Source organism: Salmo trutta, chromosome 4 (assembly GCF_901001165.1).
Source record: "Salmo trutta chromosome 4, fSalTru1.1, whole genome shotgun sequence".
Lineage (NCBI taxonomy): Eukaryota > Metazoa > Chordata > Actinopteri > Salmoniformes > Salmonidae > Salmo > Salmo trutta.
In genome coordinates, this window is record NC_042960.1 from 18,566,971 (window position 1) to 18,710,567 (window position 143,597).

The 143,597-nt window shown below is 40.2% G+C and overlaps 3 protein-coding genes and 5 long non-coding RNA genes across 26 annotated transcripts; 7 read left to right on the top strand and 1 right to left on the bottom strand.

The window, feature by feature from the left end:
- Window positions 1–4,444: 4,444 nt before the first annotated feature.
- Window positions 4,445–38,466, top strand: LOC115191995 (uncharacterized). Of its 5 annotated transcripts, none has more exons than XR_003877839.1 (10): window positions 4,447–4,662; window positions 6,413–6,488; window positions 8,079–8,173; window positions 8,360–8,467; window positions 8,556–8,660; window positions 8,796–8,977; window positions 9,084–9,187; window positions 37,343–37,521; window positions 37,767–37,820; window positions 37,995–38,466. It is a non-coding gene; the product is annotated as an uncharacterized LOC115191995 (long non-coding RNA). The 5 variants fall into 5 exon arrangements; XR_003877841.1 differs by having other exon boundaries at window positions 8,360–8,438; XR_003877842.1 differs by lacking the exons at window positions 37,343–37,521; window positions 37,767–37,820; window positions 37,995–38,466 and adding exons at window positions 9,300–9,478; window positions 9,724–9,777; window positions 9,952–10,423 and having other exon boundaries at window positions 4,445–4,662; window positions 8,360–8,660.
- On the top strand, window positions 21,048–28,630 carry LOC115191986 (leucine-rich repeats and immunoglobulin-like domains protein 1). 3 transcript variants are annotated; one of them, XR_003877821.1, is made up of 5 exons: window positions 21,048–21,488; window positions 25,519–25,836; window positions 26,251–26,529; window positions 26,652–26,788; window positions 28,388–28,630. XR_003877821.1 is itself a non-coding variant. In XM_029750082.1 (5 exons), the coding sequence occupies exons 1-5, from the start codon at window positions 21,437–21,439 to the stop codon at window positions 28,414–28,416; spliced, it is 795 nt and encodes a 264-aa protein (XP_029605942.1). In that variant the 5' UTR covers window positions 21,048–21,436; the 3' UTR covers window positions 28,417–28,630. The 3 variants fall into 3 exon arrangements, 1 of the variants encoding a protein (XP_029605942.1); XR_003877820.1 differs by having other exon boundaries at window positions 26,672–27,256; XM_029750082.1 differs by having other exon boundaries at window positions 26,672–26,788.
- A 16,045-nt stretch (window positions 38,467–54,511) lies between the features above and the next one.
- On the top strand, window positions 54,512–56,635 carry LOC115191998 (uncharacterized). 2 transcript variants are annotated; one of them, XR_003877849.1, is made up of 3 exons: window positions 54,512–54,534; window positions 54,678–54,794; window positions 56,393–56,635. It is a non-coding gene; the product is annotated as an uncharacterized LOC115191998 (long non-coding RNA). The 2 variants fall into 2 exon arrangements; XR_003877848.1 differs by lacking the exon at window positions 54,512–54,534 and having other exon boundaries at window positions 54,560–54,794.
- A 3,533-nt stretch (window positions 56,636–60,168) lies between these two features.
- LOC115191994 (uncharacterized) lies at window positions 60,169–66,469 on the top strand. 4 transcript variants are annotated; one of them, XR_003877835.1, is made up of 10 exons: window positions 60,169–60,583; window positions 62,020–62,536; window positions 64,124–64,218; window positions 64,405–64,512; window positions 64,601–64,705; window positions 64,842–65,023; window positions 65,130–65,233; window positions 65,346–65,524; window positions 65,770–65,823; window positions 65,998–66,469. It is a non-coding gene; the product is annotated as an uncharacterized LOC115191994 (long non-coding RNA). The 4 variants fall into 4 exon arrangements; XR_003877836.1 differs by having other exon boundaries at window positions 64,405–64,483; XR_003877833.1 differs by having other exon boundaries at window positions 64,405–64,705.
- A 10,623-nt stretch (window positions 66,470–77,092) lies between these two features.
- On the top strand, window positions 77,093–84,650 carry LOC115191987 (leucine-rich repeats and immunoglobulin-like domains protein 1). 3 transcript variants are annotated; one of them, XR_003877824.1, is made up of 5 exons: window positions 77,093–77,533; window positions 81,539–81,856; window positions 82,271–82,549; window positions 82,672–82,808; window positions 84,408–84,650. XR_003877824.1 is itself a non-coding variant. In XM_029750083.1 (5 exons), the coding sequence occupies exons 1-5, from the start codon at window positions 77,482–77,484 to the stop codon at window positions 84,434–84,436; spliced, it is 795 nt and encodes a 264-aa protein (XP_029605943.1). In that variant the 5' UTR covers window positions 77,093–77,481; the 3' UTR covers window positions 84,437–84,650. The 3 variants fall into 3 exon arrangements, 1 of the variants encoding a protein (XP_029605943.1); XR_003877822.1 differs by having other exon boundaries at window positions 82,692–83,276; XM_029750083.1 differs by having other exon boundaries at window positions 82,692–82,808.
- A 12,788-nt stretch (window positions 84,651–97,438) lies between these two features.
- LOC115191997 (uncharacterized) lies at window positions 97,439–102,283 on the bottom strand. The gene is made up of 4 exons (XR_003877847.1): window positions 102,200–102,283; window positions 98,052–98,632; window positions 97,829–97,966; window positions 97,439–97,576 (listed from the first exon to the last, which is right to left on the bottom strand). It is a non-coding gene; the product is annotated as an uncharacterized LOC115191997 (long non-coding RNA).
- Window positions 102,284–102,696: 413 nt separating this feature from the next.
- Window positions 102,697–112,173, top strand: LOC115191988 (leucine-rich repeats and immunoglobulin-like domains protein 1). Of its 3 annotated transcripts, none has more exons than XR_003877826.1 (5): window positions 102,697–102,853; window positions 108,872–109,186; window positions 109,385–109,663; window positions 109,786–109,922; window positions 111,522–112,173. XR_003877826.1 is itself a non-coding variant. In XM_029750084.1 (5 exons), exons 1-5 carry the CDS (start codon window positions 102,802–102,804, stop codon window positions 111,548–111,550), a joined length of 792 nt encoding a protein of 263 aa, XP_029605944.1. In that variant the 5' UTR covers window positions 102,697–102,801; the 3' UTR covers window positions 111,551–112,173. The 3 variants fall into 3 exon arrangements, 1 of the variants encoding a protein (XP_029605944.1); XR_003877825.1 differs by having other exon boundaries at window positions 109,806–110,390; XM_029750084.1 differs by having other exon boundaries at window positions 109,806–109,922.
- Window positions 112,174–115,295: 3,122 nt separating this feature from the next.
- Window positions 115,296–122,524, top strand: LOC115191993 (uncharacterized). 5 transcript variants are annotated; one of them, XR_003877832.1, is made up of 10 exons: window positions 115,296–115,710; window positions 117,169–117,379; window positions 117,609–117,685; window positions 120,158–120,252; window positions 120,439–120,739; window positions 120,876–121,057; window positions 121,170–121,262; window positions 121,375–121,558; window positions 121,804–121,857; window positions 122,032–122,524. It is a non-coding gene; the product is annotated as an uncharacterized LOC115191993 (long non-coding RNA). The 5 variants fall into 5 exon arrangements; XR_003877830.1 differs by lacking the exon at window positions 117,169–117,379 and having other exon boundaries at window positions 115,306–115,710; window positions 120,439–120,546; window positions 120,635–120,739; XR_003877831.1 differs by lacking the exon at window positions 117,169–117,379 and having other exon boundaries at window positions 115,307–115,710; window positions 120,439–120,517; window positions 120,635–120,739.
- The last annotated feature ends 21,073 nt before the right edge of the window (window positions 122,525–143,597 follow it).

The following is a 143,597-nucleotide window of genomic DNA, read 5'->3' on the forward strand; positions in this document are numbered from 1 at the left end:
GTCCACTTAGTGTATGTAAACCTCTGACCCACTGGAATTTTGATACGATGAATTAAAAGTGAAATAATCTGTCTGTCAACAATTGTTGGAAAAATTACTTGTGTCATGCACAAAGTAGATTTGCCAAAACTATAATTTGTTAACAAGAAATTTGCGGAGGGGTTTAAAAACAAGTTTTAATGACTCCAACCTAAGTGTATGTAAACTTCCGACTTCAACTGTATATAAAACCAACACTCACCATAGACAGTTACCGTAATTTCCGGACTATTAAGCGCACCTGAATATAAGCCACTGAATTTTAAAAAATATATTATTTTGAACATAAATAAGCCACACATGTCTATAAGCCGCAGGTGCCTACCGGTACATTGAAACAAATGAACTTTACACAGGCTTTAACGAAACACGGCTTGTAACAAAAATAAATAGGCTTTAACGAAACACGGCTTGTAACAAAAATAAATAGGCTTTAACGAAACACGGCTTGTAACAAAAATAAATAGGCTTTAACGAAGCACGGCTTGTAACAAAAATAAATAGGCTTTAACGAAACACGGCTTGTAACAAAAATAAATAGGCTTTAACGAAACACGGCTTGTAACAAAAATAAATAGGCTTTATCGAAACACGGCTTGTAACAAAAAACAAAAAATTAGCAGTAAACAGTAGCCTACCAAGAAAGTCATTGGTCACTATCTTCCTCCTCCTGTGCACTGAAACCACTGAACCACTGAAACCACTCGGAGTTGAATAGCCTCAGAATTGCTTCATCCGATATTGGATCGTTTTCATTGTCGCTCTCGTCACTTTCATCCGGAGGCAAATCCCCCGCTGAGCCCTCTTCAACACGCAGCAGTCCAGCCTTTCGAAACCTGTTGATGATAGTGGATTTTTTGACAATGCTCCACGCTGTCAGGACCCACTGGCAGACTTGACCATAAGTTGGTCTTCGCATACGGCCCGTTTTAGTGAAGGATTTCTCCCCACTTGTCATCCAAGCCTCCCACTGAACACGGAGCGCCACCTTAAATGCATGATTTACACTGATGGCGAGTGGCTGCAAATACTTTGTTGTGCCCCCAGGAATCAGGGTGACAAAATGACTACCGTAATCAGAATGATGGGAAGTTTGAGCTCACTCGATTTAATCTAAACAGTAAACAAAAAAGTTGTTTGACCTTAACCCGTTCGGCAATTTCATTGGTCTAATGAAAGCTTCATGCCGCCAAAAAACTGAGCACGTCACAGAATGTGTTTTTTTTTTTTTTTTTTTTAAATGTGAAAGCGGGAAAAATCCATATATTAGCCGCGTCATTGTTTAAGCCGCGAGGTTCAAAGCCTGGGAAAAAGTTACGGCTTATAGTCTGGAAATTACGGTAGATAGAATCTCTGAGGTGTTTTGTGTGTAGTGAAAATGTTTAGCTGATAAACTCCAGAGTTGTTGAGGGTGAGATTTCTGATGGTGAGAGATCCAGTTTCTCTGTCCAGCTGTAGTCTGTCTGGGAATCTTCCTTTGAATTCTGTGATGTTCTCTCCTCTGATGACCTGACTCTCAACTATTGAGGTGTTTCGAATGACTGGACCAAAGAACCAAAATATCTTATCAGCCTGTAGTCCAGTTAGTCCAGTGTGTAGAGTGACAGACTGCCTCTCTGTCTTTGTCAATGTATTCACTTCAGCATTCACAGCTCCCGACAGCTCCCGAAAATAATCTTTGCTCAGTAGCAATGACAAATGGCACAAATCATACTGTGTGTTTAGTGTTTTTATATTAGGTTTTTATTAGCATTTGTTTTTAAGATTTTTACTTGAAATTCAGTTTACTTTCAGTTAGTTTTCAGATCCACTTGACTAGTTTTTATTTAGTTTAAGATTTATAGAAACACTTCTTTGTTTGTATATTATTTAATTTTAGTGTTAGGGACAGAAAGACGTGCATTTATGTGTTGTATAGTTTTTGGGGATGTCACTTCTTGTCTTTGTGGGGCAGTAACGCATGAGGTGATGGGTCAGGTCATAGGTTAGGTTAAGTTTAAAGGTAGACTCAGCCAGATGAAGTACGCGCACAAAGTAAACTGTAGTAGTGGGTCAATTTCCACAGCAACCAGGGTCCGGTTTCTCAAAGGCATCTTAAGTTCTTTGTTGGAACCTTAGTAGGAGCGTCGTTAAACATGGTGCGCCTCGCTACACCTAGGTCTCAGGGGAGAACTGCAAGCCCGCTGGAGCGAAACATACAGCCTCGTGATCTTGCGGTGTAGGCACGGTCTACGAAACCGAAAGCAAGTCACAAGGACAACAAATCCTCAGCACCGCAATACTGGTAGCACCCAGGTTGGTACACTGTCAGAAGTAATAAAAACAAGGGCACAACCCAAATGACGGCACAAGCGACACCGAGCGGGGGGACAGCAGAGCACCCTGATGGAGGCTAGCTTGCTTGCTGCTCCAAGCTATTGAATAGATTCTGGTAGCCTATACTTCTGCGCTTATACACTCTAACATTGAGCTCTTTGCAAGTGAGCCCTTCCTGGAATGTGCAGAGAAAAGGAAGAAGTGGAAGTAGTGCAGCGGCTGCTATTTAAAACTTCTTCGGGATCGTTGTCCCTTCCACGGGACATTGTTATTTATTAGGCTATATCCGACCACATAAAACAAATTATTGAAAAAAAAAAAACATATATATATAGATCTATATCTATCTATCTATCTATCTATCTATCTATCTATCTATATATATATATATATATATATATATATATATATATATATATGTATGTGTGTGTGTGTATATGTATATATATATATATATATATATATATATATATATGTGTGTGTGTGTTTTCATAATCATAGTGACCATAAAACCCCCAATAAGTATAATCGTTTTACAAGTTGTTTCGGCCTACGCGGGGAACACTTTTGTCCTTCGACTTTCTTTTGTAGGCCTATTTTTTTCCAAATAGCATCGCCTATTTATTTATTCATGAAATTAAAGTAATTCATTACAAACTTTTTTTTGTAATGGGTTTTCAAGCTTCTGAATCTGGCGGGTCACGTTGAGATTAACTTTACAAGACTCAGGGAGATGACATTCCCACAAGCAGCACTGCATACTGTATGTTGGGTGTGTTTGGTAAGGCTAAATAAACCGATTGTAGATGATAGCTGGGTTGTGAACACACCCCCCCACCCGGGCACAGTCAATGGGAGGCGGCACAGGTCATTTTCATAGGTTTTTTAAAAATCCTTTAAAAAAACGAGAGTCCAACTTCTCTCTCATTGCACGATGTTCAACCATGCACCTGGTGGTTGAACGGGTTACCAGGTTCACATTTTTAAATAGGTTTTTAATGCCTTTAGGGGGTTGTGAAGGAGTGAGGTAGGGGGAGGTGCATCTGCAACGGCCGAAAGTCGGACACTAATGTAGTTTTCCAACCACAAACCTCAACTCAACGCGGCAGGTTGCAATTGTTTATAAATACCTTTTTTTTGTGGGGGGGATGACTGGTGCCGCGGTCTAAGGCGTCACTACAGACCTGGGTTCGATCCCAACCGACTGATCGGTTGTCCCTTAAGGCGGCGTACAATTGTCCCAGTGTTATCCGTTTAGGGTAGGGTTTGGCTGGAGTAGGCCGTCATTGTAAATAAGAATTTGTTCTTAACTGACTTGCCTAGTTAAATAAAGGTTAAATAATAAAATAAACGGTTTTCTTTAAAATCTAACCCCCATATCACACACCCACAAGCTAAAAGCATAATATAATATGTGTGTTCATTGCTAAAATGAAAAAAATGTTTTAAAAAAACTTATTGAGAGAGAGCCTCAAATATCACATTGATGTGTATATATCCACTGTACACATAAATTGGCAATTGGTTCCTGTTTCAGTCATGTCTTTGGCCACATTCACATGGGTGAAATACAGTGCAAATAAAGTATTCAGACCCATTTACTTTTTCCAAATTTTGTTACGTTACAGCCTTATTTTAAAATAGATTAAATCGTTTTTCCCCTCATCAATCTACACACACACCCCATAATGACAAAGCAAAAACAGGTTCAGAAATTTTTGCAAGTGTATTAAAAATAAAAGTAAATATCACATGTACATAAGTATTCAGACCCTTTTCTCAGTACTTTGTTGAAGCACCTTTGGCAGCGATTACAGCCTTGAGTCTTCCTGGGTATGATGCTACAAGCTTGGCACACCTGTACTTAGAGAGTTTCTCCCATTCTTCTCTGCAGATTATCTCAAATTCTGTCAGGTTTGATTGGGAGCAACACTGCACAGCTATTTTAAGATCTCCTCAGAGATGTTAAATCAGGTTCAAGTCCGGCTCTGGCTGGGCCACTCAAGGACACTTTGTTGGAACCTTAGTAGGAGCGTCGTTAAACATAGTGCGCCTCGCCTTATACACTCTAACATTGAGCTCTTACCAAGCGAGCCCTTCCTGGAACGCGCCGAGAAAAGGAAGTGGAAGTAGTGCAGCAGCTGCTATTTAAACGGATCATCCACAGCACAACAGTACATAACTCAGCCCGCCTAAAAGGTTATTGGAAATATAGCGGCTGTGAAGAGACCTCTAAAGTCCCAGCAATAGAGAACTAGAAAACGACAACGCTTCAATATTTGGGAATATCAGTACGTTTCATCATCGGTAAGTAGGCTATTCCTGTAGAAGTTGTACTTTGTGTTGGTTACTGTTGTAATATATAGGCATGTATTCTCATAATGTATAGGCTAGCCTATTAGACCTACTGTTATTCATTTATACATTTAATTCGTTGTCTATCTATTGTTTAGCCTATTGTCCTTGTCCTTTTTAAACGCCATTCCCCACGAATAAAGTCGCACAAAAAGTATACAGCTCTGGTATCAAAACCTGCCATTTCCCGGGAAGAGGTTGTGGGTGAGAACAGTGCTGTTAGTCTGGTTCAGTCTCTCCTCTCTACCGTACCACGACAGAGTCACATCTCTCCCAATGTCCACACAACACACCACTGAACAGCTCTCACTGCCAGGAGGAAATTGCCAGTTATGATACCAGATGACACGGAGTGGAATGTAATACCTGAACAAGCTAACCAAACATGGGTTATCAGCAAATTGTAAAAAGCATTCCAAAAATAATTGGTGTGTCAAATTTGAATGTAGACTAAATTATTCATATAGCCTATGACTTATCACCAGATAAGATCAAAATGTGTATATTTGTATTATGCCTTATGGACTTTTTTTAAATGTAGAAGCAACCGCGTCACATGGAGATGCGACATTTAGAGTATCTTGTGCTGACTGACTACCTCAAATTATAATAATTTAACAGAGAGCGCTTTTGCCCCATGTAGTCTATAGCCATCTCTTTTCCTTCGTTTTGTATGCACTATTTAGCCTACTATCTTAGGACCAAGGTAAAAACAGTTTCAGGTTGGATGTTCGCCAGATATTCGGGCTTTCAAACCTCAATAGCTTTCAAACCACTTAGGCCACAGACTCCAAATAAGTGTCATGATGTTGGACAAATTGTGCACAACATTGCACAGGTCTTATTTTCACGATTTTGACATTAATTCGCTTTCCAAAGCTAATAAACATGTGGAAATGTGAGCAGCATTCAGTATTCTGAGTTGAACTAGTTCGGGAGCGTAAACAAAGTTCAAACTTTTTTTATATTCTAATTTCAATAGCTCCTTGGTCATGTGACCTACTGACCTCAAATACAGTTCAGAATGTACATTCAGTGGGCCTACACATTGCACACCCTTTAGTTTGTCCATTTTCATCTCACACGTTGTTACATGAATTTTGTACATTTTCTAATTTCAATACCTCCTTGGTCATGTGACCAACTGGACTCAACCAAGGTTCGGAATGTCCATTGACTATCCTATATTGCACACCCTTTAGTTTGTACATTTTCATCTCACACGATTTTACATTAATTTGCCTGCTCTGCCCCGCTGAAAGACAGTGTCACTGACACACCTATTCACTTGGGCCTTCTCCCTGGAGCCTTCCTGACCTCCAGGCAGGCCCCCATTGACCTGGTGACCTCTGACTCCAGGCCTCTAGGCCTACACTCCATGCCCACCTCACTGAAAAGGACATACTGTACATACCCCTGTGCCCACCTCAGTGCAACATGATCCATCCAGGGCCTCAGCTGGATGCCTGAAATGTGAGAAATGTAAACAAGATGCTACAGTAGTGTGTGTCTGTGTGTGTATGGATGGAGTTCCAAGAAAATGCATGTGTGATGTGCCCCTCTGTGTCAATGCTGAAATGCCATAAATAGATGGCAAATGAGATAGTGATGAGAGTGAGAGCATACAGTATGAAAATAAAGACCCCTTGGGATCTAAAATGAGTGTGGGGTGCCCTCTTGTCTCCTTTTTGTCCATTTGTAGACGCTGCAGTCCCCCTGGTGGAGGTTCTTGGAACTGCTATTTAAGTCTGAGCAAAGGATGAGGAAAACCTTCGAAGGTGATGCGTGTTATCTTGAATACCAGGCAGATGTTTGAGTACGGAATTAAATGGTGTAAACTGAACAGGTTGAACTTGTTGAGTACACTCTTCGAAAAAGGGGTTCCAACAAGGTTATTTGGCTGTGGCCGAAAGAGAATGCTTTTTGGTTCCAGTAAGAACACTTTTGGGATCCATGTAGAACACTCTGTGGAATGGAACAAAAATAAATTCTACCTAGGCACAGAAGGGATTCTACTGTACCTGGAACAAAAAATAATATCATATTGGGACAGTGGAATAATCCTTTTAGGTTCTAGATAGCATATTTTTCTCAGAGTGTAGGCCTATATTGCAGTGGTGGATCTGTGGTTTTCTGTAAAAAAAAAAAAAAATGTTAATTGGTGGTGGTGAGTTAAGATAATCAGAAATACCATGAAACATCCCCACTTTTAGCACACATTTGCAGTCAGGCAAAGTAACCTTCCATGTGTGCTGAGGCATGTGTGGATCACTCAACATTGACAGGAGCAACAAATTATTACATGCTCGCATGCAAACAAAATACATTTACAAAACAATGAAGAAATTGACAAAAGTCGTAAATGTTATGAAATAAAACAAAACTTGTTGATCAAGTGTAGCAGTTTTAATTGCATTACCAGAAGTTACCGTGAATCAACATTGTAGATTATGAAAAATGAACTGTTAACATTCGCTGGTGGCGATTTAATGGGGAATTGATCAACATTAACAAACAAGTGTATCCAAAATAATTCACACAATGACACAATAAATGTGCATGACTTGTCGGGAGACAGAAACATGCCTTTAGTGGGTCTTTGCCACACAAAAACACAGACAGATTATAATCTAATCAACTATATTTAAATGATGGAGTGCACCCATGTGTCACTCCCTCTGAACTATCCACAGTTTCCCTGTATCAATAAATCCATAGCTCTTTATGAACTTGAACAATTTAATTCACACAGTAACATTCATTTAGTTGATTCATCTGTCTTCAAACATCTCCTGGCGTCAGTGACACCAGGACTTCCATGGGAACGCCAGCCAGTCGCGAGTATAACACCTTCTCTCATCCTTCCACTACAGTTGTCATTTATGGAAAAACAAATGAAAAATCAGAAAAGGGTCTGTCATACCAAAAAGTGTTTTCCTCAAGGAGATTTTATTTCATCTTTCCAACCAGGTGAAGTACTATGAAGGCACCAGTGATCTCGACAAGAGGCGCAAAATTCGTACGGGGCAGAAATTAAATATTCGGGTTAAGCAGTTAACTTCAATTACATAACTGGAAGGATTTAGCTATGAACAATCATTTTTCAAAAATAATTTTCCATCTAGGTAGTCGGTCATCTACAAGTTGCTACAGTAGCTATTAAATTTAGTTATATGTCTGTCATTTTGAGGAAGAAAGTGAGAAAGAAAGGATGAAAGTAAGTGAGGGAAAGAGAGAAGTGGGCAGAGAGTGAAAGACAACCTTTTTTTTTATCAATCTCATTCTATTATATCTGAAATTATTATGATTTCAATGAATGTCATATCAGAGAGAATACAATGTTTCAATTTGTCACCTTGTGCTTAAAGGTCAGTACCTGTCTAGCTTGACAGAAGTTTGAGAGGGTGAAGACTGTGGCGCAGGAGTTGAAGCCCATCAGTTGTTTCACCATGGCACATGATCGGTAAGTGTCAAAATTCTAATTTTGACCTGATAAGCTGTTTTGTAATGGTTGCTTTATTTGACCACAGCAGAGTTACAATATTATACAATGTGTGTCATTATCCATACAAATTTTAAAATCTGCATACTGAATGACACAGATACGGATAAGAATGACGTAATCTTCTCTCTAACACTTTAAATGTAGGGGTGGACCTCATCGGACCCTTCACGAAATCCAGGAATGGCAACAGCTGGTGTTTGACGGCGACCAATTTCTTGACCAAGTGGGTATAGGCAATACCGTTGTATTAAGGTCAGTAAAGGAAGAGAATGTGCTTAAATATAAATTCCCTTCTGTAACCTATTAAAAAGGGTTTTCCTTTTGTATGATACCCATCAAGGACAAGACTGGCGAGGCCACCTCCAAGGTGTTGATGGACATCTTCAACACCCATGTTTCTCCTGAGGTCATCTTGAGTGACCAAGGTTGTGAACTTCGGAACAAGGTACAGGTTATATTCTGTCACCATTGGTTTGTTTTAGTTTTTTTACAATTCGTTTTTGATTTTCCATGGTATATAATCAGACATTTCAATATCTTCCATTGTCAATAGCTTTCCCTTTCCTACCCCCTCCTCCAGGATTGGATGAATGGACCAACCAGACCCTCAAGACTGCCATGGGCAAGTCCCTTGACGGGTTCCTGGAATGGTGGGAGGACATCCTGAAGGTCATTCTCTTTGCACACAACAGAAGCATCCAGCCTCCGGAGTACTCACCCTATCGCCTGCAGTACAGACCGGAGCCGCAGCTATTTACTGAGGTAAACAATGCAATTGTATATACGATTATGTCATATACTGTAGTATTTAAAATTTGTGATTGACTTAGTGTTGTTGTTTGTCTATTGCTATTTTTGTACTTTTCAGATCACTGAAACTCCACCTAATGGTGGAAGTTGTCAAGCCAGATCAGAACGCCTTCGAGGACTACCTTGACATGGGCTGAGAAGGATGTGGAGGTTTTTGACCAGGTAAAAATGATTGTCCGCTGGTAATTTATTTTCTGGGCCTCCAGGAGATATGTAAGAGATGTATTTGTAATAATATGAAATGTAATTTCATTTATTTCTATTCTCAATCAAGGTGAGACTGAACATGGGCAAGGAACATGAGAAACAGAAGGGGAGCTACCGGAGGAGAATCAAGAAGGGGACCAAGTGCCTGGACATCCGGGCAAATAACTTGGAAGAAGGACGAAAGGAAGGCGAGACCGGGAAACCTTGCTGCTCATTCGCTCCTAGCTGGGGTCAACATCCGTTAAGGTGAATATAAAAATCTCTGTTGATAACTACTGGCATTTGCCTAATCGTGGTGGGCGGCATGACCATGCTGTCAGCAGTACCAACACTGGCCCAGCGGTTTCTCCAGATAGTAAATCTCAAGGCTAACCACTGGGTCACGTTAAGTAACCGCCTCTACCAGGTAGGTACTGTTAAGGTGTGTGACTCCAGTGGTCATGACACCATCCTGGAGTTTCTCTCAGAACTCATCTCTCTATCTTTTCCAGGGACCATCCCTTACCTCCCTCATCAACCCCACTGACACAAAACATTACAGACAGGTATCCTTTATTTTCTGTCTGCCATTAACATTATTGCATGTCTAATCAAACAATTAAATTCAATAATTCAATAACTGTATTTTTGCACACCTGATCAACCTGTAACCTGTGTGTTTTCTTGTTTCCGTCTTTGGCTCCTACCCTGTTCTCTTTACTCTGCTTCCTGTTCTCTAGGACCTAGCGGTTCTGCCTAACACCCAGACATTGATCCACCTGATGTCCTCCATTACCAACCACCCTCCAACTTTTAATTACATCATCTACAGCAACTGTTATTGTGATGTTGTTATTATTTGCTAAGAAGGTTTTCTTGTTCTATCGTACTGGGCACATAATGTGAGATACACAGGTGTACTAAAAACACTAGCACTGCAAAAAAAGAGCAGCAGTGCACGGGCTTTGCAGTCTACCTTTTCGAGGACCCCTTCTGAGACGGGCTGACTGTTTAGAACAAGTGACAGGCAGAACATCCCACGCACACAGAACCCACCTCCTCTCTATTCCACACACCATAATCCATTTTTTTCAGTCTATGATTGCCATGTGAGTGAACAAAACATCTGTGAAAGTAAATTCACCTACCTGTAGCAAAAAAAACATCAATGTTTTTCTATTAAAATCTTAAATATTGCCAGGTTGGTTTTCACAGCTGTTTCACAAAGTGTTCATTATTGTTCATTAACTAATCCCTTGATGGCATTTGTTGGTTCAACATTATTCATTGTTGTTTGTATCCCAGGACATACAATAGATACATATATAGTCTACCACACGGTTGCACTATTGAGCTATGATCATAGTAGAGGACTACTGAAATAACATTATTTCAATGTAGATAAGGGAAGGCCAGTTTAAATGAAAACATGCCAGACAGACAAGCCAGTGTATGAATCAAACGTATTTGCATATGAATGGAGTGGAAATTAGCTGACTTTGGGGGGCTACAAGCTTGACACAAGCTACAATCTTGGCACACTGTATTTGGGGACTTTCTCCCATTCTTCTCTGCAGATCCTCTCAAGCTCTGTCAGATTGGATGGGGAGCATCCCTTCACAGATATTTTCAGGTCTCTCCAGAGATGTTCAAACGGGTTCAAGTCCGGGATCTGGCTGGGCCATTTGTCACGAACCGGCTTGAAGCCTGTAACAAAAAGGGAAACAACGTGGAGATAAAGAATAACAAAATATATTTATTAAATAAAGTAAAATAAATACAATTAACAATGGTGTGTGTAGCCAGTAATCAGTAGTGTAAGTGAGTGTTTTGCATGCATACATGTGATAATGCGGGGTGTTGAAAGGTGCCATTGCAAACAAACCAAATAGCCACAAAAATGCCACAACCAAAATCTGTCTGTGTCTGCATGGAGAGAGTCTCCTCCATGAATGGGGAAGTGGTCTATTTATCCTGGGACACCGGGTCCAGGTATTTCCCATGTCGCTGACGACCCTCCCGGCTCCGCCCACCGGCATCCTAATAAGAAAACAAGAGCAAAGAGAGAGAATACGGCAGACAGAGTGGGAGGGTCGTCACACACTCAAGGACATTCAGAGACCGAAGCCACTCCTGCATTGTGTTGGCTGTGTGCTTAGTGTCGTTGTCCTGTTGAAGGTGAACCTTCATCCCAGTCTGAGGTCCTGAGCGCTCTGCAGCAGTTTTCATCAAGGACCTCTCTGTTCTTTAATCTGCTCATCTTTCCCTCGATCCTGACTAGTCTCCAAGTCCCTGCTGCTGAATACATCCCCTCAGCATGATGCTGCCACCACCATGCTTCACCGTAGGGATGGTGCCAGGTTTCCTCCAGACGTGACGCTTGGAATTCAAGCTAAAGAGTTCAATCTTAGTTTCATCAGACCAGATAATCTTGTTTCTCATGGTCTGAGTGTCCTTTAGTTACCTTTTGGCAAAGTCAAAGCGGGCTGTCATCTGCCTTTTACTGAGGAGTGGTTCCCTCTGAACAGTCTACCATAAAGACCTGATTGGTGGAGTGCTGCAGAGATGGTTGTCCTTCTGGAAGGTTCTCGCATCTCCACAGAGGAACTCTGGAGCTCTGTCAGTGACCATCGGGTTCTTGGTCACCTCCCTAACCAAGACCCTTCTCCCCCGATTGCTCAGTTTGGCCAGCTGTACAGTTCTAGGAAGAGTCTTGGTGGTTCCAAACTTCTTCCATTTAAGAATGATGGAGGCCATTGTGTTCCTGGGGACCTTCAGTGCTGCGGAAATGTTTTGATACCCTTCGCCAGATCTGTGCTTTGACACAATCCTGTCTCAGAGCTCTACGGACAAATCCTTTGACCTCACGGTTTGTTTTTTTGGTTTGGTTTTTGCTCTGACATGCATTGTCAACAGTGGGACCTTATGTACACAGGTGTGCCTTTCCAAATTATGTCCAATCAATTGAATTTACCACAGGTGTACCCAATCAAGTTGTAGAAACATCTCAATGATGATCAATGGAGACAGGATGCACCTGAGCTCAATTTCGAGTCTTACAGCAAAGGGGCTGAATACTTATGTAAATGTAATATTTATATATTTTTTTACATTTATACATTTCCTAACATTTCTTAAAACCAGTTTTTGCTTTGTGATTATTTGAGTATTTTGTCTAGATTGATGAGGGGAAAAAATTATGTCATCCGTTTTAGAATAAGGCTGTAATGTAACAAAATTTGGAAAAAGTCAACACTTTTTTGGTTACTAAATGATTCCATATGTGTTATTTCATAGTTTTGATGTCTTCACTATTATTCTACAACATAGAAAATAGTAAAAATAAAGAAAAACCTTTGAATGAGTAGGTGCTCAAAAACTTTTGACCGGTAGTGTACAGTGAAATGCTTACTTATAAGCCCTTAACCAACAATGCAGTTTTAAGAAAAATACGTGTTAGGTAAAAAATAGTTAAGTAAAAAATTATAAATAAAAGTAACAAATAAGAGCAGCAGTAAAATAACAATAGCTAGGCTATATACAGGGTGTACCGGTACAGAATCAATGTGCAGGAGAACCGTTTAGTCGGGGTAATTGAGGTAATATGTACATGTAGGTAGAGTTAAAGTGACTATGCATAGTTAATAAACAGAGAATAGCAGCTGCGTAAAAGGGGGTGGGGGGGGGGGCAATACAAATAGTCTGGGTAGCCATTTGATTAGCTGTTCAGGAGTCTTATGGCTTGGGGGTAGAAGCTATTGAGAAGGCTCTTGGAGCTAGACTTGGCACTCCGGTACTGTAGCAGAGAAAAATGTCTATGAATAGCCTAATTTAATGTTATTCTCCTGAATAAAAAAGTGTTTATCTGTTAAACCTCTACAGGATTGGTGTCCCAACCTCGGGACGGTTGAGCTAACGTAGGCTAATGTGATTAGCATGAGGTTGTAAGATACAAAAACAAATCCCAGGACATAGACCTAACTGATATGGGCAGAAAGCTTAAATTCTTTTTAATCTAACTGCACTGTCCAATTTACAGTAGCTATTACAGTGAAATAATACCATGCTATTGTTTGAGGAGAGTGCACAATTATGAACTTGAAAATGCATGAATAAACCGTTAGACACATTTGGGCAGTCTTAATACAACATTTTGAATAGATATGTAATAGTTCATTGGAACGTTCTAAAACTTTCCACAAGAGTGCTGCCATCTAGTGGCCGAAATCTAAATTCTGCCTGGGCTAGAATAATTCATTATGGCCTTTGTCTTGCATTTCAATGATGATGGTACAATAATTTTTTTAAACGCATGTTTTTTTTCTTTGTATTATCTTTAACCAGATCTAATGTGTTATATTCTCCTACATTAATTTCACATTTCCACAAACTTCAAAGTGTTTCCTTTCAAATGGTATCAAGAATATGTATATCCTTGCTTCGGGTCCTGAGCTACAGGCAGTTAGATTTGCGTATATCATTTTAGGCGAAAATGTATAAAACGGGGCGGATCCTATGAGGCTAATTGTTGGGTCTGTGGATAGACCCATACCGCTTCTATACGGATTCTATCTTTTTGGTATTTTGCTGTAAGCAAACCACTAATTTCCTAAATTGCAGAGCTTTTAATAAAACAACCATATTTTCCTGTGGTAGTGACACTTGCTTTTCATTTAAAAGTGAATGTTTTCATTGGCCTATAGGCCTACCAAGAACTAATGTTGAGGCTGAGCAAGACCTTCAAAAGGCTAGTAGACTATGCCTAGATCGCTATAACAATGATTAAATGTGCCACTAGAGTCTTAGGCTACCTCTTATTTCTCAACAAGGCTACCACCAACAAAGAAGCCCCTGTGTCCATATTGATTTCAGAAAAAGGGATATCTACACAGTAATGGGGGCTGGCTGCAAATCAACTAGCCTAATAATTTTTTTATTTAGGTGATATGTGTATTTTAGCTAAATTGACAAATGAAATTGATTAGATTACTCTGGCAATGAAAATATGTTTTACAAAATCGTGTATATGTAGACGTCATGTAGACATTTGGAAAGCGTTTATGGTGAGATCTTTAATAATAAACTAAACAGACACTTAAACTAAAACGTGATGCGTAAGTGTCCCTTGTACACGACGTGAAAGCATGATGTACAGGTAGATGTCATGTCGGCGTTTTTAAGGTAATTCATGGTGAGATCTTTCATAATAAACGTAGATGCAAACTGACACGTGATGTGTCAGTGCCACGTCACACGATGTGAACACTACGTCTACATGACATGAACGTGACGTGAACGCGTCGGCAGATTGACAAAAAAACGTATCTCCATTGACAGTACATGTTAACTCATGGCGGTATCTTATGGCTCTAGGAAGACGTTGGGTGACTTGGTGAGAGCTATCAGCAGCTTCACTAGGCTGAATTCTGACATGAATCAAATAAAATAAAAATCTAATCAAATTTTTTGGGTCACACACACGTGATTAGCAGATGTTACTGCGGGTGTAGCGAAATGCTTGTGCTTCTAGCTCCGACAGTGCAGTAATATCTAACAAGTAATATCTAACAAATTACACAACATATACCCAATACACACAAATCTAAGTAGGAATGAATTAAGACTATATACATATTGACAAGTGATGTCAGAGCGGAACGGACTAGTGTAGAAAAACAGTGTATACATATGAGATGAATAATGCAAGATATGTAAGCATTATTAAGTGAATGAGATACCGTAGAATGGTATAGAAAACAGTATATTCACATGAGATGAGTAACGCAAGATATGTAAACATTAAGTGACTAAGATAACGTACAAAAGTATAGAATACAGTATATACATCAACACAGCAAAAAAAGAAACGTCCTCTCACTGTCAACTGCGTTTATTTTCAGCAAACTTAACATGTGTAAATATTTGTATGAACAACAAGATTCAACAACTAAGACATAAACAGAACAAGTTCCACAGAGATGTGACTAACAGAAATGGAATAATGTGTCCCTGGACAAAGGGTGGCATTCAAAATCAAAAGTACAGTCAGTATCTGGTGTGGCCACCAGCTGCATTCAGCACTACAGTGCATCTCCTCCTCATGGACGGTACCAGATTTACCAGTTATTGCTGTGAGATGTTACCCCACTCTTCCACCAAGGCACCTGCAAGTTCCCAGACATTTCTGGAGGGAATGGCCCAAGCCAATAACCTCTGATCCAACAGGTCCCAGACGTGCTCAATGGGATCGAGATCCGGGCTCTTCGCTGGCATGGTAGAAAACTGACATTCCTGTTTTGCAGGAAATCACAGACAAAATGAGCGGTATGGCTGGTGGCACTGTCATGCTGGAGGGTCATGTCAGGATGAGCCTGCAGGAAGGGTACCACATGAGGGAGGAGGATGTCTTCCCTGTAACTCACTGCGTTGAGATTGCCTGCAATGACAACAAGCTCTGTCCGATGATGCTGTGACACACCGCCCCAGACCATGACGGACCCTCCACCTCCAAATCGATCCCGCTCCAGAGTACAGGCCTCGGTGTAACGCTCATTCCTTCGAAGATAAACACAAAACCGACCAATCTTGGCCAGATGTGATACTGCCTGGATTCAAACCAGGTACTATAGTGACACCTCTGGCACTGAGATGCTGTGCCTTAGACTGCTGCACCACTTGGGAGCCAAATTTTCCCTCTGTTTTGAATATTGGCCAACTGACAACTCGCATTTCCTCTTGAAATGTTTCTGACACTGTAACAGGAACATTGAGCAGGGAAACGCCCCCAATATGTATCATTGGAGGATAATTATTATTATGTTTTATTTAACCTTTGTTGATCCAGGTTAGTCTCATTGAGATTAAATACATTTTTCAAGAGAGACCTGGTCCAACCAAGACAGAAACAGGGGGGAGCAATGTTTGATACAAATACCAGACATACTGTAACAACTTACAGACATAGACACACCATAAAAAAAATGTAATTTACAGAGACAGACATACATTTCAATTACAGAAACATACAGTCTGTCACATCCTGACCAGCAGAGGAAGTAATTGTATTAGTTTTGGTCAGGGCGTGGCAGAGGGTTTGTGTTGTGTATGCATTTCTATGTTCTGTCTAGTTTAGTTTTCTATGTTTAGGATTGGGTGTTGGACTCTCAATTGGAGGCAGGTATTTCTAGTTGCCTCTGATTGAGAGTCCTATATAGAGGTGTGTGTTTGGTTTGGTTAGGTTGTGGGTAGTTGTATTTCGCACTGCTAGTATTCATTTAGCCTGTGAAACTGTCCTTTGTCGTTCTTGTTGTTTTCTTGTTTTTTTTGTGTATGCGTTATCCTAATTAATTAAAAGATGAGCATCCACCTTCCGCCTGCGTATTGGTCCTCCCCTCAGCACGATGGCTGTATTTGTGACACAATCGTCTTAGATAAAAAATTATATCATATGTACCACAGCATCAACTCCGAATGACAATCACATTCCTTAGTAACATGTGAGTCAACCAAACATTCAAACTCCTCCAAGGAAACAAGATCCTGGAGATTCATGCTGGTCTGAACAGAATTACAAAACCATGGGAATTAGTTGCTAAAATACATTTTGCCATGATACGTTCTGATTTTAGTAACTGTTAAAAGTAAGTAGTGAGACCGTAACTGGTATTTATTTCCTGACCTTATCAAAGAAAAACAGTGATAAAGTCGCAGTTTTCCCAAAATGCCCTTCTAAATCATAGTATAACAATGTGTAAGCCTAAGTAGAGTCAACGACGAACAGCCAACAGCACTATAGAGATCACAGTGATGTGTCAGATGCTTTTGGTTGCTAATAAACCTAAGAGCTGCATGATACACGAAATCAATTGCCTTCAGGGTAGTGGTTGAGGTCTGTATATAAATTACATGACTATAGTCCAAGACAGACAGGAATATACTCCGTACCAACTATTTTCTGGCCTCCAAAGAAAAACAACCCTTATGCCGGTAATAAAAACCTATTCTCAACTTGATCTTCTTTACCAGGTTCTCAACATGATTAGGGAAACTCAGCTTCACTTGCTCTATGGAATTTCCTTCCAAGGTAGTAATGACATGGTTTTCAGAGTGTTTAGTATTGGAAAATACTATGTATTTTGTTTTAGAGGAATTCAGAAGAAGCTTCAAATCAAACTGATTGTGTTGACGGATGTTAAAAGCTGTTTGAGCTTTTTCAAAAGCCAAAGTCAAACTGCTGCCACTTGAATAGAGAACAGTGTCATCCACATAAAAATGTACTGTACATCAAATCAAATGTATTGGACACATACACATATTTAGCAGATGTTATTGCAGGTGTAGCAAAATGCTTGTGTTCCTAGCTCCAACAGTGCACTAGTATCTAACAATTCAGAAAAATACACACAAATCTAAAAGTAAAAGAATGGAATTAAGAAATATATAAATATTGTGAGAAGCAATGCCTTAGTGGCATTGACAAAAAAATACAGTAAAATACAGTATATACATATGAAATGAGTAAAACAGTATGTAAACATTATTAAAGTGAATAGTGTTCCATTTAAAGTGACCATCAGCTATATCAAGTCTTCCAATGTTGTTGGGTCCACCAACAAAATGAAGAACCCTAGTATGGATCAAATTCAAAGAATGGCAAGTATTTAAGATGCATTCAATGGTATCAGACTGTTGTTCTTTAAAAGGAAATGTCTGTCACATAGAGAAGAGCGATAGCAGAATGATAGACAACTGGTTGAGGAAACAGGCAGTGGGCTTCACGTAAAACGTCAATGTGGTCAGAGCAGTAAATGAGATGGGGAAGATTGTTGAGAATGCTGTGAATGTCTCAATAATGATACTGTTATAGCGTGAGAAGAAAAAACCTGTGGGTTATGAGGGTGTCGCAGTTATCATAGTGTCAAAGTTGAGTGTCTGAACGTGGTGAACTGTTCTTGTTCTGGTTAAAAACACTCCCGTAGAACAAGAAAAGAGACTTCTTTAGTGCCATTAGTACATCTGAATTAACTGACAACTGCTAAATGGTTTAACTAGCTAACATAAACGTCTCACAATAGGTTTCTAACCTCAAGGGTCTGTTTAAAGGAGAAATAAATACAATATTTTTCTCTAATTTGTAATATTTTTTTCATAAATGTGTTTTTCTAGAGATGTTGTAATGTGTCAATATAAAAACTGTTTACTGGCAACATATCCATGTTCCATTCAATGTAGCCTAGTATGTACCAACTATCCTGTATGTGAATGACTGCCTTGGATGTCAAAATGATGGTGGTATTAATTTCAAGATTCAAGATTTTAAAGGTTCAAGATTTACAAAATTTCTTAGCGTTAAAAGTTATACTTACTTACTCAGTCCTCTTATTTCCTTCTGGGACATTAAGCCGCTGTCACGGCTGTTCAAATGATCGGACCAAAGCGCAGCGTGTTCATAGTTCCACATCTTTATTAACCGTGAAACTAAATGCAATACACCAAAAACTTGAAATACCAAAACAACAAACCATGACGCAGAGAGGAAAACACAGTACTCAAAAATTAACAACCCACAAAACCAAAAGGGAAAAAAAACCTACATAAATATGATCTCCAATTAGAGACAACGAGATCCGGCTGCCTTTAATTGGAGATCGTCCCAATAACCCCAACATAGAAATAGAAATCTAGAAAACCCACATAGAAACAGAAAACAATAAAACCACCCAAAACACCCACTGTCACGCCCTGACCACTCTACTATAGAAAATGACCTCTTACAAGGGTCAGGACGTGACAGCCGCAACAATTGTCTCCCACTGGAGTATGTCTTTGACCACAGCTTGTGCCATCTGTCCCATAACCTATAAAGACCCAGCTCAGCAGCCACTACTGTCCGTCGCCATGTCGTTTTTGGCCGGTGTATCTTGTAAAAGTTATAGTTCACTCTATTACAGAAATGTGTCCATTGTTGTCTTACCTCGGTCTTGTCCTGATTCCACTGCATCTACTCCACAATCCCTCATAAATCACAAACTACAGGCTCTTCTCCAAAATGAATACGGGGAAAATATACTATACAATATCCCTATACTAACGTCACAAAAGTTGAGAAAACCAATCAGAATGCAGGTGAAACATCTCTGTCCAGCTAACCTTCACAAATGTGTCAGTTCATGTGTCATAAGAATGTGTTCTCTTCTGAGAACTCTTTCTAGCGAGAAGAATAGCTAAATAACCACTTTATGAAATGACCAAGCACTCTTTCCCAACTGGTGTGGAGGACCTGAGCCCTAGGACCATGCCTCGGGACTACCTGGCATGATGACTCCTTGCTGTCCCCAGTCCACCTGGCTATGCTGCTGCTCCAGTTTCAACTGTTCTGCCTGCGGCTACGGAACCCTGACCTGTTCACCGGACGTGCTTGTTGCACCCTCGACAACTACAATGATTATTATTATTTGACCATGCTGGTCATTTATGAACATTTTAACATCTTGATCATGTTCTGTTATAATATCCACCCGGCACAGCCAGAAGAGGACTGGCCACCCCTCATAGCCTGGTTCCTCTCTAGGTTTCTTCCTAGGTTTTTGGCCTTTCTAGGGAGTTTTTCCTAGGGAGTTTTTCCTAGCCACCGTGCCTCTTTCACATGCATTGCTTGCTGTTTGGGGTTTTAGGCTGGGTTTCTGTACAGCACTTTGAGATTTCAGCTGATATACGAAGGGCTATATAAATACATTTGATTTGATTTGATTTTAACAAGCTGTGAGGAACTGAAGAATAAATGAACATGTCTGTGACAAAGCTTATCTAGGTAGACATATTTGCTTGACATGCATATTATTTAAGAGTAACAGTAATCAATAATAATACATTTAGTTTCTTAACCTGCTTTCAGTTAAAAACAATCTCAAAGTGCTAAAGAGTAAGTATATTGTTACTATTGAGTGTACAGTAACTGATTTTAATTTGCTATTATTAACTTTAGGTGTTGGGTTAAGTAGTTTTAGTTTTTACAGGCTCTGATTCAGACGGAGATAAATTGACAAATAATTCACTTAAGTACATTTTGGGGGGGCATAAGTCCATGTTAAATCAACTTATCTCAAGTCTGAATAGGGTCCCCATTGCCTTGTTCAGGGGCAGAACAACAGATTTTTACCTTGTCAGCTCGGGGATTCGATCTAGCAACCTTCTGATCTAGCAACCCAACATACCCTTGCGCACTTTTCACGTTTTGCCGCCTTAAATTAAAATATTAAAACGGATTCAATTGGGATTTTTTTTCATTGATATACACAACCTACAACACATTTTCAAACTAAAAGAACAATTGTAGAAATGTGACAATACTTTTGGTCCCCTAAATTGGGGGAACTATGTACAAGAAGTGCTGTAATTCCTAAACGGTTCACCCAATGTTGATCAAAATAGACAGTTGACTGTCTGCACACAAAGACACTAAACACATTACGCCCTGTTCAAATCGATCATTATTGTGTCACCTGGTCAAATTGTTCACAAAACAAAACATACAATATCCTTTAAATAAATGCACGTCGCTACACCCGCAATAATATCTGCTAAATATGTGCATGTGACCAATAAAATGTCATTTTATTTGATGTAAAAAAATATATAATAATAATGTTTCATCAAGAATGATTAGCGAGTGTCCCTGGCTGTTTTCTCTCTCTCCCCCCTCTCTCGCTCTCCCACCTCTCTCGCTCCCCCCTCTCTCGCCCCCCCTCTCTCTCTCCCTCCCCCCCCTCGCTCTCCCCCCTCTCTCGCTCTCTCTCTCTGCCTCGAAATGGAATGCTCATCCACCACCACTCAACATTCAAAAATTATCTGGAGAAGAAAGAAGGCACACAGGATAAGTTCATCTATAACAGTCTTTTGAGAGAGAAATGAACAGGTGTTACCTTTGATGCGGTTTCATCATATTGAAAAACACTGCAAAGATTCCTGGGTACACCACCAAGGCTGCCGCTCAGATAACAGGATAATATCTCCCTCCATGCCCCTCCTCTTTTTTGTGTTGTGTGTGAAAAGCAAATACAGCTGTAGATGGAGTTGTAGTTGTTACAAACTCCACCCACCCGGGTCCCTGGGACAGCTTAAATAACAAACTCAATGTCTGGGCGCTCTTGTCGAGTATCTCAGACTATGTTATTTGTAGATGATTGTGTGGAACCAGTTGGGTGATTGTATGGACTGTAGGCTACAATGCTGTTTTCTCAAAGAAAAAAAATGAAGGTGACGCTACTGTATCTCTTCGGTATGTGCCCCTTGATTATTGTGACTTTGGTTGTAGAGACTTGACAGCTGTCGTTAAACTCATTTGTGACACCTTTAGACATTTTTCCATGTGATACAGAAACCTCATATATATATATATATATGAGGTATTCAACTATATAAACAATTGAAAATCATGTCGCTGCCTTTAGCCAGTACAAAATATATTTCGGCCAGTTCTGAAGCTGTATGTTGGTGTAACACGTCATGCATGCGAAGATCTTTTGTCCTCTTTTGTCCTGGTCAATTTTGACTAAGATTAATGTGTTTCTCTATTTTGTAGAGAAACGCATGTTATAATGCGTGAACACGTATTTTTGTGATTTTGTTGATTATTAAACATAGTCCTGTAGCCTAACATAACAGTCTGAGGTGTTTTTCCGACACTCGTAAAATTGTGGCAGCTCGATGAAATAGTTTTTTTTTTTACAAAATAAGTTTTGTTTTAACACTTTATTAAACAGTGTATTTAGCTATAGTCTCATCTTTGTTTTTGTTATGTCAGTGTTTGCTTATCCTGAATGAGTATGACAACAAATAGACAAATAAACACAGAGCACCACGTCAATGTAGACATTTAGGGTTGGTTTCCCGGACACATATTAAGAATTAACATTGTCATTGAAAGTATTTTTAGTCAAGAACCAGTTTGACGAAATTGTTGAATCTCTAATCAACTGTCAGTTTAGATCTTTGCTTGCTACGAAATATAATCTTAATGTTCATCAGTCAGGCTTCTGACCAAGACATAGCACCATCTCGGCAGCATCACTGGATTTATATTAAGCAGTACTTGAGTAAAAGTAAATATACCTTAATAGAAAATGACTCTAGTAAAAGTGAAAGTCATCCAGTAAAATACTACTTGAGTAAATGTCTAAAAGTATTTCGTTTGAAATATACGTATCAAAAGTAAAAGTATAAATATTTTCAAATTTCTTAAATTAATCAAACCAGACAGCATAATTTTCTTGTTTGTTTTAATTTATGGATAGCCAGGGGCACGCTCCAACACTCAGACATCATTTACAAATGAAACATGTGTTCTGTGAGTCATCAGATCAGAGGCAGTAGGGATGACCAGGGTTGTTCTCTTGGTAAGTGTGAAAATGTTGTCATTGTCCTGTCCTGCTAAGCTTTCAAAATGTAAAGAGTACTTTTGGGTGTCAGGGAAAATGTATGGGGTAAAAAGTGTGTATATATATATATATATATATATATTTTTTTTTATTTTTTTTTTTATTTTTTTTCTTTAGGAATGTAGTGAAGTAAAAGTTGTCAAAAATGTAAATTATCAAGTAAAGTACAGATACCCAAACAAATTACTTAAGTAGTACTTTCAAGTATTTTATTAAGTGGTCAATTGTTTGGATCAGTGTTAATATTGTCAATACAAATAGTGACTAAAATATTTCCAAACACCTATTTTTCAGTGGCAATTAACTGCCTAAATAGACCAAGAACAAACTATAGGCTAAAATATTTTTCATTTCAGTTTACTAAAACGAGACTTCACTAAATTATCTCTGCTACTAAAATATGAGTACTAAATGGACTGGACAATAGTTTTTGGATAGATTGAGAGTTTTTACGTGTCTGCGCAGGGGCAGTTCAGTTCAGCAGAAGGAAAGACGCGCCGAAGCCTAATGTTGTACATCAGCTGGTGAGCTGCAGGTGAGCAAGCTATGAATCTGGGCAGAAAGGCAGACAGACTCTACTTTGATTATCTGCTACACATCGCGCAGGTGACTCGTGCTGTTGACTCTCTCTTTGCCTGGTTATGAAACACAAGGTGCTTTACGAAATTAAAAACAATAGCAGCATTGATTTAAATAGTGATGCAACAGTCGAGCTATGTTTTTCTCTTCCTTGTGTATAGCAGTAGGTTGCTTGTGTATAGCAGTAGGAGTTTCTAGTCTTGCTCATTCGTCTCACTTTCCCAACTGCATTTCATAGCCAGGTACGGTGGAGCCAAGTCTCACTCTTTTCCTGAGAGAAAACGTCTTGGTCCTAGCTCTTACTGTTCAAAAGATATGACCCATATTACCGGCGCTACGTTTTGGTGGACCCCATTTTCATTTTTAAATTACAGACATAAGAGTACCAGACCCGATCACAGGGATGGATAACTCTTGAGGTCCCGTGGATCACTATGGAATTAAGTAAATCTGCATTCAGTTTTTTTTGCGCCCCATGTATGGAATGATCTGCAGCGCTCTGCACCATGATGCTCTGGTGGCTCTAGGGCAGTTCAGGTCGTACATTTTGTATAATTTGTGCACATGCAGGACTCTCTTGAAAAATAGGTTTTAGTCTCAATGTGATTTCACTGTCAAAATAAAGGTACAAAAAAGAAGGTAATAAAGGATTGTATTTATTTTTTTTACAATGATGGCATTTCAGTTTTTGTGCCATTAACAGCAGAAGGAAGAGTTTGCTATCTAGAACCTAAAAGGGTTCTTCAGCTGTCCCCATAGGAGAACCCTTTGAAGAACCGTTTTTGGTTTCAGGTAGAACCCTTTTGGGTTCCATGTAGAACCCTTACCCCACAGGAGGCTCTACATCCAGGGTGGGCAAACCTTTTGGCTCGAGGGCCACATCGGGATTTTGAAATTCAACGAAGGGCCACATTTTGGGGGGACCAATTCTTTGTTAAAATCAATTTGCGGGGGCCTCTCGAGTGGCGCAGCGGTTTAAAGGCACTACATCGCATTGCTTGAGGCATCACAACAGACCCGGGGTCGATCCCAGACTGTGTCACAGCTGGCCGTGACTGGGAGACCCATGAGGCGGCACACAATTGGCCCAGCATCGTCCGTGTTTCTTTTGACACATTGCTGCGGCTGGCTTCCGGGTTAAGCGGGCATTGGTACAAGAAGCAGTGCGGCTTGGCTGGGTCATGTTTTGGAGGACGCACGGCTGTCGACCTCCACCTCTCCCAAGTCTGTATGGGAGTTGCAGCGATGGGACAAGACTATAACTACCAATTGGATACCAAAAAATTGGGGAGAATAAAGGTGTATGTCTCGCTGGCCAGATTGAAGTGCCCGGCGGGCCGTACTTTGCCCCCCCCACTTACTCTACATGGAACCCAAAAGGGTTCGACCTAGAACCAAAAAGGGTTTTACCTAGAATCAAAAATAGTTATGCTATGGGGACAGCTGAAGAACCCGTTTGGAACAGTTTCTCTAAGAGTGTGTACAAACAAATTCGTAGAGCTACCAGTCCTGTAATTTCTTTCCTAACTGTCACCATCACATCAGGCCTTTACAGTTTTTCTCGATTGCTAAGACACTTTCAATTAAACATCATAACCGGCACATCATAACCTAATGAGCACAACAGTATTCTTTTTTGCAAAACTGTAAGTCATTTCTCATTGTTTTCACAGAAAATGCTAAGCAATTTGTTTTGCAAAACAGTAAAGACAACTCTCTACAAAAGAAGCAAAATTCAGTTGATTATATCATGTCAAACTAAATTAAAACATTTGATCACAGCTGGTATAAATGATTCCAATGATTGTGAACTACTTCTGCACATGTGTAAAACTTCTTTGCACAATTGTTCAATCAGCAATCAATCAATCTATAATTATAGTATCAACAGATGACCTAGAAATATAAGAGGTTTTACCATGTTATGGGTATATTGATAGTTGTAGTCAGTATTTATTGGGCCGTTGTGTAACGATTTATTGAAATAACTTATAATAAAATAACTTATAATGAAATAACTTTTCATTAGATAAGAAGTTGTATGTTTTGATGGATGTAGTTGATTTTGTGTCATGTATTTAAGTCTTAATGCATTTTGCAAATGGAATGTGTCATTTTGGCCAACTTGTTTCAGTTTGGGGCTGATTGTTAATTGTTTAGAAAAAGTTAATTCTGTGTGGACACTTTTTCTCAAGCAATCAAGGAAAATTCATTTGCAACATTGCTATATTAGAGAAGAACTATGGTATTTAAGTCAATGCGTTGATATTGAGTCTCTCTTTCTCTCCACAGTACTCTGCTCAGCCCAGCATTCAGCCCAACCTGAGACTTGGCAGGTGAAAGGAATCGCGGGAAAGTCTCTCTCTTTTCCAGAAAGGGTGTTGAAGTCTGGCAATTTACTTTATGGAGACCTTGGCAAAGTTGCACATGTGTATCCTGGTAAACAAAGTAATACCAACCTTGTGAAGAGATTTAAAAACCGCCTTCACTGGAACAATGTTACTGGATTCTTCACTTTGTCAGACCTACAAATAGACGATTCTGGGATTTACACTGTGGCGAATGCAGATGAAGAGAAGATGACACATGCATTTCAGCTGACTGTGTACTGTAAGTGTGTGTGTGTGTGCTGTAAATTACAAAATCATTAAAATAGTCGCTTTATTGGTTCGGTAAAAAGCTGAGCGATGGGGCTGGAGAAATGTAACCACTCTCAAATTCATAGACAGAGCTATGGATAGAAGGACTGATCAACCATTATATAACAATTATAGTTGTAACCATGTTTTTAGACTATATATAGTGTTTGCTTACAATTTCTTTGTTTACAAACACTGGAGTAAAACAAGCTGATGGGTTCTCTGATGGGGACTAAGCTCATGAAGCATTTATAAGTTATATTCTTCAAAATGTGTCCAAATCATGAATGTATAAGTCCAAAAATGTATGTAGCATCTGCTCTTTGCCAATTTAAAGATAAGTACCATTTCACCAATTCCCATTTATTCATTATTTGTCTTCCAGATGTTCTGTCCAAACCTCAGGTGACGGTCCATGATAACATCTCCTGTACAGTGGTGTGTTCTGTGGAGAACGGGAGAGAGGTGACCCTGTCCTGGTACAGAGGAGAGGAGAGACTCAACCAGACCAGCAGCCCTGACCTCAATATCACCCTCTCTCTACCTCTCAAGGTGGATGAACAGAACAGAGAGTCTTACAGATGTGAGGCTGCCAACCCAGTCAGCAAGGGGACAGGTGTTGTTCCACATTCCTGTATAGAGAGTGATCCCTCCAAGGTGACAGGTAAAAAAAAACATGTACAGTAGCAATGTTACATTGCAGTATCCAGACAATACCAACTTCTATATGAAACAGTAAGTATGGTAGAGCTCATTTTATGAAACACTGTTTTAATTAAAATATAGTTTCTCTCTTTTTACTTCAGATGGTGATGAGAGGACTCCAGGTTCTCTTCTTATTGCTGTAATCTGTGTTCTGGTTGCTTCAGGACTTGTTGGACTTGCAATATGTCTTAAGAAGAGAAACAGACACTCACATGCAGGTATTCATCTTTTAGCAGGGAGATGTTATTCCGTGAAAACATGTTGTGCAGAACCTTTTTTAATGATCATTGATGGTTTTTTGGGAAAACGTAGGACATGTTTGCCTGAACAACAGCTACAGGTCAAATAAATATAAATCTTCCACACTTCCTCAGCTATCTCAGACCACTTCTCTAAATGTTGATAAAGCAGAAGTCACACACACACAAGCATGCTCGGACAATAATTACGTTATGGGTTCTCTGACGCCAAAAAGACTGCTAGTACAGACACCGGTATCCATAGTAACATGAGTTCTTAGTGTTGACAGAACCTGTCTTGCGGATGAGCATTTGTGCATATCTGTCAGTTACTCCCACCCACACTGTATATTTCATTTCCATTATTTGCCTTTATAGATTCACCCGAAAGAAAGCAAGATGACATTCTGTATGCAGAGAACTCACATTAAACCAGCAGATAACCAGGTTACTTACTAATAATGCTACAGCCTGATAAACATAGGAGATGTAATACAGCAGCTTTAGCAGCCCTGATGGCTACAACTGTTGACTTTAGCTCTGTGCCAGTGGGTTAATGTGGTCTTGAGTTGCACAGACCACCTGAGTTTGATACCCGGCCTGATGTCATTGCATCCAGTTTTGTCCATGTGATATGGTTGGGTTGCACAATGAGAAGCCACACAGCTCATTTTGTTCATACACTGAACAAAAATATAAATGCAACATGTAAAATGTTCCCATGTTTCATTAGCTGAATTAATATATCCCCAAAAGATTGCATACGCACATGAAGCTTATTTTAATGAAATTCTGTGCACAAATTTGAGTGTATCCCTGTTAGTGAGCTTTTCTCCTTTGCCAAGATAATCCATCCACCTGACAGGTGTGGCATATCAAGAAGCTGATTAAACAGCATGATAATTACACAGGTGCACCTTTTGCTGGGGATAAATGGTCACTCTAAAATGTGCAGTTTTGTCACACAACACAATGCCACAGATGTCTCAAGTTTTTAGGGAGATTGCAATTGGCATGCTGAGGAGTATTTCTGTCTCTAATAAAGCCCTTTTGTGGGGAAAAACTCATTATGATTATCTGGGCCTGGTTCCCGCGTGGGTGGGCCTTTGACCTCCCAGTCCCACCCATTGCTGCACCCCTGCACAGTCATGTGAAATCCATAGATTAGGGCCTAATGAATGAATTTCAATTGACTGATTTCCTTATATGAACTGTAACTCAGTAAAATCCTTGAAATTGTTGCATTTTATACTTTTGTTCAGTATAGTAATGCCTTTGATCTTCCTGTGTCTTTAACAGTATTTGCCAAGTCTATGGACTCTTAAACTTGGCTTCATGGTTCCTCCCACTAGATTTAAGAATGGTTCTAGATGTGTTGACTGTTGAGTTACCTAGTCCAGAACCATGAGAATAGATAAGAGAGCATCAGACTTGTCTTCCTCTGGTACAAAGTATCTGATAACGAAACATGATCCTTTTTCTTTTTTGCTACACCTTTTCTCATCCCCCGCTCTCTGCCCCTCTTTCCTTGTTCCTCTCAATCCTTCCCTCCCTACCTCTTTCCCTCTCCCTGTCTAGGAGGAGCGAAGAGGTATACCAGAACTTGATCCGCTTAGAGACAACCCTGAGCTGACATCAGTTTATTATACACTCCAGTTACATTGCATCACTGCCAGCGAGGATGTTAACACTGCATGAAGGAGAGCGAAAACAGGAAGTTACTGAGAGGGTTACATGATCATTCACATCCAAGAGAAGGCATTACATCCTAAAGAGGACGTTAAGACAAAATTATAGTAAAGATGAATCTAGAAAACTTAATGGAGGCACAGTTGTTACTGGAGAAAATTCCCATTTAACTATTGCATTGTTGTTATTTCAGACTTCCTGTGTTGGTCATTCTTTTGTTGAATTAGGGCCTTGGTGAGATTCACTGATATAGACAAATTCAATAACTATGCCTAGAGTTTTTAGTGGGTGATCTCTCTTTTTTTATTTATTTTTGTACCTTTTTTTAAACCAGGTAGGCCAGTTGAGAACAAGTTCTCATTTACAACTGCTATCTGGCCAAGATAAAGCAAAGCAGTGTGACAAAAACAGAGTTACACATAAACAAACGTACAGTCAACAACGAAAAAGAACAGAAAAATTGAAAAATTGATGTTGTGTGTGCAAATGTAGAAGAGTTGGGAGGTAGGCAATAAATAGGCCCTAGAGGCGCAAATAATTACAATTTAGCATTAATACTGGAGTGCTAGATGTGCAGATGTGCAAGTACTGGGCTGCAAGAGGGTAAGTAATAATATGTGGATGAGGTAGTCGAGTGTGCTATTTACAGATTGGCTGTGTACAGGTACAGTGATCATTATTAAGCTGCTCTGGCAGCTGATGCTTATAGAGAGGGAGATATAAGACTCCAGCTTCAGAGATTTTTGCAATTCGTTCTAGTCATTGGCAGCAGAGAACTGGAAGGAAAGGCGGCACAGTGGAGATAAGCCTAGGCATTGAGTGACGATTTATAGGTTAAAACAAATGGAACCTATCTTAATACAATTCACTAGTGTGTTTGCTATGCTACTGCTGGGCCAAAGCTTATTTTCAGTACTGTCTGTTTTGTTTAAATGTAGGTGCCTCCCCTGTATCTTTTTATAGCTGGTCATTGTTTAGCTTGCCAGTGGATAGCAGCTATGTACATAAAAAGCAGATATTTGGTTAGGTATAGCCACCTACTCCTTATAAGCAATGGCTGTTAGGCTACATTGGAAACAAAGTCCACAAGCACATTTTTCCTTTCACCATGTAGATTCTATTGAAACATTTCTGAGGGGTATATTTTGATTTGCCTTTTGACTCAGACAAGTATCTTTGGTGACATTTTACTCTTATTGCTTTTGGCAAAATGCAGACACGATTAAGTGTAGTTCAGATCTTGCTTTGACAACTGTGTTCATGCAGTTTGAATGTACAAAATGAACAGTTTATTATGATGGACCATTTATTGCTTGTCCTTTTCTAGCTACACAGTATGTAGGTCATCATATCTTAAGAATACAACCACTCCCTCCTGCACGCTCCTACATTAGCCCACATACAGTGTATAACTCTGAAAAAATATCTTCCAGTCTTTGCACTGGAAGATATTTCATTTTTATACTAATCAAGTAGAAAGGGAAGAGGTATAATGGACGCTGTTGTCTCTTTCGGATGACAAGTCACCTGGTACAGATAATCTTGATGCCAAATTTCTTAGTTACAGCTAACCAAATATCTTCTGAAATCTCTCATTTTTTTTTACAAGTGCTTGATATATGGGGTGTTCCCAGAAGTCCGGAAAGAGTCAAAGGTTATTCCACTACCTAAGGATAAAAAAATCTGCATTCACTAGTCCTGATAGTCTTCCAATAAGCTTGCTGCCTGTGTTATGAAAATTATTGGAAAAAATTGTTTCTGTACAAATCAAGGATTATTTCTCATGTAATGGTCTGATAGCATGCATACAGCATGCATACAAAGAAGGGCATTCTACAAGTACAGCTTCGAACAAATGACAGATGATTGGTTAAAGAGTATGGATGACAGGAAGTTAGTTGGTGTAGTGTTGCTAGATTTCAGTGCTGATTTTGATGTAATTGATCATGAACTGTTACTAGGTAAACTCAAATGTTATGGTTTTAAGTCTGCATCTCTATCCTGGATGGAAAGCTAATTATCCAGGAGAAGGCAAAACGTGTTATTTAATGGTAGCTTTTCAAACAGTAATGATATACATTGTGGTGTTCCTCAAGGAAGTTGCCTTGGCCCACTTCTCTACTCTCTTTACTAATGATTTACCTTCAGTAATGAACAAAGCAAGAGTGGTCATGTATGCTGATGACTCTACAGTGTATAGCGCAGCATCAGAATGTTATGAGCTAACAGATGTACTGAGAAGTGAACTAAGAATGGTGTCTGAGTGGGTTGATATGAACAAATTGGTGTTGAACATTTCTAAAATGAAATGTATTGTATTTGGTTCAAGATATATGCATGCTGATGAAACCCAATTTAATTTGTTGATGAATAGAACGCATGTAGAGCAAGTAAAAAAAAAAAAAAACTATGCAGCTTTATCATGGTCAGAACACATAGATAATACTGTTACTAAGATGTGTAAGGGAATTGTTGTTACAAGAAAATGTTCACATTTAACACACTGAATCTGGTGATTGAATACCTGGTCTTATCACACTTAGAGTACTGTCCAGTTATATGGTCATCTGCAGCAAGAAATATATAAAAAAAAGATTCAAATCGCTCAAAACAGGGCTGCCAGATTAGCTCTTCATTGGTCTGTCTGTATGAATATTATCCAAATGCATCAGAATCTTTCATGGCTTCACATTGAAAACAAATTACTATCCAGTCTTCTGATTTTCTTTAGGAATGTTATATTTTTAAAAAACTATATTTTTCAGGCCAGTTAGTACATGCTAGCAACGCGCATAACCACAAAACCAGACAGGCAAATTCAGGGCAGCTAAGACAACCCAAGCCAAGGACAAATTGCCTTAAATCTACTTTTTTATATAAAGCCATAGGTGAATGGAACTCTTTACCAACTCATATTTCTCAGGCAAAAGTAAATCCACCTTCAATAAAAAAAAATGTTGATCATCTAATGCGATAGATCATATGACTGGACAGCAAATGGAAAGCATCAAGTACAATTGTGCCAGTGTTATCCGTTTAGGGGAGGGTTTGGGTGGAGTAGGCCGTCATTGTAAATAAGAATTTGTTCTTAACTGACTTGCCTAGTTAAATAAAGGTTAAATAATAAAATAAACGTTTTTCTTTAAAATCTAACCCCCATATCACACACCCACAAGCTAAAAGCATAATATAATGTGTGTTCATTAATAAAATGACAAAAAAAATAAAAAACTTATTGGGAGAGAGCCTCAAATATCACATTTATGTGTATATATCCACTGTACACATACATTGGCAATTGGTTCCTGTTTCAGTCATGTCTTTGGCCACATTCACATGGGTGAAATACAGTGCAAATAAAGTTTTCAGACCCATTTACTTTTTCCACATTTTGTTACGTTACAGCCTTATTTTAAAATGGATTAAATCGTTTTTCCCCTCATCAATCTACACACACACCCCATAATGACAAAGCAAAAACAGGTTCAGAAATTTTTGCAAGTGTATTAAAAATAAAAGTAAATATCACATGTACATAAGTATTCAGACCCTTTTCTCAGTACTTTGTTGAAGCACCTTTGGCAGCGATTACAGCCTTGAGTCTTCCTGGGTATGATGCTACAAGCTTGGCACACCTGTATTTAGAGAGTTTCTCCCATTTTTCTCTGCAGATTATCTCAAATTCTGTCAGGTTTGATTGGGAGCAACACTGCACAGCTATTTTAAGATCTCCTCAGAGATGTTAAATCAGGTTCAAGTCCGGCTCTGGCTGGGCCACTCAAGGACACTTTGTTGGAACCTTAGTAGGAGTGTCGTTAAACATAGTGCGCCTCGCCTTATACACTCTAACATTGAGCTCTTACCAAGCGAGCCCTTCCTAGAACGCGCCGAGAAAAGGAAGTGGAAGTAGTGCAGCAGCTGCTATTTAAACGGATCATCCACAGCACAACAGTACATAACTCTGCCCGCCTAAAAGATTATTGGAAATATAGCGGCTGTGAAGAGACCTCTAAAGTCCCAGCAATAGAGAACTAGAAAACGTCAACGCTTCAATATTTGGGAATATCAGTACGTTTCATCATCGGTAAGTAGGCTATTCCTGTAGAAGTTGTACTTTGTGTTGGTTACTGTTGTAATATATAGGCATGTATTCTCATAATGTATAGGCTAGCCTGTTAGACCTACTGTTATTCATCTATACATTTAATTCGTTGTCTATCTATTGTTTAGCCTATTGTCCTTGTCCTTTTTAAACGCCATTCCCCACGAATAAAGTCGCACAAAAAGTATACAGCTCTGGTATAAAAGAGGTTGTGGGTGAGAACAGTGCTGTTAGTCTGGTTCAGTCTCTCATCTCTACCGTACCACAACAGAGTCACATCTCTCCCGTTGTCCACACAACACACCACTGAACAGCTCTCACTGCCAGGAGGAAATTGCCAGTTATGATACCAGATGACACGGAGTGGAATGTAATACCTGAACAAGCTAACCAAACATGGGCTATCAGCAAATTGTAAAAAGCATTCCAAAAATAATTGGTGTGTCAAATTTGAATGTAGACTAAATTATTCATATAGCCTATGCCTATGACTTATCACCAGATAAGATCAAAATGTGTATATTTGTATTATGCCTTATGGACTTTTTTTTAAAATAGAAGCAACCGCGTCACATGGAGATGCGACATTTAGAGTATCTTGTGCTGACTGACTACCTCAAATTATAATAATTTAACAGAGAGCGCTTTTGCCCCATGTAGTCTATAGCCATCTCTTTTCCTTCGTTTTGTATGCACTATTTAGCCTACTAACTTAGGACCAAGGTAAAAACAGTTTCAGGTTGGATGTTCGCCAGATATTCGGGCTTTCAAACCTCAATAGCTTTCAAACCTCTTAGGCCACAGACTCCAAATAAGTGTCATGATGTTGGACAAATTGTGCACAACACTGCACAGGTCTTATTTTCACGATTTTGACATGAATTCGCTTTCCAAAGCTAATAAACGTGTGGAAATGTGAGCAGCATTCAGTATTCTGAGTTGAATTAGTTCGGGAGCGTAAACAAAGTTCAAACTTTTTTTATATTCTAATTTCAATAGCTCCTTGGTCATGTGACCTACTGACCTCAAATACAGTTCAGAATGTACATTCAGTGGGCCTACACATTGCACACCCTTTAGTTTGTCCATTTTCATCTCATACGTTGTTACATGAATTTTGTACATTTTCTCATTGCAATACCTCCTTGGTCATGTGACCAACTGGACTCAACCAAGGTTCGGAATGTCCATTGACTATCCTATATTGCACACCCTTTAGTTTGTCCATTTTCATCTCACACGTTGTTACATGAATTTTGTACATTTTCTCATTTCAATACCTCCTTGGTCATGTGACCAACTGGACTCAACCAAGGTTCGGAATGTCCATTGACTATCCTATATTGCACACCCTTTAGTTTGTACATTTTCATCTCACACGATTTTACATTAATTTGCCTGCTCTGCCCCGCTGAAAGACAGTGTCACTGACACACCTATTCACTTGGGCCTTCTCCCTGGAGCCTTCCTGACCTCCAGGCAGGCCCCCATTGACCTGGTGACCTCTGACTCCAGGCCTCTAGGCCTACACTCCATGCCCACCTCACTGAAAATGACATACTGTACATACCCCTGTGCCCACCTCAGTGCAACATGATCCATCCAGGGCCTCAGCTGGATGCCTGAAATGTGAGAAATGTAAACAAGATGCTACAGTAGTGTGTGTCTGTGTGTGTATGGATGGAGTTCCAAGAAAATGCATGTGTGATGTGCCCCTCTGTGTCAATGCTGAAATGCCATAAATGGATGGCAAATGAGATAGTGATGAGAGTGAGAGCATACAGTATGAAAATAAAGACGCCTTGGGATCTAAAATGAGTGTGGGGTGCCCTCTTGTCTCCTTTTTGTCCATTTGTAGACGCTGCAGTCCCCCCTGGTGGAGGTTCTTGGAACTGCTATGTAAGTCTGAGCAAAGGATGAGGAAAACCTTCGAAGGTGATGCGTGTTGTCTTGAATACCAGGCAGATGTTTGAGTACGGAATTAAATGGTGTAAACTGAACAGGTTGAACTTGTTGAGTACACTCTTCGAAAAAGGGGTTCCAACAAGGTTATTTGGCTGTGGCCGAAAGAGAATGCTTTTTGGTTCCAGTAAGAACACTTTTGGGATCCATGTAGAACACTCTGTGGAATGGAACAAAAAAAAATTCTACCTAGGCACAGAAGGGATTCTATTGTACCTGGAACAAAAAATAATATCATATTGGGACAGTGGAATAATCCTTTTAGGTTCTAGATAGCATATTTTTCTCAGAGTGTAGGCCTATATTGCAGTGGTGGATCTGTGGTTTTCTGTAAAAAAAAAAAAAATGTTAATTGGTGGTGGTGAGTTAAGATAATCAGAAATACCATGAAACATCCCCACTTTTAGCACACATTTGCAGTCAGGCAAAGTAACCTTCCATGTGTGCTGAGGCATGTGTGATCACTCAACATTGACAGGAGCAACAAAATATTACATGCTCGCATGCAAAGAAAATACATTTACAAAACAATGAAGAAATTGACAAAAGTCGTAAATGTTATGAAATAAAACAAAACTTGTTGATCAAGTGTAGCAGTTTTAATTGCATTACCAGAAGTTACCGTGAATCAACATTGTAGATTATGAAAAATGAACTGTTAACATTCGCTGGTGGCGATTTAATGGGGAATTGATCAACATTAACAAACAAGTGTATCCAAAATAATTCACACAATGACACAATAAATGCGCATGACTTGTCGGGAGACAGAAACATGCCTTTAGTGGGTCTTTGCCACACAAAAACACAGACAGATTATAATCTAATCAACTATATTTAAATGATGGAGTGCACCCATGTGTCACTCCCTCTGAACTATCCACAGTTTCCCTGTATCAATAAATCCATAGCTCTTTATGAACTTGAACAATTTAATTCACACAGTAACATTCATTTAGTTGATTCATCTGTCTTCAAACATCTCCTGGCGTCAGTGACACCAGGACTTCCATGGGAACGCCAGCCAGTCGCGAGTATAACACCTTCTCTCATCCTTCCACTACAGTTGTCATTTATGGAAAAACAAATGAAAAATCAGAAAAGGGTCTGTCATACCAAAAAGTGTTTTCCTCAAGGAGATTTTATTTCATCTTTCCAACCAGGTGAAGTACTATGAAGGCACCAGTGATCTCGACAAGAGGCGCAAAATTCGTACGGGGCAGAAATTAAATATTCGGGTTAAGCAGTTAACTTCAATTACATAACTGGAAGGATTTAGCTATGAACAATCATTTTTCAAAAATAATTTTCCATCTAGGTAGTCGGTCATCTACAAGTTGCTACAGTAGCTATTAAATTTAGTTATATGTCTGTCATTTTGAGGAAGAAAGTGAGAAAGAAAGGATGAAAGTAAGTGAGGGAAAGAGAGAAGTGGGCAGAGAGTGAAAGACAACCTTTTTTTTATCAATCTCATTCTATTATATCTGAAATTATTATGATTTCAATGAATGTCATATCAGAGAGAATACAATGTTTCAATTTGTCACCTTGTGCTTAAAGGTCAGTACCTGTCTAGCTTGACAGAAGTTTGAGAGGGTGAAGACTGTGGCGCAGGAGTTGAAGCCCATCAGTTGTTTCACCATGGCACATGATCGGTAAGTGTCAAAATTCTAATTTTGACCTGATAAGCTGTTTTGTAATGGTTGCTTTATTTGACCACAGCAGAGTTACAATATTATACAATGTGTGTCATTATCCATACAAATTTTAAAATCTGCATACTGAATGACACAGATACGGATAAGAATGACGTAATCTTCTCTCTAACACTTTAAATGTAGGGGTGGACCTCATCGGACCCTTCACGAAATCCAGGAATGGCAACAGCTGGTGTTTGACGGCGACCAATTTCTTGACCAAGTGGGTATAGGCAATACCGTTGTATTAAGGTCAGTAAAGGAAGAGAATGTGCTTAAATATAAATTCCCTTCTGTAACCTATTAAAAAGGGTTTTCCTTTTGTATGATACCCATCAAGGACAAGACTGGCGAGGCCACCTCCAAGGTGTTGATGGACATCTTCAACACCCATGTTTCTCCTGAGGTCATCTTGAGTGACCAAGGTTGTGAACTTCGGAACAAGGTACAGGTTATATTCTGTCACCATTGGTTTGTTTTAGTTTTTTTACAATTCGTTTTTGATTTTCCATGGTATATAATCAGACATTTCAATATCTTCCATTGTCAATAGCTTTCCCTTTCCTACCCCCTCCTCCAGGATTGGATGAATGGACCAACCAGACCCTCAAGACTGCCATGGGCAAGTCCCTTGACGGGTTCCTGGAATGGTGGGAGGACATCCTGAAGGTCATTCTCTTTGCACACAACAGAAGCATCCAGCCTCCGGAGTACTCACCCTATCGCCTGCAGTACAGACCGGAGCCGCAGCTATTTACTGAGGTAAACAATGCAATTGTATATACGATTATGTCATATACTGTAGTATTTAAAATTTGTGATTGACTTAGTGTTGTTGTTTGTCTATTGCTATTTTTGTACTTTTCAGATCACTGAAACTCCACCTAAAGGTGGAAGTTGTCAAGCCAGATCAGAACGCCTTCGAGGACTACCTTGACATGGGCTGAGAAGGATGTGGAGGTTTTGACCAGGTAAAAATGATTGTCCGCTGGTAATTTATTTTCTGGGCCTCCAGGAGATATGTAAGAGATGTATTTGTAATAATATGAAATGTAATTTCATTTATTTCTATTCTCAATCAAGGTGAGACTGAACATGGACAAGGCACATGAGAAACAGAAGGGGAGCTACCGGAGGAGAATCAAGAAGGGGACCAAGTGCTTCGACATCCGGGCAAATAACTTGGAAGAAGGACGAAAGGAAGGCGAGACCGGGAAACCTTGCTGCTCATTCGCTCCTAGCTGGGGTCAACATCCGTTAAGGTGAATATAAAAATCTCTGTTGATAACTACTGGCATTTGCCTAATCGCGGTGGGCGGCATGACCATGCTGTCAGCAGTACCAACACTGGCCCAGGTGTTTCTCCAGATAGTAAATCTCAAGGCTAACCACTGGGTCACGTTAAGTAACCTCCGCTGCCAGGAAGGTACTGTTAAGGTGTGTGACTCCAGTGGTCATGACACCATCCTGGAGTTTCTCTCAGAACTCATCTCTCTATCTTTTCCAGGGACCATCCCTTACCTCCCTCATCAACCCCACTGACACAAAACATTACAGACAGGTATCCTTTATTTTCTGTCTGCCATTAACATTATTGCATGTCTAATCAAACAATTAAATTCAATAATTCAATAACTGTATTTTTGCACACCTGATCAACCTGTAACCTGTGTGTTTTCTTGTTTCCGTCTTTGGCTCCTACCCTGTTCTCTTTACTCTGCTTCCTGTTCTCCAGGACCTAGCGGTTCTGCCTAACACCCAGACATGGATCCACCTGATGTCCTCCATTACCAACCACCCTCCAACTTTTAATTACATCATCTACAGCAACTGTTATTGTGATGTTGTTATTATTTGCTAAGAAGGTTTTCTTGTTCTATCGTACTGGGCACATAATGTGAGATACACAGGTGTACTAAAAACACTAGCACTGCAAAAAAAGAGCAGCAGTGCACGGGCTTTGCAGTCTACCTTTTCGAGGACCCCTTCTGAGACGGGCTGACTGTTTAGAACAAGTGACAGGCAGAACCTCCCACGCACACAGAACCCACCTCCTCTCTATTCCACACACCATAATCCATTTTTTTCAGTCTATGATTGCCATGTGAGTGAACAAAACATCTGTGAAAGTAAATTCACCTACCTGTAGCAAAAAAAACATCAATGTTTTTCTATTAAAATCTTAAATATTGCCAGGTTGGTTTTCACAGCTGTTTCACAAGGTGTTCATTATTGTTCATTAACTAATCCCTTGATGGCATTTGTTGGTTCAACATTATTCATTGTTGTTTGTATCCCAGGACATACAATAGATACATATATAGTCTACCACACGGTTGCACTATTGAGCTATGATCATAGTAGAGGACTACTGAAATAACATTATTTCAATGTAGATAAGGGAAGGCCAGTTTAAATGAAAACATGCCAGACAGACAAGCCAGTGTATGAATCAAACGTATTTGCATATGAATGGAGTGGAAATTAGCTGACTTTGGGGGGCTACAAGCTTGACACAAGCTACAATCTTGGCACACTGTATTTGGGGACTTTCTCCCATTCTTCTCTGCAGATCCTCTCAAGCTCTGTCAGATTGGATGGGGAGCATCCCTTCACAGATATTTTCAGGTCTCTCCAGAGATGTTCAAACGGGTTCAAGTCCGGGATCTGGCTGGGCCATTTGTCACGAACCGGCTTGAAGCCTGTAACAAAAAGGGAAACAACGTGGAGATAAAGAATAACAAAATATATTTATTAAATAAAGTAAAATAAATACAATTAACAATGGTGTGTGTAGCCAGTAATCAGTAGTGTAAGTGAGTGTTTTGCATGCATACATGTGATAATGCGGGGTGTTGAAAGGTGCCATTGCAAACAAACCAAATAGCCACAAAAATGCCACAACCAAAATCTGTCTGTGTCTGCATGGAGAGAGTCTCCTCCATGAATGGGGAAGTGGTCTATTTATCCTGGGACACCGGGTCCAGGTATTTCCCATGTCGCTGACGACCCTCCCGGCTCCGCCCACCGGCATCCTAATAAGAAAACAAGAGCAAAGAGAGAGAATACGGCAGACAGAGTGGGAGGGTCGTCACACACTCAAGGACATTCAGAGACCGAAGCCACTCCTGCATTGTGTTGGCTGTGTGCTTAGTGTCGTTGTCCTGTTGAAGGTGAACCTTCATCCCAGTCTGAGGTCCTGAGCGCTCTGCAGCAGTTTTCATCAAGGACCTCTCTGTTCTTTAATCTGCTCATCTTTCCCTCGATCCTGACTAGTCTCCAAGTCCCTGCTGCTGAATACATCCCCTCAGCATGATGCTGCCACCACCATGCTTCACCGTAGGGATGGTGCCAGGTTTCCTCCAGACGTGACGCTTGGAATTCAAGCTAAAGAGTTCAATCTTAGTTTCATCAGACCAGATAATCTTGTTTCTCATGGTCTGAGTGTCCTTTAGTTACCTTTTGGCAAAGTCAAAGCGGGCTGTCATCTGCCTTTTACTGAGGAGTGGTTCCCTCTGAACAGTCTACCATAAAGACCTGATTGGTGGAGTGCTGCAGAGATGGTTGTCCTTCTGGAAGGTTCTCGCATCTCCACAGAGGAACTCTGGAGCTCTGTCAGTGACCATCGGGTTCTTGGTCACCTCCCTAACCAAGACCCTTCTCCCCCGATTGCTCAGTTTGGCCAGCTGTACAGTTCTAGGAAGAGTCTTGGTGGTTCCAAACTTCTTCCATTTAAGAATGATGGAGGCCATTGTGTTCCTGGGGACCTTCAGTGCTGCGGAAATGTTTTGATACCCTTCGCCAGATCTGTGCTTTGACACAATCCTGTCTCAGAGCTCTACGGACAAATCCTTTGACCTCACGGTTTGTTTTTTTGGTTTGGTTTTTGCTCTGACATGCATTGTCAACAGTGGGACCTTATGTACACAGGTGTGCCTTTCCAAATTATGTCCAATCAATTGAATTTACCACAGGTGTACCCAATCAAGTTGTAGAAACATCTCAATGATGATCAATGGAGACAGGATGCACCTGAGCTCAATTTCGAGTCTTACAGCAAAGGGGCTGAATACTTATGTAAATGTAATATTTATATATTTTTTTACATTTATACATTTCCTAACATTTCTTAAAACCAGTTTTTGCTTTGTGATTATTTGAGTATTTTGTCTAGATTGATGAGGGGAAAAAATTATGTCATCCGTTTTAGAATAAGGCTGTAATGTAACAAAATTTGGAAAAAGTCAACACTTTTTTGGTTACTAAATGATTCCATATGTGTTATTTCATAGTTTTGATGTCTTCACTATTATTCTACAACATAGAAAATAGTAAAAATAAAGAAAAACCTTTGAATGAGTAGGTGCTCAAAAACTTTTGACCGGTAGTGTACAGTGAAATGCTTACTTATAAGCCCTTAACCAACAATGCAGTTTTAAGAAAAATACGTGTTAGGTAAAAAATAGTTAAGTAAAAAATTATAAATAAAGTAACAAATAAGAGCAGCAGTAAAATAACAATAGCTAGGCTATATACAGGGTGTACCGGTACAGAATCAATGTGCAGGAGAACCGTTTAGTCGGGGTAATTGAGGTAATATGTACATGTAGGTAGAGTTAAAGTGACTATGCATAGTTAATAAACAGAGAATAGCAGCTGCGTAAAAGGGGGTGGGGGGGGGGCAATACAAATAGTCTGGGTAGCCATTTGATTAGCTGTTCAGGAGTCTTATGGCTTGGGGGTAGAAGCTATTGAGAAGGCTCTTGGAGCTAGACTTGGCACTCCGGTACTGTAGCAGAGAAAAATGTCTATGAATAGCCTAATTTAATGTTATTCTCCTGAATAAAAAAGTGTTTATCTGTTAAACCTCTACAGGATTGGTGTCCCAACCTCGGGACGGTTGAGCTAACGTAGGCTAATGTGATTAGCATGAGGTTGTAAGATACAAAAACAAATCCCAGGACATAGACCTAACTGATATGGGCAGAAAGCTTAAATTCTTTTTAATCTAACTGCACTGTCCAATTTACAGTAGCTATTACAGTGAAATAATACCATGCTATTGTTTGAGGAGAGTGCACAATTATGAACTTGAAAATGCATGAATAAACCGTTAGACACATTTGGGCAGTCTTAATACAACATTTTGAATAGATATGTAATAGTTCATTGGAACGTTCTAAAACTTTCCACAAGAGTGCTGCCATCTAGTGGCCGAAATCTAAATTCTGCCTGGGCTAGAATAATTCATTATGGCCTTTGTCTTGCATTTCAATGATGATGGTACAATAATTTTTTTAAACGCATGTTTTTTTTCTTTGTATTATCTTTAACCAGATCTAATGTGTTATATTCTCCTACATTAATTTCACATTTCCACAAACTTCAAAGTGTTTCCTTTCAAATGGTATCAAGAATATGTATATCCTTGCTTCGGGTCCTGAGCTACAGGCAGTTAGATTTGCGTATATCATTTTAGGCGAAAATGTATAAAACGGGGCGGATCCTATGAGGCTAATTGTTGGGTCTGTGGATAGACCCATACCGCTTCTATACGGATTCTATCTTTTTGGTATTTTGCTGTAAGCAAACCACTAATTTCCTAAATTGCAGAGCTTTTAATAAAACAACCATATTTTCCTGTGATAGTGACACTTGCTTTTCATTTAAAATTGAATGTTTTCATTGGCCTATAGGCCTACCAAGAACTAATGTTGAGGCTGAGCAAGACCTTCAAAAGGCTAGTAGACTATGCCTAGATCGCTATAACAATGATTAAATGTGCCACTAGAGTCTTAGGCTACCTCTTATTTCTCAACAAGGCTACCACCAACAAAGAAGCCCCTGTGTCCATATTGATTTCAGAAAAAGGGATATCTACACAGTAATGGGGGCTGGCTGCAAATCAACTAGCCTAATAATTTTTTTATTTAGGTGATATGTGTATTTTAGCTAAATTGACAAATGAAATTGATTAGATTACTCTGGCAATGAAAATATGTTTTACAAAATCGTGTATATGTAGACGTCATGTAGACATTTGGAAAGCGTTTATGGTGAGATCTTTAATAATAAACTAAACAGACACTTAAACTAAAACGTGATGCGTAAGTGTCCCTTGTACACGACGTGAAAGCATGATGTACAGGTAGATGTCATGTCGGCGTTTTTAAGGTAATTCATGGTGAGATCTTTCATAATAAACGTACATGCAAACTGGCATGTGATGTGTCCGTGCCACGTTACACGATGTGAACACTACGTCTACATGACATGAACGTGACGTGAACGCGTCGGCAGATTGACAAAAAAACGTATCTCCATTGACAGTACATGTTAACTCATGGCGGTATCTTATGGCTCTAGGAAGACGTTGGGTGACTTGGTGAGAGCTATCAGCAGCTTCACTAGGCTGAATTCTGACATGAATCAAATAAAATAAAAATCTAATCAAATTTTTTGGGTCACACACACGTGATTAGCAGATGTTACTGCGGGTGTAGCGAAATGCTTGTGCTTCTAGCTCCGACAGTGCAGTAATATCTAACAAGTAATATCTAACAAATTACACAACATATACCCAATACACCAAATCTAAGTAGGAATGAATTAAGACTATATACATATTGACAAGTGATGTCAGAGCGGAACGGACTAGTGTAGAAAAAACAGTGTATACATATGAGATGAATAATGCAAGATATGTAAGCATTATTAAGTGAATGAGATACCGTAGAATGGTATAGAAAACAGTATATCACATGAGATGAGTAACGCAAGATATGTAAACATTAAGTGACTAGATAACGTACAAAGTATAGAATACAGTATATACATCAACACAGCAAAAAAAGAAACGTCCTCTCACTGTCAACTGCGTTTATTTCAGCAAACTTAACATGTGTAAATATTTGTATGAACAACAAGATTCAACAACTAAGACATAAACAGAACAAGTTCCACAGAGATGTGACTAACAGAAATGGAATAATGTGTCCCTGGACAAAGGGTGGCATTCAAAATCAAAAGTACAGTCAGTATCTGGTGTGGCCACCAGCTGCATTCAGCACTACAGTGCATCTCCTCCTCATGGACGGTACCAGATTTACCAGTTATTGCTGTGAGATGTTACCCCACTCTTCCACCAAGGCACCTGCAAGTTCCCAGACATTTCTGGAGGGAATGGCCCAAGCCAATAACCTCTGATCCAACAGGTCCCAGACGTGCTCAATGGGATCGAGATCCGGGCTCTTCGCTGGCATGGTAGAAAACTGACATTCCTGTTTTGGCAGGAAATCACAGACAAAATGAGCGGTATGGCTGGTGGCACTGTCATGCTGGAGGGTCATGTCAGGATGAGCCTGCAGGAAGGGTACCACATGAGGGAGGAGGATGTCTTCCTGTAACTCACTGCGTTGAGATTGCCTGCAATGACAACAAGCTCTGTCCGATGATGCTGTGACACACCGCCCCAGACCATGACGGACCTCCACCTCCAAATCGATCCCGCTCCAGAGTACAGGCCTCGGTGTAACGCTCATTCCTTCGAAGATAAACACAAAACCGACCAATCTTGGCCAGATGTGATACTGCCTGGATTCAAACCAGGTACTATAGTGACACCTCTGGCACTGAGATGCTGTGCCTTAGACTGCTGCACCACTTGGGAGCCAAATTTTCCCTCTGTTTTGAATATTGGCCAACTGACAACTCGCATTTCCTCTTGAAATGTTTCTGACACTGTAACAGGAACATTGAGCAGGGAAACGCCCCCAATATGTATCATTGGAGGATAATTATTATTATGTTTTATTTAACCTTTGTTGATCCAGGTTAGTCTCATTGAGATTAAATACATTTTTCAAGAGAGACCTGGTCCAACCAAGACAGAAACAGGGGGGAGCAATGTTTGATACAAATACCAGACATACTGTAACAACTTACAGACATAGACACACCATAAAAAAAATGTAATTTACAGAGACAGACATACATTTCAATTACAGAAACATACAGTCTGTCACATCCTGACCAGCAGAGGAAGTAATTGTATTAGTTTTGGTCAGGGCGTGGCGAGGGTTTGTGTTGTGTATGCATTTCTATGTTCGTTAGTTTAGTTTTCTATGTTAGGATTGGGTGTTGGACTCTCAATTGGAGGCAGGTATTTCTAGTTGCCTCTGATTGAGAGTCCTATATAGAGGTGTGTGTTTGGTTTGGTTAGGTTGTGGGTAGTTGTATTTCGCACTGCTAGTATTCATTTAGCCTGTGAAACTGTCCTTTGTCGTTTGTTGTTTTCTTGTTTTTTTTTGGTATGCGTTATCCTAATTAATTAAAAGATGAGCATCCACCTTCCGCCTGCGTATGGTCCTCCCTCAGCACGATGGCTGTATTTGTGACACAATCGTCTTAGATAAAAAATTATATCATATGTACCACAGCATCAACTCCGAATGACAATCACATTCCTTAGTAACATGTGAGTCAACCAAACATTCAAATTCCTCCAAGGAAACAAGATCCTGGAGGATTCATGCTGGTCTGAACAGAATTACAAAACCATGGGAATTAGTTGCTAAATACATTTTGCCATGATACGTTCTTATTTTAGTACCTGTTAAAAGTAAGTAGTGAGACCGTAACTGTATTTATTTCCTGACCTTATCAAAGAAAAACAGTGATAAAGTCGCAGTTTTCCCAAAATGCCTTCTAAATCATAGTATAACAATGTGTAAGCCTAAGTAGAGTCAACGACGAACAGCCAACAGCACTATAGAGATCACAGTGATGTGTCAGATGCTTTTGGTTGCTAATAAACCTAAGAGCTGCATGATACACGAAATCAATTGCCTTCAGGGTAGTGGTTGAGGTCTGTATATAAATTACATGACTATAGTCCAAGACAGACAGGAATATACTCCGTACCAGCTATTTTCTGGCCTCCAAAGAAAAACAACCCTTATGCCGGTAATAAAAACCTATTCTCAACTTGATCTTCTTTACCAGGTTCTCAACATGATTAGGGAGACTCAGCTTCACTTGCTCTATGGAATTTCCTTCCAAGGTAGTAATGACATGGTTTCAGAGTGTGTAGTATTGGAAAATACTATGTATTTTGTTTTTAGAGGAATTCAGAAGAAGCTTCAAATCAAACTGATGTGTTGACGGATGTTAAAAGCTGTTTGAGCTTTTTCAAAAGCCAAAGTCAAACTGCTGCCACTTGAATAGAGAACAGTTGTCATCCACATAAAAATGTACTGTACATCAAATCAAATGTATTGGGACACATACACATATTTAGCAGATGTTATTGCAGGTGTAGCAAAATGCTTGTGTTCCTAGCTCCAACAGTGCACTAGTATCTAACAAATTCAGAAAAATACACACAATCTAAAAGTAAAAGAATGGATTAAGAAATATATAAATATTGTGAGAAACAATGCCTTAGTGGCATTGACAAAAAAATACAGTAAAATACAGTATATACATATGAAATGAGTAAAACAGTATGTAAACATTATTAAAGTGAATAGTGTTCCATTTAAAGTGACCATCAGCTATATCAGTCTTCCAATGTTGTTGGGTCGCACCAACAAATGAAGAACCCTAGTATGGATCAATTCAAAGAATGGCAAGTATTTAAGATGCATTCAATGGTATCAGACTGTTGTTCTTTAAAAGGAAATGTCTGTCACATAGAGAAGAGCGATAGCAGAATGATAGACAACTGGTTGAGGAAACAGGCAGTGGGCTTCACGTAAAACGTCAATGTGGTCAGAGCAGTAAATGAGATGGGGAAGATTGTTGAGAATGCTGTGAATGTCTCAATAATGATACTGTTTATAGCGTGAGAAGAAAAACCTGTGGGTTATGAGGGTGTCGCAGTTATCATAGTGTCAAAGTTGAGTGTACTGAACGTGGTGAAACTGTTCTTGTTCTGGTTAAAAACACTCCCGTAGAACAAGAAAAGAGACTTCTTTAGTGCCATTAGTACATCTGAATTAACTGACACTGCTAAATGGTTTAACTAGCTAACATAAACGTCTCACAATAGGTTTCTAACCTCAAAGGGTCTGTTTAAAGGAGAAATAAATACAATATTTTTCTCTAATTTGTAATATTTTTTTCATAAATGTGTTTTCTTTCTAGAGATGTTGTAATGTTGTCAATATAAAAACGTTTACTGGCAACATATCCATGTTCCATCAATGTAGCCTAGTATGTACAACTATCCTGTATGTGAATGACTGCCTTGGATGTCAAAATGATGGTGGTATTAATTTCAAGATTCAAGATTTTAAAGTTCAAGATTACAAAATTTCTTAGCGTTAAAAGTTATACTTACTTACTCAGTCCTCTTATTTCCTTCTGGGACATTAAGCCGCTGTCACGGCTGTTCAAATGATCGGGACCAACGGCAGCGTGTTCATAGTTCACAATCTGTATTAACCGTGAAACTAAATGCAATACACCAAACACTTGAAATACCAAAACAACAAACCATGACGCAGAGAGGAAAACACAGTACTCAAAATTAACAACCCACAAAACCAAAAGGGAAAAAAAACCTACATAAATATGATCTCCAATTAGAGACAACGAGATCCGGCTGCCTTACATTGGAGATTCGTCCCAATAACCCCAACATAGAAATAGAATCTAGAAAAACCCAATAGAACAGAAAACAATAAAACCACCCAAAACACCACTGTCACGCCCTGACCACTCTACCTAAGAAAATGACCTCTTACAAGGGTCAGGACGTGACAGCCGCAACAATTGTCTCCCACTGGGTCTGTCTTTGACCACAGCTTGTGCCATCTGTCCCATAACCTATAAAGACCAGCTCAGCAGCCACTACTGTCCGTCGCCATGTCGTTGTTGGCCGGTGTATCTTGTAAATAGTTATAGTTCACTCTATTACAGAAATGTGTCCATTGTTGTCTTACCTCGGGCTTGTCCGATTCCACTGCATCTACTCCACAATCCCTCATAAATCACAAACTACAGGCCTCTTCTCCAAAATGAATACGGGGAAAATATACTATACAATATCCCTATACTAACGTCACAAAAGTTGAGAAAAACAATCAGAATGCAGGTGAAACATGTCTGTCCAGCTAACCTTCACAAATGTGTCAGTTTCATGTGTCATAAGGAATGTGTTCTCTTCTGAGAACATCTTTCTAGGCGAGAAGAATAGCGAAATAACCACTTTATGAAATGACAAGCACTCTTTCCCAACTGGTGTGGAGGACCTGAGCCCTAGGACCATGCCTCGGGACTACCTGGCATGATGACTCCTGCTGTCCCCAGTCCACCGGCTATTGCTGCTGCTCATTTCAACTGTTCTGCCTGCGGCTACGGAACCTGACCTGTTCACGGCGTGCTTGTTGCACACCCTCGACAACTACATGATTATTATTATTTGACCATGCTGCGTCATTTATGAACATTTTAACATCTTGATCCTGTTCTGTATAATATCCACCCGGCACAGCCAGAAGAGGACTGGCCACCCCCTCATAGCCTGGTTCCCTCTCTAGGTTTCTTCCTAGGTTTTTGGCCTTTCTAGGGAGTTTTTCCTAGGGAGTTTTTCCTAGCCACCGTGCCTCTTTCACATGCATTGCTTGCTGTTTGGGGTTTTAGGCTGGGTTTCTGTACAGCACTTTGAGATTTCAGCTGATATACGAAGGGCTATATAAATACATTTGATTTGATTTGATTTTAACAAGCTGTGAGGAACTGAAGAATAAATGAACATGTCTGTGACAAAGCTTATCTAGGTAGACATATTTGCTTGACATGCATATTATTTAAGAGTAACAGTAATCAATAATAATACATTAGTTTCTTAACCTGCTTTCAGTTAAAAACAATCTCAAAGTGCTAAAGAGTAAGTATATTGTTACTATTGAGTGTACAGTAACTGATTTTAATTTGCTATTATTAACTTTAGGTGTTGGGTTAAGTAGTTTTAGTTTTTACAGGCCTCTGATTCAGACGGAGATAAATTGACAAATAATTCACTTAAGTACATTTTGGGGGGGCATAAGTCCATGTTAAATCAACTTATCTCAAGTCTGAATAGGGTCCCCATTGCCTTGTTCAGGGGCAGAACAACAGATTTTACCTTGTCAGCTCGGGGATTCGATCTAGCAACCTTCTGATCTAGCAACCCAACATACCCTTGCGCACTTTTCACGTTTTTGCCGCCTTAAATTAAAATATTAAAAACGGATTCAATTGGGATTTTTTTCATTGATATACACAACTACAACACATTTTCAAACTAAAAGAACAATTGTAGAAATGTGACAAATACTTTTGGTCCCCTAAATTGGGGGAACTATGTACAAGAAGTGCTGTAATTCCTAAACGGTTCACCCAATGTTGATCAAAATAGACAGTTGACTGTCTGCACACAAAGACACTAAACCACATTACGCCCTGTTCAAATCGATCATTATTGTGTCACCTGGTCAAATTGTTCACAAAACAAAACATACAATATCCTTTAAATAATGCACGTCGCTACACCCGCAATAATATCTGCTAAATATGTGCATGTGACCAATAAAATGTCATTTTATTTGATGTAAAAAAAATATAATAATAATGTTTCATCAAGAATGATTAGCGAGTGTCCCTGGCTGTTTTCTCTCTCTCCCCCCTCTCTCGCTCTCCCACCTCTCTCGCTCCCCCCCTCTCTCGCCCCCCCTCTCTCTCTCCCTCCCCCCCCCCCTCGCTCTCCCCCCTCTCTCGCTCTCTCTCTCTGCCTCGAAATGGAATGCTCATCCACCACCACTCAACATTCAAAAATTATCTGGAGAAGAAAGAAGGCACACAGGATAAGTTCATCTATAACAGTCTTTTGAGAGAGAGAAATGAACAGGTGTTACCTTTGATGCGGTTTCATCATATTGAAAAACACTGCAAAGATTCCTGGGTACACCACCAAGGCTGCCGCTCAGATAACAGGATAATATCTCCCTCCATGCCCCTCCTCTTTTTTGTGTTGTGTGTGAAAAGCAAATACAGCTGTAGATGGAGTTGTAGTTGTTACAAACTCCACCCACCCGGGTCCCTGGGACAGCTTAAATAACAAACTCAATGTCTGGGCGCTCTTGTCGAGTATCTCAGACTATGTTATTTGTAGTGATTGTGTGGAACCAGTTGGGTGATTGTATGGACTGTAGGCTACAATGCTGTTTTCTCAAAGAAAAAAAATGAAGGTGACGCTACTGTATCTCTTCGGTATGTGCCCCTTGATTATTGTGACTTTGGTTGTAGAGACTTGACAGCTGTCGTTAAACTCATTTGTGACACCTTTAGACATTTTTCCATGTGATACAGAAACCCATATATATATATATATATGAGGTATTCAACTATATAAACAATTGAAAATCATGTCGCTGCCTTTAGCCAGTACAAAATATATTTCGGCCAGTCTGAGCTGTATGTGGTGTAACACGTCATGCATGCGAGATCTTTGTCCTCTTTGTCCTGGTCAATTTTGACTAAGATTAATGTGTTTCTTCTCTATTTTTGTAGAGAAACGCATGTATCATGCGTGAACACGTATTTTTGTGATTTTGTTGATTATTAAACATAGTCCTGTAGCCCTAACATAACAGTCTGAGGTGTTTTTCCGACACTCGTAAAATTGTGGCAGCTCGAGAAATAGTTTTTTTTTTTTACAAAATAAGTTTTGTTTTAACACTTTATTAAACCGTGTATTTAGCTATAGTCTCATCTTTGGTTTTGTTATGTCATGTGTTTGCTTATCCTGAATGAGGTATGACAACAAATAGACAAATAAACACAGAGCACCACGTCATGTAGACATTTAGGGTTGGTTTCCCGGACACATATTAAGAATTAACATTGTCATTGAAAGTATTTTTAGTCAAGAACCAGTTTGACGAAATGTTGAATCTCTAATCAACTGTCAGTTTAGATCTTTGCTTGCTACGAAATATAATCTTAATGTGTCATCAGTCAGGCTTCTGACCAAGACATAGCACCATCTCGGCAGCATCACTGGATTTATATTAAGCAGTACTTGAGTAAAAGTAAATATACCTTAATAGAAAATGACTCTAGTAAAAGTGAAAGTCATCCAGTAAAATACTACTTGAGTAAATGTCTAAAAGTATTTCGTTTGAAATATACGTATCAAAGTAAAAGTATAAATATTTTCAAATTTCTTAAATTAATCAAACCAGACAGCATAATTTTCTTGTTTGTTTTATTTACGGATAGCAGGGGCACGCTCCAACACTCAGACATCATTTACAAATGAAACCTGTGTTCTGTGAGTCATCAGATCAAGGCAGTAGGGATGACCAGGGTTGTTCTCTTGGTAAGTGTGAAAATGTTGTCATTGTCCTGTCCTGCTAAGCTTTCAAAATGTAAAGAGTACTTTTGGGTGTCAGGGAAAATGTATGGGTAAAAAGTGTGTATTATATATATATATATATATATTTTTATTTTTTTTTTTTTTTTTTCTTTAGGGATGTAGTGAAGTACAAGTTGTCAAAAATGTAAATTATCAAGTAAAGTACAGATACCCAAACAAATTCTTAAGTAGTACTTTCAAGTATTTTATTAAGTGGTCAATTGTTGGATCAGTGTTAATATTGTCAATACAAATAGTGACTAAAATATTTCCAAACACCTATTTTTCAGTGGCAATTAACTGCCTAAATAGACCAAGAACCAACTATAGGCTAAAATATTTTTCATTTCAGTTACTAAAACGAGACTTCACTAAATTATCTCTGCTACTAAATATGAGTACTAAATGGACTGGACAATAGTTTTTGGATAGATTGAGAGTTTTTACGTGTCTGCGCAGGGGCAGTTCAGTTCAGCAGAAGGAAAGACGCGCCGAAGCCTAATGTTGTACATCAGCTGGTGAGCTGCAGGTGAGCAAGCTATGAATCTGGGCAGCAAAGGCAGACAGACTCTACTTTGATTATCTGCTACACATCGCGCAGGTGACTCGTCGTGCTGTTGACTCTCTCTTTGCCTGGTTATGAAACACAGGTGCTTTACGAAATTAAAAACAATAGCAGCAATTGATTTACATAGTGTGCAACAGTCGAGCTATGTTTTTCTCTTCCTGTGTATAGCAGTAGGTTTGCTTGTGTATAGCAGTAGGAGTTTCTAGTCTTGCTCATTCGTCTCACTTTCCCCAACTGCATTTCATAGCCAGGTACGGTGGAGCCAAGTCTCACTCTTTTCCTGAAGAAAACGTCTTGGTCCTAGCTCTTACTGTTCAAAAGATATGACCCATATTACCGGCGCTACGTTTTGGTGGACCCCATTTTCATTTTAAATTACAGACATAAGAGTACCAGACCCGATCACAGGGATGGATAACTCTTGAGGTCCCGTGGATCACTATGGAATTAAGTAAAGTCTGCATTCAGTTTTTTTTTTTTTTGCGCCCCATGTATGGAATGATCTGCAGCGCTCTGCACCATGATGCTCTGGTGGCTCTAGGGCAGTTCAGGTCGTACATTTTGTATAATTTGTGCACATGCAGGACTCTCTTGAAAATAGGTTTAGTCTCAATGTGATTTCACTGTCAAAATAAAGGTACAAAAAAGAAGGTAAGAAGGAGTGTATTTATTTTTTTACAATGATGGCATTTCAGTTTTTGTGCCATTACCAGCAGAAGGAAGAGTTGCTATCTAGAACCTAAAAGGGTTCTTCAGCTGTCCCCATAGAGAACCCTTTGAAGAACCGTTTTGGTTTCAGGTAGAACCCTTTTGGGTTCCATGTAGAACCCTTACCCCACAGGAGGCTCTACATCCAGGGTGGGCAAACCTTTTGGCTCGAGGGCCACGATCGGGATTTTGAAATTCAACGAAGGGCCACATTTGGGGGGACCAATTCTTTGTTAAAATCAATTTGCGGGGGCCTCTCGAGTGGCGGAGCGTTTAAAGGCACTACATCGCATTGCTTGAGGCCATCACAACAGACCCGGGGTCGATCCCAGACTGTGTCACAGCTGGCCGTGACTGGGAGACCCATGAGGCGGCACACAATTGGCCAGCATCGTCCGTGGTTTCTTTGACACATTGCTGCGGCTGGCTTCCGGGTTAAGCGGCATTGGTACAAGAAGCAGTGCGGCTTGGCTGGGTCATGTTTTGGAGGACGCACGGCTGTCCGACCTCCACCTCTCCCAAGTCTGTATGGGAGTTTGCAGCGATGGGACAAGACTATAACTACCAATTGGATACCAAAAAAATTGGGGAGGAATAAAGGTGTATGTCTCGCTGGCCAGATTGAAGTGCCCGGCGGGCCGTACTTTGCCCCCCCCACTTACTCTACATGGAACCACAAAAGGGTTCGACCTAGAACCAAAAAGGGTTTTACCTAGAATCAAAAATAGTTATGCTATGGGGGACAGCTGAAGAACCGTTTGGAACAGTTTCTTCTAAGAGTGTGTACAAACAAATTCGTAGAGCTACCAGTCCTGTAATTTCTTTCCTAACTGTCACCATCACATCAGGCCTTTACAGTTTTCCTCGATTGCTAAGACACTTTCAATTAAACATCATAACCGGCACATCATAACCTAATGAGCACAACAGTATTCTTTTTTGCAAACTGTAAGATCCATTTCTCATTGTTTTCACAGAAAATGCTAGCAATTTGTTTTGCAAAACAGTAAAGACAACTCTCTACAAAAGAAGCAAAATTCAGTTGATTATATCATGTCAAACTAAATTAAAACATTTGATCACAGCTGGTATAAATGATTCCAATGATTGTGAACTACTTCTGCACATGTGTAAAACTTCTTTGCACAATTGTTCAATCAGCAATCAATCATCCTATAATTATAGTATCAACAGATGACCTAGAAATATAAGAGGTTTTACCATGTTATGGTATATTGATAGTTGTAGTCAGTATTTATTGGGCCGTTGTGTAACGATTTATTGAAATAACTTATAATAAAGATAACTTATAATGAAATAACTTTTCATTAGATAAGAAGTTGTATGTTTTGATGGATGTAGTTGATTTGTGTCATGTATTTAAGTCTTAATGCATTTGCAAATGGAATGTGTCATTTTGGCCAACTTGTTTCAGTTTGGGGCTGATTGTTAATTGTTTAGAAAAAGTTAATTCTGTGTGGACACTTTTTCTCAAGCAATCAGGAAAATTCATTTGCAACATTGCTATATTAGAGAAGAACTATGGTATTTAAGTCAATGCGTTGATATTGAGTCTCTCTTTCTCTCCACAGTACTCTGCTCAGCCCAGCATTCAGCCCAACCTGAGACTTGGCAGGTGAAAGGAATCGCGGGAAAGTCTCTCTCTTTTCCAGAAAGGGTGTTGAAGTCTGGCAATTTACTTTATGGAGACCTTGGCAAAGTTGCACATGTGTATCCTGGTAAACAAAGTAATACCAACCTTGTGAAGAGATTTAAAAAACCGCCTTCACTGGAACAATGTTACTGGATTCTTCACTTTGTCAGACCTACAATAGACGATTCTGGGATTTACACTGTGGCGAATGCAGATGAAGAGAAGATGACACATGCATTTCAGCTGACTGTGTACTGTAAGTGTGTGTGTGTGTGCTGTAAATTACAAAATCATTAAAATAGTCGCTTTATTGGTTCGGTAAAAAGCTGAGCGATGGGGCTGGAGAAATGTACCACTCTCAAATTCATAGACAGAGCGATGGATAGAAGGACTGATCAACCATTATATAACAATTATAGTTGTAACCTGTTTTAGACTATATATAGTGTTTGCTTACAATTTCTTTGTTTACAAACACTGGAGTAAAACAAGCTGATGGGTTCTCTGATGGGGACTAAGCTCATGAAGCATTTATAAGTTATATTCTTCAAAATGTGTCCAAATCATGAATGTATAAGTCCAAAAATGTATGTAGCATCTGCTCTTTGCCAATTTAAAGATAAGTACCATTTCACCAATTCCCATTTATTCATTATTTGTCTTCCAGATGTTCTGTCCAAACCTCAGGTGACGGTCCATGATAACATCTCCTGTACAGTGGTGTGTTCTGTGGAGAACGGGAGAGAGGTGACCCTGTCCTGGTACAGAGGAGAGGAGAGACTCAACCAGACCAGCAGCCCTGACCTCAATATCACCCTCTCTCTACCTCTCAAGGTGGATGAACAGAACAGAGAGTCTTACAGATGTGAGGCTGCCAACCCAGTCAGCAAGGGGACCGGTGTTGTTCCACATTCCTGTATAGAGTGATCCCTCCAAGGTGACAGGTAAAAAAACAACATGTACAGTAGCAATGTTACATTGCAGTATCCAGACAATACCAACTTCTATATGAAACAGTAAGTATGGTAGAGCTCATTTTATGAAACACTGTTTTAATTAAAATATAGTTTCTCTCTTTTTACTTCAGATGGTGATGAGAGGACTCCAGGTTCTCTTCTTATTGCTGTAATCTGTGTTCTGGTTGCTTCAGGACTTGTTGGACTTGCAATATGTCTTAAGAAGAGAAACAGACACTCACATGCAGGTATTCATCTTTTAGCAGGGAGATGTTATTCCGTGAAAACCTGTTGTGCAGAACCTTTTTTAATGATCATTGATGGTTTTTTGGGAAAACGTAGGACATGTTTGCCTGAACAACAGCTACAGGTCAAATAAAATATAAATCTTCCACACTTCCTCAGCTATCTCAGACCACTTCTCTAAATGTGTTATAAAGCAGAAGTCACACACACACAAGCATGCTCGGACAATAATTACGTTATGGGTTCTCTGACGCCAAAAAGACTGCTAGTACAGACACCGGTATCCATAGTAACATGAGTTCTTAGTGTTGACAGAACCTGTCTTGCGGATGAGCATTTGTGCATATCTGTCAGTTACTCCCACCCACACTGTATATTTCATTTCCATTATTTGCCTTTATAGATTCACCCGAAAGAAAGCAAGATGACATTCTGTATGCAGAGAACTCACATTAAACCAGCAGATAACCAGGTTACTTACTAATAATGCTACAGCCTGATAAACATAGGAGATGTAATACAGCAGCTTTAGCAGCCCTGATGGCTACAACTGTTGACTTTAGCTCTGTGCCAGTGGGTTTAATGTGGTCTTGAGTTGCACAGACCACCTGAGTTTGATACCCGGCCTGATGTCATTGCATCCAGTTTTGTCCATGTGATATGGTTGGGTTGCACAATGAGAAGCCACACAGCTCATTTTGTTCATACACTGAACAAAATATAAATGCAACATGTAAATGTTCCCATGTTTCATTAGCTGAATTAATATATCCCAAAAGATTGCATACGCACATGAAGCTTATTTTAATGAAATTCTGTGCACAAATTTGAGTGTATCCCTGTTAGTGAGCTTTTCTCCTTTGCCAGATAATCCATCCACCTGACAGGTGTGGCATATCAAGAAGCTGATTAAACAGCATGATAATTACACAGGTGCACCTTTTGCTGGGGATAAATGGTCACTCTAAAATGTGCAGTTTTGTCACACAACACAATGCCACAGATGTCTCAAGTTTTTAGGGAGATTGCAATTGGCATGCTGAGGAGTATTTCTGTCTCTAATAAAGCCCTTTTGTGGGGAAAAACTCATTATGATTATCTGGGCCTGGTTCCCGCGTGGGTGGGCCTTTGACCTCCCAGTCCCACCCATTGCTGCACCCCTGCACAGTCATGTGAAATCCATAGATTAGGGCCTAATGAATGAATTTCAATTGACTGATTTCCTTATATGAACTGTAACTCAGTAAAATCCTTGAAATTGTTGCATTTTATACTTTTGTTCAGTATAGTAATGCCTTTGATCTTCCTGTGTCTTTAACAGTATTTGCCAAGTCTATGGACTCTTAAACTTGGCTTCATGGTTCCTCCCACTAGATTTAAGAATGGTTCTAGATGTGTTGACTGTTGAGTTACCTAGTCCAGAACCATGAGAATAGATAAGAGAGCATCAGACTTGTCTTCCTCTGGTACAAAGTATCTGATAACGAAACATGATCCTTTTTCTTTTTTGCTACACCTTTTCTCATCCCCCGCTCTCTGCCCCTCTTTCCTTGTTCCTCTCAATCCTTCCCTCCCTACCTCTTTCCCTCTCCCTGTCTAGGAGGAGCGAAGAGGTATACCAGAACTTGATCCGCTTAGAGACAACCCTGAGCTGACATCAGTTTATTATACACTCCAGTTACATTGCATCACTGCCAGCGAGGATGTTAACACTGCATGAAGGAGAGCGAAAACAGGAAGTTACTGAGAGGGTTACATGATCATTCACATCCAAGAGAAGGCATTACATCCTAAAGAGGACGTTAAGACAAAATTATAGTAAAGATGAATCTAGAAAACTTAATGGAGGCACAGTTGTTACTGGAGAAAATTCCCATTTAACTATTGCATTGTTGTTATTTCAGACTTCCTGTGTTGGTCATTCTTTTGTTGAATTAGGGCCTTGGTGAGATTCACTGATATAGACAAATTCAATAACTATGCCTAGAGTTTTTAGTGGGTGATCTCTCTTTTTTTATTTATTTTTGTACCTTTTTTTAAACCAGGTAGGCCAGTTGAGAACAAGTTCTCATTTACAACTGCTATCTGGCCAAGATAAAGCAAAGCAGTGTGACAAAAACAGAGTTACACATAAACAAACGTACAGTCAACAACGAAAAAGAACAGAAAAATTGAAAAATTGATGTTGTGTGTGCAAATGTAGAAGAGTTGGGAGGTAGGCAATAAATAGGCCCTAGAGGCGCAAATAATTACAATTTAGCATTAATACTGGAGTGCTAGATGTGCAGATGTGCAAGTACTGGGCTGCAAGAGGGTAAGTAATAATATGTGGATGAGGTAGTCGAGTGTGCTATTTACAGATTGGCTGTGTACAGGTACAGTGATCATTATTAAGCTGCTCTGGCAGCTGATGCTTATAGAGAGGGAGATATAAGACTCCAGCTTCAGAGATTTTTGCAATTCGTTCTAGTCATTGGCAGCAGAGAACTGGAAGGAAAGGCGGCACAGTGGAGATAAGCCTAGGCATTGAGTGACGATTTATAGGTTAAAACAAATGGAACCTATCTTAATACAATTCACTAGTGTGTTTGCTATGCTACTGCTGGGCCAAAGCTTATTTTCAGTACTGTCTGTTTTGTTTAAATGTAGGTGCCTCCCCTGTATCTTTTTATAGCTGGTCATTGTTTAGCTTGCCAGTGGATAGCAGCTATGTACATAAAAAGCAGATATTTGGTTAGGTATAGCCACCTACTCCTTATAAGCAATGGCTGTTAGGCTACATTGGAAACAAAGTCCACAAGCACATTTTTCCTTTCACCATGTAGATTCTATTGAAACATTTCTGAGGGGTATATTTTGATTTGCCTTTTGACTCAGACAAGTATCTTTGGTGACATTTTACTCTTATTGCTTTTGGCAAAATGCAGACACGATTAAGTGTAGTTCAGATCTTGCTTTGACAACTGTGTTCATGCAGTTTGAATGTACAAAATGAACAGTTTATTATGATGGACCATTTATTGCTTGTCCTTTTCTAGCTACACAGTATGTAGGTCATCATATCTTAAGAATACAACCACTCCCTCCTGCACGCTCCTACATTAGCCCACATACAGTGTATAACTCTGAAAAAATATCTTCCAGTCTTTGCACTGGAAGATATTTCATTTTTATACTAATCAAGTAGAAAGGGAAGAGGTATAATGGACGCTGTTGTCTCTTTCGGATGACAAGTCACCTGGTACAGATAATCTTGATGCCAAATTTCTTAGTTACAGCTAACCAAATATCTTCTGAAATCTCTCATTTTTTTTTACAAGTGCTTGATATATGGGGTGTTCCCAGAAGTCCGGAAAGAGTCAAAGGTTATTCCACTACCTAAGGATAAAAAAATCTGCATTCACTAGTCCTGATAGTCTTCCAATAAGCTTGCTGCCTGTGTTATGAAAATTATTGGAAAAATTGTTTCTGTACAAATCAAGGATTATTTCTCATGTAATGGTCTGATAGCATGCATACAGCATGCATACAAAGAAGGGCATTCTACAAGTACAGCTTCGAACAAATGACAGATGATTGGTTAAAGAGTATGGATGACAGGAAGTTAGTTGGTGTAGTGTTGCTAGATTTCAGTGCTGATTTTGATGTAATTGATCATGAACTGTTACTAGGTAACTCAAATGTTATGGTTTTAAGTCTGCATCTCTATCCTGGATGGAAAGCTAATTATCCAGGAGAAGGCAAAACGTGTTATTTAATGGTAGCTTTTCAAACAGTAATGATATACATTGTGGTGTTCCTCAAGGAAGTTGCCTTGGCCCACTTCTCTACTCTCTTTACTAATGATTTACCTTCAGTAATGAACAAAGCAAGAGTGGTCATGTATGCTGATGACTCTACAGTGTATAGCGCAGCATCAGAATGTTATGAGCTAACAGATGTACTGAGAAGTGAACTAAGAATGGTGTCTGAGTGGGTTGATATGAACAAATTGGTGTTGAACATTTCTAAAATGAAATGTATTGTATTTGGTTCAAGATATATGCATGCTGATGAAACCCAATTTAATTTGTTGATGAATAGAACGCATGTAGAGCAAGTAAAAAAAAAAAAAACTATGCAGCTTTATCATGGTCAGAACACATAGATAATACTGTTACTAAGATGTGTAAGGGAATTGTTGTTACAAGAAAATGTTCACATTTAACACACTGAATCTGGTGATTGAATACCTGGTCTTATCACACTTAGAGTACTGTCCAGTTATATGGTCATCTGCAGCAAGAAATATATAAAAAAAAGATTCAAATCGCTCAAAACAGGGCTGCCAGATTAGCTCTTCATTGGTCTGTCTGTATGAATATTATCCAAATGCATCAGAATCTTTCATGGCTTCACATTGAAAACAAATTACTATCCAGTCTTCTGATTTTCTTTAGGAATGTTATATTTTTAAAAAACTATATTTTTCAGGCCAGTTAGTACATGCTAGCAACGCGCATAACCACAAAACCAGACAGGCAAATTCAGGGCAGCTAAGACAACCCAAGCCAAGGACAAATTGCCTTAAATCTACTTTTTATATAAAGCCATAGGTGAATGGAACTCTTTACCAACTCATATTTCTCAGGCAAAAGTAAATCCACCTTCAATAAAAAAAAATGTTGATCATCTAATGCGATAGATCATATGACTGGACAGCAAATGGAAAGCATCAAGTACAATTGTGCCAGTGTTATCCGTTTAGGGGAGGGTTTGGGTGGAGTAGGCCGTCATTGTAAATAAGAATTTGTTCTTAACTGACTTGCCTAGTTAAATAAAGGTTAAATAATAAAATAAACGTTTTTCTTTAAAATCTAACCCCCATATCACACACCCACAAGCTAAAAGCATAATATAATGTGTGTTCATTAATAAAATGACAAAAAAAATAAAAAACTTATTGGGAGAGAGCCTCAAATATCACATTTATGTGTATATATCCACTGTACACATACATTGGCAATTGGTTCCTGTTTCAGTCATGTCTTTGGCCACATTCACATGGGTGAAATACAGTGCAAATAAAGTTTTCAGACCCATTTACTTTTTCCACATTTTGTTACGTTACAGCCTTATTTTAAAATGGATTAAATCGTTTTTCCCCTCATCAATCTACACACACACCCCATAATGACAAAGCAAAAACAGGTTCAGAAATTTTTGCAAGTGTATTAAAAATAAAAGTAAATATCACATGTACATAAGTATTCAGACCCTTTTCTCAGTACTTTGTTGAAGCACCTTTGGCAGCGATTACAGCCTTGAGTCTTCCTGGGTATGATGCTACAAGCTTGGCACACCTGTATTTAGAGAGTTTCTCCCATTTTTCTCTGCAGATTATCTCAAATTCTGTCAGGTTTGATTGGGAGCAACACTGCACAGCTATTTTAAGATCTCCTCAGAGATGTTAAATCAGGTTCAAGTCCGGCTCTGGCTGGGCCACTCAAGGACACTTTGTTGGAACCTTAGTAGGAGTGTCGTTAAACATAGTGCGCCTCGCCTTATACACTCTAACATTGAGCTCTTACCAAGCGAGCCCTTCCTAGAACGCGCCGAGAAAAGGAAGTGGAAGTAGTGCAGCAGCTGCTATTTAAACGGATCATCCACAGCACAACAGTACATAACTCTGCCCGCCTAAAAGATTATTGGAAATATAGCGGCTGTGAAGAGACCTCTAAAGTCCCAGCAATAGAGAACTAGAAAACGTCAACGCTTCAATATTTGGGAATATCAGTACGTTTCATCATCGGTAAGTAGGCTATTCCTGTAGAAGTTGTACTTTGTGTTGGTTACTGTTGTAATATATAGGCATGTATTCTCATAATGTATAGGCTAGCCTGTTAGACCTACTGTTATTCATCTATACATTTAATTCGTTGTCTATCTATTGTTTAGCCTATTGTCCTTGTCCTTTTTAAACGCCATTCCCCACGAATAAAGTCGCACAAAAAGTATACAGCTCTGGTATAAAAGAGGTTGTGGGTGAGAACAGTGCTGTTAGTCTGGTTCAGTCTCTCATCTCTACCGTACCACAACAGAGTCACATCTCTCCCGTTGTCCACACAACACACCACTGAACAGCTCTCACTGCCAGGAGGAAATTGCCAGTTATGATACCAGATGACACGGAGTGGAATGTAATACCTGAACAAGCTAACCAAACATGGGCTATCAGCAAATTGTAAAAAGCATTCCAAAAATAATTGGTGTGTCAAATTTGAATGTAGACTAAATTATTCATATAGCCTATGCCTATGACTTATCACCAGATAAGATCAAAATGTGTATATTTGTATTATGCCTTATGGACTTTTTTTTAAAATAGAAGCAACCGCGTCACATGGAGATGCGACATTTAGAGTATCTTGTGCTGACTGACTACCTCAAATTATAATAATTTAACAGAGAGCGCTTTTGCCCCATGTAGTCTATAGCCATCTCTTTTCCTTCGTTTTGTATGCACTATTTAGCCTACTAACTTAGGACCAAGGTAAAAACAGTTTCAGGTTGGATGTTCGCCAGATATTCGGGCTTTCAAACCTCAATAGCTTTCAAACCTCTTAGGCCACAGACTCCAAATAAGTGTCATGATGTTGGACAAATTGTGCACAACACTGCACAGGTCTTATTTTCACGATTTTGACATGAATTCGCTTTCCAAAGCTAATAAACGTGTGGAAATGTGAGCAGCATTCAGTATTCTGAGTTGAATTAGTTCGGGAGCGTAAACAAAGTTCAAACTTTTTTTATATTCTAATTTCAATAGCTCCTTGGTCATGTGACCTACTGACCTCAAATACAGTTCAGAATGTACATTCAGTGGGCCTACACATTGCACACCCTTTAGTTTGTCCATTTTCATCTCATACGTTGTTACATGAATTTTGTACATTTTCTCATTGCAATACCTCCTTGGTCATGTGACCAACTGGACTCAACCAAGGTTCGGAATGTCCATTGACTATCCTATATTGCACACCCTTTAGTTTGTCCATTTTCATCTCACACGTTGTTACATGAATTTTGTACATTTTCTCATTTCAATACCTCCTTGGTCATGTGACCAACTGGACTCAACCAAGGTTCGGAATGTCCATTGACTATCCTATATTGCACACCCTTTAGTTTGTACATTTTCATCTCACACGATTTTACATTAATTTGCCTGCTCTGCCCCGCTGAAAGACAGTGTCACTGACACACCTATTCACTTGGGCCTTCTCCCTGGAGCCTTCCTGACCTCCAGGCAGGCCCCCATTGACCTGGTGACCTCTGACTCCAGGCCTCTAGGCCTACACTCCATGCCCACCTCACTGAAAATGACATACTGTACATACCCCTGTGCCCACCTCAGTGCAACATGATCCATCCAGGGCCTCAGCTGGATGCCTGAAATGTGAGAAATGTAAACAAGATGCTACAGTAGTGTGTGTCTGTGTGTGTATGGATGGAGTTCCAAGAAAATGCATGTGTGATGTGCCCCTCTGTGTCAATGCTGAAATGCCATAAATGGATGGCAAATGAGATAGTGATGAGAGTGAGAGCATACAGTATGAAAATAAAGACGCCTTGGGATCTAAAATGAGTGTGGGGTGCCCTCTTGTCTCCTTTTTGTCCATTTGTAGACGCTGCAGTCCCCCCTGGTGGAGGTTCTTGGAACTGCTATGTAAGTCTGAGCAAAGGATGAGGAAAACCTTCGAAGGTGATGCGTGTTGTCTTGAATACCAGGCAGATGTTTGAGTACGGAATTAAATGGTGTAAACTGAACAGGTTGAACTTGTTGAGTACACTCTTCGAAAAAGGGGTTCCAACAAGGTTATTTGGCTGTGGCCGAAAGAGAATGCTTTTTGGTTCCAGTAAGAACACTTTTGGGATCCATGTAGAACACTCTGTGGAATGGAACAAAAAAAAATTCTACCTAGGCACAGAAGGGATTCTATTGTACCTGGAACAAAAAATAATATCATATTGGGACAGTGGAATAATCCTTTTAGGTTCTAGATAGCATATTTTTCTCAGAGTGTAGGCCTATATTGCAGTGGTGGATCTGTGGTTTTCTGTAAAAAAAAAAAAAATGTTAATTGGTGGTGGTGAGTTAAGATAATCAGAAATACCATGAAACATCCCCACTTTTAGCACACATTTGCAGTCAGGCAAAGTAACCTTCCATGTGTGCTGAGGCATGTGTGATCACTCAACATTGACAGGAGCAACAAAATATTACATGCTCGCATGCAAAGAAAATACATTTACAAAACAATGAAGAAATTGACAAAAGTCGTAAATGTTATGAAATAAAACAAAACTTGTTGATCAAGTGTAGCAGTTTTAATTGCATTACCAGAAGTTACCGTGAATCAACATTGTAGATTATGAAAAATGAACTGTTAACATTCGCTGGTGGCGATTTAATGGGGAATTGATCAACATTAACAAACAAGTGTATCCAAAATAATTCACACAATGACACAATAAATGCGCATGACTTGTCGGGAGACAGAAACATGCCTTTAGTGGGTCTTTGCCACACAAAAACACAGACAGATTATAATCTAATCAACTATATTTAAATGATGGAGTGCACCCATGTGTCACTCCCTCTGAACTATCCACAGTTTCCCTGTATCAATAAATCCATAGCTCTTTATGAACTTGAACAATTTAATTCACACAGTAACATTCATTTAGTTGATTCATCTGTCTTCAAACATCTCCTGGCGTCAGTGACACCAGGACTTCCATGGGAACGCCAGCCAGTCGCGAGTATAACACCTTCTCTCATCCTTCCACTACAGTTGTCATTTATGGAAAAACAAATGAAAAATCAGAAAAGGGTCTGTCATACCAAAAAGTGTTTTCCTCAAGGAGATTTTATTTCATCTTTCCAACCAGGTGAAGTACTATGAAGGCACCAGTGATCTCGACAAGAGGCGCAAAATTCGTACGGGGCAGAAATTAAATATTCGGGTTAAGCAGTTAACTTCAATTACATAACTGGAAGGATTTAGCTATGAACAATCATTTTTCAAAAATAATTTTCCATCTAGGTAGTCGGTCATCTACAAGTTGCTACAGTAGCTATTAAATTTAGTTATATGTCTGTCATTTTGAGGAAGAAAGTGAGAAAGAAAGGATGAAAGTAAGTGAGGGAAAGAGAGAAGTGGGCAGAGAGTGAAAGACAACCTTTTTTTTATCAATCTCATTCTATTATATCTGAAATTATTATGATTTCAATGAATGTCATATCAGAGAGAATACAATGTTTCAATTTGTCACCTTGTGCTTAAAGGTCAGTACCTGTCTAGCTTGACAGAAGTTTGAGAGGGTGAAGACTGTGGCGCAGGAGTTGAAGCCCATCAGTTGTTTCACCATGGCACATGATCGGTAAGTGTCAAAATTCTAATTTTGACCTGATAAGCTGTTTTGTAATGGTTGCTTTATTTGACCACAGCAGAGTTACAATATTATACAATGTGTGTCATTATCCATACAAATTTTAAAATCTGCATACTGAATGACACAGATACGGATAAGAATGACGTAATCTTCTCTCTAACACTTTAAATGTAGGGGTGGACCTCATCGGACCCTTCACGAAATCCAGGAATGGCAACAGCTGGTGTTTGACGGCGACCAATTTCTTGACCAAGTGGGTATAGGCAATACCGTTGTATTAAGGTCAGTAAAGGAAGAGAATGTGCTTAAATATAAATTCCCTTCTGTAACCTATTAAAAAGGGTTTTCCTTTTGTATGATACCCATCAAGGACAAGACTGGCGAGGCCACCTCCAAGGTGTTGATGGACATCTTCAACACCCATGTTTCTCCTGAGGTCATCTTGAGTGACCAAGGTTGTGAACTTCGGAACAAGGTACAGGTTATATTCTGTCACCATTGGTTTGTTTTAGTTTTTTTTACAATTCGTTTTTGATTTTCCATGGTATATAATCAGACATTTCAATATCTTCCATTGTCAATAGCTTTCCCTTTCCTACCCCCTCCTCCAGGATTGGATGAATGGACCAACCAGACCCTCAAGACTGCCATGGGCAAGTCCCTTGACGGGTTCCTGGAATGGTGGGAGGACATCCTGAAGGTCATTCTCTTTGCACACAACAGAAGCATCCAGCCTCCGGAGTACTCACCCTATCGCCTGCAGTACAGACCGGAGCCGCAGCTATTTACTGAGGTAAACAATGCAATTGTATATACGATTATGTCATATACTGTAGTATTTAAAATTTGTGATTGACTTAGTGTTGTTGTTTGTCTATTGCTATTTTTGTACTTTTCAGATCACTGAAACTCCACCTAAAGGTGGAAGTTGTCAAGCCAGATCAGAACGCCTTCGAGGACTACCTTGACATGGGCTGAGAAGGATGTGGAGGTTTTTGACCAGGTAAAAATGATTGTCCGCTGGTAATTTATTTTCTGGGCCTCCAGGAGATATGTAAGAGATGTATTTGTAATAATATGAAATGTAATTTCATTTATTTCTATTCTCAATCAAGGTGAGACTGAACATGGACAAGGCACATGAGAAACAGAAGGGGAGCTACCGGAGGAGAATCAAGAAGGGGACCAAGTGCTTCGACATCCGGGCAAATAACTTGGAAGAAGGACGAAAGGAAGGCGAGACCGGGAAACCTTGCTGCTCATTCGCTCCTAGCTGGGGTCAACATCCGTTAAGGTGAATATAAAAATCTCTGTTGATAACTACTGGCATTTGCCTAATCGCGGTGGGCGGCATGACCATGCTGTCAGCAGTACCAACACTGGCCCAGGTGTTTCTCCAGATAGTAAATCTCAAGGCTAACCACTGGGTCACGTTAAGTAACCTCCGCTGCCAGGAAGGTACTGTTAAGGTGTGTGACTCCAGTGGTCATGACACCATCCTGGAGTTTCTCTCAGAACTCATCTCTCTATCTTTTCCAGGGACCATCCCTTACCTCCCTCATCAACCCCACTGACACAAAACATTACAGACAGGTATCCTTTATTTTCTGTCTGCCATTAACATTATTGCATGTCTAATCAAACAATTAAATTCAATAATTCAATAACTGTATTTTTGCACACCTGATCAACCTGTAACCTGTGTGTTTTCTTGTTTCCGTCTTTGGCTCCTACCCTGTTCTCTTTACTCTGCTTCCTGTTCTCCAGGACCTAGCGGTTCTGCCTAACACCCAGACATGGATCCACCTGATGTCCTCCATTACCAACCACCCTCCAACTTTTAATTACATCATCTACAGCAACTGTTATTGTGATGTTGTTATTATTTGCTAAGAAGGTTTTCTTGTTCTATCGTACTGGGCACATAATGTGAGATACACAGGTGTACTAAAAACACTAGCACTGCAAAAAAAGAGCAGCAGTGCACGGGCTTTGCAGTCTACCTTTTCGAGGACCCCTTCTGAGACGGGCTGACTGTTTAGAACAAGTGACAGGCAGAACCTCCCACGCACACAGAACCCACCTCCTCTCTATTCCACACACCATAATCCATTTTTTTCAGTCTATGATTGCCATGTGAGTGAACAAAACATCTGTGAAAGTAAATTCACCTACCTGTAGCAAAAAAAACATCAATGTTTTTCTATTAAAATCTTAAATATTGCCAGGTTGGTTTTCACAGCTGTTTCACAAGGTGTTCATTATTGTTCATTAACTAATCCCTTGATGGCATTTGTTGGTTCAACATTATTCATTGTTGTTTGTATCCCAGGACATACAATAGATACATATATAGTCTACCACACGGTTGCACTATTGAGCTATGATCATAGTAGAGGACTACTGAAATAACATTATTTCAATGTAGATAAGGGAAGGCCAGTTTAAATGAAAACATGCCAGACAGACAAGCCAGTGTATGAATCAAACGTATTTGCATATGAATGGAGTGGAAATTAGCTGACTTTGGGGGGCTACAAGCTTGACACAAGCTACAATCTTGGCACACTGTATTTGGGGACTTTCTCCCATTCTTCTCTGCAGATCCTCTCAAGCTCTGTCAGATTGGATGGGGAGCATCCCTTCACAGATATTTTCAGGTCTCTCCAGAGATGTTCAAACGGGTTCAAGTCCGGGATCTGGCTGGGCCATTTGTCACGAACCGGCTTGAAGCCTGTAACAAAAAGGGAAACAACGTGGAGATAAAGAATAACAAAATATATTTATTAAATAAAGTAAAATAAATACAATTAACAATGGTGTGTGTAGCCAGTAATCAGTAGTGTAAGTGAGTGTTTTGCATGCATACATGTGATAATGCGGGGTGTTGAAAGGTGCCATTGCAAACAAACCAAATAGCCACAAAAATGCCACAACCAAAATCTGTCTGTGTCTGCATGGAGAGAGTCTCCTCCATGAATGGGGAAGTGGTCTATTTATCCTGGGACACCGGGTCCAGGTATTTCCCATGTCGCTGACGACCCTCCCGGCTCCGCCCACCGGCATCCTAATAAGAAAACAAGAGCAAAGAGAGAGAATACGGCAGACAGAGTGGGAGGGTCGTCACACACTCAAGGACATTCAGAGACCGAAGCCACTCCTGCATTGTGTTGGCTGTGTGCTTAGTGTCGTTGTCCTGTTGAAGGTGAACCTTCATCCCAGTCTGAGGTCCTGAGCGCTCTGCAGCAGTTTTCATCAAGGACCTCTCTGTTCTTTAATCTGCTCATCTTTCCCTCGATCCTGACTAGTCTCCAAGTCCCTGCTGCTGAATACATCCCCTCAGCATGATGCTGCCACCACCATGCTTCACCGTAGGGATGGTGCCAGGTTTCCTCCAGACGTGACGCTTGGAATTCAAGCTAAAGAGTTCAATCTTAGTTTCATCAGACCAGATAATCTTGTTTCTCATGGTCTGAGTGTCCTTTAGTTACCTTTTGGCAAAGTCAAAGCGGGCTGTCATCTGCCTTTTACTGAGGAGTGGTTCCCTCTGAACAGTCTACCATAAAGACCTGATTGGTGGAGTGCTGCAGAGATGGTTGTCCTTCTGGAAGGTTCTCGCATCTCCACAGAGGAACTCTGGAGCTCTGTCAGTGACCATCGGGTTCTTGGTCACCTCCCTAACCAAGACCCTTCTCCCCCGATTGCTCAGTTTGGCCAGCTGTACAGTTCTAGGAAGAGTCTTGGTGGTTCCAAACTTCTTCCATTTAAGAATGATGGAGGCCATTGTGTTCCTGGGGACCTTCAGTGCTGCGGAAATGTTTTGATACCCTTCGCCAGATCTGTGCTTTGACACAATCCTGTCTCAGAGCTCTACGGACAAATCCTTTGACCTCACGGTTTGTTTTTTTGGTTTGGTTTTTGCTCTGACATGCATTGTCAACAGTGGGACCTTATGTACACAGGTGTGCCTTTCCAAATTATGTCCAATCAATTGAATTTACCACAGGTGTACCCAATCAAGTTGTAGAAACATCTCAATGATGATCAATGGAGACAGGATGCACCTGAGCTCAATTTCGAGTCTTACAGCAAAGGGGCTGAATACTTATGTAAATGTAATATTTATATATTTTTTTACATTTATACATTTCCTAACATTTCTTAAAACCAGTTTTTGCTTTGTGATTATTTGAGTATTTTGTCTAGATTGATGAGGGGAAAAAATTATGTCATCCGTTTTAGAATAAGGCTGTAATGTAACAAAATTTGGAAAAAGTCAACACTTTTTTGGTTACTAAATGATTCCATATGTGTTATTTCATAGTTTTGATGTCTTCACTATTATTCTACAACATAGAAAATAGTAAAAATAAAGAAAAACCTTTGAATGAGTAGGTGCTCAAAAACTTTTGACCGGTAGTGTACAGTGAAATGCTTACTTATAAGCCCTTAACCAACAATGCAGTTTTAAGAAAAATACGTGTTAGGTAAAAAATAGTTAAGTAAAAAATTATAAATAAAAGTAACAAATAAGAGCAGCAGTAAAATAACAATAGCTAGGCTATATACAGGGTGTACCGGTACAGAATCAATGTGCAGGAGAACCGTTTAGTCGGGGTAATTGAGGTAATATGTACATGTAGGTAGAGTTAAAGTGACTATGCATAGTTAATAAACAGAGAATAGCAGCTGCGTAAAAGGGGGTGGGGGGGGGGCAATACAAATAGTCTGGGTAGCCATTTGATTAGCTGTTCAGGAGTCTTATGGCTTGGGGGTAGAAGCTATTGAGAAGGCTCTTGGAGCTAGACTTGGCACTCCGGTACTGTAGCAGAGAAAAATGTCTATGAATAGCCTAATTTAATGTTATTCTCCTGAATAAAAAAGTGTTTATCTGTTAAACCTCTACAGGATTGGTGTCCCAACCTCGGGACGGTTGAGCTAACGTAGGCTAATGTGATTAGCATGAGGTTGTAAGATACAAAAACAAATCCCAGGACATAGACCTAACTGATATGGGCAGAAAGCTTAAATTCTTTTTAATCTAACTGCACTGTCCAATTTACAGTAGCTATTACAGTGAAATAATACCATGCTATTGTTTGAGGAGAGTGCACAATTATGAACTTGAAAATGCATGAATAAACCGTTAGACACATTTGGGCAGTCTTAATACAACATTTTGAATAGATATGTAATAGTTCATTGGAACGTTCTAAAACTTTCCACAAGAGTGCTGCCATCTAGTGGCCGAAATCTAAATTCTGCCTGGGCTAGAATAATTCATTATGGCCTTTGTCTTGCATTTCAATGATGATGGTACAATAATTTTTTTAAACGCATGTTTTTTTTCTTTGTATTATCTTTAACCAGATCTAATGTGTTATATTCTCCTACATTAATTTCACATTTCCACAAACTTCAAAGTGTTTCCTTTCAAATGGTATCAAGAATATGTATATCCTTGCTTCGGGTCCTGAGCTACAGGCAGTTAGATTTGCGTATATCATTTTAGGCGAAAATGTATAAAACGGGGCGGATCCTATGAGGCTAATTGTTGGGTCTGTGGATAGACCCATACCGCTTCTATACGGATTCTATCTTTTTGGTATTTTGCTGTAAGCAAACCACTAATTTCCTAAATTGCAGAGCTTTTAATAAAACAACCATATTTTCCTGTGATAGTGACACTTGCTTTTCATTTAAAATTGAATGTTTTCATTGGCCTATAGGCCTACCAAGAACTAATGTTGAGGCTGAGCAAGACCTTCAAAAGGCTAGTAGACTATGCCTAGATCGCTATAACAATGATTAAATGTGCCACTAGAGTCTTAGGCTACCTCTTATTTCTCAACAAGGCTACCACCAACAAAGAAGCCCCTGTGTCCATATTGATTTCAGAAAAAGGGATATCTACACAGTAATGGGGGCTGGCTGCAAATCAACTAGCCTAATAATTTTTTTATTTAGGTGATATGTGTATTTTAGCTAAATTGACAAATGAAATTGATTAGATTACTCTGGCAATGAAAATATGTTTTACAAAATCGTGTATATGTAGACGTCATGTAGACATTTGGAAAGCGTTTATGGTGAGATCTTTAATAATAAACTAAACAGACACTTAAACTAAAACGTGATGCGTAAGTGTCCCTTGTACACGACGTGAAAGCATGATGTACAGGTAGATGTCATGTCGGCGTTTTTAAGGTAATTCATGGTGAGATCTTTCATAATAAACGTACATGCAAACTGGCATGTGATGTGTCCGTGCCACGTTACACGATGTGAACACTACGTCTACATGACATGAACGTGACGTGAACGCGTCGGCAGATTGACAAAAAAACGTATCTCCATTGACAGTACATGTTAACTCATGGCGGTATCTTATGGCTCTAGGAAGACGTTGGGTGACTTGGTGAGAGCTATCAGCAGCTTCACTAGGCTGAATTCTGACATGAATCAAATAAAATAAAAATCTAATCAAATTTTTTGGGTCACACACACGTGATTAGCAGATGTTACTGCGGGTGTAGCGAAATGCTTGTGCTTCTAGCTCCGACAGTGCAGTAATATCTAACAAGTAATATCTAACAAATTACACAACATATACCCAATACACACAAATCTAAGTAGGAATGAATTAAGACTATATACATATTGACAAGTGATGTCAGAGCGGAACGGACTAGTGTAGAAAAACAGTGTATACATATGAGATGAATAATGCAAGATATGTAAGCATTATTAAGTGAATGAGATACCGTAGAATGGTATAGAAAACAGTATATTCACATGAGATGAGTAACGCAAGATATGTAAACATTAAGTGACTAAGATAACGTACAAAAGTATAGAATACAGTATATACATCAACACAGCAAAAAAAGAAACGTCCTCTCACTGTCAACTGCGTTTATTTTCAGCAAACTTAACATGTGTAAATATTTGTATGAACAACAAGATTCAACAACTAAGACATAAACAGAACAAGTTCCACAGAGATGTGACTAACAGAAATGGAATAATGTGTCCCTGGACAAAGGGTGGCATTCAAAATCAAAAGTACAGTCAGTATCTGGTGTGGCCACCAGCTGCATTCAGCACTACAGTGCATCTCCTCCTCATGGACGGTACCAGATTTACCAGTTATTGCTGTGAGATGTTACCCCACTCTTCCACCAAGGCACCTGCAAGTTCCCAGACATTTCTGGAGGGAATGGCCCAAGCCAATAACCTCTGATCCAACAGGTCCCAGACGTGCTCAATGGGATCGAGATCCGGGCTCTTCGCTGGCATGGTAGAAAACTGACATTCCTGTTTTGCAGGAAATCACAGACAAAATGAGCGGTATGGCTGGTGGCACTGTCATGCTGGAGGGTCATGTCAGGATGAGCCTGCAGGAAGGGTACCACATGAGGGAGGAGGATGTCTTCCCTGTAACTCACTGCGTTGAGATTGCCTGCAATGACAACAAGCTCTGTCCGATGATGCTGTGACACACCGCCCCAGACCATGACGGACCCTCCACCTCCAAATCGATCCCGCTCCAGAGTACAGGCCTCGGTGTAACGCTCATTCCTTCGAAGATAAACACAAAACCGACCAATCTTGGCCAGATGTGATACTGCCTGGATTCAAACCAGGTACTATAGTGACACCTCTGGCACTGAGATGCTGTGCCTTAGACTGCTGCACCACTTGGGAGCCAAATTTTCCCTCTGTTTTGAATATTGGCCAACTGACAACTCGCATTTCCTCTTGAAATGTTTCTGACACTGTAACAGGAACATTGAGCAGGGAAACGCCCCCAATATGTATCATTGGAGGATAATTATTATTATGTTTTATTTAACCTTTGTTGATCCAGGTTAGTCTCATTGAGATTAAATACATTTTTCAAGAGAGACCTGGTCCAACCAAGACAGAAACAGGGGGGAGCAATGTTTGATACAAATACCAGACATACTGTAACAACTTACAGACATAGACACACCATAAAAAAAATGTAATTTACAGAGACAGACATACATTTCAATTACAGAAACATACAGTCTGTCACATCCTGACCAGCAGAGGAAGTAATTGTATTAGTTTTGGTCAGGGCGTGGCAGAGGGTTTGTGTTGTGTATGCATTTCTATGTTCTGTCTAGTTTAGTTTTCTATGTTTAGGATTGGGTGTTGGACTCTCAATTGGAGGCAGGTATTTCTAGTTGCCTCTGATTGAGAGTCCTATATAGAGGTGTGTGTTTGGTTTGGTTAGGTTGTGGGTAGTTGTATTTCGCACTGCTAGTATTCATTTAGCCTGTGAAACTGTCCTTTGTCGTTCTTGTTGTTTTCTTGTTTTTTTTGTGTATGCGTTATCCTAATTAATTAAAAGATGAGCATCCACCTTCCGCCTGCGTATTGGTCCTCCCCTCAGCACGATGGCTGTATTTGTGACACAATCGTCTTAGATAAAAAATTATATCATATGTACCACAGCATCAACTCCGAATGACAATCACATTCCTTAGTAACATGTGAGTCAACCAAACATTCAAATTCCTCCAAGGAAACAAGATCCTGGAGATTCATGCTGGTCTGAACAGAATTACAAAACCATGGGAATTAGTTGCTAAAATACATTTTGCCATGATACGTTCTGATTTTAGTAACTGTTAAAAGTAAGTAGTGAGACCGTAACTGGTATTTATTTCCTGACCTTATCAAAGAAAAACAGTGATAAAGTCGCAGTTTTCCCAAAATGCCCTTCTAAATCATAGTATAACAATGTGTAAGCCTAAGTAGAGTCAACGACGAACAGCCAACAGCACTATAGAGATCACAGTGATGTGTCAGATGCTTTTGGTTGCTAATAAACCTAAGAGCTGCATGATACACGAAATCAATTGCCTTCAGGGTAGTGGTTGAGGTCTGTATATAAATTACATGACTATAGTCCAAGACAGACAGGAATATACTCCGTACCAGCTATTTTCTGGCCTCCAAAGAAAAACAACCCTTATGCCGGTAATAAAAACCTATTCTCAACTTGATCTTCTTTACCAGGTTCTCAACATGATTAGGGAGACTCAGCTTCACTTGCTCTATGGAATTTCCTTCCAAGGTAGTAATGACATGGTTTTCAGAGTGTTTAGTATTGGAAAATACTATGTATTTTGTTTTAGAGGAATTCAGAAGAAGCTTCAAATCAAACTGATTGTGTTGACGGATGTTAAAAGCTGTTTGAGCTTTTTCAAAAGCCAAAGTCAAACTGCTGCCACTTGAATAGAGAACAGTGTCATCCACATAAAAATGTACTGTACATCAAATCAAATGTATTGGACACATACACATATTTAGCAGATGTTATTGCAGGTGTAGCAAAATGCTTGTGTTCCTAGCTCCAACAGTGCACTAGTATCTAACAATTCAGAAAAATACACACAAATCTAAAAGTAAAAGAATGGAATTAAGAAATATATAAATATTGTGAGAAACAATGCCTTAGTGGCATTGACAAAAAAATACAGTAAAATACAGTATATACATATGAAATGAGTAAAACAGTATGTAAACATTATTAAAGTGAATAGTGTTCCATTTAAAGTGACCATCAGCTATATCAAGTCTTCCAATGTTGTTGGGTCCACCAACAAAATGAAGAACCCTAGTATGGATCAAATTCAAAGAATGGCAAGTATTTAAGATGCATTCAATGGTATCAGACTGTTGTTCTTTAAAAGGAAATGTCTGTCACATAGAGAAGAGCGATAGCAGAATGATAGACAACTGGTTGAGGAAACAGGCAGTGGGCTTCACGTAAAACGTCAATGTGGTCAGAGCAGTAAATGAGATGGGGAAGATTGTTGAGAATGCTGTGAATGTCTCAATAATGATACTGTTATAGCGTGAGAAGAAAAAACCTGTGGGTTATGAGGGTGTCGCAGTTATCATAGTGTCAAAGTTGAGTGTCTGAACGTGGTGAACTGTTCTTGTTCTGGTTAAAAACACTCCCGTAGAACAAGAAAAGAGACTTCTTTAGTGCCATTAGTACATCTGAATTAACTGACAACTGCTAAATGGTTTAACTAGCTAACATAAACGTCTCACAATAGGTTTCTAACCTCAAGGGTCTGTTTAAAGGAGAAATAAATACAATATTTTTCTCTAATTTGTAATATTTTTTTCATAAATGTGTTTTTCTAGAGATGTTGTAATGTGTCAATATAAAAACTGTTTACTGGCAACATATCCATGTTCCATTCAATGTAGCCTAGTATGTACCAACTATCCTGTATGTGAATGACTGCCTTGGATGTCAAAATGATGGTGGTATTAATTTCAAGATTCAAGATTTTAAAGGTTCAAGATTTACAAAATTTCTTAGCGTTAAAAGTTATACTTACTTACTCAGTCCTCTTATTTCCTTCTGGGACATTAAGCCGCTGTCACGGCTGTTCAAATGATCGGACCAAAGCGCAGCGTGTTCATAGTTCCACATCTTTATTAACCGTGAAACTAAATGCAATACACCAAACACTTGAAATACCAAAACAACAAACCATGACGCAGAGAGGAAAACACAGTACTCAAAAATTAACAACCCACAAAACCAAAAGGGAAAAAAAACCTACATAAATATGATCTCCAATTAGAGACAACGAGATCCGGCTGCCTTTAATTGGAGATCGTCCCAATAACCCCAACATAGAAATAGAAATCTAGAAAACCCACATAGAAACAGAAAACAATAAAACCACCCAAAACACCCACTGTCACGCCCTGACCACTCTACTATAGAAAATGACCTCTTACAAGGGTCAGGACGTGACAGCCGCAACAATTGTCTCCCACTGGAGTATGTCTTTGACCACAGCTTGTGCCATCTGTCCCATAACCTATAAAGACCCAGCTCAGCAGCCACTACTGTCCGTCGCCATGTCGTTTTTGGCCGGTGTATCTTGTAAAAGTTATAGTTCACTCTATTACAGAAATGTGTCCATTGTTGTCTTACCTCGGTCTTGTCCTGATTCCACTGCATCTACTCCACAATCCCTCATAAATCACAAACTACAGGCTCTTCTCCAAAATGAATACGGGGAAAATATACTATACAATATCCCTATACTAACGTCACAAAAGTTGAGAAAACCAATCAGAATGCAGGTGAAACATGTCTGTCCAGCTAACCTTCACAAATGTGTCAGTTCATGTGTCATAAGAATGTGTTCTCTTCTGAGAACTCTTTCTAGCGAGAAGAATAGCTAAATAACCACTTTATGAAATGACCAAGCACTCTTTCCCAACTGGTGTGGAGGACCTGAGCCCTAGGACCATGCCTCGGGACTACCTGGCATGATGACTCCTTGCTGTCCCCAGTCCACCTGGCTATGCTGCTGCTCCAGTTTCAACTGTTCTGCCTGCGGCTACGGAACCCTGACCTGTTCACCGGACGTGCTTGTTGCACCCTCGACAACTACAATGATTATTATTATTTGACCATGCTGGTCATTTATGAACATTTTAACATCTTGATCATGTTCTGTTATAATATCCACCCGGCACAGCCAGAAGAGGACTGGCCACCCCTCATAGCCTGGTTCCTCTCTAGGTTTCTTCCTAGGTTTTTGGCCTTTCTAGGGAGTTTTTCCTAGGGAGTTTTTCCTAGCCACCGTGCCTCTTTCACATGCATTGCTTGCTGTTTGGGGTTTTAGGCTGGGTTTCTGTACAGCACTTTGAGATTTCAGCTGATATACGAAGGGCTATATAAATACATTTGATTTGATTTGATTTTAACAAGCTGTGAGGAACTGAAGAATAAATGAACATGTCTGTGACAAAGCTTATCTAGGTAGACATATTTGCTTGACATGCATATTATTTAAGAGTAACAGTAATCAATAATAATACATTTAGTTTCTTAACCTGCTTTCAGTTAAAAACAATCTCAAAGTGCTAAAGAGTAAGTATATTGTTACTATTGAGTGTACAGTAACTGATTTTAATTTGCTATTATTAACTTTAGGTGTTGGGTTAAGTAGTTTTAGTTTTTACAGGCTCTGATTCAGACGGAGATAAATTGACAAATAATTCACTTAAGTACATTTTGGGGGGGCATAAGTCCATGTTAAATCAACTTATCTCAAGTCTGAATAGGGTCCCCATTGCCTTGTTCAGGGGCAGAACAACAGATTTTTACCTTGTCAGCTCGGGGATTCGATCTAGCAACCTTCTGATCTAGCAACCCAACATACCCTTGCGCACTTTTCACGTTTTGCCGCCTTAAATTAAAATATTAAAACGGATTCAATTGGGATTTTTTTTCATTGATATACACAACCTACAACACATTTTCAAACTAAAAGAACAATTGTAGAAATGTGACAATACTTTTGGTCCCCTAAATTGGGGGAACTATGTACAAGAAGTGCTGTAATTCCTAAACGGTTCACCCAATGTTGATCAAAATAGACAGTTGACTGTCTGCACACAAAGACACTAAACACATTACGCCCTGTTCAAATCGATCATTATTGTGTCACCTGGTCAAATTGTTCACAAAACAAAACATACAATATCCTTTAAATAAATGCACGTCGCTACACCCGCAATAATATCTGCTAAATATGTGCATGTGACCAATAAAATGTCATTTTATTTGATGTAAAAAAATATATAATAATAATGTTTCATCAAGAATGATTAGCGAGTGTCCCTGGCTGTTTTCTCTCTCTCCCCCCTCTCTCGCTCTCCCACCTCTCTCGCTCCCCCCTCTCTCGCCCCCCCTCTCTCTCTCCCTCCCCCCCCTCGCTCTCCCCCCTCTCTCGCTCTCTCTCTCTGCCTCGAAATGGAATGCTCATCCACCACCACTCAACATTCAAAAATTATCTGGAGAAGAAAGAAGGCACACAGGATAAGTTCATCTATAACAGTCTTTTGAGAGAGAAATGAACAGGTGTTACCTTTGATGCGGTTTCATCATATTGAAAAACACTGCAAAGATTCCTGGGTACACCACCAAGGCTGCCGCTCAGATAACAGGATAATATCTCCCTCCATGCCCCTCCTCTTTTTTGTGTTGTGTGTGAAAAGCAAATACAGCTGTAGATGGAGTTGTAGTTGTTACAAACTCCACCCACCCGGGTCCCTGGGACAGCTTAAATAACAAACTCAATGTCTGGGCGCTCTTGTCGAGTATCTCAGACTATGTTATTTGTAGATGATTGTGTGGAACCAGTTGGGTGATTGTATGGACTGTAGGCTACAATGCTGTTTTCTCAAAGAAAAAAAATGAAGGTGACGCTACTGTATCTCTTCGGTATGTGCCCCTTGATTATTGTGACTTTGGTTGTAGAGACTTGACAGCTGTCGTTAAACTCATTTGTGACACCTTTAGACATTTTTCCATGTGATACAGAAACCTCATATATATATATATATATGAGGTATTCAACTATATAAACAATTGAAAATCATGTCGCTGCCTTTAGCCAGTACAAAATATATTTCGGCCAGTTCTGAAGCTGTATGTTGGTGTAACACGTCATGCATGCGAAGATCTTTTGTCCTCTTTTGTCCTGGTCAATTTTGACTAAGATTAATGTGTTTCTCTATTTTGTAGAGAAACGCATGTTATAATGCGTGAACACGTATTTTTGTGATTTTGTTGATTATTAAACATAGTCCTGTAGCCTAACATAACAGTCTGAGGTGTTTTTCCGACACTCGTAAAATTGTGGCAGCTCGATGAAATAGTTTTTTTTTTTACAAAATAAGTTTTGTTTTAACACTTTATTAAACAGTGTATTTAGCTATAGTCTCATCTTTGTTTTTGTTATGTCAGTGTTTGCTTATCCTGAATGAGTATGACAACAAATAGACAAATAAACACAGAGCACCACGTCAATGTAGACATTTAGGGTTGGTTTCCCGGACACATATTAAGAATTAACATTGTCATTGAAAGTATTTTTAGTCAAGAACCAGTTTGACGAAATTGTTGAATCTCTAATCAACTGTCAGTTTAGATCTTTGCTTGCTACGAAATATAATCTTAATGTTCATCAGTCAGGCTTCTGACCAAGACATAGCACCATCTCGGCAGCATCACTGGATTTATATTAAGCAGTACTTGAGTAAAAGTAAATATACCTTAATAGAAAATGACTCTAGTAAAAGTGAAAGTCATCCAGTAAAATACTACTTGAGTAAATGTCTAAAAGTATTTCGTTTGAAATATACGTATCAAAAGTAAAAGTATAAATATTTTCAAATTTCTTAAATTAATCAAACCAGACAGCATAATTTTCTTGTTTGTTTTAATTTACGGATAGTCAGGGGCACGCTCCAACACTCAGACATCATTTACAAATGAAACATGTGTTCTGTGAGTCATCAGATCAGAGGCAGTAGGGATGACCAGGGTTGTTCTCTTGGTAAGTGTGAAAATGTTGTCATTGTCCTGTCCTGCTAAGCTTTCAAAATGTAAAGAGTACTTTTGGGTGTCAGGGAAAATGTATGGGGTAAAAAGTGTGTATATATATATATATATATATATATATTTTTTTTTTTTCTTTAGGAATGTAGTGAAGTAAAAGTTGTCAAAAATGTAAATTATCAAGTAAAGTACAGATACCCAAACAAATTACTTAAGTAGTACTTTCAAGTATTTTATTAAGTGGTCAATTGTTTGGATCAGTGTTAATATTGTCAATACAAATAGTGACTAAAATATTTCCAAACACCTATTTTTCAGTGGCAATTAACTGCCTAAATAGACCAAGAACAAACTATAGGCTAAAATATTTTTCATTTCAGTTTACTAAAACGAGACTTATCTCTGCTACTAAAATATGAGTACTAAATGGACTGGACAATAGTTTTTGGATAGATTGAGAGTTTTTACGTGTCTGCGCAGGGGCAGTTCAGTTCAGCAGAAGGAAAGACGCGCCGAAGCCTAATGTTGTACATCAGCTGGTGAGCTGCAGGTGAGCAAGCTATGAATCTGGGCAGAAAGGCAGACAGACTCTACTTTGATTATCTGCTACACATCGCGCAGGTGACTCGTGCTGTTGACTCTCTCTTTGCCTGGTTATGAAACACAAGGTGCTTTACGAAATTAAAAACAATAGCAGCATTGATTTAAATAGTGATGCAACAGTCGAGCTATGTTTTTCTCTTCCTTGTGTATAGCAGTAGGTTGCTTGTGTATAGCAGTAGGAGTTTCTAGTCTTGCTCATTCGTCTCACTTTCCCAACTGCATTTCATAGCCAGGTACGGTGGAGCCAAGTCTCACTCTTTTCCTGAGAGAAAACGTCTTGGTCCTAGCTCTTACTGTTCAAAAGATATGACCCATATTACCGGCGCTACGTTTTGGTGGACCCCATTTTCATTTTTAAATTACAGACATAAGAGTACCAGACCCGATCACAGGGATGGATAACTCTTGAGGTCCCGTGGATCACTATGGAATTAAGTAAATCTGCATTCAGTTTTTTTTGCGCCCCATGTATGGAATGATCTGCAGCGCTCTGCACCATGATGCTCTGGTGGCTCTAGGGCAGTTCAGGTCGTACATTTTGTATAATTTGTGCACATGCAGGACTCTCTTGAAAAATAGGTTTTAGTCTCAATGTGATTTCACTGTCAAAATAAAGGTACAAAAAAGAAGGTAATAAAGGATTGTATTTATTTTTTTTACAATGATGGCATTTCAGTTTTTGTGCCATTAACAGCAGAAGGAAGAGTTTGCTATCTAGAACCTAAAAGGGTTCTTCAGCTGTCCCCATAGGAGAACCCTTTGAAGAACCGTTTTTGGTTTCAGGTAGAACCCTTTTGGGTTCCATGTAGAACCCTTACCCCACAGGAGGCTCTACATCCAGGGTGGGCAAACCTTTTGGCTCGAGGGCCACATCGGGATTTTGAAATTCAACGAAGGGCCACATTTTGGGGGGACCAATTCTTTGTTAAAATCAATTTGCGGGGGCCTCTCGAGTGGCGCAGCGGTTTAAAGGCACTACATCGCATTGCTTGAGGCATCACAACAGACCCGGGGTCGATCCCAGACTGTGTCACAGCTGGCCGTGACTGGGAGACCCATGAGGCGGCACACAATTGGCCCAGCATCGTCCGTGTTTCTTTTGACACATTGCTGCGGCTGGCTTCCGGGTTAAGCGGGCATTGGTACAAGAAGCAGTGCGGCTTGGCTGGGTCATGTTTTGGAGGACGCACGGCTGTCGACCTCCACCTCTCCCAAGTCTGTATGGGAGTTGCAGCGATGGGACAAGACTATAACTACCAATTGGATACCAAAAAATTGGGGAGAATAAAGGTGTATGTCTCGCTGGCCAGATTGAAGTGCCCGGCGGGCCGTACTTTGCCCCCCCCACTTACTCTACATGGAACCCAAAAGGGTTCGACCTAGAACCAAAAAGGGTTTTACCTAGAATCAAAAATAGTTATGCTATGGGGACAGCTGAAGAACCCGTTTGGAACAGTTTCTCTAAGAGTGTGTACAAACAAATTCGTAGAGCTACCAGTCCTGTAATTTCTTTCCTAACTGTCACCATCACATCAGGCCTTTACAGTTTTTCTCGATTGCTAAGACACTTTCAATTAAACATCATAACCGGCACATCATAACCTAATGAGCACAACAGTATTCTTTTTTGCAAAACTGTAAGTCATTTCTCATTGTTTTCACAGAAAATGCTAAGCAATTTGTTTTGCAAAACAGTAAAGACAACTCTCTACAAAAGAAGCAAAATTCAGTTGATTATATCATGTCAAACTAAATTAAAACATTTGATCACAGCTGGTATAAATGATTCCAATGATTGTGAACTACTTCTGCACATGTGTAAAACTTCTTTGCACAATTGTTCAATCAGCAATCAATCAATCTATAATTATAGTATCAACAGATGACCTAGAAATATAAGAGGTTTTACCATGTTATGGGTATATTGATAGTTGTAGTCAGTATTTATTGGGCCGTTGTGTAACGATTTATTGAAATAACTTATAATAAAATAACTTATAATGAAATAACTTTTCATTAGATAAGAAGTTGTATGTTTTGATGGATGTAGTTGATTTTGTGTCATGTATTTAAGTCTTAATGCATTTTGCAAATGGAATGTGTCATTTTGGCCAACTTGTTTCAGTTTGGGGCTGATTGTTAATTGTTTAGAAAAAGTTAATTCTGTGTGGACACTTTTTCTCAAGCAATCAAGGAAAATTCATTTGCAACATTGCTATATTAGAGAAGAACTATGGTATTTAAGTCAATGCGTTGATATTGAGTCTCTCTTTCTCTCCACAGTACTCTGCTCAGCCCAGCATTCAGCCCAACCTGAGACTTGGCAGGTGAAAGGAATCGCGGGAAAGTCTCTCTCTTTTCCAGAAAGGGTGTTGAAGTCTGGCAATTTACTTTATGGAGACCTTGGCAAAGTTGCACATGTGTATCCTGGTAAACAAAGTAATACCAACCTTGTGAAGAGATTTAAAAACCGCCTTCACTGGAACAATGTTACTGGATTCTTCACTTTGTCAGACCTACAAATAGACGATTCTGGGATTTACACTGTGGCGAATGCAGATGAAGAGAAGATGACACATGCATTTCAGCTGACTGTGTACTGTAAGTGTGTGTGTGTGTGCTGTAAATTACAAAATCATTAAAATAGTCGCTTTATTGGTTCGGTAAAAAGCTGAGCGATGGGGCTGGAAAAATGTAACCACTCTCAAATTCATAGACAGAGCTATGGATAGAAGGACTGATCAACCATTATATAACAATTATAGTTGTAACCATGTTTTTAGACTATATATAGTGTTTGCTTACAATTTCTTTGTTTACAAACACTGGAGTAAAACAAGCTGATGGGTTCTCTGATGGGGACTAAGCTCATGAAGCATTTATAAGTTATATTCTTCAAAATGTGTCCAAATCATGAATGTATAAGTCCAAAAATGTATGTAGCATCTGCTCTTTGCCAATTTAAAGATAAGTACCATTTCACCAATTCCCATTTATTCATTATTTGTCTTCCAGATGTTCTGTCCAAACCTCAGGTGACGGTCCATGATAACATCTCCTGTACAGTGGTGTGTTCTGTGGAGAACGGGAGAGAGGTGACCCTGTCCTGGTACAGAGGAGAGGAGAGACTCAACCAGACCAGCAGCCCTGACCTCAATATCACCCTCTCTCTACCTCTCAAGGTGGATGAACAGAACAGAGAGTCTTACAGATGTGAGGCTGCCAACCCAGTCAGCAAGGGGACAGGTGTTGTTCCACATTCCTGTATAGAGAGTGATCCCTCCAAGGTGACAGGTAAAAAAAAACATGTACAGTAGCAATGTTACATTGCAGTATCCAGACAATACCAACTTCTATATGAAACAGTAAGTATGGTAGAGCTCATTTTATGAAACACTGTTTTAATTAAAATATAGTTTCTCTCTTTTTACTTCAGATGGTGATGAGAGGACTCCAGGTTCTCTTCTTATTGCTGTAATCTGTGTTCTGGTTGCTTCAGGACTTGTTGGACTTGCAATATGTCTTAAGAAGAGAAACAGACACTCACATGCAGGTATTCATCTTTTAGCAGGGAGATGTTATTCCGTGAAAACATGTTGTGCAGAACCTTTTTTAATGATCATTGATGGTTTTTTGGGAAAACGTAGGACATGTTTGCCTGAACAACAGCTACAGGTCAAATAAATATAAATCTTCCACACTTCCTCAGCTATCTCAGACCACTTCTCTAAATGTTGATAAAGCAGAAGTCACACACACACAAGCATGCTCGGACAATAATTACGTTATGGGTTCTCTGACGCCAAAAAGACTGCTAGTACAGACACCGGTATCCATAGTAACATGAGTTCTTAGTGTTGACAGAACCTGTCTTGCGGATGAGCATTTGTGCATATCTGTCAGTTACTCCCACCCACACTGTATATTTCATTTCCATTATTTGCCTTTATAGATTCACCCGAAAGAAAGCAAGATGACATTCTGTATGCAGAGAACTCACATTAAACCAGCAGATAACCAGGTTACTTACTAATAATGCTACAGCCTGATAAACATAGGAGATGTAATACAGCAGCTTTAGCAGCCCTGATGGCTACAACTGTTGACTTTAGCTCTGTGCCAGTGGGTTAATGTGGTCTTGAGTTGCACAGACCACCTGAGTTTGATACCCGGCCTGATGTCATTGCATCCAGTTTTGTCCATGTGATATGGTTGGGTTGCACAATGAGAAGCCACACAGCTCATTTTGTTCATACACTGAACAAAAATATAAATGCAACATGTAAAATGTTCCCATGTTTCATTAGCTGAATTAATATATCCCCAAAAGATTTCATACGCACATGAAGCTTATTTTAATGAAATTCTGTGCACAAATTTGAGTGTATCCCTGTTAGTGAGCTTTTCTCCTTTGCCAAGATAATCCATCCACCTGACAGGTGTGGCATATCAAGAAGCTGATTAAACAGCATGATAATTACACAGGTGCACCTTTTGCTGGGGATAAATGGTCACTCTAAAATGTGCAGTTTTGTCACACAACACAATGCCACAGATGTCTCAAGTTTTTAGGGAGATTGCAATTGGCATGCTGAGGAGTATTTCTGTCTCTAATAAAGCCCTTTTGTGGGGAAAAACTCATTATGATTATCTGGGCCTGGTTCCCGCGTGGGTGGGCCTTTGACCTCCCAGTCCCACCCATTGCTGCACCCCTGCACAGTCATGTGAAATCCATAGATTAGGGCCTAATGAATGAATTTCAATTGACTGATTTCCTTATATGAACTGTAACTCAGTAAAATCCTTGAAATTGTTGCATTTTATACTTTTGTTCAGTATAGTAATGCCTTTGATCTTCCTGTGTCTTTAACAGTATTTGCCAAGTCTATGGACTCTTAAACTTGGCTTCATGGTTCCTCCCACTAGATTTAAGAATGGTTCTAGATGTGTTGACTGTTGAGTTACCTAGTCCAGAACCATGAGAATAGATAAGAGAGCATCAGACTTGTCTTCCTCTGGTACAAAGTATCTGATAACGAAACATGATCCTTTTTCTTTTTTGCTACACCTTTTCTCATCCCCCGCTCTCTGCCCCTCTTTCCTTGTTCCTCTCAATCCTTCCCTCCCTACCTCTTTCCCTCTCCCTGTCTAGGAGGAGCGAAGAGGTATACCAGAACTTGATCCGCTTAGAGACAACCCTGAGCTGACATCAGTTTATTATACACTCCAGTTACATTGCATCACTGCCAGCGAGGATGTTAACACTGCATGAAGGAGAGCGAAAACAGGAAGTTACTGAGAGGGTTACATGATCATTCACATCCAAGAGAAGGCATTACATCCTAAAGAGGACGTTAAGACAAAATTATAGTAAAGATGAATCTAGAAAACTTAATGGAGGCACAGTTGTTACTGGAGAAAATTCCCATTTAACTATTGCATTGTTGTTATTTCAGACTTCCTGTGTTGGTCATTCTTTTGTTGAATTAGGGCCTTGGTGAGATTCACTGATATAGACAAATTCAATAACTATGCCTAGAGTTTTTAGTGGGTGATCTCTCTTTTTTTATTTATTTTTGTACCTTTTTTAAACCAGGTAGGCCAGTTGAGAACAAGTTCTCATTTACAACTGCTATCTGGCCAAGATAAAGCAAAGCAGTGTGACAAAAACAGAGTTACACATAAACAAACGTACAGTCAACAACGAAAAAGAACAGAAAAATTGAAAAATTGATGTTGTGTGTGCAAATGTAGAAGAGTTGGGAGGTAGGCAATAAATAGGCCCTAGAGGCGCAAATAATTACAATTTAGCATTAATACTGGAGTGCTAGATGTGCAGATGTGCAAGTACTGGGCTGCAAGAGGGTAAGTAATAATATGTGGATGAGGTAGTCGAGTGTGCTATTTACAGATTGGCTGTGTACAGGTACAGTGATCATTATTAAGCTGCTCTGGCAGCTGATGCTTATAGAGAGGGAGATATAAGACTCCAGCTTCAGAGATTTTTGCAATTCGTTCTAGTCATTGGCAGCAGAGAACTGGAAGGAAAGGCGGCACAGTGGAGATAAGCCTAGGCATTGAGTGACGATTTATAGGTTAAAACAAATGGAACCTATCTTAATACAATTCACTAGTGTGTTTGCTATGCTACTGCTGGGCCAAAGCTTATTTTCAGTACTGTCTGTTTTGTTTAAATGTAGGTGCCTCCCCTGTATCTTTTTATAGCTGGTCATTGTTTAGCTTGCCAGTGGATAGCAGCTATGTACATAAAAAGCAGATATTTGGTTAGGTATAGCCACCTACTCCTTATAAGCAATGGCTGTTAGGCTACATTGGAAACAAAGTCCACAAGCACATTTTTCCTTTCACCATGTAGATTCTATTGAAACATTTCTGAGGGGTATATTTTGATTTGCCTTTTGACTCAGACAAGTATCTTTGGTGACATTTTACTCTTATTGCTTTTGGCAAAATGCAGACACGATTAAGTGTAGTTCAGATCTTGCTTTGACAACTGTGTTCATGCAGTTTGAATGTACAAAATGAACAGTTTATTATGATGGACCATTTATTGCTTGTCCTTTTCTAGCTACACAGTATGTAGGTCATCATATCTTAAGAATACAACCACTCCCTCCTGCACGCTCCTACATTAGCCCACATACAGTGTATAACTCTGAAAAAATATCTTCCAGTCTTTGCACTGGAAGATATTTCATTTTTATACTAATCAAGTAGAAAGGGAAGAGGTATAATGGACGCTGTTGTCTCTTTCGGATGACAAGTCACCTGGTACAGATAATCTTGATGCCAAATTTCTTAGTTACAGCTAACCAAATATCTTCTGAAATCTCTCATTTTTTTTTACAAGTGCTTGATATATGGGGTGTTCCCAGAAGTCCGGAAAGAGTCAAAGGTTATTCCACTACCTAAGGATAAAAAAATCTGCATTCACTGGTCCTGATAGTCTTCCAATAAGCTTGCTGCCTGTGTTATGAAAATTATTGGAAAAAATTGTTTCTGTACAAATCAAGGATTATTTCTCATGTAATGTAGGTCTGATAATTTCTCATGTAGGTCTGATAGCATGCATACAAAGAAGGGCATTCTACAAGTATAGCTTTCGAACAAATGACAGATTGGTTAAAGAGTATGGATGACAGGAAGTTAGTTGGTGCAGTGTTGCTAGATTTCAGTGCTGATTGAGGTAATTGATCATGAACTGTTACTAGGTAAACTCAAATGTTATGGTTTTAAGTCTGCATCTCTATCCTGGATGGAAAGCTATCTATCCAGGAGAAGGCAAAACGTGTTATTTAATGGTAGCTTTTCAAACAGTAATGATATACATTGTGGTGTTCCTCAAGGAAGTTGCCTTGGCCCACTTCTCTACTCTATCTTTACTATTGATTTATCTTCAGTAATGAACAAAGCAAGAGTGGTCATGTATGCTGTTGACTCTACAGTGTATAGCGCAGCATCAGAATGTTATGAGCTAACAGATGTACTAAGCAGTGAACTAAGAATGGTGTCTGAGTGGGTTGATATGAACAAATTGGTGTTGAACATTTCTAAAACGAAATGTATTGTATTTGGTTCAAGATATATGCATGCTGATGAAATCCAATTTAATTTGTCGATGAATAGAACGCATGTAGAGCAAGTAAAAAAAAACTATGCATCTTTATCATGGTCAGAACACATAGATACTACTGTTACTAGATGTGTAAGGGAATTGTTGTTACAAGAAAATGTTCACATTTAACACACTGAATCTGGTGATTCAATACCTGGTCTTATCACACTTAGAGTACTGTCCAGTTATATGGTCATCTGCAGCAAGAAATATATAAAAAAAGATTCAAATCGCTCAAAACAGGGCTGCCAGATTAGCTCTTCATTGGTCTGTCTGTATGAATATTATCCAAATGCATCAGAATCTTTCATGGCTTCACATTGAAAACAAATTACTATCCAGTCTTCTGATTTTCTTTAGGAATGTTATATTTAAAAAAAACTATATTTTTCAGGCCAGTTAGTACATGCTAGCAACGTGCATAACCACCAAACCAGACAGGCAAATTCGGGGCAGCTAAGACAACCCAAGCCAAGGACAAATTGCCTTAAATCTACTTTTTTTATATAAAGCCATAGGTGAATGGAACTCTTTACCAATTCATATTTCTCAGGCAAAAGTAAATCCACCTTCAATAAAAAAAAAAGTGAACATCTAATGCGATAGATCATATGACTGGACAGCAAATGGAAAGCATCAACTGAATGTTAAATGTGTTTCCTGTCAGGTATTTTAATTGTCTGTATTGCCTACTTGTTGAATGTTTGAAGACATGATTTGTGGTTGTTTGTAATGTCTTGGTAATTGATGTTGGACCCCAGGAAGATTAGCTAGCGTTACGGCGTTGGCCAATGGGGATCCTAATAAAAAAATATGAAGTCAAAGACTTACCCATTCATTTAATTTAAAGGTATACAATCTGGGATATTTCCTAATGTTAAAAATCACCCATTCAGCTTGAAAAATATACTTACCTTATCACAACCCAACATATTATTTAAGTTTACTCCATTGTTTTACATAATTGTTTTTGTAAACAAAGAATGTTTTACTACTAGGGATGCACGATATATCGGTGAACATATCGTAATTGGACGATATTAGCTAAAAATGCCAACAGCGGTATTGGCCAATGTCTAGTTTAACGCCCGATGTTCAAAACCACACAGCATTCCTAAACTAGTCCACAATGTCTGCTGTGTGGATCGAGCAGTCAACACGTCAAAATTTCAGCGAGACAACTCAAAGGCGAAATCTATTAAAGCCAAGATAATGGTATTCATTGCAATTAACAATCAACTGTTCTCTGTCGTGGGTGACGTTGGCTTTCGCCGACTGGTCGAGCACCGGTTAACACTACCAGGTGCACTATTTTTCCGATGTTGCCCTAAAAGAGTTAAGCAGTAATAGCTTCACTGCTATTAGCTTCACGACATACATACTATGGAACGCCGTTTGAGTCTCTGCGTGTCAAAAAAGATACAGTAGCACTGTCAAAGCTGTACAAAAAAAGTCAGCAAACACCGGCCACGAAAGATGTGTTTACAATACCGCGTTGGTAATTAAGCATAATTTGTTCGACCACAACTTCTTGGGTAGCTAGCTTTAGCTTGGTACCTAGCTAGCACCAATACAACCAGCCTGAAAACTACTGACCAGTAAAAACTGCAGTCACGTTCATTATTCTTTGCAATGATTTAGGAATCCTTGTAAGTATTAGCTAGGTTGCCACTTGTTGTTTGCCTATTTAAAATAAATTGCTAGCCAGCTACTTAACCCTGTTGCCCTAAGCTAACGTTATAAGCAGCCAGCTAGCTTCATCTGGCAAGTGATGCTCGACTGGACTTGGTTATGTGTTGTGAAACTAGCCACAATAAGGATTAGGCACAATAGTGGAAGTTGCGGTTTGCCTTCAAAATAAAAATGTCATTGACAGTGATGCAAATGAATACAAATGGTAGAATTATTCCATACTTTTATTTTGAAGGCTAACCGGCAAAGTCCTCTATTGTGGCTAATCCTTATTGTGGCTAGCTTCACATAGATGGGTCCGACCACCATTAATCAAATAAGAACTGTTTTATAAATTAGGGTTATTTTAGATGATGACACCTAGCTATATAGATAGCTAGCTAACTATAGCTACTGAAGCAGACTATCTTTTTTGACACGCAAAGACCCGAATGGCGTTCCATAGAAATCCTGGTTGAGAATGAAACGACTGAACAAATGAACGAAACAGCACAGCATGTAAGTGAAATAAATAGCTTTTGATTATGTTTTACTGGTAATGGGGACATACGTAAATGCCAACAAAATAGCTTTTTAGTCAGTGTGGTGTGTGTAACCTTTATTTAACAAGGCAATCAGTTAAGAACAAATTCTTATTTACAATGACGGCCCGGACAAAGCAGGGCCAATTGTGTGCCACCCTATGGGACTCCCAATCACGGTGTGATACAGCCTGGATTCGAACCAGGGACTGTAGTGATGCCTCTGGCACTGAGATGCAGTGACTGACGGCTGCGTCCATATGTGTGTTTGTTAACTATAACTATAATAGAATGTTTAAAAGGCTGCTAAAATGTTGAATACCGGTTATCGGTATTGTTTTTTTTGCCAAGGAAAATATTGGATATCGGTATCGGCCAAAAGTATCATATCCGTGCATCACTAATTGCTACAACATACCTCTGAAAACTGTCAGTCGTTGCAGCCATAGTTGCATTCAAGAGTTTCTCCAGAGACATTTATCCAGAAACCCACAACCTCCAGATGCTGGTTTTAATGTTTGACCTAGATAGTTTGTGTATGTATTGATATGTAGGCTACGTGTGCCTTTTTTAAAATTGATGTAGTTCTGTCCTGTTGTCTATTAATGTTAATGTTCTGTATTTAACTGATAATACCAGAGAAACAGGTGTTTGGAGGATATATCCTTCAAACACCGACTTTGAGGGCATTATCACTTTTATACAATGGGTTACCAACATATTTAAATAATGATTGACATATTTTCATAAAAAAATATATTTTGATGAATTTTATTTCATCTTTCCACAAGATATAGTCCCGAAACAAATCTAGGGTTGCTACCCAAGCCTGCTGGTCGTTCATTCTATTGGTTCGGTTGCCAGAGACACGACCCAGTTGTTCATTCTAAATGTTCCATTGCCATACTGGTTCTCATCCCTTGCTTGCTAGCTAGCCAACTACGGCTAACTTACAGTCACGTCAAACAGTGCAGACAGAATAACAGAACATTCATAATAATGAGCTAATGAGGTACGATTTCGCCTGGCATAGAAAATGTGCTCTCTCGTTAGGACTGTTGTTCAGAGGAGCTAGCCAACAACACAGCTAACTGAATATCTTCCAATTGAAACTGGAAAGACTGCAAACTAGCTGCATTTCATTTGACCTTTTTTCAACTTACAATTCTGATGCCAGCTGATTCATGATTTCGACGAGCTGAGAAACGCTGCATGCCTCTCCCTCTCTCGTCCCGACAAGTTCATTGCTATGGGACAGATGGAGATCGAATTTGAATATTGAAACAATATTGCAAATGTCGCAGAGACAGACAACAAGGTTTATACAAATCTCTACTGTTGGAAACTAAATGTTAGTCTAAAAGAAATGTGAGATATTGTCTAAATGATTTTTGTAGTGGAGATAAAGTTTATAAATTGTTTGGCTGGGCTGATGAGACAGTGGATTGCGCAGTCAGATGGAATAGAGTAAATAGGCATTTTAACGTCAGATAGATAAATATACACCGGCTGGAATTCGCATTTAACCAATCAGCATTCAGGATTAGACACACCCGTTGTATAATATGTCATGTTTCATGTTTTATGTGGACCCCAGGAAGAGTAGCTGCTGCTTTTGCAACAGCTAGTGGGGATCCTAATAAAATACCAAATACCAAATGTAGCCTACTACTAGAGTCAAATTAGAAGGTACCACTGTAATTGTTGGGTGGTTTTCAAGTGTGTTTCTCTATTTAATGAGTTTAAGTCTATTTGGGATGTTTTGTCCTGTTACTTTTACATGTCTTATTTGAAAATAATTATGACTAATCCTATTAAAATTCATGCATTGCTTTCAAGGAAACAATGTGTTTTTCTTCTAATGTATTTTCCACATCTAGTGGTTGAATGTTTTTATATTTCAGTATACTATACTATACATACTACACTATTTTGTACTCTGAGCCAGTGTACTGTATATTGTAAGTGTAACTTAAATCATGTGTCAGCAAAATGTTCTCAAACCTTTCTATGCTTTTACATTTGAACTGTAAATGTACATTTGAACTGCATTATTGTGCCAATTTATATTTTATTAAAAAACATGTCTTGTAAATTATTCCATGCCAATTATTATTATAATCACACTTGGTCAGAAAACATGAGTGCTTCATTTATCATTCTGTGTATTTATGTGATGTATTTTTCCACAAAGTTCAGATTGTGCAATGTTGTGATTCCAGTGTTTTGTTACAGGAAATGAGTAACATTACTGTATGAAACACAGATTAGCCATACAGTCTTTCTGGTGCAGGGGTGTCTGGGTGTTGAACTTTTTCACTAGAAACGAGCCTATATGTATAACTAATTAAGTGTGTAAAATATATGTAGTGAACACCAAATTAAATAGAACCTATACGTTGTGAAGAATCTATTTATATCATCAAGGAACTCAGGGAAAAGACAAGAGAAGAATGTAAATTCTCCTTATAATTCTCCTTTCTTGTAACAACACAACAAGCAACCTGGTCTCAGAGAAAGACGTATAATACTATACATAGCATTCGGAAAGTATTCAGAACCTTTCCCCTTTTCCAGATTTTGTTACGTTACAGCCTTATTTTAAAATTGATTAAATTACATGTTTTCCTCATCAATCTACAAACAACAGCCCATAATGACTAAGTGAAAACATGTTTTTAGAAATGTTATCGTATATATATATATATATATATATATATATATATATATATATATATATAAAATACTTTATTTACATAAGTATTCAGACCCTTTGCTATGAGACTCAAAATGGAGCTCAGCTGCATCCTGTTTTCATTGATCATCCTTCAGATGTTTCTACAACTTGATTGGAGTCCACCTGTAGTAAATTCAATTGATTGGACATGATTTGGAAAAGCACACACCTGTCGATATAAGGTCTCACATCTATGCAGCACTCCACCAATCAGGCCTTTATGGTAGAGTGGCCGGACAGAAGCCGCTCCTCAGTAAAAGGCACATGACAGCCTGTTGGAGTTTGCCAAAAGGCTCCAATAGGACTCTTTGACCATGAGAAACAAGATTGAACTCCTTGGCCTGAATGTCAAACGTCCCGTATGGAGGAAACCTGGCACCATCCCTACGGTGAAGCATGGTTGTCTTTCAGAGGCAGGGACTGGGAGACTAGGGAAAGATGAACGGAACAAAGTACAGAAAGATCCTTGATGAAAACCTGCTCCAGAGTGCTCAGGACCTCAGACTGGGGCGAAGGTTCACCTTCCAACAAGACAACAAGCACACAGCCAATACAACGCAGGAGTGTCTTCGGTACAAGTCTCTGAATGTCCTTGAGTGGCCCAGCCAGAGCTCAGACTTGAACCCTATCGAACACCTCCGGAGAGATCTGAAAATAGACACTCCCCATCCAACTGGACAGAGCTTGAGAGGATCTGCAGAAAATAATGGGAGAAACTCCCCAAATACAGGTGTGCCAAGCTTGTAGCATCATACCCAAGAAGACTTAAGGCTGTAATCGCTGCTAAAGGTGCTTCAACAAAGCACTGATTAAAGGGTCTGAATACTTGTAATTGTGATATTTCATTCAAAAAAAATGTACATTTGCAAAAATGTCTAAACCTGTTTTTGCTTTGTCATTATGGGTTATTGTGTGTAGATTGATGAGGAAAAACACAATTTAATCAATTTTAGAATAAGGCTGTAACATAACAAAATGTGGAAAAGGTCTGAATACTTTCCGAATGTATGATAAGATGTATGATCATTTACATCATCCAATTCGTAAGAACTATGTTACCGTCCTCTAATTAGTGTGATATTGTACAAACACATTCATAATGCAACCTAACATAAAGTAATGTATCATACTAAATGGCGGGGAACATATTTACATACACTGCTCAAAAAAATAAAGGGAACACTTAAACAACACAATGTAACTCCAAGTCAATCACACTTCTGTGAAATCAAACTGTCCACTTAGGAAGCAACACTGATTGACAATACATTTCACATGCTGTTGTGCAAATGGAATAGACAACAGGTGGAAATTATAGGCAATTAGCAAGACACCCCCAATAAAGGAGTGGTTCTGCAGGTGGTGACCACAGACCACTTCTCAGTTCCTATGCTTCCTGGCTGATGTTTTGGTCACTTTTGAATGCTGGCGGTGCTTTCACTCTAGTGGTAGCATGAAACGGAGTCTACAACCCACACAAGTGGCTCAGGTAGTGCAGCTCATCCAGGATGGCACATCAATGCGAGCTGTGGCAAAAAGGTTTGCTGTGTCTGTCAGCGTTGTGTCTAGAGCATTGAGGCGCTACCAGGAGACAGGCCAGTACATCAGGAGACGTGGAGGAGGCCGTAGGAGGGCAACAACCCAGCAGCAGGACCGCTACCTCCGCCTTTGTGCAAGGAGGAGCAGGAGGAGCACTGCCAGAGCCCTGCAAAATGACCTCCAGCAGGCCACAAATGTGCATGTGTCTGCTCAAACGGTCAGAAACAGACTCCATGAGGGTGGTATATGAGGGCCCGACGTCCACAGGTGGGGGTTGTGCTTACAGCCCAACACTGTGCAGGACGTTTGGCATTTGCCAGAGAACACCAAGATTGGCAAATTCGCCACTGGCGCCCTGTGCTCTTCACAGATGAAAACAGGTTCACACTGAGTACATGTGACAGACGTGACAGAGTCTGGAGACGCCGTGGAGAACGTTCTGCTGCCTGCAACATCCTCCAGCATGACCGGTTTGGCGGTGGGTCAGTCATGGTGTGGGGTGGCATTTCTTTGGGGGGCCGCACAGCCCTCCATGTGCTCGCCAGAGGTAGCCTGACTGCCATTAGGTACCGAGACGAGATCCTCAGACACCTTGTGAGACCATATGCTGGTGCGGTTGGCCCTGGGTTCCTCCTAATGCAAGACAATGCTAGACCTCATGTGGCTGGAGTGTGTCAGCAGTTCCTGCAAGAGGAAGGCATTGATGCTATGGACTGGCCCGCCCGTTCCCCAGACCTGAATCCAATTGAGCACATCTGGGACATCATGTCTCGATCCATCCACCAACGCCACGTTGCACCACAGACTGTCCAGGAGTTGGCGGATGCTTTAGTCCAGGTCTGGGAGGAGATCCTTCAGGAGACCCTCCGCCACCTCATCAGGAGCATGCCCAGGCGTTGTAGGGAGGTCATACAGGCACGTGGAGGCCACATACACTACTGAGCCTCATTTTGACTTGTTTGAAGGACATTACATCAAAGTTGGGTCAGCCTGTAGTGTGGTTTTCCACTTTAATTTTGAGTGTGACTCCAAATCGAGATTCCATGGGTTGATAAATTGGATTTCCATTGATTATTTTTGTGTGATTTTGTTGTCAGCACATTCAACTATGTAAAGAAAAAAGTAGTTAATAAGATTATTTCATTCATTCAGATCTAGGATGTTATTTTAGTGTTCCCTTTATTTTTTTGAGCAGTATATATTTCTCTCTGTTAGAGTGGAGCGCATATGGAGAGATGTTTGGAGTGCTGTGACATGTCAGTACTACAACTTGCTGCACAGTTGAGGAAGAAGGCTACCTTGACCTGTCAAATTCTACCCACCTCTTCTGTGTGGGATATGTGTTCTTACCTCGTCTGCAGGCAGATCAGCAGCATTTCACAGAGTTTGAATAATCACCCTTTAAGTACAGAGGCGAACCTAACACCTCACCAGCTGTGGCATATCGGAATGCTCCAAACACATGTGTCTGAGCCAGACTATACAGAGGTATGTGTCTGTGTGATATCTGAATGGCTTGACAGATCTTCCTTAAATTTGTTTATTTTGAGCATTCCAGATTCAGCAGGTGGAGAACCTGCTTTATCAGGTGGATATTCTGGAATCTAGAAACACGGACAATGGGGTCATTGTTCCTGACATCCCATCCCCCCTGTCTACTGAGAATATTGCTGTGCTGCAACGTGAAGTGAACCCTACCACTGACTCCTGTCACTAACCGGCTCGAAGTTCGTAACAAAGAGGGAGACAACGTGGAGATAAGGAATTACAAAATGTATTTATTAACTGAAGTAAACTAAATCCAATTAACAATGGTGTGTGTAGTCAGTAATCAGTAGTGTAAATGAGTGGTTGCGTGCATAAATGTGATAATGAGGGCTGTTGAAAGGTGCCAAAGCAAACAAACAAAACGGTCACAAAAATGCCACAACCAAAATCTATCAGTGTGTCTGCATAGAGAGAGTCTCATAAAGAGGAGAGGTATATTTATCCCGGGACACACCCGGGTGTCACGTCTTCCGCCGAAGTCGGCCCCTCTCCTTGTTCGGGCGGCGTTCAGCAGTCGACGTCACCGGCTTTCTAGTCACCACCGATCCATGTTTCCCTTTTCGTTTTGTTTTGTCTTGATTACACCCACCTGGTTTCAATTCCCTTATTATGTTCCTTATTTAACCCTCTGGCTTACCTTTCTGTTTTGTCCGTGATTATTTGTTTCAGTGGTTGTTGGTGTTTCTCCTCACACTGTTGTTTTCCTGTTGGAGATTTTGTTTGTGTGTTTTTGAGTAAACTAGACTGTTTTCACTCAAACCTGTGTCCTGCGCCTGACTCCGCTACATCTCCAAACTCAGATCATTACACCGGGCCCAGGTGTGTCCCATGTCGCTGACGACCCTCCCTGCTCCGCCCACCGGCATCCTATTAAGGAAAACAAGAACAAAGAGAAAGAATAAGGCAGACAGAGTGGGAGGGTCGTCACACTCATCTTTTGGTCAGGACATATACATGCATGCTCTTCGATTAGTTATGAGTCTCTAGCCTTTTTAGGTGCAGTCCTCCCACACTATGTAGGATATTGTTTTAGCCCCAGTGCCACTCTTGATAATGGCAAAAAAAAACAATTGGTTAGAAAACTGGTATGATGTAAACAAACTGTTTCAGTCATTGAAAAGAGCTTTTATGAAATGTAATTTATTTTTATACAATTAAAGTTATTGTAAACCGATGGTATTTATTTCCACAAAGCAGCTTTGTTAATTAACACTTCTCTCTAAAAACAAACCCAACATCTGAACATATAAATCTGATAAATACCATGTAACAATCAACATTATGTAGTATAACCGTGTCCAAATAATCACATGTGAATAATTGTAACATGTGCACGGCACTACCATTGGGCATACAGCAAACAGGTCCCAAGTTCAGAGGTGAATCTATAGTACGTTCTAACAATGCAGTGATCTATAAAACACTATCCAGTTACAGAAGAGTCCAAGACTCCATAGGTGTCATATGGCTCCTGAGGTGACTTTCTCTCCCCATATCATTTACTGAGCTGTCACCTTTACAGTTAGTGTACATGCCATCCAGTTTCTTAACATGAAAACAGGCAGTGACATAACAATGCCACAGTGACACAGAGCTCAGTGAACGGTGGTTAGTACAACTCTGTAAACACCAATACAGTAGATCCACAAATACAGAACTTTGTCGTGTCAAAATATAAAAATGAGCAACTGCAGCAGCAACTGAAAAATGAAAGGTATATTTAATAAAACCTTCCACCCCTCACTGTATACAATTAACATAACCTTGGGTAATCAAAAGGATGTGTACAGTATTACTGTACATCAGCACCAAATTCCAGTCTAACAGAGTGGCACTGTCTCTCCGTGTTATGTTCATCATTTCTGAGCTCCAGAGGTTAAGTTGGAGACCACTGACTAAGCAGTGGCTCTGGTGGATACAGTACTACAAATTAATAACATAAAGACAGACCTAGCACCTTTGCTTATGTGTAATGCTAGCTTTAAGAATCTCTCAATAAGACAGACGTCAAGCCCGGAGATATATTGGTCTATTACACTGCATTTGGATAATGTTTATATACTTTATTATTATATACCACTTGGTGTACACTATACTAAAATGAAGTCTGTATATAGAACACTACTGTATATAGAACAGCTTCAGGCACTTGTTAAACAAAATAAAGAATAAAAACAGAAATAATCACATATTAAAGGGGAGACAACCGATGATACCCTACAGTAGTTGCAGTACATCTGGAACACTATGTTGGCAAGGACCAGAAAATGAGTGAATTGTATGTAATTTCATTTACATAATTCCCATGGACTAGGATGATACAAAAACACATATTGTTGATACAGTGGAACATTCTTTACTAGCAATGGAGCCCCCTAAGGTATTGGTGTTCGAAGGTATAGTCTAACAGTGTATAAAACATAATGCAAAAAGCCCAAATACTATATCAGTCCCCCTGACTATATATATATATATATATATATATAATTTCTCTAATATAGTCTCTTATACTTAATATGAACATATGTATGAGATGAAAATGAACAAACTTGAACAGGTCGTTGTCCAGGTCGTTGAGTGAATATTTTGGCATCTTTCCGGTCTTGTCCTCCCCTTCAAAGAGGCACTTTCTATGCCAGCAACCATGTCTGTGCACAGAGAAACAAAAACAATTGTTGATTTGAAGTATTATTCACTAGCCGACTACTTACTGACTACATATTACTACGGACTACTTACTGGATAGGAACTCTTTCCTTAATAAAGTGCCAGTGTCCACTCCAGCTTCTCATATGAAGGAAGGTTAACCCACTGTTCCTAGGCCGTTATTGTAATTATGAATTTGTTCTTAACTGACTTGCCTAGTTAAATAAAGGTTAAATAAAAATAAAATAAATTACCAACGGGTTCACCGGGGATCCATTCTTTTGTCACTTCCAAAGCTTCAGACTTCTCTCCACCATGTTGTCCCTCGACACACAAATGTTGAAGGTCTTTGTATCACTTGTGATGCCACCCAGTGCAAAACGTCTTCTTCACTGTTAAAAACATGACATCATTAAAATTGATGGCACAAGGTATTCTGAGAACTAAATACTATTGTCAACAGCCTGATTTGGTTACCATGAGATTGTATCTGCTTGGTTTTGCGTGACTTCTCGATCAGGAGGACTTGAAGGGCCAATTTCTAAACTCAGTGCAGGACTATGGATAAGAATATTAGCATGTTATTACTAAACATATAGTATTATTGAGGTTGAGATGAAAATGACCTTTCAAACTGTTCATATAACATTGAAGTTCCATAAACAGAAAACATAGACAACTGTAATATTATGCTAATAACATACACCATTACCTTTCTCCACAGAAACTGGCATGCAACTCTAAGTCCAAGGGTAGAAACTGTTTTCTGCATATTGGACATTGTGTCTCACTTGACTAAATGGAAAGACACCTGAACAACATTACCAAAAGCTTTATAAAGACAGTTACAGCAAAGTATCCACACCCCTACACACAACCACACCTTGTTGGATGACATTGGGAATGATACAGATGTTGGCCCCACAAACTCAACAAACTCCACATCTGCTTCCTGTAAAAATAGCATACATTTCCCTCCTGCTGCGGCGCTTCTAATATCGCAGCCGGTGGATCCCTCTGACTCTAATAGGACTGCGGTCATCCTCCTCAATTTCCACCTGCAAAAATCAAATGTTTCATGATGATAAAAACTGAATGTAAAGTCCAGACTGACTACTGTGTACTACCACTAGATCCATTGAATTGGATACATTGAATGAAATAGATTAAACATGTAATGCAGTGACCAGGTGAACATAGCTGAAACTGATTGCATTAGATTTACATCTGTCAGTGCGCTGGAAAATTTTGACATTTAAGGAAAAGATCAACAAAATCAAGACTCGTAACGCTTGGACGTCGTGGGTGTGGAGTCAGGCGCAGGAGGCAGAAAAATGTTTGGTACAATATATATATTTAATAAGTACCACAAAAGAGGAAGAAATGCCCAAACACAACAGGGCGTAACAAATCCAAAGTCCAACACGATACACAACACGAACACAGTGAAAACACGTAACAAGCCCGCACACAGAACAGGTGGAGAGGCGGGCTTAAATGACACCACTAATTACTTAACAGAACACAGGTGCAACTAATAAAGACATGACTAACAGAAAAATGAAAAGGGGATCGATGGCAGCTAGTAGGCCTGTGACGACGACCGCCGAGCGCCACCCGAACAGGGAGAGGAACTACCCTCGGCAGTAGTCGTGACACTCGTATTGAGAATGAAATTGATGATAAAAATATAATGCTACTTATACCATACTTGCTGCTTTGTAAAGAAGCCACCCTCCTTGTAGATGTTCTATCTTTGGGAATGTCATCTCTAGTAAACTGGATAATTATGGTAATTACAAAAATAAAACATCTCAGGAAATTACATGTATACAATATATCCGGCAAGGCAATTGGATAGGGTGGGCGATCACCTGCACATGAGTTAGGTCCTCTGTTATAGAGAGGGTTTTCTTCCCTAGTCCGGCAGGGATTAGCTCCAGGTCTTCAGTTGTGGATGGGGTCATTTCAGAGATTCGACTCATTAAAAAAAAGTATATATCAAAAGGCTTCCACAACTTTAGCTGGTCAGTAATTTCACCTTTATTTAACCAGGTAGGCCAGCTGAGAACAAGTTCTCATTTACAACTGCGACCTGGCCAAGATAAAACAAAGCAGTGTGACAAAAACAACAACACAGAGTTACACATGGGATAAACAAACGTACAGTCAATAACACAATAGAAAATCTGTATACAGTGTGTGCAAATGAAGTAAGAAGGTAAGGTAATGAATAGGCCATAGTGGCGAAGTAATTACAATTTAGCAATTAACGCTGGAGTGATAGATGTGCAGATGAGGATGTGCAAGTACAAATACTGGTGTGCAGAACCAGCAGAAAAAAACAGAAAACAAATATGGGGATGAGGTAGGTAGTTGGTTGGATGGGCTATTTACAGATGGGCTGTGTACCGCTGCAGCGATCGGTAAGCTGCTCTGACAGCCAATGTTTGAAGTTAGTGAGGAGAATATAAGTCTTCAACTTCAGTGAGTTTTGCAATTTGTTCCAGTCATTGGCAGCAGAGAGCTGGAAGGAAAATCGGCCAAAGAAGATGTTGGCTTTGGGGATGACCAGTGAAATATACCTGCTGGAGCGTGTGCTAAAGGTGGGTGTTGCTATGGTGACCAATGAGCTGAGATAAGGCGGAGCTTTACCTAGCAAATACTTATAGATGACCTGGAGCCAGTGGGTTTGGCGATGAATATGTAGCGAGGACCAGCCAACGAGAGCATACAGGGCACAATGGTGGGTAGTATATGGGACTTTGGTGACAAAACAGATGGCACTGTGATAGACTGCATCCAATTTGCTGAGTAGAGTGTTGGAGGCTATTTTGTAAATGACATCGCCGAAGTCAAGGAACAGCAGGATAGTCCGTTTTACAATGGTATGTTTCGCTTTGTTGCGAAATAGGAAGCCAATTCTAGATTTTCCACGTATTCGAAGTCAGAACCGTCCAGAGTAGTGGCTAGGCTGGCAGCGATCATTTGAAAAGCATGCATTTAGTTTTAGTAGCGTTTAAGAGCAGTTGGAGGCCACGGAAAGAGTGTTGTATGGCATTGAAGCTTGTTTGCAGGTTTGTTAACACAGTGTCCAAAGAAGGGCCAGATGTATACAGAATGGTGTCGTCTGCGTAGAGGTGGATCAAATAATCACCCACAGCAAGAGCGACATCATTGGTATATACAGAGAAAAGAGTCGGCCCGAGAATTGAACCCCGTGGCATCCCCATAGAGACTGCCAGAGGTTCGGACAACAGGCCCTCCGATTTGATACACTGAACTCTATCTGAGAAGTAGTTAGTGAACCAGGCGAGGCAGTCACCAGAGAAACCAAGGCGGTTGAGTCTGCCGATAAGAATACGGTGATTGACAGAGTCGAAAGCCTTGGCCAGGTCGATGAAGACGGCTGCACAGTACTGTTTTTTATCGATGGTGGTTATGATATCGTTTAGGACCTTGGGCGTGGCTGAGGTGCACCCGTGACCAGCTCAGAAACCGGAATGCATAGCGGACAAGGTACAGTGGGATTCGAGATGGTCGGTGTTCTGTTTGTTCACTTGGCTTTCGAAGACTTTAGAAAGGCAGGGCAGGATGGATATAGGTCTGTAACAGTTTGGGTTGAGAGTGTCTCCCCCTTTTGAAGAGGGGGATGACCACGGCCGCTTTCCAATCTTTAGGAATCTCAGACGATATGAACGAGAGGTTGAACAGACTAGTAATAGGGGTTGCGATAATGGCGGCGGATAATTTTAGGAAGAGAGGGTCCAGATTGTCTAGCCCAGCTGATTTGTAGGGATCCAGATTTTGTAGCTCTTTCAGGACAACAGCTGTCTGGATTTGGGTGAAGGAGAAGCAGGGGGGGCTTGGGCCAGTTGCTGCGGGAGGTGCAGGGCTGTTGGCCGGGGTTGGGGTAGCCAGGTGGAAAGCGTGGCCAGCCGTAGAGAAATGCTTCTTGAAATTCTCAATTATCGTGGATTTATCGGTGGTGACAGTGTTTCCTAGCCTCAGTGCAGTGGGCAGCTAATAGGAGGTGCTCTTATTCTCCATGGACTTTACAGTGTCCCAAAATGTTTTGAATTTGTGCTGCAGGATGCAAATTTCTGTTTGAAAAAGCTAGCCTTTTGCTTTCCTAACTAACTGTGTATATTGGTTCCTGACTTCCCTGAAAAGTTGCATATCGCGGGGACTATTTGAAGCTAGTGCAGTGCGTCACAGGATGTTTTTGTGCTGGTCGAGGGCAGACAAGTCTGGAGTGAACCAAGGGCTATATCTGTTCTTAGTTCTACATTTTTTGAAAGGGGCATGCTTATTGAAGATGGTGAGGAATGCACTTTTGAAGAACAACCAGGCATCCTCTAGTTACAGATTGATACATCACAATTACCCTACAAATACATGGTTGGAGAACACAAGTGTACCCTCAAGATGAGACGTAGTTAGCTAGATAGATAAGCTAACATTAGCACTTAGCACTAATAGACTGCTAGGTTAGCTTAATTGATAATGGCATAAGATAATTTATCTTATTGTCTTCTACGGAATGTATGTAATATAGTAGAAAGTAATGAACCAACACTGAATCTATGTAAAAATCTGACGGAAGAAAGCTCAGTGCTGCTTACCCGAGATACAGTCCTTGTAGGCATAGATATCATCTCTATATCTAAGCTCGTAGGTACAAGTTCGTAGGTAGGTGTCCACTATGACTTCCTTTGTGTCAGAAAGAAAGGCTGAACAGTATTGGTTGTAGCAAAACTGACACTCAAAAAATGGCTGACCAATGGAGAAGCATCATCCACACCACCCACTAAAGCCCGCCCACAGCTGTAGAGTCAAAGGTGCAAATGTAGAACTGGTGTTTTAAACAAAAAAATTAAGCAAAGTGGGCAGTCTAGCCAAAATGGAGGGTGGTTGATTTAAATTAATTTAGAGTTTTGTTTCCAAATACATTTTTTGCTCTCAAAATATTTTTGTGGAATAAAATGCATAATGTTTTGCACTCTATTACAAAATATTTGATGTACCTCCATAGCAGCAGTAACGTTATTGTGTATTCTACGTAATGACGCAGTTTTGCGTTGTCACGCAATGACATCACAACAAATCAACCTGCCTCTAGCAACTTACCCTGAAAAGTAGTTGGCAATTTATTTCGCAACGCTGGCCGAATGACGGATTCGTGAAGGAAATGTAGCCTACATTATAAAGATAACTTAAACGTAATATGATGATAAGTATTACGGTGGAATGGCCCTTGCTTTGGTGTTATGTTTCAGGTAAGACACTCATTCAATCATAAGACATTGTCTGGGTTTTGGTGTATTTTTGGGGGGAGGCAACGAAAATTAGCGTAAAATAAGGTGTAATGGAATACATTATGACTGTTGTCCATTTAATAGCCAATGTAAAAATAAAAAAACATATATACATATTGTATCTGTCCCTAACTATATAAACTATTTAAAATTGCGTCCCATGCTAGTTGTTAGTTGTTGCGTCCCAGTAACTCACGCAGCTGAACAATTTGTTTGTTTGTTAAACTCTGTCTGTAAACACGCTGGATGATTCAGAATCCATTGAAGAGCTTGAACGATTCATTGACGAGAGATACTTACGAACTCTTAGAAACATGTCGCTAGCTTCGGAGGACTCAAGCATTGTTAAGGACAACCAACCCAATCAACAAAACAAACCAAAATCAGGTTGGACAATTGGTATCAACGATGGAACCAAACCATCCCCAAGTAAGAGGGCGAGTGGGGAGAGGTTTACAGATATGGATGTTGACTTGTTAAAATCCATCAATGAAAGGCTTGCCAAACTTGATATCTTGGATATATTACGAGAGGACATCAATGCATTATGTGCTAGTCTAGAATTTAGCTTACGTCAGATTGATGATCTAAGGAAAGAGAACACGGAGCTGAAAGGTACTGTAGACTCTATTCATAGCAAGGTGGAGGTGGTACAAAGGGAGAACAAACAACTTAAAGAAACCTTGCTTGATGTACAGTGTCGATCAATGCGGGACAATCTCATATTTTCAGGGATACCGGAGAATGACAACAGCAGAGGCTGTGAGGACACAGTCCGAGATTTTATGTCAACTCAACTAAAACTGCCCACTGATGTTGTGCGTGATGTCACTTTCTCCAGAGTCCATAGAATAGGTAAGGCCTCTGGAAATAGGCCACGGGCTATTATTGCATGTTTTGACAAAATTAAGCAAAAGGAAATGACGAAGAACATGGGCAGAGAACTCAGAAACACTGATTTTGGAATGAATGATCACTTCCCCACCGAGATCAATGAAAGGAGAAAAAAACTATATCCCATCATGAAGGAAAAACGTTGCCTTAATCAACGAGTCTCCATGGTGATGGATAAACTTTATATCAACGGGCAATTGTATCGGGACTCTAGAGTAACTCCCTGGCTATTTTAATTTAATGTTCAAATTTGAGTTTGTATGTTGTAGTGTATCATGACAACTTCAACTATAACGAATACATTCTCTATTGATCTTCACTTGACAAGGAAAGGGTTGCATATAGCTCAGGTTAATGTATGTAGGCTTCCTAACAAAATACATGAGGTTTTTAACTTGGTCAAGATAAATAATATTCATATTTTGGCCTTGACCGAAACGCATTTAGATGCATCTGTAAATGATGGGCAAATTAACATTCATGGATATAGTCTACTTAGAAGGGACAGGAATAGGAATGGTGGGGGTGTAGCACTGTATATTCAGAATCAGATACATTAAGGTCATCCCTCCTCTTAAAAGGTATGTCAAGTAGAGGCACTATTGGTAGGATGTGTGTATAGACCTCCTAGCTCTAAAGTGTCCTATTTGGATGACTTATGCACTGGGTTTGACAAGGCCACAGATGGCAACAGAGATGTATTTATCTTGGGTGATTTTAATATAAATTGGAAGGATCACAATAATTTGAATAGAACAAAATTGATGAGATATGCGGAGAACTGTGGTTTGAAACAAATGGTTAATGATACTACTAGATCATCAATTAAGTTGGGTCATCGTTCAGACACATGCATTGATCTGATTTTCTGTAATATACCATCGCAATGCTTAAAAGCCAGATCAATGCCAGTGGGCTGGACAGACCATAATATTGTGACCATAACCATGAACACCAAGGTTCCAAAGAAACCCCCTAGGATTGTGGTCAAGAGAAATTTTAAAACATTTAATTATGAGCTATTTCTAAATGATTTGGCTGCTGTACCCTGGGAGCTGATTTATCTAGAGGATGATTTAAATCATGCTACAGAATGTTTTATTGATTTGCTCACTGAGGTTATGGACCATCATGCCCCTATAAGAAAGAGTACAGTTGGTGCTCGTCCATCTCCATGGATTGATGATGAACTGGGTGAGGCTTTTTCTCAAAGAAATATGTTAAAAGTCTTAGTAGCCAAATCAAAATCAGAAATTGATGAACAGAATTATAGAACATTGCATAATTATGCAGTTAAATTGAATCGAAGGAAAACAGGAAAACAACAGGAAAACAAATAGACATAGAGAAACACAGAGCACCACGTCAATGTAGACATTTAGGGCTGGTTTTTAAATCTCTAATCAACTGTCAATTTGGATATTTTCTAGCTATGAAATGCATTCTAAATGTGCATCAGTCAGGCTTCAGACCAAGGCATAGCACCATTTCGGGAGCATCACTGGTTTAAAATTAGGGTATTAGGTAGTAACTAGCCATATTTCATGAAACGTTGTTTTTAGAAAAGGGTCGTTTTTTAAAAAAGTACCAGGGTAAGAAACAAGCTACTTTACGAAATTAAAAACAATAGCAGCATTGATTTAAATTTACATTTACATTTAAGTCATTTAGCAGACGCTCTTATCCAGAGCGACTTACAAATTGGTGCATTCACCTTATGATATCCAGTGGAACAACCACTTTACAATAGTGCATCTAAATTTTTTAAGGTGGGGGGTTAGAAGGATTACTTTATCCTATCCCAGGTATTCCTTAAAGAGGTGGGGTTTCAGGTGTCTCCGGAAGGTGGTGATTGACTCCGCTGTCCTGGCGTCGTGAGGGAGCTTGTTCCACCATTGGGGTGCCAGAGCAGCGAACAGTTTGGACTGGGCTGAGCGGGAACCGTGCTTCCTCAGAGGTAGGGGGGCCAGCAGGCCAGAGGTGGATGAACGCAGTGCCCTTGTTTGGGTGTAGGGCCTGATCAGAGCCTGAAGGTATGGAGGTGCCGTTCCCCTCACAGCTCCGTAGGCAAGCACCATGGTCTTGTAGCGGATGCGAGCTTCAACTGGAAGCCAGTGGAGAGAGCGGAGGAGCGGGGTGACGTGAGAGAACTTGGGAAGGTTGAACACCAGATGGGCTGCGGCGTTCTGGATGAGTTGTAGGGGTTTAATGGCACAGGCAGGGAGCCCAGCCAACAGCGAGTTGCAGTAATCCAGACGGGAGATGACAAGTGCCTGGATTAGGACCTGCGTCGCTTCCTGTGTGAGGCAGGGTCGTACTCTGCAAATGTTGTAGAGCATGAACATACAGGATCGGGTCACCGCCTTGATGTTAGTGGAGAACGACAGGGTGTCGTCCAGGATCACGCCAAGGTTCTTAGCACTCTGGGAGGAGGACACAAGGGAGTTGTCAACCGTGATGGCGAGATCATGGAACGGGCAGTCCTTCCCCGGGAGGAAGAGCAGCTTCGTCTTGCCGAGGTTCAGCTTGAGGTGGTGATCCGTCATCCACACTGATATGTCTGCCAGACATGCAGAGATGCGATTCGCCGCCTGGTTATCAGAAGGGGGAAAGGAGAAGATTAATTGTGTGTCGTCTGCATAGCAATGATAGGAGAGACCATGTGAGGATATGACAGAGCCAAGTGACTTGGTGTATAGCGAGAATAGGAGAGGGCCTAGAACAGAGCCCTGGGGGACACCAGTGGTGAGAGCGCGTGGTGCGGAGACAGATTCTCGCCACGCCACCTGGTAGGAGCGACCTGTCAGGTAGGACGCAATCCAAGCGTGGGCCGCGCCGGAGATTCCCAACTCGGAGAGGAGGATCTGATGGTTCACAGTATCAAAGGCAGCAGATAGGTCTAGAAGGATGAGAGCAGAGGAGAGAGAGTTAGCTTTAGCAGTGCGGAGAGCCTCCGTGACACAGAGAAGAGCAGTCTCAGTTGAATGCCCAGTCTTGAAACCTGACTGATTAGGATCAAGAAGGTCATTCTGAGAGAGATGGCAGGAGAGCTGGCCAAGGACGGCACGTTCAAGAGTTTTGGAGAGAAAAGAAAGAAGGGATACTGGTCTGTAGTTGTTGACATGGGAGGGATCGAGTGTATGTTTTTTCAGAAGGGGTGCAACTCTCGCTCTCTTGAAGACGGAAGGGACGTAGCCAGCGGTCAAGGATGAGTTGATGAGCGAGTTGAGGTAGGGGAGAAGGTCTCCAGAAATGGTCTGGAGAAGAGAGGAGGGGATAGGGTCAAGTGGGCAGGTTGTTGGGCGGCCGGCCGTCACAAGACGCAAGATTTCATCTGGAGAGAGAGGGGAGAAAGAGGTCAAAGCACAGGGTAGGGCAGTGTGAGCAGGACCAGCGGTGTCGTTTGACTTAGCAAACGAGGATCGGATATCGTCAACCTTCTTTTCAAAATGGTTGACGAAGTCATCCGCAGAGAGGGAGGGGGGGGGGGAGGGGGAGGAGGATTCAGGAGGGAGGAGAAGGTACAGTGCCTTGCGAAAGTATTCGGCCCCCTTGAACTTTTCGACCTTTTGCCACATTTCAGGCTTCAAACATAAAGATATAAAACTGTAAATTTTTTGTGAAGAATCAACAACAAGTGGGACACAATCATGAAGTGGAACGAAATATTTTGGATATTTCAAACTTTTTTAACAAATAAAAAACTGAAAAATTGGGCGTGCAAAATTACTCCACCAGGTTAGAGTGGCAGCCGCCACGCGGTGTGAAGCGTTTGTATGGCCTGTGCAGAGGGGAGAGAACAGGGATAGACAGACACATAGTTGACAAGCTACAGAATTGTTGTTTCTTGTATTATTGTCTCTTGTGTCTTTAGAGAACTGTTTCACTTTGATATCCTTTTTCTTCTGTCCTGATTTTCTCTTTCTTTTCTTCTGTTAACTAGATATTCTTTGTTATTCTTCGTTAGCTAGCTAGCTTCTTCCAAAAGAGTCCCTAGCAACTGCTTAGCAACTGGTAAACAATTCAGCTAGCTAAGATAACTACAATTTTATGAAAAATAGTAACTTTTTTCAAAAGCCTATCTTCTTTGTTTGTTGCTTGTTTTTTCTCCTATTCAATCTTGCAGTTTTCTTTTGAATTTTTCCGATGTACTTCACTCTAAAAACCATGTAAATTTCAATATTTGTAGGAGCTCATTTTTCAGCTGCTGCTGCTCAAATTGGAAGAAATAAATAAATAGTGAAATAACAGTCTAGCTATGTTTCTCTTCATTGAGTATGTAAGCAGGCTGTCTTTGAATTTCTAGTTTCGCTCAACCCCCTCACTTTTCTCACTGTATTTCATAGCCAGGTTCGATATAGCTACTTGCCTGTCCAGTGTTTGCTGCACTGAGAGAGTAAAGTATTGTGTCTGCAGAAGTTCCCCTCTGCGCAGTCACAGACTGGTCTTCCCTGACTGGTCTTCCCTGACTGCCTGACCCTGATGAGACCCCTGTCACCATCTGATACTGCTCAGATGACGCATGACAAAGAATTACCTTGGTGTACATTTATACATTATATTATCCAAGAAATCAATCAATGGTTCAATAATTTAAATTACCATTATTCCCAGATCACAGACCGTAGCCTACCCATCAACTCAAGATGAAACGTTGTATCCATTCACTGATTGTTATAATATATTGCAAAATTCTCCTGAGCTCCATAGACAGATCTTACCTGGCTGTCTGACCCTGCTGGGACACCTGTCACCATCTGATCCTGCCAGGCTGTGTCACAGCTGGCCGTGACTGGGAGACCCATGAGGCGGCACACAATTGGCCCAGCATCGTCCGCGTTTCTTTTGACACATTGGTGCGGCTGGCTTCCGGGTTAAATGGGCATTGGTACAAGAATGTGTCATTTTGGCCAACTTGTTTCAGTTTGGGGCTGATTGTTAATTGTTTAGAAAAAGTTAATTCTGTGTGGGTACTTTTTCTCAAGCAGTCAAGAAAAATGAATTTGCAACATTGCTATGTTATTAGAGAAGAAGTATGGTATTTAAGTCAATGCTTTGATATTGAGCCTCTCTTTCTCTCCACAGTACTCTGTGCAGCTCAGCATTCAGCCCAACCTGAGACTCGGCAGGTGAAAGGCATCGCGGGAAAGTCTCTCTCTTTTCCAGAAAGGGTGTTGAAGTTTGGCACTTTACTTTATGGAGACGTTGGCAACATTGCACATGTGTACCCTGGTAAACAAAGTAATACAAACCTTGTAAAGAGATTTAAAAACCGCCTTCACTGGAACAATGTTACTGGATTCTTCACTTTGTCAGACCTACAAATAGACGATTCTGGGATTTACATTGTGGACAATGCAGATGAGGAGATGACACATGCATTTCAGCTGACTGTGTACTGTAAGTGTGTGTGTGTGTGCTGTAAATTACAAAATCATTAAAATGGTCGCTTTATTAGTTCGGTAAAAAGCTGAGAGAAGGGGCTGTTGAAATGTAACCACTCTCAAAGTCCAAAAATGTATGTAGCATCTGCTCTTTGCCAATTTAAAGATAAGTACCATTTCACCAATTCCCATTTATTCATTATTTGTCTTCCAGATGTTCTGTCCAAACCTCAGGTGACGGTCCATGACAACATCTCCTGTAGTGTGGTGTGTTCTATGGAGAACGGGAGAGAGGTGACCCTGTCCTGGTACAAAGGAGGGGAGATACTCAACCAGACCAGCAGCCCTGACCACAACATCACCCTCTCTCTACCTCTCAAGGTGGATGAACAGAACAGAGACTCTTACAGATGTGAGGCTGCCAACCCAGTCAGCAAGGGGACAGGTGTTGTTCCACATTCCTGTATAGAGAGTGATCCCTCCAAGGTGACAGGTAAAAAAAAACATGTACAGTAGCAATGTTACATTGCAGTATCCAGACAATACCAACTTCTATATGAAACAGTAAGTATGGTAGAGCTCATTTTATGAAACACTGTTTTAATTAAAATATAGTTTCTCTCTTTTTACTTCAGATGGTGATGAGAGGACTCCAGGTTCTCTTCTTATTGCTGTAATCTGTGTTCTGGTTGCTTCAGGACTTGTTGGACTTGCAATATGTCTTAAGAAGAGAAACAGACACTCACATGCAGGTATTCATCTTTTAGCAGGGAGATGTTATTCCGTGAAAACATGTTGTGCAGAACCTTTTTTAATGATCATTGATGGTTTTTTGGGAAAACGTAGGACATGTTTGCCTGAACAACAGCTACAGGTCAAATGAATATAAATCTTCCACACTTCCTCAGCTATCTCAGACCACTTCTCTAAATGTTGATAAAGCAGAAGTCACACACACACAAGCATGCTCGGACAATAATTACGTTATGGGTTCTCTGACGCCAAAAAGACTGCTAGTACAGACACCGGTATCCATAGTAACATGAGTTCTTAGTGTTGACAGAACCTGTCTTGCGGATGAGCATTTGTGCATATCTGTCAGTTACTCCCACCCACACTGTATATTTCATTTCCATTATTTGCCTTTATAGATTCACCCGAAAGAAAGCAAGATGACATTCTGTATGCAGAGAACTCACATTAAACCAGCAGATAACCAGGTTACTTACTAATAATGCTACAGCCTGATAAACATAGGAGATGTAATACAGCAGCTTTAGCAGCCCTGATGGCTACAACTGTTGACTTTAGCTCTGTGCCAGTGGGTTAATGTGGTCTTGAGTTGCACAGACCACCTGAGTTTGATACCCGGCCTGATGTCATTGCATCCAGTTTTGTCCATGTGATATGGTTGGGTTGCACAATGAGAAGCCACACAGCTCATTTTGTTCATACACTGAACAAAAATATAAATGCAACATGTAAAATGTTCCCATGTTTCATTAGCTAAATTAATATATCCCCAAAAGATTTCATACGCACATGAAGCTTATTTTAATGAAATTCTGTGCACAAATTTGAGTGCATCCCTGTTAGTGAGCTTTTCTCCTTTGCCAAGATAATCCATCCACCTGACAGGTGTGGCATATCAAGAAGCTGATTAAACAGCATGATAATTACACAGGTGCACCTTTTGCTGGGGATAAATGGTCACTCTAAAATGTGCAGTTTTGTCACACAACACAATGCCACAGATGTCTCAAGTTTTTAGGGAGATTGCAATTGGCATGCTGAGGAGTATTTCTGTCTCTAATAAAGCCCTTTTGTGGGGAAAAACTCATTATGATTATCTGGGCCTGGTTCCCGCGTGGGTGGGCCTTTGACCTCCCAGTCCCACCCATTGCTGCACCCCTGCACAGTCATGTGAAATCCATAGATTAGGGCCTAATGAATGAATTTCAATTGACTGATTTCCTTATATGAACTGTAACTCAGTAAAATCCTTGAAATTGTTGCATTTTATACTTTTGTTCAGTATAGTAATGCCTTTGATCTTCCTGTGTCTTTAACAGTATTTGCCAAGTCTATGGACTCTTAAACTTGGCTTCATGGTTCCTCCCACTAGATTTAAGAATGGTTCTAGATGTGTTGACTGTTGAGTTACCTAGTCCAGAACCATGAGAATAGATAAGAGAGCATCAGACTTGTCTTCCTCTGGTACAAAGTATCTGATAACGAAACATGATCCTTTTTCTTTTTTGCTACACTTTTTCTCATCCCCCGCTCTCTGCCCCTCTTTCCTTGTTCCTCTCAATCCTTCCCTCCCTACCTCTTTCCCTCTCCCTGTCTAGGAGGAGCGAAGAGGTATACCAGAACTTGATCCGCTTAGAGACAACCCTGAGCTGACATCAGTTTATTATACACTCCAGTTACATTGCATCACTGCCAGCGAGGATGTTAACACTGCATGAAGGAGAGCGAAAACAGGAAGTTACTGAGAGGGTTACATGATCATTCACATCCAAGAGAAGGCATTACATCCTAAAGAGGACGTTAAGACAAAATTATAGTAAAGATGAATCTAGAAAACTTAATGGAGGCACAGTTGTTACTGGAGAAAATTCCCATTTAACTATTGCATTGTTGTTATTTCAGACTTCCTGTGTTGGTCATTCTTTTGTTGAATTAGGGCCTTGGTGAGATTCACTGATATAGACAAATTCAATAACTATGCCTAGAGTTTTTAGTGGGTGATCTCTCTTTTTTTATTTATTTTTGTACCTTTTTTTAAACCAGGTAGGCCAGTTGAGAACAAGTTCTCATTTACAACTGCTATCTGGCCAAGATAAAGCAAAGCAGTGTGACAAAAACAGAGTTACACATAAACAAACGTACAGTCAACAACGAAAAAGAACAGAAAAATTGAAAAATTTATGTTGTGTGTGCAAATGTAGAAGAGTTGGGAGGTAGGCAATAAATAGGCCCTAGAGGCGCAAATAATTACAATTTAGCATTAATACTGGAGTGCTAGATGTGCAGATGTGCAAGTACTGGGCTGCAAGAGGGTAAGTAATAATATGTGGATGAGGTAGTCGAGTGTGCTATTTACAGATTGGCTGTGTACAGGTACAGTGATCATTATTAAGCTGCTCTGGCAGCTGATGCTTATAGAGAGGGAGATATAAGACTCCAGCTTCAGAGATTTTTGCAATTCGTTCTAGTCATTGGCAGCAGAGAACTGGAAGGAAAGGCGGCACAGTGGAGATAAGCCTAGGCATTGAGTGACGATTTATAGGTTAAAACAAATGGAACCTATCTTAATACAATTCACTAGTGTGTTTGCTATGCTACTGCTGGGCCAAAGCTTATTTTCAGTACTGTCTGTTTTGTTTAAATGTAGGTGCCTCCCCTGTATCTTTTTATAGCTGGTCATTGTTTAGCTTGCCAGTGGATAGCAGCTATGTACATAAAAAGCAGATATTTGGTTAGGTATAGCCACCTACTCCTTATAAGCAATGGCTGTTAGGCTACATTGGAAACAAAGTCCACAAGCACATTTTTCCTTTCACCATGTAGATTCTATTGAAACATTTCTGAGGGGTATATTTTGATTTGCCTTTTGACTCAGACAAGTATCTTTGGTGACATTTTACTCTTATTGCTTTTGGCAAAATGCAGACACGATTAAGTGTAGTTCAGATCTTGCTTTGACAACTGTGTTCATGCAGTTTGAATGTACAAAATGAACAGTTTATTATGATGGACCATTTATTGCTTGTCCTTTTCTAGCTACACAGTATGTAGGTCATCATATCTTAAGAATACAACCACTCCCTCCTGCACGCTCCTACATTAGCCCACATACAGTGTATAACTCTGAAAAAATATCTTCCAGTCTTTGCACTGGAAGATATTTCATTTTTATACTAATCAAGTAGAAAGGGAAGAGGTATAATGGACGCTGTTGTCTCTTTCGGATGACAAGTCACCTGGTACAGATAATCTTGATGCCAAATTTCTTAGTTACAGCTAACCAAATATCTTCTGAAATCTCTCATTTTTTTTACAAGTGCTTGATGTATGGGGTGTTCCCAGAAGTCCGGAAAGAGTCAAAGGTTATTCCACTACCTAAGGATAAAAAAATCTGCATTCACTGGTCCTGATAGTCTTCCAATAAGCTTGCTGCCTGTGTTAAGAAAATTATTGGAAAAAATTGTTTCTGTACAAATCAAGGATTATTTCTCATGTAATGGTCTGATAGCATGCATACAGCATGCATACAAAGAAGGGCATTCTACAAGTACAGCTTCGAACAAATGACAGATGATTGGTTAAAGAGTATGGATGACAGGAAGTTAGTTGGTGTAGTGTTGCTAGATTTCAGTGCTGATTTTGATGTAATTGATCATGAACTGTTACTAGGTAAACTCAAATGTTATGGTTTTAAGTCTGCATCTCTATCCTGGATGGAAAGCTAATTATCCAGGAGAAGGCAAAACGTGTTATTTAATGGTAGCTTTTCAAACAGTAATGATATACATTGTGGTGTTCCTCAAGGAAGTTGCCTTGGCCCACTTCTCTCTTTACTAATGATTTACCTTCAGTAATGAACAAAGCAAGAGTGGTCATGTATGCTGATGACTCTACAGTGTATAGCGCAGCATCAGAATGTTATGAGCTAACAGATGTACTGAGAAGTGAACTAAGAATGGTGTCTGAGTGGGTTGATATGAACAAATTGGTGTTGAACATTTCTAAAATGAAATGTATTGTATTTGGTTCAAGATATATGCATGCTGATGAAACCCAATTTAATTTGTTGATGAATAGAACGCATGTAGAGCAAGTAAAAAAAAAAAAAAACTATGCAGCTTTATCATGGTCAGAACACATAGATAATACTGTTACTAAGATGTGTAAGGGAATTGTTGTTACAAGAAAATGTTCACATTTAACACACTGAATCTGGTGATTGAATACCTGGTCTTATCACACTTAGAGTACTGTCCAGTTATATGGTCATCTGCAGCAAGAAATATATAAAAAAAAGATTCAAATCGCTCAAAACAGGGCTGCCAGATTAGCTCTTCATTGGTCTGTCTGTATGAATATTATCCAAATGCATCAGAATCTTTCATGGCTTCACATTGAAAACAAATTACTATCCAGTCTTCTGATTTTCTTTAGGAATGTTATATTTTTAAAAAACTATATTTTTCAGGCCAGTTAGTACATGCTAGCAACGCGCATAACCACAAAACCAGACAGGCAAATTCAGGGCAGCTAAGACAACCCAAGCCAAGGACAAATTGCCTTAAATCTACTTTTTTATATAAAGCCATAGGTGAATGGAACTCTTTACCAACTCATATTTCTCAGGCAAAAGTAAATCCACCTTCAATAAAAAAAAATGTTGATCATCTAATGCGATAGATCATATGACTGGACAGCAAATGGAAAGCATCAAGTACAATTGTGCCAGTGTTATCCGTTTAGGGGAGGGTTTGGGTGGAGTAGGCCGTCATTGTAAATAAGAATTTGTTCTTAACTGACTTGCCTAGTTAAATAAAGGTTAAATAATAAAATAAACGTTTTTCTTTAAAATCTAACCCCCATATCACACACCCACAAGCTAAAAGCATAATATAATGTGTGTTCATTAATAAAACGACAAAAAAAATAAAAAACTTATTGGGAGAGAGCCTCAAATATCACATTTATGTGTATATATCCACTGTACACATACATTGGCAATTGGTTCCTGTTTCAGTCATGTCTTTGGCCACATTCACATGGGTGAAATACAGTGCAAATAAAGTATTCAGACCCATTTACTTTTTCCACATTTTGTTACGTTACAGCCTTATTTTAAAATGGATTAAATCGTTTTTCCCCTCATCAATCTACACACACACCCCATAATGACAAAGCAAAAACAGGTTCAGAAATTTTTGCAAGTGTATTAAAAATAAAAGTAAATATCACATGTACATAAGTATTCAGACCCTTTTCTCAGTACTTTGTTGAAGCACCTTTGGCAGCGATTACAGCCTTGAGTCTTCCTGGGTATGATGCTACAAGCTTGGCACACCTGTATTTAGAGAGTTTCTCCCATTTTTCTCTGCAGATTATCTCAAATTCTGTCAGGTTTGATTGGGAGCAACACTGCACAGCTATTTTAAGATCTCCTCAGAGATGTTAAATCAGGTTCAAGTCCGGCTCTGGCTGGGCCACTCAAGGACACTTTGTTGGAACCTTAGTAGGAGTGTCGTTAAACATAGTGCGCCTCGCCTTATACACTCTAACATTGAGCTCTTACCAAGCGAGCCCTTCCTAGAACGCGCCGAGAAAAGGAAGTGGAAGTAGTGCAGCAGCTGCTATTTAAACGGATCATCCACAGCACAACAGTACATAACTCTGCCCGCCTAAAAGATTATTGGAAATATAGCGGCTGTGAAGAGACCTCTAAAGTCCCAGCAATAGAGAACTAGAAAACGTCAACGCTTCAATATTTGGGAATATCAGTACGTTTCATCATCGGTAAGTAGGCTATTCCTGTAGAAGTTGTACTTTGTGTTGGTTACTGTTGTAATATATAGGCATGTATTCTCATAATGTATAGGCTAGCCTATTAGACCTACTGTTATTCATTTATACATTTAATTCGTTGTCTATCTATTGTTTAGCCTATTGTCCTTGTCCTTTTTAAACGCCATTCCCCACGAATAAAGTCGCACAAAAAGTATACAGCTCTGGTATCAAAACCTGCCATTTCCCCGGAAAGAGGTTGTGGGTGAGAACAGTGCTGTTAGTCTGGTTCAGTCTCTCATCTCTACCGTACCACAACAGAGTCACATCTCTCCCGTTGTCCACACAACACACCACTGAACAGCTCTCACTGCCAGGAGGAAATTGCCAGTTATGATACCAGATGACACGGAGTGGAATGTAATACCTGAACAAGCTAACCAAACATGGGCTATCAGCAAATTGTAAAAAGCATTCCAAAAATAATTGGTGTGTCAAATTTGAATGTAGACTAAATTATTCATATAGCCTATGCCTATGACTTATCACCAGATAAGATCAAAATGTGTATATTTGTATTATGCCTTATGGACTTTTTTTTAAAATAGAAGCAACCGCGTCACATGGAGATGCGACATTTAGAGTATCTTGTGCTGACTGACTACCTCAAATTATAATAATTTAACAGAGAGCGCTTTTGCCCCATGTAGTCTATAGCCATCTCTTTTCCTTCGTTTTGTATGCACTATTTAGCCTACTAACTTAGGACCAAGGTAAAAAAACAGTTTCAGGTTGGATGTTCGCCAGATATTCGGGCTTTCAAACCTCAATAGCTTTCAAACCACTTAGGCCACAGACTCCAAATAAGTGTCATGATGTTGGACAAATTGTGCACAACACTGCACAGGTCTTATTTTCACGATTTTGACATGAATTCGCTTTCCAAAGCTAATAAACGTGTGGAAATGTGAGCAGCATTCAGTATTCTGAGTTGAATTAGTTCGGGAGCGTAAACAAAGTTCAAACTTTTTTTATATTCTAATTTCAATAGCTCCTTGGTCATGTGACCTACTGACCTCAAATACAGTTCAGAATGTACATTCAGTGGGCCTACACATTGCACACCCTTTAGTTTGTCCATTTTCATCTCATACGTTGTTACATGAATTTTGTACATTTTCTCATTGCAATACCTCCTTGGTCATGTGACCAACTGGACTCAACCAAGGTTCGGAATGTCCATTGACTATCCTATATTGCACACCCTTTAGTTTGTCCATTTTCATCTCACACGTTGTTACATGAATTTTGTACATTTTCTCATTTCAATACCTCCTTGGTCATGTGACCAACTGGACTCAACCAAGGTTCGGAATGTCCATTGACTATCCTATATTGCACACCCTTTAGTTTGTACATTTTCATCTCACACGATTTTACATTAATTTGCCTGCTCTGCCCCGCTGAAAGACAGTGTCACTGACACACCTATTCACTTGGGCCTTCTCCCTGGAGCCTTCCTGACCTCCAGGCAGGCCCCCATTGACCTGGTGACCTCTGACTCCAGGCCTCTAGGCCTACACTCCATGCCCACCTCACTGAAAAGGACATACTGTACATACCCCTGTGCCCACCTCAGTGCAACATGATCCATCCAGGGCCTCAGCTGGATGCCTGAAATGTGAGAAATGTAAACAAGATGCTACAGTAGTGTGTGTCTGTGTGTGTATGGATGGAGTTCCAAGAAAATGCATGTGTGATGTGCCCCTCTGTGTCAATGCTGAAATGCCATAAATGGATGGCAAATGAGATAGTGATGAGAGTGAGAGCATACAGTATGAAAATAAAGACCCCTTGGGATCTAAAATGAGTGTGGGGTGCCCTCTTGTCTCCTTTTTGTCCATTTGTAGATGCTGCAGTCCCCCCTGGTGGAGGTTCTTGGAACTGCTATTTAAGTCTGAGCAAAGGATGAGGAAAACCTTCGAAGGTGATGTGTGTTGTCTTGAATACCAGGCAGATGTTTGAGTACGGAATTAAATGGTGTAAACTGAACAGGTTGAACTTGTTGAGTACACTCTTCGAAAAAGGGGTTCCAACAAGGTTATTTGGCTGTGGCCGAAAGAGAATGCTTTTTGGTTCCAGTAAGAACACTTTTGGGATCCATGTAGAACACTCTGTGGAATGGAACAAAATACATTTCTACCTAGGCACAGAAGGGATTCTACTGTACCTGGAACAAAAAATAATATCATATTGGGACAGTGGAATAATCCTTTTAGGTTCTAGATAGCATATTTTTCTCAGAGTGTAGGCCTATATTGCAGTGGTGGATCTGTGGTTTTCTGTAAAAAAAAAAAAAAATGTTAATTGGTGGTGGTGAGTTAAGATAATCAGAAATACCATGAAACATCCCCACTTTTAGCACACATTTGCAGTCAGGCAAAGTAACCTTCCATGCGTGCTGAGGCATGTGTGATCACTCAACATTGACAGGAGCAACAAAATATTACATGCTCGCATGCAAAGAAAATACATTTACAAAACAATGAAGAAATTGACAAAAGTCGTAAATGTTATGAAATAAAACAAAACTTGTTGATCAAGTGTAGCAGTTTTAATTGCATTAACAGAAGTTACCGTGAATCAACATTGTAGATTATGAAAAATGAACTGTTAACATTCGCTGGTGGTGATATAATGGGGAATTGATCAACATTAACAAACAAGTGTATCCAAAATAATTCACACAATGACACAATAAATGCGCATGCCTTTAGTGCGTCTTTGCCACACAGCCATTCCCTCCTTCTCTACATTTTCTTAATTAAACTCAATACACATAGCCAGATCTTTACAAGGAATAAGCCTAGACATAACCTTACAAACATGGTCAGGTATAAAGCAATAGTGTGTATTGTTGGAAATCCCCATCGACTGAGGATGAGGGGTCAACATTATGTAGGTTGATGGAACTTATCCAACCATTATGTAGAAATTTGGTTCAATATAATAAACTACATTTATCAATCTGACTCCATTAGTATGTGAATAAATGCAACAGGCCATGTGCGTCTTTGGAGGATCCAGCAAGATAGCGAATCATTGCATCACCTACTCAGTATGACTATAATGAACATGTGTCTAATTTACACCGATATGCAATTATGAAAAGACTAGATACACATAGCCAATCCAGGTGACCAATGTTCTAGCATTCATTTATTGAGGCAAGCAGATCAGAGATGTCAATGTGGTACTCAAGAATATGCCATGTGTATAGTGTAAACACGACTACCAATAGACCTTCTAAATGATACGCATTTAGTCAATCAAAGATTGACTCTGTCAAACGAGGAATGCAGTTACTCTATTCAACTAATAGGATGTACTAGTCATGAAATAAGGCATTAGTCATGAAATAATTGACACAAACAATTACAGTGTACATGAAATACATGACACATTACAGAATTACACCGAGTATATGACTATCACCAATAAGCTAAAAACGTTATAACTAACACGTGTCTTCAATTCAGAATAATCTCTAAGAGAAAAAAAAGATTTGAGTCTGATACACACAGGTGCTTGTTAACAAGTTCTCAAAGTATGAACAAATTCACTGTCCTTTTAACCAAATTCAAGCAAAAACTCAAGCCCAACCTGAATGAACATTTCTTTGCACTTTGCTAGTTGTAACAACAGACAGGAAAAACACAGACAGATTATAATCTAATTAGCTATATTTAAATGATGGAGTGCACCCATGTGTCACTCCCTCTGAACTATCCACAGTTTCCCTGTATCAATAAATTCATAGCTCTTTATGAACTCTTGAACAATTTAATTCACACAGTAACATTAATTTAGTTTCAAACATCTCCTGGCGTCAGTGACACCAGGACTTCCATGGGAACGCCAGCCAGTCGCGAGTATAACACCTTCTCTCATCCTTCCACTACAGTTGTCATTTATGGAAAAACAAATGAAAAATCAGAAAAGGGTCTGTCATACCAAAAAGTGTTTTCCTCAAGGAGATTTTATTTCATCTTTCCAACCAGGTGAAGTACTATGAAGGCACCACTGATCTCGACAAGAGGCGCAAAATTCGTACGGGGGCAGAAATTAAATATTCGGGTTAAGCAGTTAACTTCAATTACATAACTGGAAGGATTTAGCTATGAACAATAATTTTTCAAAAATAATTTTCCATCTAGGTAGTTGGTCATCTACAAGTTGCTACAGTAGCTATTAAATTTAGTTATATGTCTGTTATTTTGAGGAAGAAAGTGAGAAAGAAAGGATGAAAGTAAGTGAGGGAAAGAGAGAAGTGGACAGAGAGTGAAAGACAACCTTTTTTTTATCAATCTCATTCTATTATATCTGAAATTATTATGATTTCAATGAATGTCATATCAGAGAGAATACAATGTTTCAATTTGTCACCTTGTGCTTAAAGGTCAGTACCTGTCTAGCTTGACAGAAGTTTGAGAGGGTGAAGACTGTGGCGCAGGAGTTGAAGCCCATCAGTTGTTTCACCATGGCACAGGATCGGTAAGTGTCAAAATTCTAATTTTGACCTGATAAGCTGTTTTGTAATGGTTGCTTTATTTGACCACAGCAGAGTTACAATATTATACAATGTGTGTCATTATCCATACAAATTTTAAAATCTGCATACTGAATGACACAGATACGGATAAGAATGACGTAATCTTCTCTCTAACACTTTAAATGTAGGGGTGGACCTCATCGGACCCTTCACGAAATCCAGGAATGGAAACAGCTGGTGTTTGACGGCGACCGATTTCTTGACCAAGTGGGTATAGGCAATACCGTTGTATTAAGGTCAGTAAAGGAAGAGAATGTGCTTAAATATAAATTCCCTTCTGTAACCTATTAAAAAGGGTTTTCCTTTTGTATGATACCCATCAAGGACAAGACTGGCGAGGCCACCTCCAAGGTGTTGATGGACATCTTCAACACCCATGGTTCTCCTGAGGTCATCTTGAGTGACCAAGGTTGTGAACTTCGGAACAAGGTACAGGTTATATTCTGTCACCATTGGTTTGTTTTAGTTTTTTTACAATTCGTTTTTGATTTTCCATTGTATATAAATCAGACATTTCAATATCTTCCATTGTCAATAGCTTTCCCTTTCCTACCCCCTCCTCCAGGATTGGATGAATGGACCAACCAGACCCTCAAGACTGCCATGGGCAAGTCCCTTGACGGGTTCCTGGAATGGTGGGAGGACATCCTGGAGGTCATTCTCTTTGCACACAACAGAAGCATCCAGCCTCCGGAGTACTCACCCTATCGCCTGCAGTACAGACCGGAGCCGCAGCTATTTACTGAGGTAAACAATGCAATTGTATATACAATTATGCCATATACTGTAGTATTTAAAATTTGTGATTGACTTAGTGTTGTTGTTTGTCTATTGCTATTTTTATATAATGTACTTTTAGATCACTGAAACTCCACCTAATGGTGGAGGTTGTCAAACCAGATCGAGGACTACCTTGACATGGGCTGAGAAGGATGTGGAGGTTTTTGACCAGGTAAAAATGATTGTCCGCTGGTAATTTATTTTCTGGGCCTCCAGGAGATATGTAAGAGATGTATTTGTAACAATATGAAATATAATTGCATTTATTTCTATTCTCAATCAAGGTGAGACTGAACCTGGACAAGGCACATGAGAAACAGAAGGGGAGCTACCGGAGGAGAATCAAGAAGGGGACCAAGTGCTTCGACATCCGGGCAAATAACTTGGCTTGGAAGGAGTACGAAAGGAAGGCGAGACCGGGAAACCTTGCTGCTCATTCGCTCCTAGCTGGGGTCAACATCCGTTAAGGTGGATATTAAAATCTCTGTTGATAACTATTGGCATTTGCCTAATCGTGGTGGGTGGCATGACCATGCTGTCAGCAGTAACAACACTGGCCCAGCGGTTTCTCCAGATAGTCAATCTCAAGGCTAACCACTGGGTCACGTTAAGTAACCTCCGCTGCCAGGAAGGTATTGTTAAGGTGTATGACTCTAGTGGTCATGACACCATCCTGGAGTTTCTCTCAGAACTCATCTCTCTATCTTTTCCAGGGACCTTCCCTTACCCCCCTCATCAACCCCACTGACACAAAACATTACAGATAGGTATCCTTTATTTTCTGTCTGCCATTAACATAGTTGCATGTCTAATCAAACATTTAAATTCAATAATTCAATAACTGTATTTTGGCACACCTGATCAACCTGTAACCTGTGTGTTTTCTTGTTTCTGTCTCTGTCTCCTACCCTGTTCTCTTTACTCTGCTTCCTGTTCTCCAGGACCTAGCGGTTCTGCCTAACACCCAGACATGGATCCACCTGATGTCCTCCATTACCAACCACCCTCCAACTTTTAATTACATCATCTACAGCAACTGTTATTGTGATGTTGTCATTATTTGCTACGAAGGTTTTCTTGTTCTATCGTACTGGGCACATAATGTGAGATACACAGGTGTACTAAAAACACTAGCACTGCAATAAAAAGAGCAGCAGTGCACAGGCTTCGCAGTCTACCTTTTACATTTTAGTCATTTAGCAGACGCTCTTATCCAGAGGACCCCTTCTGAGACGGGCTGACTGTTGAGAACAAGTGACAGGCAGAACCTCCCACGCACACAGAACCCACCTCCTCTCTATGCCACACACCATAATTCAGTTTTTTCAGTCTATGATTGCCATGTGAGTGAACAACACATCTGTGAAAGTAAATTCACCTACCTGTAGCAAAAAAAATATCAACATTTTTCAATTAAAATCTTAAATATTTCCAGGTTGGTTTTCACAGCTGTTTCACAAGGTGTTCATTATTGTTCATTAACTAATCCCTTGATGACATTTGTTGGTTCAACATTATTCATTGTTGTTTGTAACCCAGGACATACAATAGATACATATACAGTCTACCACACGGTTGCACTATTGAGCTATGATCATAGTAGAGGACTACTGAAATAACATTATTTCAATGTAGATAAGGGAAGGCCAGTTTAAAATGAAAACATGCCAGACAGACACGCCAGTGTATGAATCAAACGTATTTGCATATGAATGGAGTGGAAATTAGCTGACTTTGGGGGGCTACAAGCTTGACACAAGCTACAAGCTTGGCACACCATATTTGGGGACTTTCTCCCATTCTTCTCTGCAGATCCTCTCAAGCTCTGTCAGATTGGATGGGGAGCGTCACTGCAAAGATATTTTCAGGTCTCTCCAGAGATGTTCAAACGGGTTCAAGTCTGGGATCTGGCTGGGCCACTTGTCACGAACCGGCTTGAAGCCTGTAACAAAAAGGGAGACAACGTGGAGATAAAGAACAACAAAATATATTTATTAAATAAAGTAAACTAAATACAATTAACAATGGTGTGTGTAGCCAGTAATCAGTAGTGTAAGTGAGTGTTTTGCATGCATAAACGTGATAATGCGGGGTGTTGAATGGTGCCATCGCAAACAAACCATATAGCCACAAAAATGCCACAACCAAAATCTGTCTGTGTTTGCATGGAGAGAGTCTCCTCCATGAATGGGGAAGTGGTCTATTTATCCTGGGACACACCGGGCCCAGGTGTTTCCCATGTCGCTGATGACCCTCCCGGCTCCGCCCACCGGCATCCTAATAAGAAAACAAGAGCAAGAGAGAGAATACGGCAGACAGAGTGGGAGGGTCGTCACACACTCAAGGACATTCAGAGACCGAAGCCACTCCTGCATTGTTTTGGCTGTGTGCTTAGTGTCGTTGTCCTGTTGGAAGGTGAACCTTCACCCAAGTCTGAGGTCCTGAGCACTCTGCAGCAGTTTTCATCAAGGACCTCTCTGTTCTTTTCTCTGCTCATCTTTCCCTCGATCGTGACTAGTCTCCAAGTCCCTGCTGCTGAATACATCCCCACAGCATGATGCTGCCACCACCATGCTTCACCGTAGGGATGGTGCCAGGTTTCCTCCAGACGTGACGCTTGGAATTCAAGCTAAAGAGTTCAATCTTGGTTTCATCAGATCAGATAATCTTGTTTCTCATGGTCTGAGTGTCCTTTAGTTGCCTTTTGGCAAAGTCAAAGCGGGCTGTCATGTGCCTTTTACTGAGGAGTGGTTCCGTCTGAAGAGTCTACCATAAAGGCCTGATTGGTGGAGTGCTGCAGAGATGGTTGTCCTTCTGGAAGGTTCTCGCATCTCCACAGAGGAACTCTGGAGCTCTGTCAGTGACCATTGGGTTCTTGGTCACCTCCCTAACCAAGGCCCTTCTCCCCCGATTGCTCAGTTTGGCCGGCTGTCCAGCTCTAGGAAGAGTCTTGGTGGTTCCAAACTTCTTCCATTTAAGAATGATGGAGGCCACTGTGTTCTTGGGGACCTTCGGTGCTGCGGAAATGTTTTGATACCCTTCGCCAGATCTGTGCTTCGACACAATCCTGTCTCAGAGCTCTACGGACAAATCCTTTGACCTCATGGTTTGGTTTTTGGTTTGGTTTTTGCTCTGACATGCATTGTCAACAGTGGGGCCTTATGTACACAGGTGTGCCTTTCTAAATTATGTCCAATCAATTGAATTTACCACAGGTGTACCCAATCAAGTTGTAGAAACATCTCAATGATGATCAATGGAGACAGGATGCACCTGAGCTCAATTTCGAGTCTTACAGCAAAGGGGCTGAATACTTATGTAAATGTAATATTTCTGTTTTTTTTTACAATTATACATTTGCTAACATTTCTAAAAACCTGTTTTTGCTTTGTGATTATTTGAGTATTTTGTCTAGATTGATGAGGGAAAAAAATTCTGTAATCCGTTTTAGAATAGTCTGGGTAGCCATTTGATTAGCTGTTCAGGAGTCTTATGGCTTGGGGGTAGAAGCTATTGAGAAGCCTCTTGGACCTTGACTTGGCGCTCCGGTACCGTAGCAGAGAGAATTGTCTATGAATAGCCTAATTTAATGTGATTCTCCTAAATAAAAAAGTGTTTATCTGTTAAACCTCTACAGGATTGGTGTCCTAACCTCGGGACGGTTGAGCTAACATAGGCTAATGTGATTAGCATGAGGTTGTAAGATACAATAAAAATCCCAGGACATAGACATAACTGATATGGGCAGAAAGCTTAAATTCTTGTTAATCTAACTGCACTGTCCAATTTACAGTAGCTATTACAGTAAAATAATACCATGCTATTGTTTGAGGAGAGTGCACAATTATGAACTTGAAAATGTATGAAAAAACCATTAGGCACATTTGGGCAGTCTTAAGAAACTTACAAAGTTCTTGTAACGGCTGTTGAATGGAGTAGACCAAGATAAATGGAAGAGGTGGAAAATGTGAACACTTTACAACTAAACAAAAGACGACAGCCAAACAGTTCTGTCAGGTAACAAATGACTAAACAGAAAATAACCACCCACAAAACCCAAAGGAAAACAGGCTGCCTAAGTATGGCTCCCAATCAGCAACAACGATATACAGCTGTCCCTGATTGAGAGCCATACCCGGCCGAAACGAAGAAATACCAAACATAGAAAAAAGGACATAGAATGCCCACCCCAACTCACGCCCTAACCAACCAAAATAGAGACATAAAAGGATCTCTAAGGTCAGGGCGTGACAGTCCCCCCCCCCCCCCAAAGGTGCGTCTCTGGAGACTCAGGGCTGAGGAGCGTCTCTGCTGGCTCCGGACTGTGGGCCGTCTCTGCTGGCTCCGGACTGTGGGCCGTCTCTGCTGGCTCCGGACTGTGGGCCGTCTCTGCTGGCTCCCGACTGTGGGCCGTCTCTGCTGGCTCCCGACTGTGGGCCGTCTCTGCTGGCTCCCGACTGTGGGCCGTCTCTGCTGGCTCCCGACTGTGGGCCGTCTCTGCTGGCTCCCGACTGTGGGCCGTCTCTGCTGGCTCCGGACTGTGGGCCATCTCTACAGGCTCCGAACTGTGGGCCATCTCTAGACGTGGCCCTGTCGCCAGAAGCTCTGGACGGGGCACTGTCGCCGGAAGCTCTGGACGGGGAACTGTCGCCGGAAGCTCTGGACGGGGAACTGTCACCGGAAGATCTGAACGGGGAACTGTCGTCGGAAGCTCTGGACGGGAACTGCGCACTGAAGGCCTGATGCGTGGGGCTGGCTTTGGAGGTGCCAGACTAGGGACACGCACCACAGGGCTAGTGCGAGGAGCAGGAGCAGGACGAACTGGACTGGGCTGACGCACTGGAGGCCTGGTGCGTGGGGCTGTTAGTGGAGGTACCAGACTGGAGACCCGCACCTCAAGGCTAGTGCGAGGAGCAGGAACAGGGCGTACTGGACTGTGGGGTCGCACTGGAGATCTGGTGCGTAGGCTTGTTACCATCTTCCAGGCTGAATACCCAACCTAGCCCGGCGCGGGCGGAGTGCAGGCACAGGACAACATGATTCATCCCAGCGCTCCGGCGACACAGTACGCAGCGCCGGTGCAGGATAACATGGACCGAGACAGCGCACCGGAGACCAGACGCGCTGAGCTGGAAGACTCCGCCCCGGCTCAATGCCCACTCTCGCCCGAGCTGGGATGTAGCGCACTGGGCTCTCAACGCGTAATGGGGACACCGTGCGCTCTACCGCATAACACGGTGCCTGACCAGTACTACGATGCCTCCTGTAAGCACGGGAAGTTGGCTCAGTATTCCATCCTGACTCAGGCCAACTTCTCGTGTGCCCCCCCCAAAATAAATCTTTGGGGCTGCCTCTCGGGCTCCCGTAGCTCCCGTAACTTGTCCTCCCAGAATCTTCGCTCCTTCTGCCAAGTCCATCCGTCAACCCGATGCTCCAATCCAAGCTGCTTGGTCTTCTTATGGTGGGTGGTTCTGTAACGGTTGTTGAATGGAGTAGACCAAGGCGCAGTGTGGTTAGTGCTCATCCTTGTAATTTAATGGAAAATGTGAACACTTTACAAATAAACAAAAGACGACAGCCAAACAGTTCTGTCAGGTAACAAATGACTAAACAGAAAATAACCACCCACAAAACCCAAAGGAAAACAGGCTGCCTAAGTATGGCTCCCAATCAGCAACAACGATATACAGCTGTCCCTGATTGAGAGCCATACCCGGCCGAAACGAAGAAATACCAAACATAGAAAAAAGGACATAGAATGCCCACCCCAACTCACGCCCTGACCAACCAAAATAGAGACATAAAAGGATCTCTAAGGTCAGGGCGTGACAGTTCTCGACATTTTCCATATTGAATGACCTTCATGTCTTAAAGTAATGATGGACTGTCGTTTCACTTTGCTTATTTGCGTTGTTCATGCCATAATATGGACTTGGTCTTTTACCAATTAGGGCTATCTTCTGTATACCACCCTTACCACAACTGTATACCACCCTCCAACACAACTGATTGGATCCACGCATTAAGAAGGAAAGAAATTACCCAAATTAAATTTTAACAAGGCACACCTGTTAATTGAAAAGCATTCCAGGTGACTACCTCCCGAAGCTGGTTGAGAGAATGCCAAGAGTGTGCAAAGCTTTCATCAAGGCATAGGGTGGCTACTTTAAAGAATCTCAAATATAAAATATATTTTGATTTGTTTATCCCTTTTTTGGTTACAACATGATTCCATACATGTTATTTCATAGTTTTGATGTTGTCGCTATTATTCTACAATGTAGAAAATGGGAAAAATGAGTAGATGTGTCCAAACTTTTGACTGGTACTGTATATCCTGTAGGCCTAGGGTTTCATTCAAGCTTTGGATCTGAAGGCACTGTATGTTATGTACTGTACTTGTTTCCCACACACAACTCCACACTACACAACAAAGACGAGAGGCACGGAGGATGATAGTGTCCTGTTTCCCAGGAATCTTTGCAGTGCTATTCACCATTGGGAGAGTCCAACAAAGGTAAGATACATTTACTGTGGTCATTTATCCTGTACGTGTCCCTCAAAAATAGCTGTTTTTGTCTAACCTATTCTGTGTGCATTCATTCTCTCACTTCATATTCTCCAGAGAATCTTTGAGAGCAAATTTAGCGAGAGAAAGTAGGGGGGGGGGGGGGGGGGGTGAAATTGAAGACCAGTGGGATAGTAACACAAGACTGCTAGGTTCTGTCTTTGGAATCTCCCTGATTTAAGGCTGGGCTGCAGGTGACTGAACAAAGGAAACATCTGCCTCAAGGAATGATTCCTTTGGGAGGAGCAGCCAGATTGTGGGAGGGGTGGGGGGCCTGTGGGGAGGTAACCAGATCTGTGCTGAATGTATCATCAGTATAATATTTGCATATAACTGTACCGGTCTCTGACTCTCTCATTCCCTTCGTAAGTTAACCTGGTGTGTGTTACAATACAATAAAAGTAATATTGTGTATTATTGTTTAGCTGTAATATGACTTGACATACAGTAGAATCAACTGTTGTAAATCCTAAAGACACTTTGAAAAAAGTGCTATTCAGAAGGTTGTTGTGGTTGATCTAATGTGTTCACATTGAATAGGATATCAAGGTGTTTTGAAATTGGAACAAGTGTATCTACCGGTCAGTTGCTGTCATTTTCACTTGCTTATATGGGAGATGTGGTACCTCCCTCTATCTCTGAACAGCTTCTCTCAAGCAAGAGAGCTGACAAAACAAACCATGCTCTCAGTCCCCTGCACCCACATTTAGCAGACATACAGTATCACAATCATTCAGTCATTGGTCATTGGTGACGCCTGTTCTTGCATTGAAAATGGCTGTGTGTAATGTTTTGTCTATGTACTGTCCTAACATAATCTAACTTTATGCTTTCGCCGTAAAGCCTTTTTGAAATCGGACAACGTGGTTGGATTAATGAGATGTTTATCTATAAAATGGTGTAAAATAGAAATTTGAATTATGACATTTTGTTGTTTTCAAATTTGGCGCTCTGATTTTTCACTGGCTGTTGAATAGTGTGTCCCGTGGGTGGGACGCTAGCGTTGCCCATAGAAGTTAATTCATTCCTACTTCGATTTGTGTGTATTGGGTATATGTTGTGTAATTTGTTAGATACTACTTGTTAGATATTACTGCACTGTCGGAGCTAGAAGCACAAGCATTTCGCTACACCCGCAATAACATCTGCTAATCACGTGTGTGACCTCAAAAATGTTATTTTATTTTTATTTGATTCATGTCAGAATTCAGCCTAGTGAAGCTGCTGATAGCTCTCACCAAGTCACCTAACGTCTTCCTAGAGCCATAAGATACTGCCATGAGTTAACATGTACTGTCAATGGAGATACTTTTTTTTTTGTCAATCTGTCGACGCGTTCATGTCACGTTCATGTCATGTAGACGTAGTGTTCACATCGTGTGACGTGGCACTGACACATCACGTGTCAGTTTGCATCTACGTTTATTATGAAAGATCTCACCATGAATTACCTTAAAAACGCCGACATGACATCTACCTGTACATCATGCTTTCACGTCGTGTACAAGGGACACTTACACATCACGTTTTAGTTTAAGTGTCTGTTTAGTTTATTATTAAAGATCTCACCATAAACGCTTTCCAAATGTCTACATGACGTCTACATATACACGATTTTGTAAAACATATTTTCATTGCCAGAGTAATCTAATTAATTTCATTTGTCGATTTAGCTAAAATACACATATCACCTAAATAAAAAAATTATTAGGCTAGTTGATTTGCAGCCAGCCCCCATTACTGTGTAGATATGTCTTTTTCTCAAATCAATATTGACACAGGGGCTTCTTTGTTGGTGGTAGCCTTGTTGAGAAATAAGAGGTAGCCTAGGTCTCTAGTGGCGCCGTGGTCACATTTGCCGAAGGAGGGCAGGGGAGGGCATTGTAAGCATCCTGAACGTTTGAATAGCAATGGTCTAGAGTCTTAGTAGCACAAGTAGGACACTCAATATGTTGATAGAATTTTGGCGGCCTAGTCCTCAGATTTGCTTTGTTAAAATCCTCAGCTACAGTAAATGCAGCCATTGGGATATGTGGTTTACAGTTTGCATAAAGTCCAGTGAAGTTCTTTGACCGTGGCGATGACTGAGGAGAATTCTTTTAGGAGATAATATGGTTGGCATTTCATTGAGGTTTTCTAGGTCGTGTGAACAAAATGACTTGAGTTCCTGTATGTTCCTCGAATTACACATGAGTCGTTTATCATGAAACACCCCCCCCCCCCCCCCCCCCCTCCGCCCTTCTGCTTCCTGGAGAGGTATTTATGGGGTATGGGGAGAATCACTCCCCATACCCCATAATAACCCAGGTCTTCAGGGGCGAGAGGGGTGAAGAATCTAAGCCGGGTGCATGACTGCTGTCTTCTAGACCACAGGCTCTGCATGACTTGATATAACTGCTAATTCTTAATTCATTTATTTTGGGCATTTGTGTGTATTGTTATATTTAGGGGCTACTTCTATAGTCATGTTACACTGTATGTACAAGTGGGTAACCTGTACAAGTGTGAGGTGTGAAATGGAAATGTGTTTTGTTCCATATCCCACTCCCCCTGAGACACCCTCAGAGAGTGAGGGTCACGGCCAGGGATCAGCCAATACGGTGACCCTGGAGCAATTAGGGTTAATTGCCTTGCTCAAGGGCAGAACAACAGATTTCTACCTTTTGGTTACTGGTCCAACACTCCAAACCGCCATGCTACCTACAGTATTGCTCTGTTGGGTCTATAAACATAAGCATTTCACTGCACCTGCGATAAAAAAAATATGTGTATGCTACCAATAATATTTGATTAGATGTTTGATTAGGAGCACTACTCTCCATGGTTTCATTACACAACCATGCTGTTTTGAGACTTTCTATTTTTACAGTGTAGTTTCACACAGCAGCCGTCCCTAATCTTTGCTAAGACTCCACCATGTGGAAGAGACAAATAAAGCGTTTACTGTACCATATCTTCAAAAGGTCAAATTCTATACAATTAACACTACTTTATTTGGCATTTGCCCTACTCTGAATCCCACATTTTAACACCTTCAATTAATCTAGTTTCAACAGGTTTTTGGTGCTTGTCACCTTGGCCGTGTGGTTGATGATATCAGTCAGAGATGGTGTATTTCTCCCTGCCCTCGTTTTCTATCATCTGTGTTTCTCTGCAGCCCCACCACATCCTGTATAGTTTAGAGATCGAGACCCTAACTACACGTCTCCATAAACAGAAATTAACATCATTCATCATTTTCATATCCCTTGTATCTTCAATCAATCAAATTGATTTATAAGGCCCTTTTAACATCAGCAGATGTCACAAAGTGTTTATACAGAAACCTAAAAATGATCTTATGAGCATTTAATCCTTGTGGAGCTTGGAACACATCTCAAACACTAAGACCCCGTGTCTCTTGTCCTCCTGTCGGTGCATGGCAACCACACTTCCCAGCTCCATCTAATCCTGGCAAATCATTATTACCTCACGACTCAAGCACTTTGAAATGTTTTCCAATGGTTAATGCATTCCTTTTGATCGGGATTGTGTCTCCACATAGCAACGTTTCGTACTGCACTCTGAAATGCCTTACTGATGGAGCTCTGTCTCTGACTCTATCTGACTCTCTCTCTCTCCTCTGAAAGTGAGAGGGGCCATATAATGTAAAAATTTCAGCATGCAGCTAGAAAGTCTATTGAGTATACATTGTAAAAAAATGTAATTTAAGACTTTTTTCCCAAAGTGACTTACAGTCATGTGTACATACATTTTACGTGGGGGTGTTGCCGGGAATCAAACCCACTGTCCTGGGGTTGTAAGGGCCACGCTCCACCAATGAGATATGGAGGACTATGCTCCCCTGAGAACTTGGCTAATAGAGGTTATTTTGGAATGATTGTGATACTGTATGTCTGCTAAATGTGGGTGCAGGGGACTGAGAGCATGGTTTGGGGTGTCAGCTCTATTGCTTGAGAGAAGCTGTGCAGAGATAGAGGGGGGACTTCCCTGAGGCTGGGACTTCCCTGTGGCTCAGTTGGTAGAGCATGGTGTTTGCAACGCCGTCATGGTGTGTGCAACGCCAGGGTTGTGGCTTCAATTCCCACGGGGAGCAAGTACAAAAAACACAAAATAAATAAAAGATGCATGAAATGAAAATGAAATGTATGTATTCACTACTGTAAGTCGCTCTGGATAAGAGCGTCTACTAAAATGTAAATGTAATAGAGGGAGGTACGACATCTCCCATATAAGCAAGTGAAAATGACAGCAACTGACCCATAGATACACTTGTTCCAATTTCAAAACACCTTGATATCCTATTCAATGTAAACACATTAGACCAACCACAACAACCTTCTGAATAACACTTGGAAAATACTTTTTTTTCAGTGTCTTTAGGATTTACAACAGTTGATTCTACTGTATGTCAAGTCATATTACAGCTAAACAATAATACACAATGTTACTTTTATTGTATTGCAACACACACCAGGTTAACTTATGAAGGGAATGAGAGAGTCAGAGACCGGTACAGTTATATGCAAATATGATACGGATGATACATTCAGCACAGTATGTCTGATTGTAGCCAGGGTAAATTATTCATTTAAACGCTAAAGCAGTTGATGAGCTCTTTGCCAAGGCTAATTTTAAACCCCCACACAGCTTGTTTATCCCAGCCACCACTTGCAAGTACAATCTTCTAGTAAAGGTTTCACCTGGGTGTGTTAGCCAACGCTGTCACACCCTGACCTGAGAGAGACGGTTTATTTCTCTATGTTGTTAGGTCAGGGTGTGGGGTGGGCATTCTATAGTTTATATTTCTATGTTTTGGCCTGGTATGGTTTACAATCAGAGGCAGCTGCCTATTGTTTTCTCTGATTGGGAACCATACTTAGGCAGCCCTTTTCCCTCCTTGAGTTGTGGGATCTTGTTTTTGTACTGCTTTGTAAAGCCTGCAGGACGTGATGGTCGTTTTCCATTTTTCTTTATTTTGTTTAAGTGTTCAGAGTTAAAATAAATATCAAGATGAACACATACCACGCTGCACCTTGGTCTACTCCTTTGGACAATCGTTACAAACGCCTTTAAACAGATCTCTGGTTACCTCCCCACAGGTCCCCCACCCCTCCCACAATCTGTCTGCTCCTCCCAAACGTATTCATGAGGCAGATGTTTCCTTTGTTCAGTCACCTGCAGCCCAGCCTTAAATCAGGGAGATTCCAAAGACAGAACCTAGCAGTGTTGTGTTATTATCCCACTGGTCTTCAATTTCAACCCCCCTACTTTCTCGCTAAATTTGCTCTCAAAGATTCTCTGGAGAATATGAAGTGAGAGAATGAATGCACACAGAAAGAGTTAGACAAAAACAGCTCTTTTTGAGGGACACATACAGGATAAATGAACTGTGTTACAGTAAATGTATCTTACCTTTGTTGGACTCTCACTATGGAGAATAACACTGCAAAGATTCCTGGGAAACAGGACACTATCATCCTCCATGCTTCTGGTCTTTGTTGTGTAGTGTGGAGTTGTGTGTGGGAAACAAGTACATTACTTCAGATCCAAAGCTTGAATGAAACTATAGGCCTACAGTATATACAGTACCAGTCAAAAGTTTTGACACTCCTACTCATTCAAGGGTTTTTCTGTATTTTTACTTTTTTCTACATTGTTGAATAATAGTGAAGACATCAACACTATGAAATAACACATATGGAATCATGTAGTAACCAAAAAAGTGATAAACAAATCTAAATATATTTTATATTTGAGATTCTTTAAAGTAGCCACCCTTTGCCTTGATGAAAGCTTTGCAGACTCTTGGTAATCTCTCAACCAGCTTCATGAGGTAGTCACCTGGAATGCTTTTCAATTAACAGGTGTGCCTTGTTAAAAGTGAATTTGGGTAATTTCTTTCCATCTTAATGTGTTGATGCCAATCAGTTGTGTTGTGACAAGGTAGGGATGGTATACAGAAGATAGCCCTATTTGGTAAAAGACCAAGTCCATATTATGGCAAGAACAGCGCAAATAAGCAAAGTGAAACGACATCATTCCTTTAAGACATGAAGGTCATTCAATACGGAAAATGTTGAGAACTTTGAAAGTTCCTTAAAGTGCATTCGTAAAAACCATCAAGCGCTATGATGAAACTGGCATTTCTGGTGACACTATCAGGGATTTATTTAGAATACAAGCCACACTTAACCAGCATGGCTACCACAGCATTCTCCTGCGATACGCCATCCCATCTGGTTTGCGCTTAGTGGGACTACCATTTGTTTTTCGACAATGTTACTTGAACCCCTAGGCCTACAGTATATATAAACTCAGCAAAATAATAAACGTACCTTTTTCACGACCCTGTCTTTCAAAGATAATTCATAAAAATCCAAATAACTTCACAGATCGTCATTGTAAAGGGTTTAAACACTGTTTCCCGTGTTTTTTCAATTAACCATAAACAATTAATGAACATGCACCTGTGGAACGGTCGTTAAGACACTAACAGCTTACAGACGGTAGGCAATTAAGGTCACAGTTATGAAAACTTAGGACACTAAAGATGCCTTTCTACTGACTCTGAAAAACACCAAAGGAAAGATGCCCAGGGTCCCTGCTCATTTGCGTGAACGTGCCTTAGGCATGCTGCAAGGAGGCATGAGGACTGCAGACGTGGCCAGGGCAATCTGTACTGTGAGACGCCTAAGACAGAGCTACAGGGAGACCGGACGGACAGCTGATCATCCTCGCAGTGGCAGACCACGTGTAATAACACCTGCACAGGATCGGTACATCCGAACATCACACCTGCGGGACAGGTACAGGATGGCAACAACAACTGCCCGAGTTACACCAGGAATGCACAATCCCTTCATCAGTGCTCAGACTGTCCGCAATAGGCTGAGAGAGGCTGAACTGAGGGCTTGTAGATATGTTGTAAAGCAGGTCCTCACCAGACATCACCGGCAACAAAGTCGCCTATGGGCACAAACCCACCATCGCTGGACCAGACAGAACTGGCAAAAAGTGCCTCTTCACTGACGAGTTGCGGTTTTGTCTCACCAGGGGTGATGGTCAGATTTGCGTTTATCATCGAAGGAATCAGTGTTACACCGAGGCCTGTACTCTGGATCAATTTGGAGGTGGAGGGTCCGTCATGGTCTGGGGCGGTGTGTCACAACATCATTGGACTGAGCTTGTTGTCATTGCAGGCAATCTCAACGATGTGTGTTACAGGAAGGACATCCTCCTCCCTCATGTGGTACCCTTCCTGCAGGCTCATCCTGACATGATCCTCCAGCATGACAATGCCACCAGCCATACTGCTCGTTCTGTGCGTGATTTCCTGCAAGACAGGAAAGTCAGAGTTCTGCCATGGGATCTCAATCCCATTGAGCACCTGTTGGATCAGAGGGTGAGGGCTAGGGCCATTCCCACCAGAAATGGAACTTGCAGGTGCCTTGGTGGAAGAGTGGAGTAACATCTCACAGCAAAATCTGGCAAATCTGGTGCAGTCACTGAGGAGGAGATGCACTGCAGTACTTAATGCAGCTGGTGGCCACACCAGATACTGACTGTTACTTCTGATTTTGACACCCCCTTTGTTCAAGGACACATTATTCCATTTCTGTTAGTCACATGTCTGTGGAACTTGTTCAGTTTAGGTCTCAGTTGTTGAATCTTGTTATGTTCATACAAATATTTACACATTTACACATGTTAAGTTTGCTGAAAATAAACGCAGTTTACAGTGAGAGGACGTGTCTTTTTTTGCTGCGTTTACATAAATAATGAAGCCGGTTAATAGGTTAAATGTTTCACTTTTAATTTCAATGCTTTTTTTCAAGATACAACATTCTCGTCTTTGGCGGTATAGATGGATTTTCAAGGAAGGTAAGTATATTATTTTGTATGCATATTGCCTATTTCCCATCACCTAATGAACAACCACAGTACCAGTCTGGTGTTAAGCGTAGGCTACCTCTTGTATAGATGTTCTATCTGGACACTGCGGCTAATAACAAAGCAGCAACTGCTTTTGGATACTTTATGGATGGAGTCGGCAGAAATGGATGGCCTTGAAGGTAAATATTGGTATAGTAGAATTTAAAAAATAATGACTTGTATTATGCATATTCATCCTTACCACTAATGTATTTTAATATCTTGTGAGGAGTTACTTTCTGTATAAAAACCCTTGACATCTTCCTCATCAAACCTCCTAAGATTGTTTTCTGTGCTGTATTGACATATCCTGAAAATAACATCTGCTGCTTTAGATTGAACGGTCATATCTCAGTTAAAAACAGAAATAATCACATATTAAAGGGGAGACAACCGATGATACCCTACAGTAGTTGCAGTACATCTGGAACACTATGTTGGCAAGGACCAGAAAATGAGTGAATTGTATGTAATTTCATTTACATAATTCCCATGGACTAGGATGATACAAAAACACATATTTTTGATACAGTGTAACACTCTTTACTAGCAATGGACCCCCCTAAGGTTTTGGTGTTCGAAGGTATAGTCTAATAACAGTGTATAAAACATAATGCAAAAAGCCCGAATACTATATCAGTCCCCCTGACTATTATTTCCAATAGTCCATACATTCATTCATCCATCCGTCCAGCGTTCAGACCTCTGAGCTATTGTTAGGGTTGTGTACGGGAGGCGAAGTCAGGTGCAGGAGAGCAGAGTGTAGTAAACAGGCGCACTTTAATTCCGGTCCAAAACTGACAGCACATAAAAACAATAACGTGCCAAAAACACAGAACATAGCAAAAGTATGGTGCCTGAAACAAAATCCACATAACAATAAACAATTACACACAAAGACATGGAGGGGAACAGAGGACTAAATACATGCAGTGTGATTAGGGAATGAAAACCAGGTGTGTAATGGAACAAGACAAAACAAATGGAAATATGAAAAATGGAGCAGCGATGGCTGGAAAGCCGGTGACGTCGATCGCCGAACGCCGCCCGAACAAGGAGAGGGGCCGACTTCGGCGGAAGTCGGGACAGCTACTTATACCATACTTGCTGCTTTGTAAAGAAGCCACTCTCCTTGTAGATGTTGTATCTTTGGGAATGTCATCTCTAGTAAACTGGGTAACTACAGTAATTACAAAAACAAAACATCCCAGGAAAGTACATGTATTCAATATATCTGGCAAGCCAATTGGATAGGGGGGGCATCACCTGCACATGAGTTAGGTCCTCTGTTTTAGAGAGTTTTCTTCCCTAGTCGGGCAGGGATTAGCTCCAGCTCTTCAGTTATGGATGGGGTCATTTCAGAGTTTCGACTCATTAAAAAAAATTATACATCAAAAGGCTTCCACATATACAAAAATGGGCTGGAGGAAAAAAGAAAGGCTGGTCATTGGGAGTGTGTCCTGATTTCTGGTATACCACTATGAATTTTCTCACAATTCCACTAACCATGCATTGTTGAACATGGAAAATATGGTTGTGTACTAACACTACTTTTTAAGCTGCTGGCTACACTACCTGGCCATCTCGTTTGGTTCGTAACCATTCCCTGACTCTGTCCCTGTCTGGGTTCTTCAAATGTCTGGGAAAGCATTGAGAAAAAAGGTCTGCGCTGCTGCAGCCACAGCATGCTGGCCATGCTGGGATGAGGAGGAAGTTAGTCATTGTTACCAAAAATCAATTCAGATCAAGCTGGTATAGCCAAGTTGAATCTAGACAATACATGTGTTTATAATAAAGAAAATAAGAAAACTAGTTGTACCTAATTGCTTGACCAGTGCAAGAAGTCTACCAGTACAAACAAAAAAAATATTAATCTACAAATGCTTAGCTAGCTGGCTTTACTTTTGTAAGTGGTGTGAGTGAGTAACGTTACACACATCAGAATGTGAAGATGATCTTCGTTGATGTGCCATGCTGCATGGGGGAGGGGGGATGAGGCTCATTATGGATTTGATAAGGCTAACGTTGTCCCACTATAGTATATATACTACCTTGCCATAGTTTATTTAAATTGATTTTATTTCTACTTTATTTAACCAGGTAGGCCGGTTGAAAACAAGTTCTCATTTACAACTGCGATCTGGCCAAGATAAAACAAAGCAGTGTGACAAAAACAACAACACAGAGTTACACATGGGATAAATAAACGTACAGTCAATAACACAATAGACAATCTGTATACAGTGTGTGCAAATGAAGTAAGGAGGTAAGGCAATAAATAGGCCATAGTGGCGAAGTAATTACAATTTAGCAATTAACACTGGAGTGATAGATGTGCAGATGAGGATGTGCGAGTAGAAATACTGGTGTGCAGAAAGAGCAGAAAAAACCCAAATATGAGGATGAGGTAGGTAGTTGGTTGGATGGGCTATTTACAGATGGGCTGTGTACAGCTGCAGCGATCGGTAAGCTGCTCTGACAGCCGATGCTTGAAGTTAGTGAGGAAGATATGCCTCCAACTTTAGTCATTTTCGCAATTCGTTCCAGTCATTGGCAGCAGAGAACTGGAAGGAAAGGCGGCCAAAGGAGGTGTTGGCTTTGGGGATGGCCAGTGAGATACACCTGCTGGAGCGCGTGCTACGGGTGGGTGTTGTTATCATGACCAGTGAGCTGAGATAAGGTGTAGCTTTACCTAGCAAAGACTTATAGATGACCTGGAGCCAGTGGGTTTGGCAACAAATATGTAGCGAGGACCAGCCAACGAGAGCATACAGGTCGCAATGGTGGGTAGTATATGGTGCTTTGGTAACAAAACGGATGGCACTGTGATAGACTGCATCCAATTTGCTGAGTAGAGTGTTGGAGGCTAATTTGTAAATGACATCGCCGAAGTCAAGGATCGTCAGGATAGTCCGTTTTACGATGGTATCTTTGGCAGCATGAGTGAAGGAGGCTTTGTTGCGAAATAGGAAGCCGATTCTAGATTTAACTTTGGATTGGAGATGCTTAATGTGAGTCTGGAAGGAGAGTTTCCAGTCTAGCCAGACACCTAGTTATTCATAGTTGTCCACATATTTGAAGTCAGAACCGTCCAGAATAGTGATGCTAGCCTGGCGGGCGGGTGCGGGCAGCAATCGGTTAAAGAGCATGAATTTAGTTTTACTAGCGTTTAAGAGCAGTTGGAGGCCACGGAAGGAGTGTTGTATGGCATTGAAGCTTGTTTGCAGGTCTGTTAACCTCTCTAGGGTATGTGGGACGAAATCGTCCCACCTAGTCAACAGCCAGTGGAATCCCCTTGGCACAATATTCAAATACCTTAGAAATGCTATTACTTCAATTTCTCAAACATATGACTATTTGACACCATTTTAAAGACAAGACTCTCGTTAATCTAACCACACTGTCCGATTTCAAAAAGGCTTTACAACGAAAGCAAAACATTAGATTATGTCAGCAGAGTACCCAGCCAGAAATAATCAGACACCCATTTTTCAAGCTAGCATATAATGTCACAAAAAACAAAACCACAGCTAAATGCAGCACTAACCTTTGATAATCTTCATCAGATGACACTCCTAGGACATTATGTTATACAATACATGCATGTTTTGTTCAATCAAGTTCATATTTATATCAAAAAACAGCTTTTTACATTAGCATGTGACTTGCATGTGACTAGCATTCCCACAAACACTTCCGGTGAATTTGCTAAATTACTCACGATAAACGTTCACAAAAAACATAACAATTATTTAAAGAATTATAGATACAGAACTCCTTTATGCAATCACTGTGTCCGATTTTAAAATAGCTTTTCGGTGAAAGCACATTTTGCAATATTCTGAGTAGATAGCCCGGCCATCACAGGCTAGCTATTTTGACACCCACCAAGTTTGGTACTCACCAAACTCAGATTTACTATAAGAAAAATTGGATTACCTTTGCTGTTCTTCGTCAGAATGCACTCCCAGGACTTCTACTTCAATAACAAATGTTGGTTTGGTTCCAAATAATCCATAGTTATATCCAAATAGCAGCGTTTTGTTCGTGCGTTCAAGACACTATCCGAAGGGTGACGCGCCGGTGCGTATCGTGACAAAAAAATTCAAAATATTCCATTACCATACTTCGAAGCATGTCAAACGCTGTTTAAAATCAATTTTATGCTTTTTTTCTCGTAAAATAGCGATAATATTCCGACCGGGAAACCCTGTTTTCGTTCAAAGACTGAAAATGTAAACATGGAGTCGTCTCGTGCACGCGCGCCCCGTCTCATTGTTCTCAGATCGACCACTTACCAAAAGCCCTACTGTTTTTCAGCCAGAGACAGCAGAGTCATCATTCAACGTTCTGGCGCCTTCTGAGAGCCTATGGGAGCCTTGGAAAGTGTCACGTTACAGCAGAGATCCTCTGTTTTGTGTAGAGATGGTGAGAAGGCCAAGAAATGGTCAGAGAGGGCACTTCCTGTACAGAATCTTCTCAGGTTTTGGCCTGCCATATGAGTTCTGTTATACTCACAGACACCATTCAAACAGTTTTAGAAACTTTATGGTGTTTGCTATCCAAATCAAACAATTATATGCATATTCTAGTTTCTGGGCAGTAGTAATAACCAGATTAAATCGGGTACGTTTTTTATCCGCATGTGAAAATACTGCCCCCTACCCTAGAGAGGTTAACTTCTTACATCTAGATGTTCCGCTAGCGGAACACCGCTCCAATATCCAATGATAGGGCGTGGAGCGAATTACAAATTCCTCGAAAATCCGAAAACGTAAATTTTTCAAACATATGACTATTTTACACCATTTTAAAGACAAGGCTCTCCTTTATCTAACCACACTGTCCGATTTCAAAAAGGCTTTACAACGAAAGCAAAACATTAGATTATGTCAGCAGAGTACCCAGCCAGAAATAATCAGACACCCATTTTTCAAGCTAGCATATAATGTCACAAAAAACAAAACCACAGCTAAATGCAGCACTAACCTTTGATGATCTTCATCAGATGACAATCTAAACATTATGTTATACAATACATGCATGTTTTGTTCAATCAAGTTCATATTTATATCAAAAACCAGATTTTTACATTAGCATGTGACGTTCAGAACTAGCATACCCACCGAACACTTCCGGTGAATTTACTGAATTACTCACGATAAACGTTCACAAAAAACATAACAATTATTTTAAGAATTATAGATACAGAACTCCTTTATGCAATCGCGGTGTCCGATTTTAAAATAGCTTTTCGGTGAAAGCACATTTTGCAATATTCTGAGTAGAGCAGCCCGGCCATCACAGGCTAGCTATTTTGACACCCACCAAGTTTGGCACTCACCAAACTCAGATTTACTATAAGAAAAATTGGATTACCTTTGCTGTTCTTCATCAGAATGCACTCCCAGCACTTCTACTTCATCATCCAATGTTGTTTTGGTTCCAAATAATCCATAGTTATATCCAAATAGCGGCGTTTTGTTTGTGCGTTCAAGACACTATCCGAAGGGTAACGAAGGGTGACGCGCCGGCGCATATCGTGACAAAAAAATTCAAAATATTCCATTACCGTACGTCGAAGCATGTCAAACGCTGTTTAAAATCAATCTTTATGCGATTTTTCTCGTAAAATAGCGATAATATTCCGACCGGGAAAGCTTGTTTTCATTCAAAGACTCAAAGTTGAAAATGGAGTCGTCTCGTGGAGTCGTCTCGTGGACGCGCGCGTCCGTCTCATTGTTCTCAGATCGACCACTATCCAAATGCGCTACTGTTTTTCAGCCAGGGACTGCAGAGTCATCATTCAACGTTCTGGCGCCTTCTGAGAGCCTATGGGAGCCTTAGAAAGTGTCACGTTACAGCAGAGTTCCTCTGTTTTCAATAAAGAGGCTAAAGAAGGCCAAGAAATGGTCAGAGGGCACATCCTGTTTGGAATCTTCTCAGGTTTTGGCCTGCCATATGAGTTCTGTTATACTCACAGACACCATTCAAACAGTTTTAGAAACTTTAGGGTGTTTTCTATCCAAATCAAACAATTATATGCATATTCTAGTTTCTGGGCAGGTGTCATAAACTGATTAAAATCGGGTACGTTTTTTATCCGGACGTGAAAATACTGCCCACTATCCATAACAGGTTAACACAGTGTCCAAAGAAGGGCCAGAGGCATACAGAATGGTGTCGTCTGCGTAGAGGTGGATCAAAGAATCACCCACAGCAAGAGCGACATCATTGGTATATACAGAGAAAAGAGTTGGCCCGAGAATTGAACCCTGTGGCACCCCTATAGAGACTGCCAGAGGTCCAGCCAACAGGCCCTCAGATTTTATACACTGAACTCTATCTGAGAAGTAGTTAGTGAACCAGGCGAGGCAGTCATTAGAGAAACCAAGGCTGTTGAGTCTGCCGATAAGAATGTCGTGATTGACAGAGTCGAAAGCCTTGGCCAGGTCGATGAAGAAGGCTGCACAGTACTGTTTTTTATCTGTGGTGGATATGAAATCTGTGGACCCATGCCAAATCTTTTCAGTCTCCTGAGGGGGTAAAGGTTTTGTTGTGCCCTCTTCACGACTGTCTTGGTGTGTTTGATAGTTTGTTGGTGATGTGGACACCAAGGAACTTGAAACTCTCGACCCGCTCCAATACAGCCCCTTAATGGGGGCCAGTTTGGCCCTCCTTTTCCTGTTGTCCACTATCAGCTCCTTTGTCTTGCTCACATTGAGGGAGAGGTTGTAGGCACTTAGTACTAATAGACTGCTAGGTTAGCTTAATTGATGATGGCATAAGATCATTCATCGTATTGTCTTCTACGGAATGTATGTAATATAGTAGAACTGAATGAACCAACACTGAATCTATGTAGAAATTTGACGGAAGAAAGCTCAGTGCTGCTTACCCGAGATACAGTCCTCGTAGGCATAGATATCGTCTCTATATCTAAGCTCTTAGGTACAAGTTGGTAGGTAGGTGTCCACTATGACTTCCTTTGTGTAAGAAAGAAAGGCTGGACAGTATAGGTTGTAGACAAACTGACACTCAAAAAATTGCTGACCAATGGAGAAGCATCATCCACACCTCCCACTAAAGCCCGCCCACAGCTGTGGGGTCAAAGGTGCAAACGAAGAACTGGTGTTTCAAACAAAAAATATTTTTGGGGAATAGAATGCATAATGTTTTGCGCTATATTACAAAATATTTGATTGCAAAACTTATTTTTTCGACTTTGAAGCATCGTTTTTGCTTTCAGAACAATTATTTTTGATTGAAAATAAAAAAGTATTGCTCTCGACTAAAGACACAAATGTACCTCCATAGCAGCATCTCAATAGAGATGTGATGATGACTTGCAATGAAATCACAACGTCATCAAATATATATTTTTTTATATAACTGAAATATAAATATAAACCATAATAAAGATGTTTAGAAGGGATACATTTTTGTTTTCTCTCATGCTAGTCACATGGGGTGAAAAATAGTATTTTAATTAAGTGTTATTCATTTAAAGTCAATTCAATTCTAGTGGAAAATGCTAGTGAATAGGATCCTAAACCATTTTAGATTAACAGGAGTTTGGTATGTGAGTTTGTGTGGGTGAGACAAACACAGAAAGATATTAAGTTTATACCATATGCATACTTTATTATCAAGTGCCTGGAGTATGTACGCTGGAGGCTCCCTTGTGTTGAAGAACAGGCAGAACACATTTTCTAGGCAAATTAGGTATGCAAATTGATTTGCATACATCATTCAGTTAGAAAACGTGAAAACCATGTTGTAGAAAAGCACTGTAAAGTTACACTCCCAGACCTACCCACCCATGTAGAATAGCCCTCTTTTTTCCAGTGTTACACTTTATCTTTTAGAAATCCAAAGACCCCTATAGGCCTACATGAATCCTACCATTGTAAAACTGATGAGTAGACCTCTAATAATATTGAGAACTATTTTGTTCGCTGCAGTGGAACGTATTCATAGCAGTGGTATTTCACCACATAGGCC

Excerpts from the sequence above, each read along its gene's own strand:
- LOC115191986 (XM_029750082.1), top strand. The coding sequence starts at position 21,437 with ATGCTGTTTTCTCAAAGAAAAAAAATGAAGGTGACGCTACTGTATCTC. Across the intron at positions 21,489-25,518 it reads GACGCTACTGTATCTCTTCG|TACTCTGCTCAGCCCAGCAT; the intron begins GTATGTGCCCCT and ends TTCTCTCCACAG. Across the intron at positions 26,530-26,671 it reads TGATCCCTCCAAGGTGACAG|ATGGTGATGAGAGGACTCCA; the intron begins GTAAAAAAAAAC and ends TTTTTACTTCAG.
- LOC115191987 (XM_029750083.1), top strand. The coding sequence starts at position 77,482 with ATGCTGTTTTCTCAAAGAAAAAAAATGAAGGTGACGCTACTGTATCTC. Across the intron at positions 77,534-81,538 it reads GACGCTACTGTATCTCTTCG|TACTCTGCTCAGCCCAGCAT; the intron begins GTATGTGCCCCT and ends TTCTCTCCACAG. Across the intron at positions 82,809-84,407 it reads AAACAGACACTCACATGCAG|GAGGAGCGAAGAGGTATACC; the intron begins GTATTCATCTTT and ends CTCCCTGTCTAG.
- LOC115191988 (XM_029750084.1), top strand. The coding sequence starts at position 102,802 with ATGATGATAAGTATTACGGTGGAATGGCCCTTGCTTTGGTGTTATGTT. Across the intron at positions 109,664-109,805 it reads TGATCCCTCCAAGGTGACAG|ATGGTGATGAGAGGACTCCA; the intron begins GTAAAAAAAAAC and ends TTTTTACTTCAG. Across the intron at positions 109,923-111,521 it reads AAACAGACACTCACATGCAG|GAGGAGCGAAGAGGTATACC; the intron begins GTATTCATCTTT and ends CTCCCTGTCTAG.